Source organism: Sphaerodactylus townsendi, linkage group LG14 (genome assembly GCF_021028975.2).
Source record: "Sphaerodactylus townsendi isolate TG3544 linkage group LG14, MPM_Stown_v2.3, whole genome shotgun sequence".
Lineage (NCBI taxonomy): Eukaryota > Metazoa > Chordata > Lepidosauria > Squamata > Sphaerodactylidae > Sphaerodactylus > Sphaerodactylus townsendi.
In genome coordinates this window covers 37,870,509-37,999,660 of record NC_059438.1, presented here as the reverse complement: position 1 = coordinate 37,999,660, position 129,152 = coordinate 37,870,509, and the positions used below count along the sequence as shown (strand labels likewise).

At 47.5% G+C, this 129,152-nt stretch overlaps 1 protein-coding gene across 1 annotated transcript; it reads left to right on the top strand.

Annotated features, from left to right (window-relative positions):
* The first annotated feature begins 31,956 nt into the window (after positions 1-31,956).
* CYSTM1 (cysteine rich transmembrane module containing 1) lies at positions 31,957-87,750 on the top strand. The gene is made up of 3 exons (XM_048516256.1): positions 31,957-32,166; positions 60,973-61,226; positions 87,221-87,750. Exons 2-3 carry the CDS (start codon positions 60,992-60,994, stop codon positions 87,325-87,327), a joined length of 342 nt encoding a protein of 113 aa, XP_048372213.1. The 5' UTR covers positions 31,957-32,166; positions 60,973-60,991; the 3' UTR covers positions 87,328-87,750.
* The last annotated feature ends 41,402 nt before the right edge of the window (positions 87,751-129,152 follow it).

The following is a 129,152-nucleotide window of genomic DNA, read 5'->3' as shown; positions in this document are numbered from 1 at the left end:
ATTTTCGATATAGTAACAAAAAATAAACTGTGGCAAGATAAACTGAGCGAAATTTTGAAGATATGGACAATATATGCGGACTGGATGAAAGAAGCTGGAGTCAATGAGGAAATATGGGAGAAGAGATTACAAAGAATGAACTTACTGCTGTTTGTTTGATAAAATCATGAAGAAAATACAGGGGGGAGGGGGAAAATGAAAATGAATGAAGAAGAGTATTAATATAAAATGGAATATTCAAATGATACAATAAAAAATTACCAAAAAATCTTTTAAAAAATCTCGCTCATTGAGCGAGGTTTAAAAGCGGCCCCTTCGCACCACTTGGGGGGAGCCAGAAGGGTGCTGCTGCAGTGCAGCAGCGCCTCCTGTGTGAACAGCACCCCAGGGACCGTTTTTTCCCCGTCCCTGGGGCGCTGTTTTTTGGCTGTGCGGAAATGGCCTCAGTTTGTAAGTTGCCTTAAATCTCCTTACAGGACAGAAAGACAAGGTATAAATCCAAACTCCTCCTCCTCCACTTCCTTATTGAGGTCCATATAAAAACAAATACCCTTCCGTATTTCAAGCATCTTACATTTCAAATGTATTCTCTATTGTGGGAGGGGGCTCATTGTTCTGCTCTTTTGTTGCATTTTACATTTCCCTATAATCTGCAACCTGCAGCCCCACCTTATAATGGTGACTATGTTTTGACCTGACCTGGAGGGCCCAGCCTACCCCAACCTCATCAGATCTCAGAAGCTAAGATGATTTGGCCCTGGTTAGTAACTTGGGAGATTACCTAGGACCATGGTGACGAACCTTTGGCACTCCAGATGTTAAGGACTACAATTCCCATCAGCCCCTGCCAGCATGGCCAATTGACCGTGCTGGCAGAGGCTGATGGGAATTGTAGTCCATAACATCTGGAGTGCCAAAGGTTCGCCACCACTGACCTAGGAAGTCCAGGATCACAGTGGAGAGGCAGGCAATAGCAAACCACTTCAGTCTGTATCTTGCCTTTCATACCCCATGGCAGGGATGTCCGACTCTGGCGCTTCAGAAGTTCATGGACTACAATGCCCACTAGCCCCTGCTGGCATGGACACCTCTGCCCTATGGAGTCATCATAAGTGAGCTGCAGCTTGACAACCCTTTACACCACTGTGTTCTGAGCAATGAGAAAGTTCATACAAAATACAGTGCTGAGTTTCGGGGGAAGAACGTTTCTTTATAGCAGAATGGTTAACTGAGCTCTGCTCATAGGTCCTGATTTAGCAAAAATGAGGAGGAGGAGGAGGAGGAGAGGAAGAGGAGGAGTAGTTTGGATTTATATCCCCCCTTTCCCTCCTGCCGGAGACTCAAAGGGGCTTACAAACTCCTTGCCCTTCCCCCCTCACAACAAACACCCTGTGAGGTGGGTGGGGCTGAGAGAGCTCTGAGAAGCTGTGACTAGCCCAAGGTCACCCAGCTGGCGTGTGTGGGAGTGCACAGGCTAACCTGAATTCCCCAGATAAGCCTCCACAGCTCAGGCGGCAGAGCTGGGAATCAAACCCGGTTCCTCCAGCTTAGATACACGAGCTCTTAACCTCCTACTGAATCAACTGAACAGAGGGCAGCAACACTCACTTCTGTGTGATGGTGTCCCATTTACTTGGAGTATGTTTGGTTTACCATGTGAGGCATGTCAAGCGCAGGGACTGTCTCTATGCAAGGCCTGATGGTGCTGATTCTGGCATAGGGATTGGGCTAACTCACACTGAAATGAACTATGAGATTGATATGATTGCCTGTCTTTGGTTAGCAACAGATGAATGAATCCTCCAGGACCAGAGACGAGCAATGGGGGATATGGTGAGAACCAATGAGACTTTAGATTAGGCCAATGGCTAATACAATTCCAGTCCAATCCAATCCAAGGCCTTTGTTGGCGTCAAGGCTATAAAGTAATACAATAAGATAGAAAAAATTAAAATATACAGAGATTGAAAACAGATAAAATACAAACATAAAAAGGACCAGAGTAAAAATTAACACCTTTTCTTTGGAAGACGGAGCTTAATGACTTTTAAAAGAAATGTAGCTACTCTCTTGCACGTTTCTAAGATGGGGCTATTTGCTTGGAACTATCAGAAAACTCGGCCCTTTGTCTTAAAATGGGGTTTATATATTTCACTTGAATTTCATCGTAGGATGGGCAATAGAAGAAAGTGTGCTGTACAGTTTGGGGCAAAGTCTTTCTACATAAGCAACATTTTGGAATCTTCCTTAGAGGAGAACAGATGGCAGGGCGCTGATTTTGGATTTTGAAGATTTTGGATTTTGAAGACGGTAAAGACAATCAGCCATTTGACCAAGTTTAATTGGGATCCCCGAGCCCAACACAGAACAGGTTTTAAAAGCCACAGTGTAAAGATTTTGTGCTTCCGATCCCAAGAATCTAAATTTGGTTGCTTCAAAAGCCTCAGTAGCGGAGAGCTCATATAATGAATCCATGTGTAGGCTAATACAATTAATATCAAGAAAAGTTATAAGGAAATGTTGGATGTTATGTACCTTATTCCAAGTTTCCCCAATACTCTCCTGAAGTCCCATATATGAAAATGGAAGGGTGTTTTTTTTTTTGAGATCAGCAAGCACTGAGTAAATCTCATTAGCCATCCTCCCAGTATTGCTTCCAAAATAAATGCATAAAAACCTAAGACACAAACTAATCAGCTCTAATAACCAAGCCAGCAGTGACTATGGGTTAAAAAAAAAAGTGGTGAGGGATTGACAGGAGAACCAGCCCAGAGTCCAAGACGCTGGGGGCATCCATAGTCCTGAGCATCTTTTTCCGAAACTTCAGTTGGTATACCTGCAGCTCCCCCTCCTGGAAAGAGGAGATCTTGCATTATCTTTCATGCCTTAACTTCTGGACCTGGTTCCTGTGATGTGTTATACACAAGGTTACCTTTGAAGTGTCTTTGGGAACACCCTGTCATTCAGAATAATGCAGATTCTTCACCCTGACTAGTATTCCAGCTACCCATCAGAAGGTAGTCAATGGGTTCTGCCTGTTGTGGGAGAAGTTTCCTCCCCCAAAACTCCACACCAAAGCACACTTTGCTCCCTACAACCCTACCCCAGCCTCCCAGGAATGGCAGCCTTTGCTTCCCGGCACACACAGGGTGTTTTCTTAAATAATATTTTTGTTAATTTTCTCAATATGGTTGACAAACGGAAAAAAGAAATATAAGGCAAATCAAGGGAAAGTCAAAGGCTCATTCCGCACATGCAGAATAATGCACTTTCAAACTGCTTTCAGTGCTCTTTAAAGCTGTGCGGAATAGCAAAATCCACTTGCAAACAGTTGTGAAAGTGGTTTGAAAACGCATTATTTTGCATGTACGGAAGGGGCCAAAGAAAGACAAAACAGAAAAAGATAATACAGCTACCCAAAAGCTGTGTGAATATTAGCCCTAACACATTGATCTTGAAATTACAAAATTAATATTATCGGAGAGAACATTACAGTCTTAAAATTCTTCTGTCTTCTGTCCACTGACTCTACAGCATCATTACAAAACAATTTATTGTATGTTGATCATTAATATTCTTCCTGCGATTATTATTTTTCATAATAATAATCACTCAAATAAGGAGTTCCCATTTTTCATCAAATTCATGTTTTGGAGGTCTGTTTACAAGGTTTGTTAGTTTAGTCATTACAGCATATTCCCTAATTTTATCTTCTCAAAGTTCTGTATTGAGATCTTTATTGGTTTTCCAACAAGATGCAATTATTACTTTTGCTGCACTTAACAAGTGCCAACATAGTTCATTGAGTTTCCTAGGAAGATTTTCCAGCAAAATACCCAATAACATTGTTTTGGCAGTAAGGGGAAACTGATTATCTTTTGCATTTTCATGTGTACTGCTCTCCAATACTTCCTGATTTGTTTTTGCAAGTCTACCACGTATGGAAGAAGGACCCAACCTCTTCATGACCTCTCCAGCAAAGGCCATCACTTTGTTTAGTCCTCTTCTTGATCATTTCAGGAGCAGCAGTGGCGTAGGAGGTTAAGAGCTCATGTATCTAATCTGAAGGAACCGGGTTTGATTCCCAGCTCTGTCGCCTGAGCTGTGGAGGCTTATCTGGGGAATTCAGATTAGCCTGTACACTCCCACGCACGCCAGCTGGGTGACCTTGGGCTAGTCACAGCTTCTCGGAGCTCTCTCAGCCCCACCTACCTCACAGGATGTTTGTTGTGAGGGGGAAAGGGCAAGGAGATTGTAAGCCCCTTTGAGTCTCCTGCAGGAGAGAAAGGGGGGATATAAATCCAAACTCCTCCTCCTCCTCCTCCTCCTCCTCCTCCTCTTCTTCTTCTTCTTCTTCTTCTTCTTCTTCTTTGCTATCTATAAGACAGTTTATACCAGTTCTCTTGTAGCATTTGGCAAGCAGTAAGTTTAATACTTTTAGTCCATGATGTTTCCCATTGTTGAAAAGGTTATCTCTTCTTGGAGATTTTGCATCACACACAGGGCATTTTTTCAGCTCCACCTCCTCAGGCGTCAGTCACATCTTCCTGCCAAGCCTCTGGCTCACCCAACAGCCAGCTCACATCACCTGGCGGCTGCTGCATGAGGGCAGCTGGCCCCTAAAGGGAGCACTTGGAGAGGGTGTGCAAAGTGCTTGGGTGGGATACAGAGTAGGTGGAGGCCAGAAGGGTTTAGGCGTCTTAGTTGATAGTTCCATGGGAATGTCAACTCAATGTATGGCAGCTGTGAAAAAGGCAAACTCTATGCTGGGGATCATTAGGAAAGGAACTGATAATAAAACTGCAAGGATTGTCATGCCCTTATATAAGGCAGTGGTGCGACCGCACTTGGAGCACTGTGTCCAGTTCTGGTTGCCACATCTCAAAAAGGATATCAAAGAGATAGAAAAAGTGCAGAGAAGGGCAACAAGGATGATTGAGGGACTGGAGCACCTTCCTTATGAGGAGAGGCTGCAGCGTTTGGGACTCTTTAGTTTGGAGAGGAGACGTCTGAGGGGGGATATGATTGAAGTCTGTAAAATTATGCATGGGGTAGAAAATGTTGACAGAGAGAAATCTTTCTCTCTTTCTCACAATACTAGAACCAGGGGGCATCCATTGAAAATGCTGGGGGGAAGAATTAGGACTAATAAAAGGAAACACTTCTTCACGCAACGTGTGATTGGTGTTTGGAATATGCTGCCACAGGAGGTGGTGATAGCCACTAACCTGGATAACTTTCAAAGGGGCTTGGACAGATTTATGGAGGAGAAGTCGATTTATGGCTACCAATCTTGATCCTCTTTGATCTGAGATTGCAAATGTCTTAACAGACCAGGTGCTCGGGAGCAACAGCCGCAGAAGGCCATTGCTTTCACATCCTGCATGTGAGCTCCCAAAGGCACCTGGTAGGCCACTGCGAGTAGCAGAGAGCTGGACTAGATGGACTCTGGTCTGATCCAGCTGGCTTGTTCTTATGTTCTTAAGGGGGGCCAGAGGAGGGAGAGGAGGGCCGGCTGCTCTGCCCAAGGAACAGGGAGGCGGAGACTGAGCCAAGCGAGTACCAAAAACTACAGGGAGAACCCTCCACGAAGAAAACAGCCACAGGTGTGCATAAAGGGGCTCAGCCTCTTCCTCAGATCTGCCCTGATCTCCATTAATATATTTTCTAATAAACATTTTAGTCTCGTAGTGATAAGCATGATCAATATTTTGTAGAGAGGTGATGATAGCTGCTTCTTTTGTTTCAATCTCAGAATCTGATCTTCGTTTGATCCATCAAAGTACTATCTTGCATGCAGGCATCAATTGAGTCAAATGTGTTTCTTGCAGAACTATAAGAATGGATCTACTTTCTCATACATACATAGTGAAGTTTTTTTTCCATTTAACGGGAGGATTTAAACCACTGACGTTGTGAAAACTAACATTCGCTAGTTCCAGTTCCATTCGTAAAGAGAAAAGATGAAATGTCACATCGTTAAAAAGTTTTTCTGATACTTTCGCCTTAAGAACAATTTCACCAGTCTGTTACCAAGACATCTTTTAGGCTGTGTGTTTGACCTACATCTGTAGACTCCAATTAATCCGTCTCCTTTTCAGTTTGTTCAACTGTACCCTGAGAAGTTCTAAAATAAGATGTATCAATATATTAAGCTGTTCAGCGGACATAATCCCTCCAAGTTCTCCTCCAGCAAAAATACTTCCATTCTACAGAGAAAGAACTTAACTTCAGGTGATACAATGTCTTACTTCCAAATCAGAAGAAAGATGGCAGATGAAAGGGAGCTTATACATGCAATGTTGAAAACAAAAATACAATGAGAAGCAATGATGATGATAATTCCCATCTTCTGAGTAGCACAGCAACTTCTGTTCACACTCTGGATTTTTGGTGCTTTTGTAACCTCTATCTGGGTGTTCTGTGGGGCAGAACTTGGAATGAGTTTGCAACAACAAATTTTAAAAACAAAATGGTTTACTTTCTTAACATACAACATATAACATCAACATTTAACATCACACTTCAAGGTCCTGTTCAGGTTGCATTTCAAGTCCTTCTAGTTACAGTCTTCTGATATTGCTAAGTCCAATTCTTCCTGCAAGTGGGTTGGCTCCTGAAGACTCCAAGGGCTTGGTGAACAGGATTCAACATGATGAAGGTTTCCAGGAGAACTCTCACCCATTACAAACATAAGAAAACCCTGAAACAATAAACTCCAACATTTACAACATAGCAAAAATAAACAACTACCTTCCCACTAGTTCCCAACAACATTGCAGTTACCTTAACAAGGTGTTAAGGGCTTATACAAATCAAGGTCCGAGTCTGGTAGCCTTGTCTCCTCCAAACTACATGAGCTCTGCAGCCTCCTGCTGCTTTTAGTCTCCACCCCTTTCTGGCTCAGCCCATTCTGAGCATGGGGGTTACACTTTGACTTGCCTTCACAACTCTCTGGCTATTCTTTCCTTATCTATCATTACGGACTATTATTTACTTAGCCAATGTGTGTCCCACCTTTGTACCCAGGGGGCACTTGAGGCAGCTTACAATTAAAGATAAAATAGGTAAATGTACATTAAACTGAGCAAAGCACAATAACAATTTAAGAACAATTACTAAAAGCAGCGGACATATAACAAAAGCAGGGAAAGCTGAAAGCAACCAGCTGACAGTGAAATCCTATCAGGGGTCTGCAACCTGGAGCTCTCCAGATGTTCATGGACTTCAAATCCCATCAACCCCTGCCAGCAGGGCCAATTGGGAGTTATGGAATCTACATGGGATTTATGGAATCTGCAGGCCACGTGTGATTGAGTGATCTTGTGGGAGACACAGGAGCTACGTAACTAGGGTTACCAGCTCTGAGTTGGGAAATACTTGGAGATTTTGGGGGTGGAGCCTTGGGAATGTGTGGGGGGCGGGGCTCAGCAGGGTACAGAGGCAAGCGACTCTATGCCCAGTGGAATCAGTGGGCATGGACTGGAGCAATCCTGCACAAGATTACAACAATAGAAAACAGACCATTAAAAATCAGCAAAAAGGGGGGGGGGGGGAAGGAACAGAGTAAAATACTATAACACCGCCGTCCTCTAAAAACACCCTTTTGCCACTATCTGAATTTTTAAAATGCGTGCATAGTGTTGACAGCTCTGGGTTGGAAAATACCCTGGTGATTTGGGGGAGGAGTGTGGGGAAGGCGGGGCATAGGGAGGGGAGGGACCTCCGTGAGATACAGGGCCATAGAGTCCACCTTCCAAAGCAGCCATTTTCTCCAGAGGACCTGATCTTGGTTGCCTAGAAATCAACTGCGACAGCCGATCTCCAGGTGCGACCTGGAAGGTGGCGACCCTAATGAAGACTAAAGCTCTGCCTTTATATTAGGACCTCTGAGAATCCTGGATGTCATTGCCAGTGTGATATGAACCCACGGGACGGGGGAGGCAGGCAATGGGGCAGACTGATTTTGTCACTGCGCTGCCTGGTAACTTTTATTAGCTCCAGAACACCCAGCTCTCGGCAGCGCAGGGGAACACAAACAGGACCCGACACAGCGAGTATAATGAATAAAGAAGGTGTTATTGAGATGCTGACCTAAGTGTCAGCACCTCCGCTCCACGGCAACTGCCACTGCCTAGCAGCTTTACAACGTCTTAAATATACTTTCTCCCGTTGGGAGTCCGGGAGAATACAAGACAGCCCACCACCATTCATTAACAAAATACAAAGTAACCAATCATGCATTTGCAATACATGGGAACCAATCAGAGTTCGATGGGCAGCCCCTTCTTGGATCTCGCAGCTGGGGTAGGGCGAGGCGATGACGTATGCACTGGCGGGAAGAACACAAAGGGTCCCTTGGGTGTTCGGGGTCAGGAAACGAAACTTGATGACGATGGCCCCCTTATCTGCCTGCTGGTGAGATTAGGCAGGGTGAGGCACTTCTCCCGGCATCCCCTTTTGTTCGCGTCCATCAAGGACCTTTACAAGTGAAAGGGACAGGCTCAGGTGGAGCAGGGGTGGATTCCTGCCTTGAGCCAAGGAGGTTCCATGCGGACGCAAATATAGAGGGTACAGAAGATAACTATAAGTCCTATTTTCTATCTAATACAGTTGACTCCTACCTATCTAGTACAGAAATAAAACATTGGTCAATCTTTATTCAGAACAAAATCCAGAAGTGGAATAAATTCACTTCTGGCTCCGCTATCAATTTGAACATCGAAGCGTAGAATTCTAAATCACTAACCACAACCATTGCCATTTTCTTTAGTTTGTCCTTTTCACAACAGGTGTGCGCGTCGAAGGCGTGCTTCCAAAGAAGGCAGTGACTCTCCAAGCCAAGGAGTTCCCAGGAACGTGGCCACAACCTCACAGATATTAGTTTGTTCAGAGTAAAGAAATCACAACCAGAAGTGCAGCCACAGCTGATGGAAGGAGGGTCTGGTGCAAACCAGAGAGAAGGAAAGAGATCGAGAGTTCCACTGACATCCCCATCAGTGGGAGGAGGAGGATGGAGAAGGCCGGCCTCTGTCTACCAAACAGGGACCAGGGTCACTTCCACTTTCCCAGACCCCCCTCGTTATCGCTCATCCACACAAAGACCTGGAACGGGCCGTGATTTCAGCAGCTCTCCATGATTTCCCTTCGCATGGAGGCTTGTGATTTGAATGGGCACTGAATGTATAAAACTTGGCCAGTCAGGTGGGGGAAGCGGGGGAGGGGATTTGTTGAAACTATCTGGGAATCTGAATGGGGACAGTATAAAGATTATGACAATTATGTAAAAGGTGGGAGGGGGTGCATTAAGCTGCAGCTGACCTATGGTGACCTCATAGGGTTTTCAGGGCATGAGACTTTCCAAATTGGTTTGCCACTTCCTTGGAGGTCTACCAATCAAGGACTCAACAGAGTTGACCCTACATAGCAGCCAAGAGCCCCTCCCCCTCTCCTTCTTCCCCCCCAGGGTGGGTGGACCTTGACCAGATGCCCAGCCACACCCCCGGAATGCCCCGCCCTGCCCCATTGGCGCTACGCCACAGTTTGAATCCCACCACCATGGGAACCTGTTACTAAAATGTTTGGATCCCACCACTGATTTACTGGAGGAGGCGCTCTAGTGCTTTAATGAGTGCTGTGATGAACCTGTCTTTTTCCTTTCACAGAGATGTGTCTTGGTGGTACTCTGAAGATGCCAGCCATAGATGCAGCAGATGAAATGTTAGAAGCAAAAACGACTAGACCCCAGCCACACAGACTGGAAAATCTACAACAGCCACTTGATTCCAGCCCTGAAAGTCTTGGACAATACAAGGGAATAAACGCCTACAGTATAAACAGTAGAGGGTCTTTGTCAAATTATCTTCAGAGAAGGTGCAGAAATTGGATGGATTTATTAAAAAGGGATATCTCATTCAGTCTGGCAAACACAGTCAACAGTAGCCAATATAGCTAGAATTGTTTTAATCCATATTTTTTTTAAAATAATATTTATTAATTTTCTCAGATAAAATTCACAAATGTGAAAAGGAAATATAGGACAAGAAAAAGGGGGGGGGAGAAATACAGCTAAACCATTAGGCATATATGTTCTAATAGGTTGGATTTTAAAATTATAACATGATGTCATTTTGAGAGAACATTCTGTCATTTTAAAATTCATTACCTTCTAACCTTTGATTCCAAAACAGCATCTAACAATCAGTTACATAAGTAACTTAACTCATTCATTACTTACTCTTTACTCTTACTTATTCACAAAATAATAATTGTACAATCTACTATAAATTTGATTTAAAATATTGGGTGATGTTGCAAAATTGTGTAATGAATGAATGAGATTTCACATTTCAAAAAATTGATATTCCCTTGCCTTTCCCAGGCCCAGCGTGGGTGGTAAAAGTAACTCATTGAAAAGACTGAAATAAGTGTTCTGCAACTTGCTACCAATTTCCCATTCATGCATGGCTACCCTAACTTCTTTTGACCTTATTTCTTTAACAGTTGGGCCAACCATGAGTCAGCCGGGTGCGTGTTTGGAGGTGAGGGGGAGAAGAATTGCTGTTTTGGGAAGAAATCCAGTTCCAGAAGGCTGGGGCTGAATCGCCCTCTAGTGGCCCTGGGTGGTACCACTATGCGTGGATTTCCTTATTTTCCAGTGACGTCATCATGAAGAAGAAGAAGAAGAAGAAGAAGAAGAAGAAGAAGAAGAAGAAGAAGAAGAAGAAGAAGAAGAAGAAGAAGAAGAAGATTTATATCCCCCCTTTCTCTCCTGCAGGAGACTCAAAGGGGCTTACAATCTCCTTTCCCTTCCCCCCTCACAACAAATACCCTGTGAGGTAGGTGGGGCTGAGAAAGCTCCGAGAAGCTGTGACTAGCCCAAGGTCACCCAGCTGGCGTGTGTGGGAGTGTACAGGCTAATCTGAATTCCCCAGATAAGCCTCCACAGTTCAGGCGGCAGAGCAGGGAATCAAACCTGGGTCCTCCAGATTAGATACACGAGCTCTTAACCTCCTACGCCACTGCTGCTCTACGCCACTAACCCTCTTGAAAGGAGGGCTTTCCTCAGCTAGGTCCAGCCTAATCAGATGTGCGCTGGGATCCCTCTATTTGCAGTTCTCAGGGACTTTAAAAAAAAACCTTAATTTTCAGATGCGTATTACAATGAATAAATCCACAAGAGCTCTGGATGGGGAATTACCCATGCATGTCTGGTAAAGCTCTGAGTTCTTGGTTTCTGTACTGGATTCAAATCAAATCATTTTGTTTACGGTCATCGACCAGAACAGCAATAACAGAAATACACAATTCAGCAATAATGAATCACGAATCAAAGATAGTACAGAGTACAAAATATATAGTCAATATTGCTGACTGAGGGGATGCTCGCAGGAATTAAATAATTTATATAAAAAATTTTCCTGTGACTTATGTTTAAAATCCTGTTCCACCTAAAATTGCGATACAATGATAAAAGTACAGAGATTGGAGCAGTGATAAAAATGTGGGTATAAAAGGCCTCTATAATATTGCAAAAAGGAAGCCAATAAGGACTGGCTAAAAAGCTGAACTTGCGGCCAAGTCTAAAAAAAAAAACCCTGGACTTCTGCCCAAGTCTGGCTAAGTCTGTACTGGATTTCTATTGAAACTATTTAGCTAACCAGAGAACAGCTTCATTAAGCCTTCACTATAATTATCCTTTTTTCCCAAAAAGCATTTACAACCTGCATCCTCACAGGTGTTCTGACCCATAGGAATGGTGCACCTGAAATGCAGACCTTGGAGTGCAAGTTTAGAAAATTTCCCCAGAATCCTGAGGACGAGATCTCTAATTTTCAAAAATATGGATGAAAGAACCTCTGCAACTACTTACTGAATAGTTTTTGTCAGGAGCAGCAGTGGCATAGTGGCTAGGAGCAGTGGCTAAGAGCAGGTGCACTCTGATCTGGAGGAACCGGGTTTGATTCCCAGCTCTGCCGCTTGAGTTGTGGAGGCTTATCTGGGGAATTCAGATTAGCCTGTGCACTCCCACACACGCCAGCTGCGTGACCTTGGGCTAGTCACAGCTTATCGGAGCTCTCTCAGCCCCACCTACCTCACAGGGTGTTTGTTGTGAGGGGAGAAGGGAAAGGAGATTGTAAGCCCCTTTGAGTCTCCTGCAGGAGAGAAAGGGGGGATATCAATCCAAACTCCTCCTCCTCCTCCTCCTCCTCCTCCTCCTCCTCCTCCTCCTTCTTCTTCTTCTTCTTCTTCTTCTTCTTCTTCTTCTAAATATCAGCACAAGGGTCGCTGTTTCTGTCTACACAAAGAAGGCAGGGCTGCCCTTTAGCACAGCCAGGCAACATGTGGCTTGCGGGGAGGGGATTTTTTTTTATTTTCTCCCACATTGAACAAGCAAAACATACAGACATTAAACAAAGCCCAACCCATTACACTTCCTGTATTGACTTCTAACTATCTCACCTTCAATTAAAAGTTAACTCTAGGTTCATGAATATAAAGACATCGATTCAATAGTTAGAGTATTCTAGGGCCAGGGTGGCGAACCTTTGGCACTCCAGATGTTATGGACTACAATTCCCATCAGCCCCTGCCAGCATGGCCAATTGGCCATGCTGGCGAGAGCTGATGTAATAGTCTATCTGGAGTAAAGTGCTCCTACTATTAGAGTTCTGATCTACTGTTCTCTTTAGAGTTCAAATCTGGCCACTACTTCTCTATTTGAATAGGTTCTCACAAGATATTCCGTGAAAGGTTTCCAGTGTTCTAAAAAAAAGTCCAATTTATTATTTCTTAATATTATTATCAGCTTTGTTATTTCTGAGTATTCTATTTCTCCCCTTTTGCACACATAAAGTCCTTGTTGCAGTCGTCATTTACATAAACAAAGTTCAACATCGCTTAGGAAAAGCCTTCTCACATGATTCCCAACAAAAAATCCCTGGGTTTTTTCACGATTGTTCTGTTCGGAATCTTTTGTACTTCCTTAAATATCATATCCCAAAAAGTCTTAGCCTCTTTACACATCCACCATATAAGAAAGAAAGAAGTGTGGTTGACACTTCCAGCATCTATTTGTACATCTTTGCCAGATTCTTTTGGCAATGAATACCATCTGTACATCACTTAGTAATAATTCTCTTTCAGATTATAACATGCTGTAGATTTTAAGCCATCCCTCCATAATCTCTCCCACTGTTCCATCTAAATAGCATTTCTAGCCCATGACCAGCATTTCTAGCCCATGCCATCATTACAGATTTGACCACCTCATCTGCCCGGGGTCGGGGGGGGCGGTTAAGCTTTTCTGGGGCGTTGTCTACTACACTGCTGGAGAAGAGGTGCACAAAAGAAAAAAACAAATTAAGCTGAAAAAAGTTATGCCTTCCATTATTTTTTTTTTATTTGCAGAGGGACAGTTCCAAAGCAACTTTTCAGACAGACAAAGCAATAAAAAAGCAAAAACGATAATTTACAGTGCTCATAAAATGGTGCCTGGCTGTTACACACATCCTGGGGACACTGCACTTGGCAAGGGCAGCCACATGCAATTCACATCCCACAAAGGATTCACAGGTGGGGAACACCCTTTAGAAATGCTCATGCTGTGTTTTTCCTGCATAGGAACATAAGAAAGAGCCTGCTGGATCAGACCAGAGTCCATCTAGTCCAGCACTCTGCTACTCGCAGTGGCTCACCAGGTGCCTTTGGGAGATCACATGCAGGAGGTGAAAGCAATGGCCTTCTGCTGCTGCTGCTCCCGAGCACCTGATCTGCTAAGGCATTTGCAATATCTCTAGATATATTTCCAAACCTGTAGTGGGCAATCTCAGGATTTACTTATTTGTCAAGTGGTACCATTGAGCGAGTGATCTAGTTATGTGTTCCATTAGGAAATCATTTTTTAAAGGTTTTTATAACTTCTATTTGCATATTAGGAATCTCATTTGGCATGTGTGATCATTTAATCTTGCAAAATAAATTTGACAGGTTCATAACTAGAACCTGACACTTGCCAAATTTCAAGCATAGACCTGCAGCACAGACAAAGAGTTTTTAGAGAAATGAACCAATTTGTCCTCCAGCCCTAGGTACAGAAAATTACAACCTTAGCTTGTTTACCCCAAAACACAATAAGAATGCCGAGCAGAGTTTTCCCCGCAGATGGTATGATAGGCATTCTTGGTTTGAAAGCTGTTTTGAGCCACAGAGCTTTCTGTTTCCTTTGCAGAAATTTTTATAGATGAAAGAAGGTTGTATTTACAGTTTCAGGTTTCAGTAACTGGAAGAATAGTCCTCACACTTCTTCAATTATCCAAACAACGTGCAACTGTTGTTTGGGAAGGCATTTTTATAATTTTAATGCTGAACACGACTGCAGTCTATGCCACGGTGTGTGCTATATATTGCCAATTCATAGTATGTTCTATCATACTCTTGGTTTTCAATTTTTTGTAATTCCATTTCTGCATTGCTTGACACAGTATGTCTGATACTTTTTTGCTCTATTCTAATTTTTATATTTCTAGTCCTATTGCATTGTGTATTAGATCTCTCAGGCTATTCAATAACATTGTGTTATATCATGTCATCCGCTTTGAGTCTCAAGTAGAAAACTGGTAAAGATACAGAATGAATGAATAAATGAACGAACAAACAAACAATTCATAAAATAAATAATGCTAGACTGACCACCAATGTGATTTTTTTTCAAAGTAAAGGCCAGGGGAAAAGGGAATGTGGTCTGAGGACTGGGGAACCATCCAGGTGAATACAGTTATCCCTTGAACATGGTTTGGGGCTAGGGGCATGGCACCACCCGTGATCTGAAAATTCACATTTAAAAATTTGGCCCTCTCTTTGTACCAGGGAATAAATCTGATTTTTTCTTTTCTTTTAACTTTAAAAAAGGAATTGTGTATACTTGTGTTGTTAAAAGAAAATACCGTGTTTCTCTGAAAATAAGAGTGTCTTATATTAAATTTTGCTCCCAAAGATGCTCTATGTCTTATTTTCAGGAGATGTCTTATTTTTCCGCTCCACAGCTGCATGCTCCTGGTACGTTCTGTTAAATGAGGGCATGCTTTTAAAACATCAAACAAGCTTCGCCATACGTCTTGCTTACTTCAGGCGGGGGATGTTTTATATTTAGCACTTCAGCAAAACCTGTACTATGTCTTATTCTCAGGGGATGTTTTATTTTCAGAGAAACAGGGTATGTTGATATTATACAAGACTATACATATATTTGATGCATTTCCAAGTTTCTAAACTTTTTCTGCATCATCTGCTGGTCTTCACGTGTCGCCCGTGGCTTCCACAAAACTCCCCCAAAATTCCCAAGCAGTTTCCTATGCTGACCCATGATATATCAAAACCATGATGGGGAAGGGACAACTTTGCTCACCCTGTTTCTGTGTTTACGGATGATGGCATTATGAATTGCCAGATCATCCTGGCCCCTGGTGGTGGATTGGGGGGGGGGGGGGAGGAGCTAGATCCAAGTTGGGAAACTTGTGGAGATATGGCAGGGGTAGGGAACCTGCGGCTCTCCAGATGTTCAGGAACTACAATTCCCATCAGCCTCTGTCAGCATGGCCAATTGGCCATGCTGGTAGAGCTTCGATGAGCCAGACCCTAATTTCTAGGAAACACCAGAGTTCTGAACTATGAAGGATACTGGCTAGGGAAACCAGGGACCAGTGTGGTGTAGTAGTTTAGAGCAGGTGCACTCTAATCTGGAGAACCGGGTTTGATTCCCGGCTCTGCCACTTGAGCTGTGAAGGTTTATCTGGTGAACCACATTACCTTGTACACTCCAACATGTGCCAGCTGGGTGACCTTGGGCTAGTCACAGTTCTTTGGAGCTCTCTCAGCCCCACCCACCTCACAGGGTGTTTGTTGTGAGGGGGGAAGGGCAAGGAGATTGTAAGCCCCTTTGAGTCTCCTGCAGGAGAGAAAGAGGGGATATAAATCCAAATTCCTCCTCCTCCTCCTCCTCCTCCTTCGAGAGCAATGCAACAGAGTCAAGCCTCCAAAGCATCCATTTTCTCCAGGGAAACTGATTTCTGTATCTGAAGATGAGTTGTAATTCCAGGGGACCCCCAGCTCCCTCCTGGAGGTTGGCATCTTTATGGCGGCCACAGGTTACCTTTGGGGAGGGAGCTGACACAATAGAATTCTCCCCCTTAAATTGTCATAAAGAAGCTGAAAAGGAGCTGAAGGGAGGAAGAAAACCTCCCATCCCCACCCTCTGCTACTCAGAACGGAGTGGCGGGGATCAAGGGGATGCAGAACTCACCTTCTCCCTTGCCCCGGCTGGACTGCTGCATTTTGCATTCCTGGTTTCTCAGTGCTGTAAACTGCTGGATTCTCGGCCTTCACAGCGCTTCGGCTTCTCCAGCCCAGGGAGGGGCACACCATGAAATCTGATTTGCACCGAGCGCCACGTAATCGAATTAAGCCTGCAATGCCTCCTGGTCTCCGAATGAAGGCAAACAGAAACAACAACCTTTTGTGCACTGCCAACAGGCCCCAAAACATTCTCCTTCCATACACAAAGTCTCTCTCTTTTTTATCTTTAACATCTAGCTGGAAGACACCTAACTGTTTTGTGATATTTTCAACAGCCCTCATGAAAAGTTTTCCTGGTGTTTCCTGATGTCCAGTGGATTTGTGTATGGCAAGGCCTGACCAGATGTGGAGGGCATCCCCTGCTTTTAGAAAACAGCTGGGCAGAGCCACAATTTGAATTGGGCAATGCGTGTTTAGAGGTATAATCCTGCACAGAGTTATGTTCCTCTAAGACACAGGTGTCAAACTCGCAGCCCTCCAAGATGTTATGGACTACGGTTCCCATCATCCCCTGCCAGCATCTGGAGGGCCACGAGCAGTGGTGGGATCCAAAAATTTTAGTAACAGGTTCCCATGGTGGTGGGATTCAAACTGTGGCGTAGAGCCAATGGGGCTGGAAACGGTGGCTTTTGACAGGGGCGATGGCCAGAGCATTCCAGAGGCGAGGGGCATTATTCCTGGGCGAGGGCTGTGGCAAGAGACACAGCAGCTGTGCGATCGCTTAGTGAGGGAAGCGAATGCACACAGGCGCGGAAGGCTGCCCGCGCCTTGCGCCCGGTGCACCTCCTGCTAGACTGCTTCAAGTTCTGCGCGCTACTGCCACAGCCCCGCCCAGGAATGCCCGGCCACGCCCCCGTCATGCCCTGCCCAGCCCCATTGGCGCTACGCCACAGTTTGAATCCCACCACCATGGGAACCTGTTACTAAAATTTTTGGATCCCACCACTAACAGTATCTCACACTTTAGTTCAACACAGTATCTCTTGTTTTGATTCAGCATCTCCAGCTTTAGTTCAGACAGGTTGCCGGTTCAGTCCTGCTTTGACCATCTTCATCAGCGTAAGCAATTTTCATGCAGGACCTGCGAGCTTTTTCAGAGTACTGTAAACCAATCTGCTATCTCCTTCGCTCTGCGAATGTTGGCTTTATGCTCTGTGAACGCTCCAGGGTTAAGCTGAAAGTGCCCTGACAGCTAATCTGTTTAAAAGATTAACTGTAAAACCAGCAGGGCAATTAATGCAACCCAAGATGGGATGGGAAAGTAGAACTCCCCGGGGTGGGAGGGGGGAGAGAGATCCACTGGTGGGAGTGGTGCACTTGCCCAGGTGGAAGGTTGAATCTGCCGGCATTCCTGCGCCCTCGCCACCAGAGTTGCGGGGCAGTCCAGGGACATGGCTAGGGGAGCAGCCAACGCTAGTCATCATCGCTGGACATGCAAGCACCTGACTCCTGAACTTACGCCATCTTTTTGGTGACGTAAATCCATAGGAGCCCTATGGAGAGCTTTCCAGTGGTGGGATTTTCCCCCCGTTTTTGGCTCCCTGCACCACTGGAAAGTTCTTCTCGGAACAGCAATGCGGCACAGTTGTGGCACTGCGGACGGGTGCCCCAGTTTGGATGGGGCTGTAAATCAGCCATCTTTGCCTTTTCAGTTTGGTGATCCAAAAATCCAAATTTACTTACTACGTTGACTCATCCAGGTATGGCCCAAGGGCTTTGGGAGTTTTATTTTTGGTGCCCTTGGCAAACTAAATTATGGTCTTCGATGGCCCTTTAGTTCAGCATTCCATTTTCTGTGTGGACCAATCGGATGTCTTTGAGAGACTAACAAACATTGCACAAAGGGTACAGCTGGCCCCACTGTGAACCCCAAGCAAGTGTAATTCCAATATACACAGCCTTTGCATGTGAAGATTACATTCCAGCCTTTGATCACCTTCTCCCCCTCCACTGCTCCTCCCAATCCCCTCTAGGAGTCCAAGAGACTCTAGTAACCATCAGGACATGTTTTACTTGATCAACATGAGTATGCAGGGAAGAAAAAATACCAAATAATACATGACATGGAAATTACTGTTTCCAGAGTCACATCTTGGTTCCTAAAATACAAAAGAGAATGGAAAGAAGCCTTTAGGCTGGGCTGGCCTGCCACACACTTTCAGAGGTCATGCAATCCGCTTTTGGGTCCTGGCCCACAGGTTGGGTAACACTGATGCAGACAATGATGGCCAAATGCTCCCCTTTTTCTTCCTTGGTGTATTTTCACAAGAAGTTCTGTGTGAACAAGAAGCACTCCCGTTAAGAAAGGAGGCGGCCATCCTTAAACAGGTAAATCTGGTAAATCTCTTCTTGGATACCCAGACTGGCTTTATAGAAGAAACTCACTTCACAAAGAAAAAGATAGACCTGAAATACACTGAGGTTGCCTGTTTTCCATCTTGGTTGGGCCCTGATTCCATCTTGGGCCCTCCCTACTCCCTCCCCCTTTTGGCCTTTAGATCGGGCGCCTGTTTTTAACAACTTCTGTTGTTTTAATTTGTATTATTTCTAGTAATTGCTGCTTAAGTTTTAATGGGTTTAAGTTATATTTTTGTACTGATTTGCTGTCTAGAGAACAGCCATACTGTGAGCCGCCTCGAGCCCTTCGGGGGTGAGGCGGCCTATAAATCCAACAAATAAATAAAATAAATAAATAAACAGACCTTGCACAATAAACTTGGAACCAGCCAGCTTGTGTACACCTATTTGATGTTCTGTATCCTCAAATGCTGTTTTGTTTTTCAACAATATGCTTTTTTTCTTGTGCATCAAACATATGTTATCTGTCTGGCAGGCAGCTGCTGTACTGCAATTCTCATAATGGCTGGCTGGTGGCAGCAGAGAGCAAACCCTAGAAGTGAAAGGAGTTGGTAAACTGGAAGACACCGATTCCGCACTGAGGCCTGCTTGAGTAGTTCCTGCATTTTCCATTGTACACAAGAAGGTCCAAGAGGTCACCATTTTCCCGCCATCAATTCCTCAAAGGCACTATTTTCCCTGCTTTTTTCTCTCCCCCCCCCCCCCCAACACATCACTGGAACCATTTCTGAGACCTTCGTTTGTAAAATCAGGTGTTGTAAAATAAGCTTTGCAACTCGTGACGTGAGCCTTGACTCATGAAAGCTTATCTTCTGCAAATTTTTAATGGAGGAAGGTATTACTGGACTCGAATTTTGTACAGTGAGTAACTACGACTGTGTTCTACCGCTATCAGTTTCCATTTCAAACATGAATAAAAATGCGACGGCAGGTCCACAGCCACACAGTCAATGCAGGGCGCAGAATTCAGCGTGCAGCCAATCCCTCCAAACGGCATCGCACAGTGATTACTCTGTGTACCAGGCAAAGGAAACAAAAGGCTCTTCAGGCACAAGAGACACTATTTGTTCAGCGCTATAGTCCTGTACAGTGCGAAGAAAAGAACAAAAGGGGGGCTGGACGCTGTTATGGTAGGAAGGGGGAAATGCTGTCTGCCCTCGCAGGGAAACTTTTTTAGACCAAGAGTTCCCTGGAAGACAGCCTGGTAACCAGGAGTTTTGCTGCTTCCAATCTGTCCCTCCTGAGAACATCTAGACTGACCTGCTGAGGAGTTATTCTTCCTGCGTATTACCAGAGCAATACCAAATTAAACAGGGTAAAAATCCTAGAAAATGCCCAGTAACCAGCTCTGTAGCAACCGTACCGTCTAGCTTGTGGGAAAGAGATAAAGAGAAACAGTCCAGGGAATTAAATCATACTAAGCAGAGACAAAACAAATGTCCTTCCTGAGAACATCTAGACTGACCTGCTGAGGAGTTATTCTTCCTGCGTATTACCGGAGCAATACCAAATTTGACGGGGTAAAAATCCTAGAAAATGCCCAGTAACCAGCTCTGTAGCAACTGTACTGTCTAGCTTGTGGGAAAGAGATAAAGAGAAACAGTCCAGGGAATTAAATCATACTAAGCAGAGACAAAACAAATGTCCTTCCTGAGAACATCTAGACTGACCTGCTGAGGAGTTATTCTTCCTGCGTATTACCAGAGCAATACCAAATTTGACAGGGTAAAAATCCTAGAAAATGCCCAGTAACCAGCTCTGTAGCAACCGTACCGTCTAGCTTGTGGGAAAGAGATAAAGAGAAACAGTCCAGGGAATTAAATCATACTAAGCAGAGACAAAACAAATGTCCTTCCTGAGAACATCTAGACTGACCTGCTGAGGATTTATTCTTCCTGCGTATTACCAGAGCAATACCAAATTTGACAGGGTAAAAATCCTAGAAAATGCCTAGTAACCAGCTCTGTAGCAACCGTACCGTCTAGCTTGTGGGAAAGAGATAAAGAGAAACAGTCCAGGGAAATAAGTCATACTAAGCAGAGACAAAACAAATGTCCTTGACAAAATAAAGTTTATCATAGAAGAAATGGAAACGGGTGGTTAGATTTTAAAAGTAATGAAAAGGCGTAAAAATAAAATACAGCGACAGTGCACAACAACTATAGCACAGAGATGTTAAATTGAAAAGCAACACTGTTGAACTAGCTAAGCTAAACACACGTTACCTAGGCCGTAGCAGGTTCCTCAGAACATGTAAGAGTTCTTTGCAGTAACAAGAAGTTAAAGGAGCTATTAACTCCTACTCAGACTCCTGGGGACTCAGTTTCCATTGAAGCATGAAAACTGAAGACAAGAGAAAATCCCAAATGTCCCAGCATGTCTGGTAAATGGGATTGGACCTAAGCCAGCCTCCTTTCTAAGAGGGACAAGTTGCTTTAGCGAATCCCATGCAAAGCTCCACCGTTGATGTCAGAAGCTACTGTTATCAACCAAGACTGTACAAAATATAGCCCATCTCCATCAAACAGCTGTGTCAGACTGGAGCCAGGCAACGAGCAGAGGAGCATTGGGGTGGGGGTGGGGGGAGCTCCACAGAATCGGCTAAAGTTCTTTCATTTTCCCGAGAAGAGACTCTCACAGCTAAAAGACTTATCTCAACTTCTGACCTTGGGTCATCTTACATTCCTGCTCTTTGGGCTCTCTCTAGTGTGGGCAGTGGCGTAGCGCCATGGGGAAGGGGGGCATCTTGCCCCGGGTGCATGCCAGTATGGGGGCGTGACAGGGGTGTTCCAGGACAGGGGTGGGCGGGGGTGTGGCATTTTTTCTTTTCTGTTCAGACAAACGTTTCAGAAATGTTTTGAATTAGTATTTAAAAGCTAGTTTACAGTTCAGTTCCTGACTGACCCAGTATTGGTCAGAGAGGACTGTACCAGTTAACTAGAGTCCAGAACAAAACAGAACTGCTCAGATGTTTTCAATCATATGGTAAACTCCCCTCCTTCTCCAGAGGTGGGAATCTTTGGGTGCCTTACTATTATTTTGGGGTTTTATCGCCATATTTAATTGTTTTAGAGTTTTGCTGTTTAAAGTTTTAATAGCTGTGTTGTGGTATTGTTTTAATTGCTTTATATGATGTTTGCCGCCCTGAGCCCTATTGGGAAGGGCGGGATATAAATAAATAAATATTATGTAAAACACCAGCGTGAAGGCAGGGGATCACGAGGCATAAAATCTCCGACACATCCCTTTTACTCAAGGGTGAGAAATGTTCCCTAATTCTTCTGATCTTCTTTCTTTTTGATCTTTCCTGCTGATCAACTATACACAGGCACACACACACACACATAGTGACTTTTTTCTTTTTTTAAAGTTCAACAAATAAAATAGTACAATTTTTATTAAATACCTCAGGGGAATAGGATAGGAGGGAATATTGGCAATAGGGAAATAAGCAGTTTTATATACAGGTATGAAGATGTTCTTGAAGTACAGCTCAGATGGGGTTTTGCTGTTTGATATTACTTCAGTTTGTCACAGAGTTCTTAATACTTGGAAATGATCCGTCTTTGACACAAACTCTCACTTAGTCAGTTACTCTAGTTCTATCCACCCTGTCCAGAAGACAAACTAGCTCTGCTATTGGAACCTGGGCTTGGAATTCTCCTCTCCCTAGAAGATCATTCCACTCAATGGCTAGAGTATGGTCCTTTCCCCCAGGACTCTTTCCCTGCCAACTTACTTAGACTTAGTTCCGCCTGTGCAACTGGGCACATTGGGCAACAAGCATTCTCCAACTATTTCGGTCAACTGTGACAAGTTCAACTTCATCTCATGAGATGTGAGCCTCATTTAGGTCTTCATTGAAGGTCTGGCGCCATGTCTTCCGTGGTCTACCTCGCTTCTGCTTTCCTCTAGATCAGTAGTTCTCAACCTGGGGGTCGAACGACCTTTTCACAGGGGTCGCCTAAGACTCTCTGCATCAGTGTTCCCCATCTGTAAAATGGATAAATGTTAGGCTTGGGGGTCACCACAACATGAGGAACTGTATTAAAGGGTCGCAGCATTAGGAAGGTTGAGAACCACTGCTCCAGATGGCACGCAGTTTTCGGGTGACGATGACCTGGTAGGCGTAGGATGTGTCCAGCAAGACACAATTGTCTCTCTGTCACAATGTCCTGCAGCCTCCATATATTACTGCCAGCACCACAGGTTTATTCGTAGACACTATAAACATCTGATCACCCTGGATCTCAGCCTCTTACATTCCTGTCAGAAGCTCTGACTGCCTTCCTAATTCCACCCATTCCCAGCCTCTCATTCAGAGCCATGGGCTCTGGGAGGGCTTTTCTGCCACTGTGGGCTGTTTAGATCCATCACAACCAGTAACAGGCAAGTTTCGAAGAAGCAGCTGGACCTGACTTCCTAATAACAGTGGGTACTGAGTCCTCTGACAGCACTTGGTTTTCTTACAAAGCGTTGCAAATTAACATAGAAATTGTGTAGGCCTTATGGAGCATGAACAAACTCGGCTTTGAGGCAAGAGTCAGAGTGAGTCTAGCAGTGACTTGTAAGAAAGCACAAGTGTTCAAGAAGATGAGTGCATGTGTGCGTGCATGCGTAGGGCAGTGATGGCAAACCTTTTCGAGACCGAGTACCCAGATTACAACCCAAAACCCACTTAATTATCACAAAGTGCCATCACGGCAATTTAACCTGAATACTGAGGTTTTAGTTTAGGAAAAACGGTTGGCTCCGAGGCGTGCGTTACTCGGGAGTAAGCTTGGTGGTAGTCAGTGGCTTTGCTTTGAAGCAACCGTGCAACTCTTCCAACGGGTGAATCACAACCCTAGGAGGGTTTACTCAGAAGCCCCATTGCCAGCAACCGAGCTTACTCCCAGGTAAAGGATCATGCTTTAGTTCTTTGCATGAAAATCAGTGGGGTTTAACAGCACTTAACAAGGTTACCTACACTGCTTCCCCAAAACTAGGTCTTAGGTTTAATGCTAATAGAGCCCAGTGGCCTAGGCCAACCTAGATTTGGGGGGGGGGGGGACTCTGTTTGCTTGTGCCCACAGAGAGGGCTCTGAGTGCCACCTCTGGCACCCGTGCCATAGGTTCACCACCACTGGTGTAGGGGGTTTCCTGCTAATCGCATGTTTTTCCTTTTAAAAAAATCACCCTTCCTTTCTGTCTACATTAATTTGTGAACGCCAAACAAAAAACAATGCTCGTAATTGCAACATCCCACAAGAGTGTGCCCGGGATGGAAGACAGAACCAAGCCTGGTCAGTGTCCAGCTCTGGAGAATGGGCTGACCTCTAGCCCAATTCTGGGAGCTTTGAGGAGCCAGGCTCGGAATACGTCAGATGTTCTTAATGCTACTATCACCTGAATGCCTTTTTGGCTGCAGAGAAGGCCATCCCTGATCCAAGAGAGTCTTCTTGGCACAAAAAGCTTTCCTCTGTGTTAAGAATGTAAAAACTTCTTTTGGAGAAGCTCCCCCTTTCCAATATGACTAGATAAACACATGCACCAGAATTCTTGCTGTAGGAAGAAGCGATCGATTGCCTTGGGGATACTTAAGGACGCCTCCAGTTTTGGCCTGGCTTTCCAGCATTACAGCCAGCTGCAACTCCCTCGTACTCTGACTACTGATACAGTCATTCTAGGTAGGAGGACAACATTCTCTACCACTGGGATTACAGCCTGCCAACAACCCACAAAGGCACCCTGGTTAATCCAGTCCTGGCTTCCAGAATTCTTCCCATCTATGGTGTCGCCTGCCAGTATCCACTTATCAAACTGCTTTTCTTAAAGCCCAATTGGAAATCCTGTTATCTATATGTTGTACAGAGGAAACAAAGAAACATTTGTGGAGTAATTTCTAAGGACTAAACTACACAACATTTAAGGACTGACATATCCCACAGAGGTTGTGTGTGTTTTTAAGTTAAAAGCAACTACAAGGAGAGGGAGTTATGGGGGAAGAGTTGTGAAGGTTACACACTATAAATAGGACTCTAGAGTACTGAGTCGCAATTAACAAAAAACACCGCCAGACCTGCTGCTTAAGAACACACACACACACACACAAACTTCTATACTTACTAACTAATTTACTAAGTGAATTGAAAAGTAAATATAAGTGCACTACTATCGAAAACAGTTATGGACATACATAAATAAAAAAAATACTCCTCTGAGTTGTGAAGGCCCGGGGTGAGAGGGGGGAGATGAGATCATTTAGGGACAATGATGTGTTTTTTCTGATTATTTCCCCCCTTTTTTCTGATGGGAAAAGCGGTGAGGTTCTGAGAAGCACTGAAGGGGAAAACTCCTAGGGAAATATATACACGCACATATAGAAAAGGAATAAAATGCTTTTGAAGGCTCACTAGCATGAGCATTTGTGTTAGATAATTAACTATGTCAGATCATGAGAACTCCTATGTATACTGCGTACATAAACACCATATTTTCCAGGATATGTTCACTGTTTACATATGGATAATGTTGTCAACAGTGAGTCTGCTGTAATGGTTTTGATGCTAGTACATTATTACATAATTCACTGTTTTTACTTTACAAGGTTTCACTTGATATCCAAATATCATATTGTGACTGTAGGAAACAGGCTCCTTTGGCAAGGCAACATTCAGAAATTGTGCACTTGCTCAAAGTCGAGTGTTGACATGGGAATATTCTCCATGGTTTCCTTAATATCCCTTGGTATTCCCCCCCCCCCTTGCTGAGTGAAGGCTTTTTGCTAATTTCTAACAAAATCTATGGGTGCTAAATTGCCATTATTTCATAACACTGTAGGGATACAGCAAACAAAGAAGCTAGCAAAAAGTTTGCTGGTACCAGTGGTAGGGAAACGGTGGGTACAAAGGAACAGAGATGGGAAATGGCACTGAGACAGGAGGTTCAGAAATCACTGCCTTCCTATCCATATGATGGGCACTCCCCTTTGAAAACAATTTAAGCTAATCCAAGGTAGGGATAGGATCTTATCTGATGACACAGAAATTCTTGACAACTGTGATAGCTACTATGTCAGAATACATAGGGAAGCCATTAAAATCCACAAACACCTAGACAGTTTTAACAACAAAAAAGAGTCTGAAAATCATCAAAACCTGGCTACCAATACTGAAAAATGCTAAGACAAAAACCTAGGGGACTTTTCAAACACCATTCAACAATCCACCAGATGCTACAGATTTCTTCCCTCCCTGCGCCACTGCCTCACCTCCCTTTGGTTTCTGAGATGAGTTGCACCCATTCAAACCACTAGGACACGTAAAAATGCAACTGCAAATGAACATGCAAAACGGATACCCGATTACACACAAAACACTCCACACTTTGCCATGGCAAGAAACACATCTTACTGTCAGTCATAGATGAAGGTGAAACGTTAGGAGCTAAAGCTACTAGACCACAGGCCAGGAAAACCCACAACAACTAGTTAATTCCAGCCATGAAAGCCAACAAAAAGGTGAGGGTTGCATATTTTTCTGCATTTTAAAAAGTATATTTTTCCCACGGCTTCAACATTTCCAGAAATTTTACATCTTTACCCCCAACTATTTCTAAATGCAAAACACCTTTATTTGCTCTGTTCTTTCCTACAAACAAAAGCATATTAGGCACATGAGTTACCTGTAGTAGTAGTAGTAGTAGTAGTAGTAGTAGAAGAGGAGGAGGAGGAGGAGGAGGAGGAGGAGTTTGGATTTATATCCCCCTTTCTCTCCTGCAGGAGACTCAAAGGGGCTTACAATCTCCTTGCCCTTCCCCCCTCACAACAAACACCCTGTGAGGTAGGTGGGGCTGAGAGAGCTCCAAGAAGCTGTGACTAGCCCAAGGTCACCCAGCTGGTGTGTGTGGGAGTGTACAGGCTAATCTGAATTCCCCAGATAAGCCTCCACAGCGCAGGCGGCAGAGCGGGGAATCAAACCCAGTTCCTCCAGATTAGATACACGAACTCTTAACCTCCAACGCCACTGCTGCTCCTACGCCACTGTAGCAAGTTTGCCAGGGGACAGTGCAATTATTATTATTATTATTATTATTATTATTATTATTATTATTATTATTATTATTATTGGATTTAATATACCGCCCTATCCCAGAAGGGCTCAGGGCGGTGAACAGTATAAAATCATATATAAAACATACAATTTAAAACAATTATATTCTAAAATAGCCACCCACGAAACGCATATACAACCCTCCCCAGAAAAAAGGAATAGGTCCCAATGATGTTAGGGGACCCTGTAGGCAGAGGGGGGCAGCGGAGGCAATTACCATTGGAACTACGGCATGGGGGAAAGGGTTAAGCCCCCCTGCCCCAGTGGGGACTATCTCCAGGTAGGGCCTGGAGTTCTTCCAGAATTACAACTGATCCCCAGAGAACAGGGATTAGTTTCCCTGAAGAAAATGGCAGCTTCAAAAGGCAGACTCTATGGCAGTGGTGGTGAACCTATGGCACTCCATGCTGGCAGGGGCTGATGGGAATTGTAGTCTATGAACATCTGGAGTGCCATAGGTTCGCCACCACAGCTCTATGGTATACCAAAGATTCCAGTTGAAATATTTCCCCAAATCCCCCCTTTCCCAGGCATCATCTCCAAACCTTCAGGAATTTCCCAGGCAAGAGTTAGCAACCCAACTTCCAGTACCAAAGCACTGGCCCTACTTGGCCCTATGTCACCTGGTTTTAGCTTATCAGAAATCTTAGCTTTAGCTTATCAGCAGCAGTGGTGTAGGAGGTTAAGAGCTCATGTATCTAATCTAGAGGAACCGGGTTTGATTCCCAGCTCTGCCGCCTGAGCTGTGGAGGCTTATCTGGGGAATTCAGATTAGCCTGTGCACTCCCACACACACCAGCTGGGTGACCTTGGGCTAGTCACAGCTTCTCGGAGCTCTCTCAGCCCCACCTACCTCACAGGGTGTTTGTTGTGAGGGGGGAAGGGCAAGGAGATTGTAAGCCCCTTTGAGTCTCCTACAGGAGAGAAAGGGGGGATATAAATCCAAACTCTTCTTCTTCTTCTTCTTCTTTCAGTGATCTTAGTTGGGTTGAGTCAGCCCTGGTGGAAATGTGGGCAGGGCAGAAAAACAAATTTAAAATGCACTGGATGCCCTTCTGGTTTCAGGAGGCAGCGGCTATGATCAGTGACTTTCCCGGGAAACCTCATCCACTCCGTCGGTAGCTCCATTTCCTCTTACCCAAGGAGGAACCATTTGCACAAACAGCTGGAATTATCTCTCTTCAACAAGTAAGATCTTGATTACTTGGTGCACACTCCAACTCAGAGCAAACTTTGATTAAAATAGTCAGATCATAACAAGAGGATCCCAGAACTTGGTATGCCGTCCAGGAAGCGCTGTTTAGGTCAGGCTGACGTCGATGCCCCCGGCACACATCTCAAATCGGATGTGAATATTTTTATTTACGTTATTTATGGCCCACCCTTTTTCACTGGGACTTAAGGTGGTACCTTTTCTCCCCAAGCTAGCATCGGACCCAGGTTTGAAGTCCCTTCCTGCTTCACACTCATGGGGTGAGCCATCCTTTCAGTTTCTCACCTACACAAGCTCTAAACTGCACATTAGTGTGAAGCAGGAAGAAGGCAAGGAAACCTCTTCCTAGGAAAGATTTGGGTCAAACACATGTGGTGGGATAATTGGCCTGCAGAAACATCCCTGGAACTGGTTTCTCAGGTAAACCTACGTTAGGAACGTGCAGGAGGAGACATAGGTGGAAAGGCGTGTTTTGGATTGCAGCAGGGGTGTGTGGAGAAAGATTAACAGCCAAAGGGGTTGCCCATATTGTTCTCCGAAGAAAGCCATGCAAGACAGAGAAGAATCTTTCAGGCCACAAACAAATATTTGGATAGTTTGGCACTCACGCTGGCATTTCTCAGACTGAGGTCCACTTAGGGTTGCCATTTCTGGTTTGGGAAATAGTTGGAGTTTGGGGGTGGAGCCTGAGGAAGGTGGGGCTTGGGGGCTTCAATGGGGTATGATACTACTACTACTACTACTACTACTACTACTACTACTACTACTACTATTATTATTATTATTATTATTATTATTATTATTATTATTATTATTATTATTTATTCGATTTGATGAACTGCCCTACCCCCGAAGGGCTCAGGGCGGTGTACAATAGCAAATGACAAGACAATAAAACAAACTGAATAGCCCCAATTAAAAACAATACAAAACCTTGAAACTATAGCAGCAGTAACCTACAAAAAATGAATAATAATAATAAAAGGCGTCTGGCATCAAACCCCAGTGGACAAACCCTGGGAGGGAGGGGGTAGGCAGATGGCCAAGTATATAGCCCAGTGGTGGCGAACCTATGGCACGGGTGCCAGAGGTGGCACTCAGAGCCCTCTCTGTGGGCACGTGCAGAGTCGCCCCCCCACCCCCCACATATACATCTAGGCTGGCCTGGGCCCCTGGGCTCCATTATTAGCATTAAACCTAAGACTTAGTTTTGGGGAAGCAGTGTAGGTAACCCTATTAAGTGCTGTTAAACCCCACTGATTTTCATGCGAAGAACTAAAGCGCGATCCTTTACCTGGGAGTAAGCTCGGTTGCTGGCAGTGGGGCTTACTTCTGAGTCGTAATTCACCCGTTGGAAGAGTTGCACGGTTGCTTCAAAGCAAAGCCACCGACTACCACCAAGCTTCCTCCCGAGTGATGCACGCCTCGGAACCAACTGTTTTTTCTAAACTAAAACCTCAGTATTCAGGTTAAATTGCCACGTTGGCACTTTGCGATAAATAAGTGGGTCTTGGGTTGCAGTTTGGGCACTCAGTCTCGAAAAGGTTCGCCATCACTGATATAGCCAGTGCGCAAGGGCAGCAAAGGAGGGGCTATAGAATGCACCTTTCAAATAGGTCATTTTCTCCAGGTGAACTAATCTCAGTTGTAACTGTCCATGCAGCAAAATAAATGCACGGGAAGCTGCCCACCAGTGTGCCCAGAAGAAGGAAACAAACAGGACAGGTTTCTTTCACTAAGAAAGGCTTTATCTTTGGTGCAGAAAAATATTTACAGTGCTGTACAGTTTGTTGCCGCTCTCCAACTATCAGCAAACAAAAAAAACCTCCCACTACTTCGACCACTACACCATACCACACACACATAGTGTTGCTAGTCGGCTTTATACCCTGATTCCCCAAATATAAGACATCGCCTGAAAATAAGACGTAGTAGAGGTTTTGCTGAAGTGTGAAATATGAGGCATCCCCCGAAAGTAAGACGTAGCAAAGTTTTTGTTTGGAAGCATGCCCGACGAACAGAACACAGAAAAATAAGACATCCCCTGAAAATAAGACATAGTGCATCTTTGGGAGCCAAAATTAATATAAGACACTGTCTTATTTTCGGGGAAACACCGTCCAAGCAGCTTGTGGATAAATATGCTGACTAGCATGTTTGACTTTGACAGTTCCTGATCTCTGTGATCAGATATGTTCCCTACTGTCCTATACAGCTCAACAGTAATAGCAGGAAATCTCCAGCTCCACCTGGAGATTGACAACCCTACCCCTCAGCTCCCCCCCACGCAGCTGGGGAGACACCAAAATGAGTCTCCAATTGCCTAGCTTTGCCGTGGTCAAACGCTGCCTCTCTTGGAACGCTCAACCATGCTGCCTAGTCCAGAAGTGCCATTATGGTGATGAGAGCTGCCAACTTCCAGGTGAGGCCTGGAGGTCTGCTAAAGTTATAGCCACTCTCCAGATTTCAGAGGTTTGTTCCCTTGCAAGGAATGACCGACTCAGAGGGAGGACTCTAGAGCTGTGCTCCCTCCCCTCCCTAAACTCTTCCCTTCCTAGCTCCAGCCCCCCCCCCCCCCCAAAAAAAAATATTCAGGAATTTCCCAATCCAGTTGAGGATCCTAATTGGCAGCTGACTGAGCTGGGAACTTCCCAGTTGGACTACCAAGGTAGCGACGCTGCCTGTGGTGTCTCCACAATAGATTAAGGGGCAGAAGGCAATGTTCTGGCGTAGTGGTTAAGATCCGGTGGATTGTAATCTGAAGAACGGGATTTGATTCCCCACTCCTCCACCTGAGTGGCAGATGCTTATCTGGTGCACCACGTGTGTTTCCACACTCCTACATTCCTGCTGGGTGACCTTGGGCTAATCACAGTTCTCTCAGGACTCTCTCAGCCTCACCTACCTCACAAGGTGTCTTATTGTGGGGAGAGGAAGGGAAAGGAGCTTGTAAGCCACCTTAAGTCTCCTTACAGGAGAGAAAGATGGGATATAAATCCAAACCCTTCTTCTTCTTCTAGGTCCCAAGTCATTGTGGGGCTGGGCTTGGGGTTAGCTGTGTTCACTGGCGAGTCCCAGTTATGGTACCAAAAGGCAGCATGTGGCTCCTTGGGATTCCAAAATGATGGCAGACCCTGGGGCTAGGGCCCACATTTTGTAGGAATAATGCCATTTTCTCCTGCAAGGAGAGGCCTTCTTCTCAGTTTACAGTTTTTTAAAGACATGAAAGAATTGGATTCAGGGGATGGACAATCCCCCCCCCCCTTTTTTTGATTCCACTTGGGGTGAGGGGAATCTGACTCCGCCTCCCACAGCCTCAATATTTCCTTCCCCGGGAGACCCCCATCAGAACAGCCCTCAGCCAAACCCAGATATGGGGGGGGGGGGCTGTAGACCATGCCCCGGGTCTGGCATCAGTCTCCAAGCAAGCCAGTGTTGGCTGTTGTTCCCACGTGCTGCCTCTGCAGAGCGCACACCCCTCCAGGGGGTTTGCCTCTGGCGGCGCCTCCCAGACCGGCCTCCGCAAACCTGAGACGCCCGCGCTTGTGTGAACGCGGGAATTGGTGGCAGACGCAGGTTTAGCCGTTGACACTTTGCACGTGTGAACCGTCACACCCGGGCGGGGGGGGGGGGGTTTGCCTCAGGCAGCGCCTCCCAGACCGGCCTCCGCCTTTTCAGCTCTCAAGCCGCGCATTGTGCGCAAACAGCCTGCGGACGTGCTTTACGTGGCCCGAGGTGGGAGGGGAGGGGCTGCCGCAAAAGCTCATGACGCCCAGTAAAACCAAGCAGGGATGGGGATGGAACACTGAGACTGAACACGCAGCGCGCATTCAGACGTGTAGAACCCGAGGACGTCACTACGCACCCGAGCGGGGCGTCGAAGGCAAGCGCCCCCCTCGCGCTCAGACTTCTGGGACGCGGGATGACGCAGCCGCAGCGCCCCCCTCCTCTCTCCCTTCTGAGGGTGGGGGGGATTGAGGTGGCCCCGCCCCCTGGCGTGACGTCAGGGCCGTCCCGCGCTGGTCCGCTGTGAGGGAGCAGCCGAGGAGGGCGGAGCGGGAGCGAGGGAGGCGCGGGCGGGCAGTCTGCCTGGACGCGGCATTCGGCGGCTCGGCGGCGGCGGCTGAGGAGGCTTCGTGAGGGGGACAGGTGAGCAGCCCGCGCGAGGCCGGCCTGAGGCGGGGGGGCGAGACGGGAGGGAGGGAGGGAGGGAGGAGGGGCCCCTCCCTCCTTCCTCTGCGGCGAAGGGGGAGAGGATCTGCCCTTTGCGCTGCGCTCTCGTGACGGCGGCCACCAGTCCCGTGATTCCCTGCTGCGAGGGGGGTCTGGAGGGATGCCAGCCTCCAGGTGGGACCTGGAGCTCCCCTGGAGTGACAGCTCGTCTCCAAACGGCAGAGAAATGGATGCTTTGGACGGTGTATCCCAAACAGTACCCCAGTGAGGTCCCCAGGCGGTACCCCCAAATCACCAGGAGCTCCCCAGCCTGGAGCTGGCAGCCTTAGGACTCGCAGCTGAAGGGGGTGGGGGTCTTGCAGCCCCTCACAGTCTAACAAGAGCTGACTTGTAGGGAAAGCTTGAACATGGGTCCTGAAAGATGATTTGTTAGTATTTTCTGCATGTGCAATAAGGTAGTGGGATGGGCTGGATCTTTTTTTAATTAATTTTTTAATTAGTATTTGAAGAACTTTGCAACAAAAAAAAAACTCATAAGAGAAAAATGCATTTACCGTAAGGAAAGGACGCCCTATTTTGTTTGCACCAAGTATTCACTCTAAAAGATAGTTCTGTTTAACAGCATAGGTGCAATTGAATCTTTAAAGTTACTACTGATAAGATCTATGAGAGGAAAGTGTGATATATATTTTGACAATCCACTAACTTTCAATCATCATTAATCATCACTTTTCCCCCCAAATAATCTGTCAAGGGTTTCCAAGAGTCTGGGCAAGGGGAATTCTGAACAGCAGAGACCAAAGGACTATGTGGTGGCGAACCTTTGGCACTCCAGATGTTATGGACTACAATTCCCATCAGCCTCTGCCAGCATGGCCAATTGGCCATGCTGGCAGGGGCTGATGGGAATTGTAGTCCATAACATCTGGTGGGGGGGGGGGGTGGGGGGGGGGGGGGGGGGGGGGGGTGGGGGGTTGGGGGGTGGGGGGGGGGGGGTGGGGGGGTGGGGGGGGGGGGGGGTTGGGGGGGGGGGGTGGGGGTGGGGGGTGGGGGGGGCGGGTGGGGGGCGTGTTGGGGGGGTCGGGGGGGGGGGGGGGGGGGGGGGTGGGCGGGGGGGGGGGGTGGGGGGGGGGGGGGTGGGGGGGGGGGGGGGTTGGGGGGGGGGGGGGGGGGGGGGGGGGGGGGTGTGGGCGTGTAGGGGGGGGGGGTGGGGGGGGGGGGGGGTGGGGGGGGGGGGGGGTGGGGGGGGGGGGGGGTGGGGGGGGGGGGGGGTGGGGGGGGGGGGGGGTGGGGGGGGGGGGGGGTGGGGGGGGGGGGGGGTGGGGGGGGGGGGGGGTGGGGGGGGGGGGGGGTGGGGGGGGGGGGGGGTGGGGGGGGGGGGGGGTGGGGGGGGGGGGGGGTGGGGGGGGGGGGGGGTGGGGGGGGGGGGGGGTGGGGGGGGGGGGGGGTGGGGGGGGGGGGGGGTGGGGGGGGGGGGGGGTGGGGGGGGGGGGGGGTGGGGGGGGGGGGGGGTGGGGGGGGGGGGGGGTGGGGGGGGGGGGGGGTGGGGGGGGGGGGGGGTGGGGGGGGGGGGGGGTGGGGGGGGGGGGGGGTGGGGGGGGGGGGGGGTGGGGGGGGGGGGGGGTGGGGGGGGGGGGGGGTGGGGGGGGGGGGGGGTGGGGGGGGGGGGGGGTGGGGGGGGGGGGGGGTGGGGGGGGGGGGGGGTGGGGGGGGGGGGGGGTGGGGGGGGGGGGGGGTGGGGGGGGGGGGGGGTGGGGGGGGGGGGGGGTGGGGGGGGGGGGGGGTGGGGGGGGGGGGGGGTGGGGGGGGGGGGGGGTGGGGGGGGGGGGGGGTGGGGGGGGGGGGGGGTGGGGGGGGGGGGGGGTGGGGGGGGGGGGGGGTGGGGGGGGGGGGGGGTGGGGGGGGGGGGGGGTGGGGGGGGGGGGGGGTGGGGGGGGGGGGGGGTGGGGGGGGGGGGGGGTGGGGGGGGGGGGGGGTGGGGGGGGGGGGGGGTGGGGGGGGGGGGGGGTGGGGGGGGGGGGGGGTGGGGGGGGGGGGGGGTGGGGGGGGGGGGGGGTGGGGGGGGGGGGGGGTGGGGGGGGGGGGGGGTGGGGGGGGGGGGGGGTGGGGGGGGGGGGGGGTGGGGGGGGGGGGGGGTGGGGGGGGGGGGGGGTGGGGGGGGGGGGGGGTGGGGGGGGGGGGGGGTGGGGGGGGGGGGGGGTGGGGGGGGGGGGGGGTGGGGGGGGGGGGGGGTGGGGGGGGGGGGGGGTGGGGGGGGGGGGGGGTGGGGGGGGGGGGGGGTGGGGGGGGGGGGGGGTGGGGGGGGGGGGGGGTGGGGGGGGGGGGGGGTGGGGGGGGGGGGGGGTGGGGGGGGGGGGGGGTGGGGGGGGGGGGGGGTGGGGGGGGGGGGGGGTGGGGGGGGGGGGGGGTGGGGGGGGGGGGGGGTGGGGGGGGGGGGGGGTGGGGGGGGGGGGGGGTGGGGGGGGGGGGGGGTGGGGGGGGGGGGGGGTGGGGGGGGGGGGGGGTGGGGGGGGGGGGGGGTGGGGGGGGGGGGGGGTGGGGGGGGGGGGGGGTGGGGGGGGGGGGGGGTGGGGGGGGGGGGGGGTGGGGGGGGGGGGGGGTGGGGGGGGGGGGGGGTGGGGGGGGGGGGGGGTGGGGGGGGGGGGGGGTGGGGGGGGGGGGGGGTGGGGGGGGGGGGGGGTGGGGGGGGGGGGGGGTGGGGGGGGGGGGGGGTGGGGGGGGGGGGGGGTGGGGGGGGGGGGGGGTGGGGGGGGGGGGGGGTGGGGGGGGGGGGGGGTGGGGGGGGGGGGGGGTGGGGGGGGGGGGGGGTGGGGGGGGGGGGGGGTGGGGGGGGGGGGGGGTGGGGGGGGGGGGGGGTGGGGGGGGGGGGGGGTGGGGGGGGGGGGGGGTGGGGGGGGGGGGGGGTGGGGGGGGGGGGGGGTGGGGGGGGGGGGGGGTGGGGGGGGGGGGGGGTGGGGGGGGGGGGGGGTGGGGGGGGGGGGGGGTGGGGGGGGGGGGGGGTGGGGGGGGGGGGGGGTGGGGGGGGGGGGGGGTGGGGGGGGGGGGGGGTGGGGGGGGGGGGGGGTGGGGGGGGGGGGGGGTGGGGGGGGGGGGGGGTGGGGGGGGGGGGGGGTGGGGGGGGGGGGGGGTGGGGGGGGGGGGGGGTGGGGGGGGGGGGGGGTGGGGGGGGGGGGGGGTGGGGGGGGGGGGGGGTGGGGGGGGGGGGGGGTGGGGGGGGGGGGGGGTGGGGGGGGGGGGGGGTGGGGGGGGGGGGGGGTGGGGGGGGGGGGGGGTGGGGGGGGGGGGGGGTGGGGGGGGGGGGGGGTGGGGGGGGGGGGGGGTGGGGGGGGGGGGGGGTGGGGGGGGGGGGGGGTGGGGGGGGGGGGGGGTGGGGGGGGGGGGGGGTGGGGGGGGGGGGGGGTGGGGGGGGGGGGGGGTGGGGGGGGGGGGGGGTGGGGGGGGGGGGGGGTGGGGGGGGGGGGGGGTGGGGGGGGGGGGGGGTGGGGGGGGGGGGGGGTGGGGGGGGGGGGGGGTGGGGGGGGGGGGGGGTGGGGGGGGGGGGGGGTGGGGGGGGGGGGGGGTGGGGGGGGGGGGGGGTGGGGGGGGGGGGGGGTGGGGGGGGGGGGGGGTGGGGGGGGGGGGGGGTGGGGGGGGGGGGGGGTGGGGGGGGGGGGGGGTGGGGGGGGGGGGGGGTGGGGGGGGGGGGGGGTGGGGGGGGGGGGGGGTGGGGGGGGGGGGGGGTGGGGGGGGGGGGGGGTGGGGGGGGGGGGGGGTGGGGGGGGGGGGGGGTGGGGGGGGGGGGGGGTGGGGGGGGGGGGGGGTGGGGGGGGGGGGGGGTGGGGGGGGGGGGGGGTGGGGGGGGGGGGGGGTGGGGGGGGGGGGGGGTGGGGGGGGGGGGGGGTGGGGGGGGGGGGGGGTGGGGGGGGGGGGGGGTGGGGGGGGGGGGGGGTGGGGGGGGGGGGGGGTGGGGGGGGGGGGGGGTGGGGGGGGGGGGGGGTGGGGGGGGGGGGGGGTGGGGGGGGGGGGGGGTGGGGGGGGGGGGGGGTGGGGGGGGGGGGGGGTGGGGGGGGGGGGGGGTGGGGGGGGGGGGGGGTGGGGGGGGGGGGGGGTGGGGGGGGGGGGGGGTGGGGGGGGGGGGGGGTGGGGGGGGGGGGGGGTGGGGGGGGGGGGGGGTGGGGGGGGGGGGGGGTGGGGGGGGGGGGGGGTGGGGGGGGGGGGGGGTGGGGGGGGGGGGGGGTGGGGGGGGGGGGGGGTGGGGGGGGGGGGGGGTGGGGGGGGGGGGGGGTGGGGGGGGGGGGGGGTGGGGGGGGGGGGGGGTGGGGGGGGGGGGGGGTGGGGGGGGGGGGGGGTGGGGGGGGGGGGGGGTGGGGGGGGGGGGGGGTGGGGGGGGGGGGGGGTGGGGGGGGGGGGGGGTGGGGGGGGGGGGGGGTGGGGGGGGGGGGGGGTGGGGGGGGGGGGGGGTGGGGGGGGGGGGGGGTGGGGGGGGGGGGGGGTGGGGGGGGGGGGGGGTGGGGGGGGGGGGGGGTGGGGGGGGGGGGGGGTGGGGGGGGGGGGGGGTGGGGGGGGGGGGGGGTGGGGGGGGGGGGGGGTGGGGGGGGGGGGGGGTGGGGGGGGGGGGGGGTGGGGGGGGGGGGGGGTGGGGGGGGGGGGGGGTGGGGGGGGGGGGGGGTGGGGGGGGGGGGGGGTGGGGGGGGGGGGGGGTGGGGGGGGGGGGGGGTGGGGGGGGGGGGGGGTGGGGGGGGGGGGGGGTGGGGGGGGGGGGGGGTGGGGGGGGGGGGGGGTGGGGGGGGGGGGGGGTGGGGGGGGGGGGGGGTGGGGGGGGGGGGGGGTGGGGGGGGGGGGGGGTGGGGGGGGGGGGGGGTGGGGGGGGGGGGGGGTGGGGGGGGGGGGGGGTGGGGGGGGGGGGGGGTGGGGGGGGGGGGGGGTGGGGGGGGGGGGGGGTGGGGGGGGGGGGGGGTGGGGGGGGGGGGGGGTGGGGGGGGGGGGGGGTGGGGGGGGGGGGGGGTGGGGGGGGGGGGGGGTGGGGGGGGGGGGGGGTGGGGGGGGGGGGGGGTGGGGGGGGGGGGGGGTGGGGGGGGGGGGGGGTGGGGGGGGGGGGGGGTGGGGGGGGGGGGGGGTGGGGGGGGGGGGGGGTGGGGGGGGGGGGGGGTGGGGGGGGGGGGGGGTGGGGGGGGGGGGGGGTGGGGGGGGGGGGGGGTGGGGGGGGGGGGGGGTGGGGGGGGGGGGGGGTGGGGGGGGGGGGGGGTGGGGGGGGGGGGGGGTGGGGGGGGGGGGGGGTGGGGGGGGGGGGGGGTGGGGGGGGGGGGGGGTGGGGGGGGGGGGGGGTGGGGGGGGGGGGGGGTGGGGGGGGGGGGGGGTGGGGGGGGGGGGGGGTGGGGGGGGGGGGGGGTGGGGGGGGGGGGGGGTGGGGGGGGGGGGGGGTGGGGGGGGGGGGGGGTGGGGGGGGGGGGGGGTGGGGGGGGGGGGGGGTGGGGGGGGGGGGGGGTGGGGGGGGGGGGGGGTGGGGGGGGGGGGGGGTGGGGGGGGGGGGGGGTGGGGGGGGGGGGGGGTGGGGGGGGGGGGGGGTGGGGGGGGGGGGGGGTGGGGGGGGGGGGGGGTGGGGGGGGGGGGGGGTGGGGGGGGGGGGGGGTGGGGGGGGGGGGGGGTGGGGGGGGGGGGGGGTGGGGGGGGGGGGGGGTGGGGGGGGGGGGGGGTGGGGGGGGGGGGGGGTGGGGGGGGGGGGGGGTGGGGGGGGGGGGGGGTGGGGGGGGGGGGGGGTGGGGGGGGGGGGGGGTGGGGGGGGGGGGGGGTGGGGGGGGGGGGGGGTGGGGGGGGGGGGGGGTGGGGGGGGGGGGGGGTGGGGGGGGGGGGGGGTGGGGGGGGGGGGGGGTGGGGGGGGGGGGGGGTGGGGGGGGGGGGGGGTGGGGGGGGGGGGGGGTGGGGGGGGGGGGGGGTGGGGGGGGGGGGGGGTGGGGGGGGGGCCCCCCCAAGTGCTTCCCTTCACCCTGGGAGGGGAAGGTGGGGGGTGGCGGCAGGGGTATTGTGAGATATGAAGAGTGAGGTCAAGGGTACCCTGACCTCGAAAAGGTTGGGAAACACTGATTTGGATGGGAGACCTTCAAGGAGTACCTTGGTTGTGATGACGGAGGCAGGCAATGGCACACCACCTCTGACAATCCCTTGACTTGAAAACCCTACAGGGTCCCCCATCAGTCAGCTGTGACTTGACGGCAGTGGTGTAGCGCCAACGGAGCGGGGGGGGGGGGCACAACGCCCCAGGCGGAGCTGTGGGGAAGGCATGGCGGGGGCGGACGGCGTGCCATTTCCCCTCACTCCGCCTCTGCTTGACAGCAAAAAAAGTACTGTTAGGGATGTCTTCTGACTGGGTATGTTGCGTAACTTACTGTTGCGTTTACCTATCAAAATACTCTGTGCCCCAAGTAAAGGCAGCTGGAAAGTATAATTCTGGTCTACCCTGTTGTAGGCTTTTGTGGGGAGTAACATGAAGTTTGACTGTTTTACGTGTACATATGAAGCATCTAGTGGAGCGCCCCCTGCGCCAACCCAGGGGTGGGACCCTGAGCTGTCCCTCCTTTCCTACATGGGCTTTGTGTCCATACTGTAGCCATGGTTGTCTTTTGGCTGTACTTTCAGGGCCTAGGCCTTGCACCTGATGGGCCCGGGTCTACACCTGTGAGCCAGTGACAAGATGGGGTTGGGCCAGGTGCCTCCAGTGTCTGCTCTCCCTCTCTACTGTGTCTAGTCCAGTGGTGGTGAACCTTTGGCACTCCAGATGTTATGGACTACAATTCCCACCAGCCCCTACAATTGGCCATGCTGGCAGGGACTGATGGGAATTGTAGTCCATAACATCTGGAGTGCCAAAGGTTCGCCACCGGGGGTCTAGACTGTCTTTCAACTTACTCCCTAAAGCTTTCTCTTCCTCCTCTCTCTCTCCTTCTTCTCCTTTCTCTCTCTCCTCCTAACTCCTCTACTTCCTCCCCTTTTATCCCCCACCCCTGTCTTCTCCCACCTGGGTAGGGCCAGTTGCCTCGGACCATTTGTCGGGCACTGTCAGCCTGTGAATTGGTCCCCTGCGCCGAGCGCCTGCCCCTTTAAGGGCTGGTAATTGTGGCAGTGACTGGAGGGGCTGCATGTCAAGCAGGGGGCCAGTGCTGCCTGGCTGCCTGCTTTCTCAGCGGGCCTGTAATATCTCTCGATGACTGGGTTAGCCATTTCTCGACCCTGTATAGTGTGGATGACATCAATACAATAGATCGGTGGTGGCGAACCTTTGGCACTCCAGATGTTATGGACTACTGTTCCCATCAGCCCCTTCCAGCACGGTCAATTGGCCATGCTGGCAGGCGCTGATGGGAATTGTAGTCCATAACATCTGGAGTGCCAAAGGTTCGCCACCACGGCAATAGATGATTCTCAATTGCACTTGGTGGATACAATAGATTCTCTACCCAAATGGGACTCCGTTACCCCAGCCCAATGTAAACAACTAATCAGTGCCCTCCCATATGGAAAAGCACCAGGGGAGGATTTTATTCCCCCTGAGGTTTTTAAACTAAACGTCGAGTGGTGGAGCCATATTTTAGCTAGAGTATTTACAAAGTTAAATGAGATATGTAAGATTCCCAGCAATTTGAAGCAAAGTATAATCATCCCAATCTTTTAAAAAGGAGACAAAAAGCAACCGGGGAATTCTAGACCTATAAGCTTGCTGGATATCTCCTCTCAGCCACTCTACGCCACCCTCACTGCAGGTGGGTTAGCCTGCTGGCAGGCTCTGCTGTTGCCACATTTCTGCGCTGTTGGCACCTGGAGCTTCTCCCAGGTGGCAAGTTCATTGGCAGAGCAGCGGGGGCCATCTGCCAACCATCTGGGGCAAAGTGAGGGCCGGGGACTGAGTCTGGGCTGGTGTTGGGGGCTGACCCTAGACACATCTAAACTTTTCAGGTTCAAGCATGACAAAAATGGGATCAAATCATGGGATGGATTCATGCAGATTCAAGCAGGCTGTGTTGTCAGTGACTCCTATTGAGTTCTGACTGCAGCGGGAAACTTTTGTAGGTTTCAAGTGGAGAAGAAAATGGCTTCATCCTAGACCAATGGTGGCGAACCTTTGGCACTCCAGATGTTATGGACTACAATTCCCATCAGCCCCTGCCAGCATGGCCAATTGGTGCCAAAGGTTTGCCACCACAGTCCTAGACAGAGTGCAGACTTGTGTGTTCCCAGAGAATGGCTGCCATTTGCTTTTGTCAGCAAAGCTGCATTTCCACTTCCACGGAAAGCAGGGAAAAGACAGCTTTGACTTGGAACGTTTCTGTGCTGTGTGCTGGTGTTTGGCGTTAAATCTCTCTCCCCTTTAAGTTGAAGGCTGGCACAAAAATATTTACTTGGAATTACTTTTATCTTGCTTTCAAGATACCTCACGAAAACTGCCCTCAATGGCCACAATTTAAAAATACAGATTAAAAATAAAATCCCAGCAGTCATCAATAGGCAAAGGCCTGATGGTAGAAAAACAAAGGCAGCCCCATAAATTCAGCCAAATATTTGTTGAGGGAGAACAACTTCACGGGCTTTCCTAACACTGATTGACAGATTGTCCTACAAGGACAGAACAGTCACTGTGGCCCTTTCCCCACTCACCTTTGCCCGAGGGTTGCTGCGGGCAATTCCCAGTGTGCGCAATTCCTGGCGCGCGCCCTGGCTTCCCCACGACAAAAGGCGCCATTTCAAAAGGCGCCACGAATTACGCGCGTCGAGAGGGCGCGAGAGAGGCAACGTCGGGGCGGCTGCGTTCTCACCGCCCCTGAAGTGGGGAAGGCAGCTGGACCCCGCGCTACTTGAGGAGAATAGCGCGGGGCTTAAGGTAAGTGGGGAAAGGGCCTGTAAAAGCCCTCATTGTGCCAAAGTGAAGCAAATGATTCTAACAAATAAAATACTACGCAAGAACTGATTGGTAGAGTGTTTAGGTACCCATAAACATCAGTGTCCTGTGGACAATGTCTGGCCATCCCCAGGGCAGTCCTACCCCATATATGGAACCGGCGTTGTGCTGGGTAGGGAGGTCTGGCAGATGCTGCCTCTAACAGTCTCCTTTCAAACTGTGGGGTGCCGGAGTACCGGCTTTGAATGGCCACTGTCAGCAGGCCTGGCCCCAAATACTTTCCCCAGTTGAGAAGACCAACAGGAGGCTTTTGGATGGGTGTGTGATTGGGGCCGAGGCTTCGCGTGTGTGTGAGAGAGTTGCATTTCTTAGGGAGTGGGAAGAGAAGGCATATTGGTGATGGCTATGTTGTTAAAGCAAAGGACTGTGAAAGTAGTAATCCATCTGGTCCCTCTTTGCTCAGGAAACAGCACCCTCTGGACTACATCTCCCAGAGTCCTTCACTTTAAGGAGTGAGTTGGTTGGGAACACAGCTTGCCTTTTATATAGTGGGGTATTTCTTTGATCTCTGTCTGTATTGTTCCAGATAATTCTGGTCAGGCCTGATTCAGTTATAGTAATACACTTAGCCTTATTTTTAGTCAAGACCCATCAAGGGGTCTCTTGTTTCTGGCTATATCCATGACGGTATGCACCGGACTTTGATTAGCTGGGTGCTATCCCATGATTCCTTGAAATTCCGAGCATTCTCTGTTCTTCAAAATAAAGGGCTTCTTATTGTTGCTGTGACTCTGTGGCTATCATCAGTAATGATATCTGGGTTGAATGGAGTTTCTGTCCATTTCTGGTTACTGGGTTTTTAAAAAAACTGAGCTTGTGTGCCTGTGAATGTTCGGATACCTTATTGTGTGTAGGTTTGCTTACTCACAGGCTTGAATTGGCACATCTGTGACCAGTAACCGCCAAAATGACAATATTCCTCTGCCCCCATGCTTTACAAAAAAAGCCAAAACATGTAAATACCAGCAAATGTTGCCTCTCTGCTGCGCTGTTTCCCCACCATGCTGACATTTTGTAAACATGTAGGTTGGCTGGTGTAAGCCTAGACCAGTGATGGCGAACCTTTTCGAGACCGAGTGCCCAAATTGCAACCCCAAACCCACTAATTTATCGCAAAGTGCCAACACAGCAATTTAACCCGAATACTGAGGTTTTAGTTTTTAAAAACAGTTGGCTCTGAGGCATGCGTTACTCAGGAGTAAGCTTGGTGGTAGTCGGTGGCTTTGCTTTGAAGCAACCGTGCAACTCTTCCAATGGGTGAATCACGACCCTAGAAGGGTTTACTCAGAAGCACGCCCCATTGCCAGCAACTGAGCTTACTCCCAGGTAAAGGATCGCGCTTCAGTTCTTCCCATGAAAATCAGTGGGGTTTAGCAGCGCTTAACAGGGTTACCTACACTGCTTTCCCAAAACTAGGTCTTAGGTTTAATGCTAATAATCGAGCCCAGCTGCCCAGGCCACCCTAGGTTTCGGGGGGCACTCTGTTTGCACGTGCCCACAGAGAGGGCTCTGCCACCTCTGGCACCCATGCCACCGGTTCGCCACCACTGGCCTAGACCTAGTCAGTACCTAGCATTTCTGTCTCAGTGACCTGGAGGTATACAAGCACCACCCACTTGCATATATGAACGGTCATATGAACAAGGAAAACACAGAGGAATTCCAGGCTTTCACAAACAGATACTCACAAGACTTTCACATTGTCACATCTGATTAGGTCCTTGACGTCACATCTGATTAGTTCCTTGAACTTTCTTGATTTCTGTTCAAAGCAAGCTATTCTAAGCACTGTTCTATAAGACTGTATCCTTTATGAAGTGGTAGTACAGGAAACTTTATTTCAGTGCAGTGGTGTGGACTATTAACCTAGTTCTAAAATGGCCTCCTTTAATGAGTCCTCGTTGTTTCATTATAATTTGCTTCGATGTGACAAATGCTTCCCGAACTCAGATGTTCTACTATTCCATAAAAGCTGAAGGCTCCCTGTGTAACTGTAGACAGCCTGGTTAGATATTGACATGGAAGGTATCACTTACCATCTCAATAACACGGTGAATGTATCATCTATGCAAACTCAGAATGTCGTCTCTTCAGTTTTACTCTAAATATAAAATACGCAACAGCTCATACTGTGGGAGCTACTCAGCCACAGAAGGGATTGTCTCCAGGTAACATTCCCTGCCCGTATGTTTTGGAAACTTCTCAGCATGCGTCGGTCGACAGGGGAATACGTGATGCTGTACAGACCTGGGGAAAATGGCATGATTAAAATTCTCTCTGTCTCTCATGGAAGAGGGCAGTTGGTCAGTGGTGATTATTGCATCTTATCCAGCTGTATTCTTCACAAGATAGTATCATCATCATCATCATCATCATCATCATCATCATTATTATGCACATAACAACACAGCACAAGTGTCTGGAATTCATCTCTGAATATCGAGTCCTTCCCAGGGACCTAGGATATTAGAGGTATTTGCGTAGAATATGTGCAGTTCCTAGAAGTGCTGCTTTCTGCAGCATGTGGGCTGATGTTCTGTCCAAGTTTGGGCTTTCCAGATGTTTTTCAAGATTTCTTGGGATTCCTCCTTGAGCACCGACTACTAGTGGGATGACTGTTGTTCTTTTTTGCCACAATCGTTCAACTTCAATAATAATAATAATAATAATAATAATTATTATTATTATTATTATTATTATTATTATTATTATTATTATTATTATTATTATTATTATTATTATTATTATAAACCGCCCTTCCCCGGAGGGCTCAGGGCGGTGAACAAAACAAATAGATAGAGCACAAATAAAATCAATAATATCAAGATTTAAATAAATCATTAAATAGTGGCTCTGTATATGTTAAATGGGAAGAAGGGCTTTTTTCCTGCCTGCCATCTCCGGGCAGCAGAAGGCAGGGATCCCAAGACCTCTTCTTCAGGAAATTTGCCATCAGTCATCCCTCCCAGGGACACACGTCAGGGGGCCGTGGAAGTTTTTGCCTTTGGTTTTCTCAGGTAAAGAAGCTTGTCCAAATCGTGTCATCTTTGGCGGAAGTGTAAGAGTCTGTTTTATTTAATTTTTTTTTCCAGACTTGCCTCTCCCCCCGGAAGGATACCAACAGAAAAACATCCATCAGGGTAGCTTTTGAAAAGACTAATATTCAACAATATATACACACTGGGCTGGCTATAAATCTGATAGACCAGTACCCTAGTTACCAAAACACTGTTTTAATTTAACCCCAGCAACAAACTGTGCTCTAAAACCTCCTTAAATAGTTCATCTTCATAAGGCAGATCCGCAAGGTTGGCTCTTCCTTGCCTCTTTTGGGAACCTTTTCCACGGGAGTGGGCTGGCAAATGAGAAAGCCAGGTAGTGCCTGGCTGCCCCTGGCAACAGGAATGAGGCCCTGTTGAGAAGTGCAACTGGAGGGGGGAGGTCATTTGGGTGGGTGTGTCCAGGTCATGGTGCGCTTTAATGGTAAGTGCTAACACCCTCCACAGAAGCTGGAAAGAGATGGGCAACCAGAGTAGGAACCTCAAAATGGGTGAAATAAGTTCCCTGCAGGGAATAGTGGAACACAAATGGGGTGTTACAGTCCATATCAGCTGCAATTTGGGTTACCTATAAGGGCAGCCCTGCATGCAGAATATGACAGTGTTCAAGCTGACTGTTGCATGGGCCTGCATGGCCTGGTCAGCTGCAGTTCACCACCTAATGCTACATATACCATTCAGGGAATTTCTACTCCCCTAATTTTTCCCCAGTTGGTGGGAGAAATAGAAACAGGCCAGTTGATGCTCGCCAGGTTTAATGTTATGCCTTCTGCCCTGTTACATGGCCGATTTAATAAGCAAGAAAAGGCTAAAAGATTATGCCCATGTAACGATGGCTCAGTTGAATCTCTGGCCCACCAATTACTACACTGTCTCAGATTCAAGGAAATCAGATCCAAGTATGTGAATCTTACTCCTTTACATTTACCCAATCTCCCTGACTTCATTAGATTACACTACTTGTTGAACAATCCTGATCCTTCTCTCTGTATGATAGACTTTCTCCTGGAAATTACTGAACGCCAGTAGATTTCCTTCGACCTAACATTTATTTCCTGTATTGTATATGCTTTTTAATCCGTTTTTATTATTGTTGTACTGTTGTCTATGCCCATAAAGGCTTGCTATATGTGAATTAAATAGAATCAGGCCAATTGAGGTTTTTGACTCCCATCACCAGCGTACACCTGCACAAAAGACACTCAGACTTTCCATATGAGAAGTGAAGCTACATATCTCTTCTCCATAGGCAATCATTAAACCCAAGCAGCTGGTGCATGTTTGGATAAAGTATCATAAGCATCAGAAAATGTTGACAGAATCACTATGTTCATTTTAAAAAAAATTAAACTCGGGTTTGATGATGTTGAGTTGCCAATATTTAGCTTTGTAAGTTCTCCTGTTGTAACGTGCTTCCTATTTCTGTACCTGGTGCAGAAATTCCTGGCCCATGTTGCATACCTGGTTTGGGGCATCGTCTTTGGAGCATGTATGGCATATGCACATATTAAGTAGTCCTGTCCAGTATCTCCCTCGTTCAGGCTTAAAAGGCTCTGACAGTGATTGTACAGTTAAGACTTCAGCAAAATCCACGGCCCCTTGGCCAATTTGTCACTTTTCTTCCAGCTGGACTGACTGACTGTTCATCACATCAGTTGCACAAGTTCTCATCATCCCGTGTGGCTAACACTTAAGCACTTGATGATGGAAAGTGTCATAGAGTAGCAGCTGACTTCTGGCAACCCCACAGTTAATACCCTAGACGCAGGGTCAGAATGTAACATGACCTGGACAGATTAGAGAGCTGGGCCAAAACAAACAAAATGAATTTCAACAGAGATAAATGTGAGCTACTTCACTTAGGCAAAAAGATGAATTGCACAGATATACGGTAGGATGTGTAACACCTGGCTTGACAATAGAACATGCGAAAGGGATCTGGGAGACTTAGTAGACCATAAACTGAACATGAGTCAGCAGTGTAATGCAGCAGCCAAGAACGCCAATGTGATTCTGGGCCGCATCAATAGGAGTATAGTGTCTAGACCAGTGATAGCGAACCTTTTTGAGACCGAGTGCCCAAATTGCAACCCAAAACCCACTTATTTATCACAAAGTGCCAACACGGCAATTTAACCTGAATACTGAGATTTTAGTTTAGAAAAACGGTTGGCTCCCAGGCGTTACTCAGGAGTAAGTTTGGTGGTAGTCAGTGGCTTTGCTTTGAAGCAACCGTGCAACTCTTCCAACTGATGAATCACAACCCTGGGAAGGTTTACTCAGAAGCAAGACCCATTGCCAGCAACTGAGCTTACTCCCAGGTAAAGGATCACGCTTTAGTACTTCGCATGAAAATCAGTGGGGTTTAACAGCGCTTAACAGAGTTACCTACACTGCTTCCCCAAAACTAGGTCTTAGGTTTAATGCTAATAATCGAGCCCAGTGGCCCAGGCCAGCCTAGATGTGTGGGGGGGCGGGACTGTGTGTGTGCCCACAGAGAGGGCTGTGCCGCCTCTGGCACCCGTGCCATAGGTTCACCACCACTGGTCTAGACTGAGGGATGTTAATAGTACTACTCTATAGTACATTGGTTAGGCCTCACCTGGAATACTGTGTCCACAATTCAAGAAGGATATTGACTAGCTGGAACATGTCCAGGGGAGGGCAACCAAAATGGTAAAAAGTCTGGATTCCATTCTCTATGAGGAAAGACTTAGGAACTAGGTATGTTTCATCTGGTGAAGGGAAGGTTAAGGGGTGACATGATAGCCACATTTAAATATTTGAAGGGATGCCGTGTTGAAGATGGAGCTATTTTATTTCCTGCTGCTCCAGAGACTAGGATACGGGGTCATGGATTCAAACTGTGAGAAAAGAGATTCCACCTAAACATTAGGAATAACTTTCTGACAGTCAGAGTTGTTTGACAGTGGAATTTGCTGCCTTGGAGGATTGCGGAGTCTTCTTCTTTGGAGGTTTTTAAACCTCCAAAGGCTGGCTACCATCTGTTGGGAGTGCCTTGATTGTATACTCCTGCCTGGCAAGGAGTTAGACTTGCTAGCCCTTGTGGTTATTCCAGCTCTATGATTCATAGTGTTTTCAAAGCAAGAGACACAAAGAGTTGGTTTGCCTTTGTTGATCTCTGCCTAGCATCTCTAGACTTCCTCTGGTGGTCTTCCATTCAAGTACAAACCAGGATCAAACTTGCTTGGCTTCCAAGATCTGACAAGATCAGGCAAGTCTGGCCTATATCCTTGTCAGGACTGAGCACTTAGAGATGCTAAAGAATGTTCAGAGTTAGAGAGCAGCTAAGAGGCTTGCAGATGGTAACAATCAGTAGCTAATTCTTAACGGATCTCCTGAAAACTATGGTGGTCATGCAAAGCAGTACAACATGGGTGTTTGTGTGGCTTTTAAAAATGGAGCATCTTTACCGTCACAGGAGAATGTCCTGCTCACCAGCGAGTTCTTTGTAAGGGGCCATTAATAGGAAAATCTGTTACCACAAACACTTGCGAACCACTAACTTTGGAGGAGCAGCAGTGGCGTAGTAGGTTAAGAGCTCATGTATCTAATCTGGAGGACCCGGGTTTGATTCCCAGCTCTGCCGCTTGAGTTGTGGAAGCTTATCTGGGGAATTCAGATTAGCCTGTACACTCCCACACATGCCAGCTGGGTGACCCTGGGCAAGTCACAGCTTCTCAGAGCTCTCTCAGCCCCACCTACCTCACAGGGTGTTTGTTGTGAGGGGGGAAGGGCAAGGAGATTGTAAGCCCCTTTGAATCTCCTGCAGGAGAGAAAGGGGGGTTATAAATCCAAACTCCTCCTCCTCCTCCTCCTTCTCCTTCTTCTTCTTCTTCTTCTTCTTCTTCTTCTTCAAGGACACCTCAGTTGTCATTCACATTGCCTCCGTGGAGAGCAGTTAAAAGGGTTGGACTCTAATAGGAAGAATCGGGTTTGATTCCCCACTCCTCCACATTTATACAAAGCTGCTCATTATACTTCTGGTGTTAGTCCACTCTGGTATAATTATTCTTCTGGCAAGGTAATTGAGGACTGTGCCTTCTGTATCTGAGTGACGCCTCTTTGGAGAAGAGGTTTGAACATTCATTATAAGGCCTCTTCTGTTTGACTTCTGCCAATTCAAGTGGAACTTCTTAGTATTTATATGTGTTTGAAAAAAATAATAATGTTTGCACTGTGTGATTTTGATAGGCCAGATTTTATCAGACTTCCATTTAACACTCGTGGAATCAGGTCACAAGTCCACTTTGTGTAGCCCCCTGCCACGTATATTGCCTGCATAAAGATTTGTGTTCAAAACAAACTTCTGTTTCTTGATGAGGTTTTGTTGTTGAGGAGTTCTTCTGATTTCTCACTTCCTTTTCAGTACATAGAAAAACAGAAGAGCTTAGGTGGGCAGGAAATATCTTCGGTGGCTCCCCGCAGATTCCTGTGAGATAAAAGCAAGAGTAGATAACACTGCCTATTAGAATCAGGTTTAGTTCTGGTATTGCCATGCCTAATGGTTGGAAGGCTTCGTTTTGTGAACTCTACGAGCAAAGTCCTAACGGGTTGTAAAGATCCTTGATAAATGATATCAGGCTATGCAAAGATCTTGGAGAGCCAGCATAGTGATTAGAACGGCAGCTAGGTTATGGGAGACCAGGTTTGAATCCCTGCTGTGCCATGAAAGCTTGTTGCGTGACCTTCGGCCAGTCTAAACCAGGGGTCTGCAACCTGCGACTCTCCAGATGTTCATGGACTACAATTCCCATCAGCCCCTGCCAGCATGGCCAATTGTAGTCCATGAACATCTGGAGAGCTACAGGTTGCAGACCCCGGGTCTAAACTAACTCACACGGTGGTTGTTGTGGTGATAAAATGGAGGAGAGCAGAACAGTTTTTAAAGTAACTTTTTACTGTTGCCAGGTCTGAGTTTGGAAATGGCTGGAGATGTTAGGGGTGGGGAGACAAAAGACTTCATTGGGGATTAATGCCATAGAGTCCACCTTCCAGAGTGGCCCTTTTGTCCAGGAGAATTGATCTGTCGCCTGTAGATCAGTTGTAATCCCAGGAGATTTGAATCTGCCATCTGGAGGTGGGCAACCCTCCTTTCGGTACCCATTGTGAAGAAAAGAAAGGTATAAATACATCTCTTCCGACTGAATTTCCTGCCTGCTTTGAGGCAGCGCTTTTCTTGGCGGAAGCTCGTACCTGGCTAACTAGTCTGATGGTCTGCAGTAGGTAAGAATCTGAACCAGTAGAAAAATCTTTTATAAACTGGAAGAGAGACGGTTCTTCTATTTTCTGGCTATCCGCGTGCTACGAAGGACTGACATAATATGCACGTTGGTTAGGCAACACTTCTTGACGACCAGTAATTCTTGCTGACTCACTAACACTGCATCAACCTGTCGAATGTCTTTGGCAGTAACATGGCTAGTTAATGAGGCATCTGTGGAATATTTCAGTGTTGTGGCTTGCAGATATCCTGCAAGGTAGTGCAGCTAGATTCAAGTTCAGTTGCTCTTTAGAGGCCAAGAATATATGAGGGGTGTGAGCTTTCAAGAGGCAAAGATCCTTTTTCCAGATGCGAGTAGGCACGGAGGCTGTTGTGGCGTTTTTATTGAGAGCCCTAGGTTGGGTGGAAAGGTGATTTGAAAATGTTGTAAATAAATAAGCTCTTTCCCTCATGCTGTTTGTTTGCACATATTTGTGGGGAAAAGGCATTGAGTTTAAGAACATTTGTTGGCATTACTACCTGCACACACAGCCAGGGGACCAAAGGATGGTTGGAAGGGGTGTGTAGACCCTTCTGAAACAAATCCTAGCTGTGTTTTAGGGACTTTCTTCATTGCTTTGTTTAATTTACAAAAAACTATTTTCCTATATACTCAATGAGTTCTTTCCCCCCCACCTTACCTTGCCTATGAATGAACGTCTGCCTTTTGACACATCCAATTTACTATTAAATATAGTGATATGCTTATAAATGGTTGTAATTCTATTTTGTGGGAAGAAGATTGGCTTTAATTGCTTCCCGTTTTTGCTATCTGTATAGTGATACATACAAAGCAGGGGAAATGATTTATGGCTCTCATTTGGGCTGGTATGAGAGTGCTCGAGCATTTCTTTTTTGCAAACCTCTGACTGCAGAGGGAAAAAGGAGATTGAATTTCAGATATGCAAAGAGAGAAGGCAAGTGGCAGAATTCTGATTGATGATAATGGACTAATTGCAAAGCTGAAAAGGGTCTAAATCAGTGATGGCGAACCTATGGCACAGGTGCCAGAGGTGGCACTCGGAGCCCTCTCTGTGGGCACGCGCACACAGAGTTCATCATGCGGGGGGTGGAAAATCACCCCACCCACCCCCATACATACGCACATCTAGGCTGGCCTGGGCCACTGAGCACAACGTGAGCACCGCAGTGAGCATGAAGAAGAAGAAGAAGACTTTATTTACAGTCATTGACCAGATATGTTACAAAACTCCAAAATATCTACAACAAAACAAGAATGCAGATCTCTCTCCCGTATTCCAGCACTATCCATCTATATATCATTATACTTTGTAAACACACGAAACAGCATAAAAATACTAAACAAAATAAAAATATCTAAGGGGGATACCATATTCAGATCATTTTTTCTTTTTCATAATGAATAGACAGAATTTTGCTACCCATTTTAGTAAGTAATATTCTCCTTCTTATCTTGTAATAGTTTTTTTCACAACAAACTTTATCAACAGAACAATATGTCATTTTGTGTAGTAGATGTGACAGGCATTTTTTCCTTGCCTCCTCATAAAGGGGACACTTTAATAACATATGCTCTATAGTTTCTACAGACTTCAGAGAGTAAGAACATAACCTTGCAGCGTAAGGTATCTTTTGATATTTCCCTTCTAAGACAGCAGAAGGTAAATGTGCACTTCTTGCAAGAGTAAAAGCTCTCCTTAGATCTTTGTTATCCAGATAAGTTAAATAAGGAGCAGGGGCAATGATATATTTCTGTGTACAGCATAGAGGAAAATCTGAATATCTTGCCAGATCAGACTGTCGTGATACATCTTTGATTCTTTGGGTAAGTTCACTTTTAAAATGATCCCAATTTTTGATCATATGGAAGGCCACATTTATTAAGGCACTTCTCCATCTCTTGAGCCCACCTAGGTTTATAAGGATCTTTTGCTAGAAAGGGCCAGAGACCATTTGAATCAGTGTGTAACTTTATCCATTTATATGCCGTTGTTATTATTATCTTATCCTTCAGGCTCATTACTCCTGTTTCAAGCCTAATAAATGAATTTGGGGCTCCTGGAGGAAGCTGAAGGATTGCTCTTAAAAATTTGGACTGTAGCCTTTCTAGCTGTATCATACTCGATTGTGCAATCCCCAAATAGACACCGTATAGAAGTTGTGTCAATATTTTAGCTTGGTATAATTTTAGTGCTGCTGGCACATAGAAACCCCCTTTAGTACGGAAGAACTTCAGCACCCGCAGTGAGCAGGGAGGACTCGGCTGGCGGGCCAGGTGCCTGTGCTCCAGGTGGCTGCTGCCCGGGGGGGCGGGGAGGGGCGCAGAGCAGGCAGAGATGCTAGAAAGGCACAGAGCAGTGCCACCAGGACTTGCTGGAGGCTAGAGTAGGCTGGCCCCTGCTCAAGTGGGTGGGCAGAGGAAGAGGAAGCCAACCTACTAAACTAAACTAAAACTAGTTTTCTAAACTAAAACCTCAGTATTCAGGTTAAATTGCCGGGTTGGCACTTTGCGATAAATAAGTGGGGTTTGGGTTACAGTTTGGGCACTCAGTCTCGAAAAGGTTCGCCATCACTGGTCTAAATTGTGTCCAGGTTCATGTATTTATCTTTATGTGGATTTTCTGGGATTCAAATTCCAGGGAGAGAATGCAGGAACACCCCAACTTCTCTGACACGTTCAGTCTTTAAGATATGCAGGGGGAGCGTCCTTGTGGTTCTGTGTGAGCTAAGATCTGAGTGGTCATGCCTCTTTATAGGGGCTCTTGCCAAGGGTGAATCACTTGGGTAATTCTTTCTTGTCTCTTAATATCTTGGAAGATGTTAAGACTTCCCAGTTCAGAAATACTGATGAAGTAATGGATGCATGCCAGTTTTAAAACTGACCAAATGTATGGCCGTGTTTGTTCTGTCTTAATGTATGACTTCTATCTTTACTGATGTATGTGAACCATTCTGAGAGCTATTTAAGCTTGACAACAAGATGTCGCTGAACTCAGTGAGCTCAGTTTGGGCATGGTTCCTCCTCAACATGTAGTGGAGTCTGTGCTTGGTGCTGGTAATTCTCTCATTCTGGTAATGCAGAGTGGATTCATGACTATATAACTGCTGCCTAAAGAACACTTATAATACTTCAGAAACAAAACAATAACTTTCCTATAAGGATGTCACTGGCAACCAAGATCATAGAGTTCCCTATTACTATGTATGAAGCTGAAAGTTGGGCAATGAAGAAAGCCAACTAGAAGAAAATCAATTCCTTTTAAATGTGATGTTGGAAGAGAGTATTATGGACACCATGAACCACCCAAAACACAAATAAGTGAGTTCTAGATCAAATCAAGCCTGAATTGTCCCTAGAAGCTAAAATGACTTATCAAAGGTTGTCTCACTTAGGTTACATAATGAGAGGAGTCACTGAAAAGGACAATAACGCTAGGAAAAGTTGAAGGCAGCAAGACAAGAGGAGAGGGATTGACTCTATAAGGGAAACCATGGCCCTCAGTTTGTAGGATCTGAGCAAGGCTGTTAATGGTAGGACATTTTGGAGGGTCACCATGAAGCCATGAAGCAACTTGATGACACTGAACACAACTACTCCAATATGTGCTTATTGTGGCTTTTGTACATTACAGAGATTGTGGATGGATGGGTACACACAGTTGACTTTGTGGAGCACGACATTCCTGTTTCCCCCTTCTGAAGCTTACTGAGTACCCCCCTCCCCCAATTCAGGGTTTTGTCCTAGGGATCGGCGGGACTACCACTGGAGGCAGTACAGGAATCTGCAGCGGGAGAGTGAAGTGGTAAAAATTAGTGCCTCCTCTTCCACAAATTTAAATGTCATTCAGTTGGAGACGTTGCAAAATTGAATGCATGCCAACATACCAAGACTGAAAAGAATTAGAATTGGAACCAATGTATAAAATAACGATTAGAGCAGCACATGCAGTGTTGGCGTTGGGCTGGAAAGATAACAATGGACAGTCTCGAAATGGTTGGAATATATTTTGGGAACAAATACAGTTAGAGATTTTTGAGAGACTGGCAAAAACACACTATGGCAAGAGAAACTAGAAGACATTATGAAGCTATGGACATTGTATGAAAAATGGAAGGAAGAAGCCGGATTTAACGAAGAACTATGGAACAAGAGAATAAGAAGAATGTACCTTCTGCTGCTTGCTTGAAATAATCAATGGAAAAGGGGGGGAGGGGGGTGAAAAAGGAAAAATGTATAGTTGGAACAAACGTATTGATTGTAACAAATATAATAATACTCTATACAATAAAAAAGACTGAAAAGAAAAACCTTAAAACTGAGCCCAAGGCCTTAAAGAGCAGCAGACTGATGAACTTTTTCGGTGTTAACACCAACTCTTAGCCAGAATTTAGGCCCAGCAACCCAGGATTTGGTTAAACTAAGGCACAGTGCTGAAACAAAGCAGGTCTGAATGCAGTTGATATTTGTATGGGAAGATCTTTTTAGGAGCCTGCATGGAATATCTTGAGTTCCATGATGGAAGAAGTTCTAGTTAAATGTTAAGAAAATAAACAGCACAGTCTGCTGATATCCCAGGCTATGCTATACCCGCCTTCTGCTAGGTAGGAGACCAAAACTCTCCCCCAAAAAAGTAGGCTGTAGATTCAGTATTTCAGCCCTCACTAAAAAACCTTTCTAGATTCCAAGTGGAAACGTGCCCAGTCCCTGCTCCACAGCAGTGGCCATTTAATGAGCTGGTGGAGTGCTAATTTTAAAAGCTTGACTTAATGATTTCAAATCCTCAAGCTCATATTCTTGGTAATGTGTCTGCCAGTCATTTTTACGATGTCGGAGGTAATTTTAGTTTTTGCTGTGCAAGATTGGCGCCTGCATGCTAAGACTCCCAGAAGTGAGTTGCCATAATCTGGCCTGAATTGTAAGAAGGTCATGGCTGTATGCTCGCTTGCACGTTCTTCCTACGAAAGCTGTAACAATCTGCATGACTCATCAATAGTCCGTGTGTCTGATTGCAGGCAGGTGACTCTCTCAGCCTCCACTGTACAGGAGGGGCGGGGGAAGCTTAACTTGCTGAACTGACAAAGGTAGAGCTTGGACACAAGATGAGACCAGCTAGATCAGGCTGAATCCATAAAGTCCAGCGTCCTGGTTCACGCAGTGGCCAGCCAGATACTTCAGGGAAGCCCACAGAAAGGGCATGAAGGCCACTCCCCTCCCCGCCCGTTGCCTCCTAGCAAGAGATATTCAGCAGTGCATTTCCACTGAACCTGGAGGGTCCACTCACCATTGTTGTTTTGCTTATTACAGCAACCTGGCAACTGAGTGTTTTTATTGCCCTCCAAAAGTCATAGAATGTTGAAGTCAGTTGAGAGGTGTTGAGAGTTGGGGGGGGGGCAGTTACAGGCTTAGCATCTGATCACTATGGGTCAGTCTATCCTGGCTGTACGACAAAAGAGAAGGGTAATATGTCTTTGCAATTATGGATAGTCTCTCAGTGGCCTGAAATGTCAACAAATGGCTCTAGCCAAGTACTTTCCTCCTAGCCTGTCTTGCTCGTGTCTGGGTTAGATTCGTTTTTTTGCTCAGCACACTGCTTTGGCTATTGTGCTAGAAGTTCAGGACTTCTGGATGTTGGGGGAGGGGGGAGTTTCCCAGTTGTTCACCTCTCATCCCTTCCCTTCACCCCCAAAATTTTTGACTTGTAGGTGTTGCTAGACCTATCCTCCTATGTCTGATCTCATTTTAAAGCCTTATAAGTCATCGGCTATCACTGTATTTTGTACCAGTGAATTCCAAGAAAGGTGCCTTGTGTATAGAAATATTTTCTTCTGTTCTCTAATCATTCTAGATGCCTGGGAAAGGGAGAAAAATGTTTTATCTGTTCTCTTCACCCTGTGCTTAATGTTATAAACCTCTACCATGTCCCCTTTTTTCCTAAATAAAGGGGAATATCAGTTAACCCCTTGCTTGTCCTTCTGTCCTTTCCTAAGGCTTTCGTAGCACTGTATTCCTTGCTGAGATGAGAGCTGTGCACAGTATTGCAAATAATAAGATAAAATTGTATATGAAGTCCTTACCACCCTAGCTGTCCTGTTTCTGGCTTCTTTCTTAATACATTTGTTTCCAAGATGAGTACATGTGAAATCGGAACTTGCTTAATATGCTGACTACACAGCACAGGTAAGTGCCTGTAGAAACACCTGTGAAATACACATGCTTGAAATGGGTGGCATAATCTCTTTTTGTCACTACAAACGGAAAACAATTGTGTGTTTTGTGGACCTCTTTTTTTTCATCGTCTTTTGTTAATGCAAGCCCCAGCTCCCTTGGCTCCCTTGACTGTAATGTGCAGATAACTATTCTTCTAAAGCTGTAACTGCTTTACAGCATTATTGTAGGACGGGTGGAATTCTCTTCTCCTGGGAGGCACTTAACGGAAATTGCTTTTTGCGAGCAGCTTTCCTAGGCATAGCAGTTGCTGCAGCTTACAGGGCTCTGAGCAAATAGGATAAAACCTACAAAACGCAGGCTTTGTGAGCAATAGGCAGCAAATGGAGACATTTCTTCCGGTTTTAAAAAAACAGCTGACAAACTAGGGAGAGGTTGCCCGTAACTAAGCAGAGGAATCAAGACTTACACCTTGGGGAATGGCACAGGTTCTTACTCTTCAGAGAGTTATTAACAAGGAGCGTGTAAATAAAGCTTATTATTAACTGGCTGTTGTGGGTTTTCCAAGCTGTGGCCGTGGTCTGGTAGCGTTTGCTCCTAATGTTTGCTTTCATTAGGAGCAAAAACGACCAGACCACGGCCACGCAGCTCGGAAAAACTACAATAGCCAGTTGATTCTGGCCATGAAAGCCTTTGACGTATTATTGTTAAAAATTCTGCCTTGTAACTTAAGAGCATGAGTGAGATGTTTCGTGCTAGCAATGAAAGGAAGGAAGGAAATGTCTGATGACTGTGGGAAGGAGGAAGGCTTTGTTTCCCATTCCACCTAACCTCTGAATCACCAACAGAGATTGCTATTGTGGTGGAATCTATCCCTTAAAGGCATTTGGTCCTTTCCAGTTTGATTTTTAATTATGTAAATTTAACTATGTAAATTACCAGAGCTACAGTGTTGTCTTTTTATTTTAAGCTGGGACTCAGTGTACTGGACCAGTGTGGGCTTGAGTGTGATTTCCCAGTTCTAGGGACACACCCTTGGAGACAGATGTTTCCTTCTTGGAACAGGCTTCCCTTCTCCCTTAATTAATAGGTTCTTGGACCGTCTGACATGGTGTGGGTGAACGATCTATTTTAGTGAAGTGAATCAGGGCAAACCTGACTAGCCGCACTTTATTTATCAGTCCTGGAACCAGGTAGCTTTGGTGTACTGAATCCTATCCATGGTCGAATCCCCACTTGAAATTTGCACGCAGATCCAAACCTGTTAGTTGTGAAACCGTGTCCTCTTCATCGGAGTTTCTCCCTCCCCACCACAGCGAGCACACAGCAGACACACCCAGTTGCAGAACTCTTAGCAATCCCCACTACCAGGTGAGCTCACTTTGCCGGTCTCCCCTGATTGGCTGGTGTGCCTTGATTGGGCACGACCTTTTCCCACTGCGGAAACGTACATTGTAGGGGCATGGTCAAAAAACCAGCGTGTAAAAGTTTAACGTTTAACTGTTTAACTGTGCAAACAGTTAATCGTTACCATTAACGATTCAAAGTTACACGTTTGACTGTTTTACGTTTGCATCCCCTTCCGCTGGCCGATCACAAAAGCGGAAGCAAAACTAAGGAAAGGCTGCGCGCACATCGTAGCGCTGATTGGTTGCCCAAATTCTGCATCACACTCCAGGGCGGGAAACGAGTCAGGGTTTCAACCCTTATCCCTCCCCTCGGATCAGCTCTGAACCGTGTCAATGGGGTCTATTCCACTTGCAACCAGGTCCTGCCAGAACGCGGATTAACGGGGAGAATGAGTGCCAGAAACAGAATCTGCCATGCAAGCAATGGGGAGGTCGTCCCTCAAACCTGGTTAGTTTGTGTTCTGAAACCTGGCTAAGAAGGTAGTGGGGATTCGACCTCTATCCAGAACTGCATGGGGTTGCTATGGTCCTCTGATATAATGCCATAGAACCCATCCTCTGCAGCAGTCATTTTCTCCAGGGCCACAGGTTTCTTTAACTGGAGGATCCTGTTGTAATTCTGGGAGATCTGCTGGACCCACCTGGAAGTTGCAACTCTACTTGTACCCCCCACTGTTCTCTGACTCTTCACAGAAGCAAGTGCAGGTGGGAGGAGCCAGTGGCAGGAGAGCGCCCACCTAAGCAGAGAAATGGCCTGCCTAGGTAGAAATCTGTAGATCTGGATAAGGAGAAGTCTGAAGATAAGCACAAGAAAGGTGGCATGAGCAGCAGAAAAGTGAAACTGTTGAGCAACCTGTTCCTGAAGTCCTGAGATGTTTTTGAGTGTAGCCTTCATTGAGCTGAGATCTGCCATGCCCTTCTTTCACTAGGAGGGGGCACGTAGGGTTGCCAGCCTGCAGGGGATGGCTGGAGACCTCCCAGAATTACCGCTGATCTCCAAACTATACAAACTGCCAAATAATAAATATTTTTTCTGCTTCTTCTACTGAAAATGGCTGCTTTGGAAGGTGGGCCACCTACCAAGATCCTTCCCCTCCCTAAATTCCACTCTCACCGGCTCCATCCTGAAATCTCCAGGTATTTCCAGACTTGGAGTTGGCAGCTTTAAGGAGTGGTAGGGTTGCTAACTCTGGGTTGGGAAATTCCTGGATATTTGGGGGTGGAGCCTAGGGAAGATGGGGTTTGGGGAAGGGAGGTCCACATTGTGCCTGCTGCTGCTGAGTGACCATGGTTGTTTCACCCCAACTGGGGCATGTGGGGGTGGGGGGACAAGGGAAATAAGCGAGCACCAGGAGACCCATCCGTGGGTGGCATGGAACTCCATATTGTGGACCCAATGCTATTCATGTTTACTTCGAAGTTAGCATGTTCAACTGTCCATGGGCTAGGATTGGTAGTCCCTGGTCACACTGCTATTGGGGAAGTATGTGTCCATATTTGGCAAATATCAAATTCATAATTCTGGGGATTCAGTACAGTGTAGAGCCGGGGTCTGCAACCTGCGGCTCTCCAGATGTTTATGGACTACAAATCCATTTTGCCATGCTGGCAGGGGCTGATGGGATTTGTTGTCCATGAACATCTGGAGAGCTGCAGGTTGCAGACCCCTGGTGTAGCGTTTGGGTGGTGAGAGGTCTTAAGAAGAGCACACGTTCATTTGTATGAGCGTTACTTATCCTCAGTTTGTGCTGCCAGCAGGCAGGGGCGTGGCCGGGTTTGACCCCGCAAGAGAAAGCAGGCGGCACGCACAGGCGTGGTCAGGTCAGTGTCCAATGGGTTAAGGCAGGCGGCAGGCAAGGCATAGTCAGGTCACAGTCCAATAGGTCAAGGAGAACCGAGGAGCAGGCTAGAAATCAATGAAGAACCAGGCACACAGCAGCAATAGGAAACACAGTTGTTGCACCCAGGCAGAAGCAGGCTCACGGCAAGGCTTATATAGAGAGCCTTGTTTAGGGGGCTGGGATTCTGCAAGGAGTTAGTCCTCATCAGGTGCAGAGACTTCTAATCTCCCATATCTTGCTGCCAACTGAGCACTCTTTCTGTGCTTCTGCAGTAGCAGCCTCTGCTTCTTCCTCTTATGCAAAGCTGGCTCAACATTGGGTTCCCGATCTGCAGGTTCCTCCACCTGTATGTCATCAGCAGGGAAGGGCTGGGCATTGGCTCTGTTGCCTGGTCTTCCCCACCTCTAGCTTCACTGTGTCCTTAGGTTCTTCCTCAGTGTCCTGGGAAGTACCCAGGGGCTGGCTCATGACAGCATCATACGCTGGAACTTCTCTGAATCTTTGTGCCTGTGGTAATTTACTAATTGCTGAGTCCAATAGGAAGCCTCAATAATAGATATAATGCACAATGTATCTTTTATCATGCTTGATAGTGTTCTCATTTACTTCAAGCAGCCTTTGACTCGGTATAATAACGGTCAGCAGTTTGGGGGTCGGGGAGTAGAATGTCCTGGCTTCTGAATATTATTAACATTTTATATCTGGCATGCCCTCCTCAGACACATTTATGCAGCATCAACTTTGAATGGTAAATCAAATCTCTGTCCATCTCCCAAGACTGTTAACCTTGTTAGCTGTTAACCTTGTTCTGTTGTTGCTACCCTGTTTCCCCGAATACAAGACATCCCCTAAAAATAAGACGTAGTAGAGGTTTTGCTGAAGTGCGAAATATAAGGCATCCCCCGAAAGTAAGACATAGCAAAGTTTTTGTTTGGAAGCATGCCCGACGAACAGAACACAGAAAAATAAGACATCCCCTAAAAATAAGACATAGCGCATCTTTGGGAGCAAAAATTAATATAAGACACTGTCTTATATTCGGGGAAACACGGTATTACCTGATGTTTTTAATCTTATCTTTAATTACTGCTATCTCTTGTTTTCATAATTTGTAGAATTCGATCATAGTCTGGTTTTCTTTTATAACGTAAGCTACCTTGAAGTGCAGTTGAACGTGGCCATGTGAGTTGCAAAACTGGAAATAATATAATACTCCCCCCCCTCCACGCCCCACCGGTGTGGATTACCTTCTTTGTGGCTACTTCAAGAGACTGACTTAGTTTATTCCTTGAGTTACCTTCGCGCGCAAAGTATATTGCTGTGTGGTGATTTCAGTGCTGCCGCTTTTGTAGAGTTGTGATTATTTGTATGATTTTGCTGGCCGCTCTGTAGAACAGCTATTTGTCGTTCATCAGCACTTGTCTTTATTTTAGCAGTACTTCATACAGAGCCTTGAAAGACACAGCCTCTTAGTGCTTTTGCTTGGTCATGATTTAATAGCATCCTGTGCAGGGACAAATGTTATCAAACTGGGAATTTAGTTGGGCAAAGAAAAGTACTGTTCCTGAAAGTGTTAATATTATTTTATTTATTTATTTATTTATTTATTTATTTATTTATTCATTCATTCATTCATTCATTCATTCATTTATTTATTTATTTATTTATTTATTTATTTATTTATTAAATGTATAGGCCGCCTCATCCCCGAAGGGCTCGAGGCGGCTCACAACATGGCTGTTTCCAAACAGCAAATTAATACAGCATAAAAACTTAACCCATTAAAACTCAGCAGCAGTTAATAACAATAAATAAATTAAAAACAACATGATTGTGTAGAACACACACACACAGGCGCCCGATCTGAAGGCCAAGAAAGAAGAAAGAAGAAAGGGGAGGAGGTAGGCAGGGCCCAAGATGGAATTAGGGCCCAACCAAGGTGGTCCAGACAGGCAGCTTTGATTTCAATGGGGGGGCGGTGGAACTGCCCCACGTTTTTTTAAATAACGTGCCTGTGATTCTGGGAAATAGAAGAGGGTTTCTTTAGAAACAATTCTGTCCGCTGCATGTGCCAAGCCAAAGCTAAATCTTTTGTTGTGCTTTCTCTTTTTTTAGGAAGAACTTTGCATCCTTCATGAACTACGAAAACCCTCCACCTTATCCCGGCCAGGGACCTAGTGCTCCATACCCACCATATACCCAACAGCCAGGCGGACCCCCTGGTCCTGGCCCTTACCCTGGCTACCCTCCAGGGCCTGCCGGTCCGTATCCCGCACCTCAGCCAGGGTACCAAGGATATCCACAATATGGGTGGCCGAATAATCCTCCCCCTCCCGGACCCGTCTATGCAGATGGACCTAAAAACACAGGTAATGGCAGCTGCATTGCATCAAACTGTGATGGACTCAGCATGTTATTGTGGTTAAGAGGAACAGGACTCTTAATTTGGAGAATTGGGTCCAGTTCCCCACTCCTCCACATGAAACCCTGCTGGGAGACCCTGGGCCAGTCACAGTTCTCTCAGAACTCTCTCAGCCCCACCTACCTCACAAGGTGACTGTTGTGGGGAGGAAAAGGGAATGAGGTTGTAAGCCACTCTGAGACTCCTTCAGCAGCAGTGGCGTAGGAGGTTAAGAGCTCGTGTATCTAATCTGGAGGAACCGGGTTTGATTCCCAGCTCTGCCGCCTGAGCTGTGGAGGCTTATCTGGGGAATTCAGATTAGCCTGCGCACTCCCACACATGCCAGCTGGGTGACCTTGGGCTAGTCACAGCTTCTCGGAGCTCTCTCAGCCCCACCTACCTCACAGGGTGTTTGTTGTGATGGGGGAAGGGCAAGGAGATTGTCAGCCCCTTTGAGTCTCCTGCAGGAGAGAAAGGGGGGATATAAATCCAAACTCCTCCTCCTCCTCCTCCTCCTCCTCCTCCTCCTCCTCTTCTTCTTCTTCTTCTTCTTCTTCTTCTTCTTCTTCTTCTTCTTCTTCTTCTTCCTCCTCCTCCTTAAGGTGGAAAAAGTGGGGCATAAAAGCGTATTCTTGTTCAGGTTTTTATTTCCCATTGTACATCTATATAATCAGCATATTTATTGTCCCCATAACAAGGGAAGGTTCACTGCTCCAGGCTGAGAAGGCAAGACTTGGTTTCCCTGAGCTTATAGCCATCCTGTGAATTTCCTGCCCCAGGAGTGGGGAGGATTTCCATCATGGAGCGAAGGATTGCTCCCTCCATTTTTGGCCGTAGTTCCTGGTCTGGGTTTTCACGTCTAGCCTGTCCTTGCTGCTTTTTTCTTTTGCTCTTTTGTAAAATGTGTCAGTTTCTGGACCTAGAAGTCAGGTGTTCCACAGCTTCCTAAATCCCAAATACAGGAGGGTCATCTCAGCAGCTGTCTGAGTGGCATTTATTCCAGCAGGCACACTCTTGGAATAGCAGGTATCAAAACAAACTTCTGTGAAACAGACTACTGTTGCTAGAGTCCCGCTGCCCACCGAAGACTGGGGTTGGTGGGTGGAAGGAGTGATGCAGACCCTGCCCTCCCCCCTTCTGAGAGTCACAGTGTGTTCTCTGCCAGCATGGAGGGAGTCCAGAGCAGAAATGGTTTCCCTTGATAGAAAGGACCCTTTAAACAGCAACCGTTGCCCCTTGGCTTGTCCTCCTAATAATTATTCATCCCTACCAGTCTGGCCTTTCTAGCACAGAGCTTGCTCCTCTTCCGTTTCTCATTCTGGTGTGAAAGAGCTTCTGATGGATTGTCAGATTTAGCATTATAAAATGGAAGGAGGGCAAGATTAAATGTTGGCAAGTCTTCAGTGCAGGAGACAACAGAATGAGGTTGTCACTGTTCACAAGTATTTCGTGATGATTTTTGTCATTGGCTTGATTAGCAACCAGTGACCTGCACCCTATGAAATCTGCTCAGAGAGGGATTTTGCTGCATCCTCTTACCAGTTGTCTCCCAAATGCCCCCCCCCCCCAATCACATGCTTGTTCTGGGGGGGTTGGGGGATTTCAAGGAGGAACGTTGTCAGCAAAGTAGAACTAATCTACAATTAGTACAAAGTAGAACAAATCTACAATTTGGGCTGAAGGCAACAATTGTTGTTTTGAACCAGGGGTGGCCAACCTATGGTGCTCCAGATGTTCATGACTACAATTCCCATCAGCCCCTGCCAGCCAATTGGTCATGCTGGCAGGGGCTGATGGGAATTGTAGTCCATGACTGACAATTGTAGTCCATGACTGGCAATTGGCCATGCTGGCAGGGGCTGATGGGAATTGTAATCCATGACTGGCAATTGTAGTCCATGACAGGGGCTGATGGGAATTGTAGTCCATGAACATCTGGAACACCATAGGTTGGCCACCCCTATTTTAAAAATTAAAAAGTGTTGACTCTGAAACTTAAAAGTCCTGTAATAGAATATATGTAAACAAGGCTCCTTTGAAAATCAGTTCATGTAACTTCCATGCTTTGCTGAAACAAGTAGACAGATTTTGTGATGGTAGAACTCCCTAGTCTGTGGCTACACTGCCCTAACTGAGAATATTTTGCATGTAGAAAGAAGTAGCTGCCTTCCTGATAAGAATTCCAAGTGATGACTGATACTCAGTGAAGTTGTCAGCACGGAGAACTAAGTTTGGGACTGAAATGTCTTTATTTTGGTAGTCTACTCTGAGACCACAATTAAGTCAGATCTGGGACAGACCGGCTCTCTTCCAGTCTCTGGTTAATGTTAGATTTGGTTCCATCAATTGCACAAATACTTCTAAAATTAACTTCCAGTTCAGCTCTCTGCAAACTGATTTTACATCTTACAGAGTCCTTATGACCACCATAAGGCCTTCTAATCAAACAGCACTGAGAGTTCCTTGTTGGAGCTCCAGTTCATAGTTGTGGCTTGTGTGCAGTCCCCGATATGGACAGTTTACCCATGTGTCTGGGGATCCAATTCATTTGATTCCATTTGTACATCTGGTTTTTCACAGTGCACCTATCAGCTCCTTTCCTTTATTTTTTAAAAATACAAATCTTTGTTTCATTCCAGTATACCAAAACAAAACACTAATGACACAGTAAACACACAGATTTCCATAAAATGAAGCACCCTCCTCATAAACTCATGTCTCACACTATATTTGGGTCTTTCACTGAATTTGTGTTTATTTCGAAAAATTCAAGATGGCGACAATTCTTAAGCCTCTCCCATTTAGGTTCTTCTAAGCCTCGGGATCCCCTGAACCTTGTGTAGTCGGCTGGGTTTCTCTCTGCTAGAGAGAGACATGCAGTTCTCTTAACGTCCTGACCTGGAAGCCAGCTGCTTTCTTTTATTAAAGATGTGGATGGCTGGAGGATAAGAGAGGGAAAACATCATCATCACTGCACAACCCACAACCACCTTGGATTTCCAGTTTCTCTAACAGAAAAAAAAATGTGAAAATTTCAGAGAGCGATTAAACTCTTCAGTTGTTCCCAAAGAGAAAATATTTTATAGGAGTTTAAGATGAAGCTTTAGTCAGTGTATGGCATCTTACATAAAAAATCTTCAGTCTAGCACATTAGACAGTGACTCCTATGTGTGCTAGCGTATGTCCAAGGATAGGTTTAGTTCTTAAACATGACTAAATTTCTCCACAACTAATATACTAGAGCCGTGGTGGCGAACCTTTGGCACTCCAGATGTTATAGACTACAATTCCCATCAGCCCCTGGGCCATGCTGGCAGGGGTTGGCCATGCTGGCAGGGGTTGGTGGGAATTGTAGTCCATAACATCTGAAGTGCCAAAGGTTCGCCACCACTGTACTAGAATATGTATGATAGTTCAGGGTTTCCAGTGATGTAAAACCCAAACTTACTGCTAGCCTTCTTATGACTATATGAAGCTGTTTCTGTGCAGATAATACTTATTTTGTTTTCTTTACTATAACTTGTACATTCTAGTTTCAACTCTCATTCCCTGCCCTTACAGTTCAGTTGGCAAAAAGAAAGGTACACACGCATCAGTTAGCAACTCTTTCTCAAGTATCGGATACATTTGCAGTTTTACGTGCATAAGCCAAGGCATTCATACTTTGAATAAATATGGCAAACGATATGTGCCAAGTTCTATTTTTTTAATACAATTTTTATTATATAAACCACCAAGAAAAGATTACATTACATTTCGCACAACAATTTATCTCTATCTTCACTTATACTTTATAAAATTGTGTTAATCAATTTACTTACTCCAATAATAACATGTCACTAATAAAAAAGGAAGAAAATATATAACATATAAAAAGCCCCACCACAACCATAGATGTGTAAAAAGAAAAAAAGGAGAAAAAAGGAGAGAGAAAAATATATATAAAGAGTGAATTGACTTCCAATTAAGGGTCTTATACTTAATAACTAATCTACAATTAGTACAAAGTAGAACAAATCTACAATTCGGGCTGAAGGCAACAATTGTTGTTTTGAATCAGGGGTGGCCAACCTATGGTGCTCCAGATGTTCAGGAGATAGAGAGAGAAAAATATATAAAAGTGAATTGACTTCCGATTAAGGGTCTTATACTTAATAATCTCAATATCAATAAAATTTTACTATTCAATTCGTAAATCCTTAAATTAGTTGATTGGTATTTAACATTGGAGGTAAACCAACAAGTCTTTTGTTTCAGATCTTAATTGTAGCAAGTTGTTAAATGGTTTCCAAGTCTTCAATATAGTTTCAATGTTCTTCTTTCTTATTATGTCCGAAAGCTTATTCAAACGATATGTGCCAAGTTCTAAATGATGTGTTTTTGGGTGTTAGAAGTCTCTAAGGGTATAAAAGCAAGGTGCGCTTGAAATAATAGAGAAACTGTTTCTGTGCCACCAGCACCTTCATTTCACTGTGAATATCAAATGGTCAACATCCGGGTACGGATCAGCACCAGCTGAACTAATTAATTTGCTTCACCAGTAATGGTAAGATATAGCAGAGTTCTCTTTCTGTGAGTCATGTACTTCTTTCCAAAGCAAGAACAAAAAGTAAAGTGGACTTTGCTCCCTTCTCTTACATTTATCACAATATTGGTTTTGTGGGAAAACATACAGCTCCTGCCCCAACTGGCTGTCATTTTCTAGTCTGTTGGATTGAGTTTTAAATGGATAAATGGTTTAGGAAGGGGTTCTTTTTTGGGTAGTGAAGGACCGGCACGCCTGCATAGAGGTGGCGGTAATGATGTTCAGAAAAGGCACTGCCAAATCTTGTCCTCGACTGGTCATCTGAGGTTGCTTGTCGTTCAGTGATGCTTCCCAGGAAATAGTTCTCTGGATTTTCAATTTCAATAAGCCTTTATTGGCATATAACACGATAATATAAAATACAATTCCAGTTAAAAGGTAAAAGACTTCGCGTTTGTCATACATTCAGCTTACAAACTTCTGACAAAAACTTTGCCACTATAAGGCAGCAATGAAAATCCTGACAATTTAAAAGCATGACTACTTTATCTGATTCAGTATAATCAATCATGGAGTCTATAACTTGGGATAACAAACTGGATCGGAGTTCTTGGTATAATAAGCAGTTCAGGAGAATGTGTGGGATGGAATCCAGCTGTCCTATGCTACAGGGACAAAACCTCTTGTCGCTTGGAAGACCTTTAAGTCTTCCTCTATGTAGCGGAGATGGCATGATGTTAAATCTAGCCAGCATATAGGCTCTCCTGTGTATAGGGTTTGTGAGCACTGTAATATAATAGGCTGGGTATCCCTGCATGAAAGGAATTAACATATTCGTTGGCGAACAAGATTTATTTGCCAAGCTCTGCAGTTGTTGATAGTCCATTGCTAACAGCCTCTCTTTAATGAGGGCAAAAGTTTCAGTGAAGGTTAGCACATTGAAGGAGTCGCTGTCATAACCCAGTTCCCTGATCTTTGCTGATTCTCTGGATTTTGAGACGTTTTCTCAACAGTGGGAAGGTAAAAGTTCCCCAAACGAAATGTTCCGATTAAGGGGCAAACTTTTAGGACCAGAAGGCTTTGGAGAGATGTGGCCAAATCATGCAGTGTCTAAATCTGGGCGCATGGGTTAGATCAGGGGTCTGCAACCTGCGGCTCTTCAGATATTCATGGACTACAAATCCCATCAGTCCCTGGGAATTGTGGTCCATGAACATCTGGAGAGCCACAGGTTGCAGATCCCTGGATTAGATACTGGGGCTGCTAACAACAGCATGTTTTATTCTGGGAGCCAGAAAGCAAATCATGGAAAGGACCTTTTAAAGCCCTAAGTGCTCCTGTTTATACCTGTCTGAGTTTTGAACCTTAACTGAACCTGGTGCTGTTCCAGTTTGTGTTGAATACATTCAGACTCTGGAGGAGAATCCACTTCCTTGTACTCTTTATTCTATCAGCAGAGCCTCTAAGCCTAAGCAATAAATAATGGCTGCAGCTATTAAATTGTACTGGAGGAGCGTGATGAAGCTGGAACATTAACAGTTCCAGCATGTTCCTTCCAAGCTTTCCAGGATCTTCTTCCAAGGTATTCTTCCAAGATTCAGTACTGTGCAGGAGTTTTAATCAGAAGGGGATGCTGGAAGGACTCAGGTTTGATTATATAATCCCTCTGCCATCTTGGTATAATTTGGGATTAATTGTGGTAATACAGAAAACCATTCAAAATAATTTAAGATTGAGTCATAAAGTGTTATAAATAGGAAGGATGTTTGCTATGAAAATCATTGCATTTTATGTAATTCCCAAGTTTTATGAATAAGAATATGTTGATAAAAAGAACTAATTGATATCTTCTCATTAGTCATCATATTCCAGAGTTAAAGACCCACTCACACAAGTAATTTGTTGTGGGATATACTGCCAGTATATAGTGGATGTAGAGAAGAAGAAGAGGTTGGATTTATATCCCACCTTTCTCTCCTGTAAGGAGACTTAAGGCAGCTTACAAGCTCCTTTCCCTTCCTCTCCCCACAACAGACACCTTGTGAGGTAGGTGGGGCTGAGAGAGTTCTGAAGAACTGTGACTAGCCCAAGGTCACCCAGAAGGAATGTAGGAGTGGGGAAAACAAATCTGGTTCACTAGATAAGACTCCGCCACTCATGTGGAAGAGCAGGGAATCAAACCCGGTTCTCCAAATTAGAGTTTTCCCTAGGTTTTTTTCCCCCCTGAGAACCTTTTTTTCTATTTTTCCAATGAAAAATTCGGGGGGAGCACATTAGAAATTGCTATAAAATATTTTCTCTTATAGAATGAGTAAAATGCTTCTTGGCAAGGTTTTTCCACATTCAAAATATACAGTACTTCCTCTTCCTCTCACTTAAAAATCCAGTGGAAAAACTGAAAAAAAATCTCCTGTCTACTTTCTTTTTGATTGAGGAAAAGCTCTTACAAAGCATTTCATTCATCCCAGATGTATCACATGAAATGGTCTGAGGACTTTCTCAATTCTTTCAGTGGTAAGACTGGGAAATTTTGGGGAGCACCTCGTGGGGGAAACTCGTGCTGTAGACGTGTATAACATTTGCAAGTCTTATTTTTTTGTTTAAGCGTAAATAAACTTGGCAACCATTCATATGCCATCCTGTGTCTAATGATACGTTATTAATGAGTTTAGTGTTTTCAATGTTATAAAGATTTGTTTACTATGCAAACATTCTGATAGTCCTGCCTGCTGTGCCTCTGGCCGCTTCCGCACGGCCACACTGGGGGTTGGGTCGGCGTCATGTACGAACGGTCCCGGTAACGACAGGGAAGACGGCGCCGTGCTGCGCTGTCGCCTGATCGACTTACCTTCCCTGCGACCTTCCGGCACATCGCCGAGGCCTGGGGACACGCCCCCCTGCCCTGCGCAACCGCTCCGGAGTCACAGGGCAGGAGGGCGTGTCCCCAGGCCTGGGAGACGCACCGGAAGGTCGCGGGGAAGGTAAATTGCTCGGGAAAGGGGGGGGGATGGCGCCTTCCAGCCACTGCCATATGCACAGCAGCAGCTGGAAGCTGCCGTTTTCCAAAAACCTCGCTCAGGGAGCGAGGTGGGAAAATGGCGGCTTTGCACCACTGGGGGGGAGCGAGGGAGGCGCGGCTGCGAAGCAGCTGCGCCTCCCCTGCGAACAGCTCCCTAGGGACGGCGTTTTTGCCGTACCTAGGGTGCTGTAAACGGCCCGTGCGGAAAGGGCCTCTGAGACCGTTTCTGTCCAAAGAATAGACTTCCAGTTGCCACGAGATTTGTTTTCTATCTTCAACTTTTATTTTTTCCAACCCTCAGGTGTTTATTGGTAACACCGGGTGCAACAGTTTGCATCTCTTTCTTAAGTACTGGGTAAACTTTCAGGTTTTCTTGTTGAAAATGATCATATTAATATTTTTTAAAATTCTATTAATATGCTAAGTTGTGTTCATGCAGTTAAAGACTTCTGGGTTTGATAGGAAAGTATTGCATACATTTTAATCTTCATGCTGTTATCTTGCATATGTAGAATTTTGCAATTATTCTGCACTGTATTACAGAAACAACCCTGTTTCTGCTGATCATGAGAGGGAGCAAGGTGTCAAGATCATTCTGAATGTGCTTGATGTTTTCTATGAGTGAAATGCAAATGTTATTGCTATTGCAATGCTCTTCCTTCCCCTCAGCAACCTCCGGGCGCCGGTCTACCTCTTCAAAAGAGGTGCGAAAGGTTCCCAGGTCCTTTGATGTTTTGTAGTATAGTCGCAGTGACCATTTGGTGTGGCGTGCAACGGGGGGGGGGGGGGGGGGGGCTAGTGAAATAAAGCAGCGAGATCTGAGCCTCCCGCTCAGATCCAACTTTAGTATGTTACTCTTCGTATCTAGAATAAATGCTGTAGAACCTTTCCATGGTCTCCGTTATTTCTGTGCTCGAGAGTCTGACATTAAGTTGGATCTGAGCGGGAGGCTCAGATCTCGCCGGGGCATGGAAGTTTAAAAAATTAAAACTAAGGAGGAAGCTAAACTGCAGGCAGCACCTCACTCCGTAAATTTTCTGTGCTCCTGAAGGATTATGGCATTGCTCTGTCCTGCTTATAGTAGCCAAGGTTCTTTCTGTTCAAGTTATCTAAGAGTTTAGAGCAGTGGTCCCCAAACTTATTTGGCCTACCGCGCCCTTTCCAGAAAAAATATTACTTAGCGCCCCCTGGAAATTAATTTTTTAAAATTTTAGTAGCAATTAAACAGAAAGTTATATGTATGAATGTTTCTACCTGTGGCCATCACCGCCCCCCTGGATCGCTGCAGCACCCACCAGGGGGCGGTGGCACCCACTTTGGGAATCATTGGTTTAGAGAGACTAACAGCCCCATCTAAAAGGAGGGCCATCAGGGCATATGGCAGGGGTAGGGAACCTTTAACACCCAAAGAGCCATTTGGACCCGTTTTCCATGGGAAAAGAAAACTTGGAGCCGCAAATAATTTTTGACATTTAAAATAAAGATAACACTGTATTTATTGGGGTTTTTTTACCTTTTACTCCGCTCATTCTGAGAAGCGTATGGATGCGGCAAGGATGGGGCCAGCAGCTCGGGGGAAGCCCGTAGCGCGGCCCAGCCAGCTGCGGGCAGTTGGTGCGCCCACCCTGCTGCCTGCAGGCCGGGCAAGGATGGGGCCAGCAGCTCGGCTCGTGGAGCCGCAGTTCAAGGGCAGAAGAGCCGCATGTGGCTCTTGAGCCGCAGGTTCCCTACCCCTGGCATATAGGAACGACACAGCCTTGCACCGGTTTGTTGTCCCTCCCTGGGGCACTCAACCTGCCGGAGGGGGCCGATGTGCCAGCTGCCGCCCATCCCATAGCCCCACCACTGCAGAACCCAGGAGTCTGGGCTGTGACGGGATTGCACTGGTGTCCAGCTTGGACGCCAGTCTGGGGGCAGGCCAGGGCATCCCTGGGGGCAGAGCTGACATTAGTCGCTCCCACGTGGTGTTGAGGGCTAAGAGCATGGTGGCAAAAGTCCTGTATGCCCTGTGGGGCTTTTTGGCAGGGGGGTGGTGGTGGTGATGGTTCGGGGCTTTTCCTTGTTTCCTGCACTGCCAGAAAGCCCTCTTGGAGAAGACAGGACAGTGCCACGTTGGCTCTGCAGCCCGCCGACTCCAGCTTTGAGTGGGACTGTAAGTTGGTTGCATTGCGTGTTTCCAGTTACTCCAGGTACTTGTCTGTAGTGAACTTACTGTATTCCCAAGCAGCTGAAAACCCCTTCCTATTAACATTCCTTAAAATAAAAATAAGAACATAAGAACTAGCCAGCTGGATCAGACCAGAGTCCATCTAGTCCAGCTCTCTGCTACTCGCAGTGGCCCACCAGGTGCCTTTGGGAGCTCACATGCAGGAGGTGAAAGCAATGGCCTTCTGCTGCTGCTGCTCCCGAGCACCTGGTCTGCTAAGGCCTTTGCAATCAGAGATCAAGGAGGATCAAGATTGGTAGCCATAGATCGACTTCTCCTCTATAAATCTGTCCAAGCCCTTTTTAAAGCTATCCAGGTGAGTGGCCATCACCACCTCCTGTGGCAGCATATTCCAAACACCAATCACACGTTGTGTGAAGAAGTGTTTCCTTTTATTAGTCCTAATTCTTCCCCCCAGCATTTTCAATGAATGCCCCCTGGTCTTCCAACAGTATTATTTTGCCGTAGAAGAAATGATTTAATCTATCTCTTTCTTGGTGGGGTGGATGCTCTAAGACAGGGGTCTTCAAACTATGGCCCCCAGATGTTCATGAACTACAATTCCCATCAGCCCTGCCACTTGGCCATGCTGGCAGGGGCTGATGGGAATTGTAGTCCATGAACATCTGGAGGGCCATAGTTTGAAGGCCCCTGCAAGAGATTGGGGTGCTGTGTGGTTTCCGGGCTGTATGGCCGTGCTCTAGCAGCATTCTCTCCTGACGTTTCACCTGCATCTGTGGCTGGCATCTTCAGAGGAGATCCAATTGGCCATGCCAGCAGGGGCTGATGGGAATCGTAGTCCATGAACATCTGAAGCACCAGAGTTGGCCACCTCTGCTCTAGATAGGCCAAGCCTAGGCAAAATATTGTTGCCATTCCAGCTTCAGTTTATAGAGCTTCTCTTGCCTGAAGCTCAAGTTGCTGAGCTGGGAAGAACCCTGGACTCTGCCGGTTTGGGTGTGGGTGCCTGTGGGTGCATTCTCCCCACCCCCCACCCACTATGCTTGCTTTCAGGATGCTGGTTGGACTATGGAATTCTTGCACTGGGCTGAAGCAGAATTTTCCAGTGTTTCAGCAATACTGGGGGGAAAAAAAGATCTGCGGATGTTGCTCTTTGCCTCTTATTGGCCTCAAGCGGTTGGTGTGAGAATCTGGCCTGCAGGCAGAGGTGGGATCCAGCAGGTTCTCACAGGTTCCCGAGAGTAGGTTACGAATTATGTGTGTGTGCCGAGAGGGGGTTGCTAATTGGTGATTTTGCCACGTGATTTTTGCCTTAGTTACGCCCCTCCTCTCAGCAGTAGCGCGCAGAACTTGAAGCAGTCTAGCAGGAGATGCGCCGGCGTGCGTGGCAGCCTGCGCCTGCGTGCATTCGTTTCCCGCCCAAGAACCGGTGCAACGGCTGCGTCCTTGCCACACCCCCGCCCAGGAATGCCCCGCCCCCGGAATGCCCAGCCACGCCCCCATTGTGCCCTGCCCATCCCCATTGGCGCTACGCCACAGTTTGAATCCCACCACCATGGGAACCTGTTACTAAAATGTTTGGATCCCACCACTGCCTGCAGGTTCATCCTAAGCGCCCGCTGCCTAAGGCAGACCGAACCTGAATTATTTACAAAGGTTGATTAGTGTAGGAGCTAATTTTCTTGGATATGTTTTCTTTTGAATTCTTCCACTTGAGCAGTTGTATTCTAATACCAACAATCTCATTGTGAGGTTTTTTTTTAATCTTCGGTTTTGTGAGAGGTAAAACCCACACGCCTGAGCGAGGTCTGCGCTCTCTGAGGATGCAGTTTTTGTTTCTCGTGTTCCTGCCGTTCTGCCTTGAAGAGTCAGTCGTGTGTGTTTATAAAAGGGAGGGAATTATTGGTTCTGAAATGAATGTTTCCAAAAAAATACAGAGACTGGGAGGGAGGGAGGAGATACTGACTCCAAAATAAGGATTTGTCTGTCTGCTAACAACTTTTGACTTTGCTTTGCAGCTGGTCCTTCAAATGGCCAGTCAGCTCCGTGGGTGTAAAGAGGTTACTGAGCAAAGATGAGGATGATCTGCCCCAATTTTAGAAGTAGAAGGTTTTTATACCCTATTTTTCTCTTCTGTAAGCGGTTTGCAAACTCCTTTCCCTTCTTCTCCCCACAACAGAGACCTTGTGAGGCAGGTGGGGCTGAGAGAGTTCTGAGAGAACTGTGACTCATCCAGAGGGCTTCATGTGGAGGAACAGGGAATCAAACCCAGTTCTCCAGATTAAAGACCACTGCTAATGTGAAGGAAAGGGAAATCATACCTAGTTCTCCAGATCAGAGTCTACTGCTCTTGACAACTATACTTGCAGTTGAAAATTATTTGAGTCTAAAGAGCAGTGATTTCTCACTCTATTTACTTAGTGTATTCCTAGCCCTTCTTTCCCGTTGGGGGACCTAAGAGACTTATTCCATTCTCCTCTTCATTTTATCCTCACAACAACTCTGTGATGTAGGTTAGGCACAGTGTTTATGACTGGCCCAAGGTCACCCAGCAAGCTTTCATGGCAGAGTGGGGGTTTATACTTTTTTTAATTTATATCCCCCATTTCTCTCCTGTAAGGAGTCTCAGAGGGGCTTACAAACTCCTTTCCTTTCCCCCCTCACAACAAAAACTCTGTGAGGTGGGTGGGGCTGCGAGGGCTCCGAAGAACTGTGACTAGCCCAAGGTCACCCACTGGCATGTGTTGGAGTGCATAGGCTAATCTGAATTCCCCAGATAAGCTTCCATAGCTCAAGCGGCAGAGCGGGGAATCAAACCCAGTACCTCCAGATTAGAGTACACCTGCTCTCAACCCCTTTGCCACTGCTGGTGTTAAGGTCTGCAAGATCCTACTCTGACTTGTGAAGCAGTGGGCCACACTGCTATCCAACTCTGGTGCCCCAGATGTTCATGGACTATGATTCCCATCAGTCCCTGCCAGCATGGCCAAGGTAGAATTGGCCATGCTGGCAGGGGCTGGTGGGAATCGTAGTCCACAGACATCTGGGGCGGCAAAGTTGGACACCCCTGTATTAGACCAAGCCAATCCTGTATCCATATAATTCTTGCTGTACAGAGCTGAATAAAAAATAGAGGGTCATGAATTTTGTGAGCAGCATTTTGAGTTAACCATTAACTGAGGAATTGTGTACAAGTTGAAAACGAATGCACCTAACCAAGATAAAGGGCTCAGTCGTAAGTCATAGGTAACATATTTGCTTTTAAAATAAAGCCGTTCATATTATTTGCACTGTGCAGCCCGGTGCTCGGCCTGAGAGTCCACGCCCATCAGTGACAAAGCACGGTTTCCTTTGACCTGTCGCTGATTAGATTATGAGCTTCTGGGGCTGTGGAGATACTCTGGATTCAGATAAAACTTCTTTCTCCTAGATGGCTGGCTGACTGGCTTATAAAGACTAAATGGTAGAAGGTGCAACTTTGTGGATTTCTCTATTTGTGAAGGCGAGGGAGGTTTATGAAAACTAGCGAAACTGTAAAAATTCCTCTGTGAAACTATAGATAAGCATTGATTTTGGGGGGGAAGGGCTTGTTTGACTTCTAGAAATGGTTGAAAGACTAGGTAGAATTTCAGTTGTCAAAATTGTTCTGAAGATGGTGAATAGATTACCGTATATACTCGCGTATAAGCCGAGTTTTTCAGCCCTGTTTAAAGGCTGAGAAAAGCCCCCTCGGCTTATATGGGAGTCACCATTTTCTATTAATCTCAAGGAGGCTGGGGGCAGGACAACCGCCCTGCCCAACCCCCCCCCCCCAGAAGCCGCTTGTTGCTGCCCTCATCCAGGATGAAGGGGAACCCAGAGGCACCCTGGCTGGCTGCGTTTCGTCAAACCCGGGAGGCAGAGGGAGCTCCTTATTTGGGCAGTGACATCAGGGGGAGTCACTGCCCAAATAAGGAGCTCCCTCTGCCTGCCGGCTGGGTTTGACAAAGCCCAGCTAGCCGGCAGGCAGAGGGAGCTCCTTATTTGGGCAGTGACTCCCCCTGATGTCACTGCCCAAATAAGGAGCTCCCTCTGCCTCCCGGCTTCCCACCCTCAGCTTATACCCGAGTCAATAAGTTTTCCCAGGTTTGGGCAGTAAAATTAGGTGCCTCGGCTTATACACAGGTTGGCTTATACACGAGTATATACGGTAACAGAAAAGAAGAGGGGGCGCAAACTGAACCAAGAATCAACTGAAAAGTCTAAGAAGTTGAGCCAAAGACAACAAAAATAGAAAATGCAGACATTTATTCTGTGTGAACCAATTAGTAATTAAAAACAATGGGCCTGAAAATAACTTCAGACCTAAGTCATTAAAATAACTGCAGACCAAAGTCTCACTGAGATAAAAATCATACAAAGTAGATGAAACATAGTTCACAATAAGCCGCCAAAAGCCAGACTCATTTCAGCCACGTGGGCCTTCTTCAGTGGTCACAAATGTAAAACTTAAAACCCACATTCCAGTGGCATGCATATTTTAAGAAACCTGAGCAGGTGGTGGTTCGCTTTCTATTGTGAATTGCTTAAAATGGATCTCAAAAAGAAACCGTGGATCTTATATTTTGCTTGTAACATGGACACCCAAATAATGCAGGTTTTACAATTCTTGTAAGACGTCATCAACTGGAAATCTTTCCAGTTTGTTTTTAAAATCTGAGTGAGGCTTAGATCTGCAGTTATTTTAATGAAGTCTATTTTCAGGCCCTTTGTTTTTAATTACCGCTTGATGCACATGGAATGAATGTTTTCTGTATTTTCTATCAATGGTGAAGAGATTCCCATTACTGAAATTCTGTTCTTCAGAGAAGAGTAGAGATTCTGTTTTGGTTCCCCAATACCACTCCCGGAGAGCATTGGCCTGCTGGGGGTCCCCAGCTGAAGAGAAATCTGACTGGCCTTGACCAGGGCCAGGGTCTTTTTGGCTCTGCCGGGTGGAACTCTCTGCCACCTGAGACCGGGGCCCTGTGGGGCGGTTCCGCAGTGTCTCCCAGACAGAGATGTTCCGCCAGGACTGTGGTTGAGGCGGTTGCGGTCTTACCGTCTTGCCTGGCCTCCCCTTCCCCTCTCCCCCCTTTCCTGTCCTCGCTCTTCCCTTTTCCTCTCCCTTTCCTTCAGCTAGAGCTGATTTAGTTAGACACCAGTTCAATCCTCCCTTGAAGAGTGGAGCAGAGAATTAAAGGGTGCCAAATTTTTGATATTTTTGTATGATTTGTAGGTTTTTAATGACCTGTTTGTTTGGTCTTAAATTATTTGAGATGGTTTTCCGTATTATGTATTGATTTTGAGTAGTATATACTGGTGATGTGTGCTATGTATTGATTATGTCTAAGCTGCCCTGAGTGTAGCCTTCGGCTGGGGCTCAGCAGGATATAAAACCAAACCAAGTAAGGTAAGGATGTTGCATCATCAACACCAGTTTCAGTTAACCCTTTGAGGCAAGTCACCATTTCCCCCTTCTCTAAAAGGCAATGTTGGACATATAAATCCTCTTCCATCTGTTGCTTCCAGTCTCATTGCCTGGAGGACAGATTCCATAGTAGAGGGATACTTCCCATAACATGTCCTGTGTGTCATCTCAAGAGCTCCAGATGGACCACGCTGTTTCTCACCTGTCCTCCAGGTGGAGCTACCTGACACCCTAGAGAGCCACTGTTAATCACAGTAGGCAGGGCTTCATTAGGTGGACTAGTGACCTGGCCATGTATAACACAGAGTCTCAGTACTCTGGCTCATACGCTGCTCTTCTGCCTGGTAAAGGACCCACAATGCCTTTGGAAAGACTTCTACTTAAAAAGGAGCCCTTCCTAGTTCTGCTGTGCACCCTTTTGGCCACCTTTTCTAGAAGTAGTCACAAATAAATTGTGTCTGCTACTCTGAGAAGGAAAAGCCTGGCTTTTAGGATTCCTGCAACTTCCTGCTTAGCCCTATTTCCTTCTCATCAAAGAACAGGACACGCGTGGAGATTAAGCGGAGGAAGAAAAGATGGGGGGCATGAGGCACACTTCCTGACACGGTAGAGACTGTGTTGTTCTCCACAAGAGTTTCCTTTTTGACACACTTGGGGATTGTTTTTTCCCGCTCTCTTCCCTTCCTTTAACTCAGCTCTGAAAGTCTAAAGCTTAAAAAAAAATACATTACCCAGTGGATTAGGTGTTTGGCAGGGGATGATGGGAACTGTAGTCCATAACATCTGGAGGGGCACGAGTTTGACACCTGTGCCCTGCAGGACTCGAGTGACGGATGCAGAGGCTCAGTGGCTTCCTATTAACGTTGCTCAGTCCCTGTCGTAATCTGATGCTTCTGTCCAGGTTAGCCCTTCTGGTAGCTCCACCGAACCAGTTTGTTTCTGGGAATTTTCTATCTTCTCCAAAAATAGGAATTGGGGCCGCCCCCTGTAACGATGAGGCATTCTCTTCCCCTGTTTTGAAGGTTGCAGAGCAGCACCTGTGCTCCTGAGCTGGTATTTTTCATTGAACGGCCGCTGCAAGAAAGACCATGTGTGTGAATGGCTGGACAAGGAGGAGCTGGGTGGGCAGGAAAAGAAATGTGCAAGAGAAACACATTGGCATGAGGGTAGAGGGTAGGCTGGAAAACCATCTCTGATATGCAAACAGAAGTCACAGCTTGGGTAGGAAGACGAAGCTTCCTCCTTGAAGAGAGGCTGGGCCCTGAAATCCACACAGGCGTCTGTCAAAGATTCTACACTCTGAAAAGTACCATAACAGATGGCTGGGAGCAGCAGTGGTGTAGGAGGTTAAGAGCTTGTGTATCTAATCTGGAGGAACCGGGTTTGATTCCCAGCTCTGCCGCCTGAGCTGTGGAGGCTTATCTGGGGAATTCAGATTAGCCTGGGCACTCCCACACACGCCAGCTGGGTGACCTTGGGCTAGTCACAGCTTTTCGGAGCTCTCTCAGCCCCACCCACCTCACAGGGTGTTTGTTGTGAGGGGGGAAGGGCAAGGAGATTGTCAGCCCCTTTGAGTCTCCTTATAGGAGAGAAAGGGGGGATATAAATCCAAACTCCTCCTCCTCTTCCTCCTCCTCCTCTTCTTCCTCCTCTTCCTCTTCTTCCTCCTCTTCTTCCTCCTCCTCTTCTTCTTCTTCTTCTTCTTCTTCTTCTTCTTCTTCTTCTTCTTCTTCTTCTTCTTCTTCTTCTTCTTCTTCTTCTTCTTCTTCTTCTTCTTCAACAAATCCCAGGTAGCAGGGTGCCCTGGCACCTAGAAATTTCATTATGGCACCAAGTATTTTCATCAGACATGTATTGCAAGTGCCTCTCGGTGATTGTCAGAAGAAGCACAAAGCTTTATTTAGGCAAGGGATAGAGGTTAGCGGCTTCTTGTGAAAATGGCCAGGGTTACCCCGTATTTGTTTATACAGAACAGCCCTGTTATAGCTTTAGAAAATGACAAGCAAGTGAAGATTTTAGGATTTGGTTTCATGGTAGCAATAATTAGGAAGTGTGATCATTAAGATATAAAAACCAAAACATTGAAAAAGTCTGGCATCTAAATCCTTTGGGGTGACTTCTAAAGCTAATTTGCTGAGTCCTGTTTTAAAATGGTGGGTTGCTCAGGCACTGAGTCAATATGGATAGATTGCATGTAATTCAAAACAGCTTTGCACAGGCAGCATTTGGGAAGGCAACTGATCTTGTTCAGAGAGAGAGAAAGAGAGAAAGAGCAAGGATTGCCAGTTCTCCTTTCACCAAGTACAAGATGTCGCTGAGAACGTCTTGAGGAGTGCGCCTGGCTGAAATGTTGTCAATGCTCAACAACAACAACGAAGAAGAAGAAGACGCCAACTTGGATTTATATCATCCATGTAAGGAGACTCAAAGGGGCTTACAATCTCCTTTCCCTCCCCTCTCCTCCCCAAACACCCTGTGAGGTAGGTGGGGCTGAGAGAGCTCAGAAGAACTGAGACCCAGGTCACCCAGCTGGTGTGTGTGGAAGTGCACAGGCTAATCTGAATTCCCCAGATAGTCTCCACAGCTCAAGTGGCAGAGCGGGGAATCAAACCCGGTTCCTCCAGATTAGAGTGCACCTGCTCTTAGCCACTATGCCACTGCTGCTCCTGAAGAGTTCCACTGCCTTTTTCCTAGCAGTTGTCTTTATGAATCCTTTTGTTTCCTCACCCTAGCACTGATGCACGTTCTCATTGTCTGCTTTTATAATTTGCCCCTCTTTTAAACGTCTATTTCTTTCTTTTCCTCCCGTTTTTATTCTTCAGGTTCTGACTGCTGTGAGCTACCCACCGTGATATTTGTATGCCCCCTTTTATACATTTGTTTCTAAAACAGGCCTGTGGCTAAACGAGGAGTTAGCTGGAGGTTACCCTGTGAGGCTATTTTTACCTCTCCCCACCCCTGAACTAGGCTGCAAATGTGTTCTGGAGTTTCTCCTTATTTTAGGAGCAGGCCGGCTGGAGAGAAGCCTTTAAAGAAACACTGCCCCAAACATTGCAAAGGGATTGCAGCTTGGAAGGGCTTCCCTTGTTCAAATGCAACCACTGAGCATCTTGCAAAAACCTGCATCAAGAAAGGGATCTCAAGGAAGCCACTCTTCTTATAAGGACTGAAGAAGAAGAGTTTGGATTTATATCCCCCCCCCTTTCTCTCCTGCAGGAGACTCAAAGGGGCTTACAATCTCCTTTCCCTCCTCCCCTCACAACAAACACCCTGTGAGGTAGGTGGGGCTGAGAGAGCTCCGAGAAGCTGTGACTAGCCCAAGGTCACCCAGCTGGCATGTGTGGGAGTGCACAGGCTAATCTGAGTTCCCCAGATAAGCCTCCACAGCTCAGGCAGCAGAGCTGGGAATCAAACCCAGTTCCTCCAGATTAGATACACGAGCTCTTAACCTCCTACGCCACCTCTGCTCTGTTGCCAAATGTGAGGTCTGCTAGCAGGCATGGGGAACTAGGCCCCTCAGATGGCTCTGTGCAGATGTGGAATTCACCTGGCTGGCTTAGGTTTCATGCTCCTGGATCTTAGCGCAGACTTCACCTCTCCAATCCCACTCCACCTCCTTGAATAGAAGGAAGACTCTTTGGCTGTTCACAGTAGCTGAAGCAGGCAGAGATTTTGTGTTGCTGTTCTCAGCTTCCTGCCAATCAGAAACCGTCAGGTTGTATTGCTGAATGATCACAGGGCATTTTTTCTGAGTGCAAATTAAACCTTTCCCTTTCACAACAACAGCTCTTTCATAAGCTGCTTATGTGGAAAGAGTTTTCACCGCAGCAGGAAAGTGCTTTTTCACTGTTTGAGGGGCTTCTCAATTTCCCTGGTAAAGCCTCTTGTCATGTAAAGCACTGCCATGACCCTGTTCCCCTCTCCACTTGACACCAGAGCCCTCATTAAACCCAAGATATGATCTCACTTACAGCTCTTGCCATGGTAATTCGCTTACACCCAACGCAGGTCTGTCTGAAGTCCCTCAATGCTCCCCACGGCTTTAAGTAAGTACAGGGAAGGGGAACCAAATGGGGTCCCAGGGTACGTACAACTTGCATGGTGATGTGCAGTAATCATGAACTCCCTTGTAAGAATGAACGGTACCCCGAAAGAGCAAAAGATGTACCCTGGGATGCCCTCCGCCTCATCATCACCTCATAATTTTAACAAATATAATACTTCTTGTTTGACCCACTCACTGTCATTTCTGTTCCTGGAAATACCTCTGGGTGTGCTGCTACTGTTGATTAGGTTTGTGTGTTGGAAGTGCTGGATGTTTTACAGTGTTTTAACTGAAATGTAATATATTTTAATTGGGGTATATGGATATGTGTTTAAATTGTACACTGCCCAGAGGCCTTAGGGCAGTGGTTCTCAACCTGTGTGTCGCGACCCTTTGGGGGTCGAACGACCCTTTCCCAGGGGTCGCCTAAGACTCTCTGCATCCGTGTTCTCCATCTGTAAAATGGATAAATGTTAGGGTTGGGGGGTCACCACAACATGAGGAGCTGTATTAAAGGGTTGCAGCATTAGGAAGGTTGAGACCCACTTCCTTAGTGGTTAAGGCAGTATAGTAAATCCAACTACTAAATAAATAAAATAAATAATTTGTGGGAAGAATGGGAGTGTCGCTGGAAATAGGAAGTGCTTTGCTGAGTAGCAGCAAAAGGGTGGGGAAGTTGTTGCCGGACAAGCTCTTTCATAACGTCTCTCCCGTGGCTTTGGGTGCCTGAAGCTTTGGCGGGTGGGATGGGCCAGGCGTTTGCAGGAAGTCTGCACCTGAACTTTCTATCACACTGGAAAGCGGCACATAAAGGCAGAAAGTTTTGGCCTCGCATCCCTCAGCTCCTCTGCTTTCCTGCTTTCAGGCAACAGAAGATCAAATATTTACACCCGAAATGCCATCCTTTGAGGCTTGTACTTGTTTTGCACAAAACACAAACTGGTTGGACCCAGAACAGCTCTTTGAAGCACCAATGTGGGAAATCCCAGGTTTTCCGCTGCAAGGCAAGGCAAAGACGGCCAAGTGCTGCTGAGAGGAGTTGCCTCGATGTTCTTGTTTTGAGTGAGAGTCCCACCTTGTGTTAAATTTGTCCTGACAGCTGAGTTATGGCAACCCCACAGGACTTTCTAGGCAAGATACATTTGGAGGCCATTGCCTGCCTCTGTGTGGGTTTAGAGAGTTCTGACAGAACTGTGTTCTGGCCCAAAATCGCCCCCAACAGGCTGCAAGTGAACTGTTGCTGACCCAAGGTGAACCAGCAGGCTTCATGTGTAGGAGTGGGGAATCTAACCTGGTTCCCCAGATTAGAGTCTCCTGCTCTTACCTACTGCAGTGTGGTGGCTCTCCTGAGGTAGAAGTGAGATGGGTAAAAGGTAAAGGTCATTACTGATACATGGGGTGTTATGACATCACATTTACCAGGCAAACTATGTTTTACAGGGTGGTTTGCCACTGCCTTCCCCAGTTGTGTACATTTTATACCCCCAGCAAGCTGGATACTTCTGATCTTGGAAGGCTGAATCAACCTTGAGCTGGCTACCTGAAACAGACTTCTGTCGGGATCGAACTCAGTTGTGAGCAGAGCTTTGACTGCAGGCTGCAGCTTACTGCTCTGCAACACAGAAGAGTTGGATTGAAATCCCCCCTTTCTCTCCTGTAAGGAGACTCAAAGGGGATGACAATCTCCTTTCCCCTCCTCCCCCCCAACAAACACCCTGTGAAGTGGGTGGGGCTGAGAGAGCTCCGAAGAACTGTGACTAGCCCAGGGTCACCCAGCTGGCATGTGATGGAGTGCACAGGCTAACCTGAATTCCCCAGATCAGCCTCCACAGCTCAAGCGGCAGAGCGGGGAATCAAACCCGGTTCCTCCAGATTAGAGTGCACCTGCTCTTAACTCTACGCCACTGCTGCTTTAGAAGTGAGGTGGGCAGGTATTATATTGTGTTCCGGCCTGTGACCCCAGCTGTTGAGCTTACTTGCTTTAAGAAGAAGAATTTGGATTTATATCCCCCCTTTCTCTCCTGCAGGAGACTCAAAGGGACTGACAATCTCCTTGCCCTTCTCCCCCTCACAACAAACACCCTGTGAGGTAGGTGGGGCTGAGAGAGCTCCGAGAAGCTGTGACTAGCCCCAGGTCACCCAGCTGGCATTTGTGGGAGTGCACAGGCTAATCTGAATTCCCCAGATAAGCCTCCACTGGCAGATGTGGTAGCAGCACAAGGTGGGCTGAGGATTTTGGTTGAGACAAAAGACTGAAAAGAGTTCTCCCACAATTACACAGGAAAACAGGGCGGGGGAAGAAGCACATCTTGCCAATTATAAAATGCCTTCTCCATGTTGGGAAAGCAGAGTGTGGTGAAGACCAATGAAAGGCCCTCCCTGTTGCATATTTCCAGAGCCACACGCACTCAGCGGAATCCAAAGCCTTTCCAAATGACCACAATCAGGGCACAGTCTGCAGGGTCACGATCTTTGCATGCCGGCCTTTCACAGGCAGACAAGACGGCCTTTAACTGATGCTCTTGCCTCATTGGGGAGAGAAGAGGCTGTCTTTGGCACTTCACGTGCAGCAGTAAGCTGGCTTGCGCAAGGAATGGATTGTTCGGTGCCAGATCTGAGACCGGAAAGGGATCTGCCCCATTGCTGAAGCAAAAGCTGAACTGTTCCATACAGGAAGTTCTCCAGCCTCTCCCCCCCCCCCCCCCCCCCCCAGCTGCGTCAGACGTTAGCAAGGAGTGACTGGGCGAAGTTCGCTTGCAGTGACGCTCCAGCTTCGTATTCCTCACTGCAGGGCAGAGGTTGAAGGCAAAAGCAGCAAGCGGAAGCGTTTTCGTCCTCTTCCTTGCAGCTGCCGAGCCCCCCACCCGCAGGAAGGCTTGGGCCATTGCAGGCGCCCTGCAGAGATCCCAAGCCGCTGGCTTGAAAGGCCAAGCCGCAGGGGGATTGCCGAGCAGTCTGCCCCGAGTGCCGAGCAAAGCAGCGTGCTTGCTTTGTGCGGATAAATGGAAAAAAAATGTTTGTTAGGCTCGCCTTTCATGCAAGCTGGTCACACAAAGGAAGGTCCCGGTGGATTTCAAGACAAACATGTTTGGTTAGTTGAAGTGAGGCCACATATTGGCTTGGGTCAGGTCCTGCAGGTGCATAGCTGAAAATTTTACAGTCAATGGAGAGAGCGCAAAGGGGGACAAGGAGGAAGTCAACAGAAGGCTGCAAGAGTCGGAGGAAGGAAGCGAATTGTTAAATTTTAACTGTAGGGAACTTCCCCACATCCATTTTGTGATTTTTTTTCCAGTAGAAGATCTGGGGAAAATATTTATTGGGGGTGGGGAACCTCCTGCAACCTGCGGCTCTCCAATTGGCCATGCTGGCAGGGGCTGATGGGAATTGTAGTCCATGAACATCTGGAGAGCCACGGGTTGCAGACCCCTGTCCTAGGAAATATTTCCTTGTCAGAATGATTGAAATGCTAAAGCGAGAATGCTTTATTCACTTAAAAGTGTCTTATCTAACGCGGTAAAGCTTTTTATCTAATTATTCCTGAGCATACTGCAGATGGATACAACACATTCAGTGCGATTAAGTCTGTCAATATGCATTACGATACATTACTGAAGAGTTTAGTGTGATAAAAATTAAAGCTGCACGCAAATACGCGTTAGACCAAATCCGCCTACGTGGGACTATTTCTGTATCCAGCTAATACTTTTGCGTGTTTCAGTATTGCCCAGGTTTTCAAAAGAAAGGAAAATATTTTCCATGACTTCCGACATACCCCGAGTTTTACACTGCTTTAATATTAAAACTGAACACGTTTCTTATTTAAACTTTTCTTTTAAAGGCACCCAAGTGGTTGTCAGTCACCCCTTTGCTTTCGTTTATTGGAACCCGAAAGGGCAGGAAAGGTGCGCAGATGGGAAAGCTCGAGCTCCCTCGCGGCTGTTTTGCCATTTTTAAAATCCGTGCTAGTCTTTAATGTCAGAATGTGTTTAGCTGCAGTGAAAACATTGGGGAAGTTTTGGATAATCTCTCTTGTGGGGTTGGGGGAGAAGCCTCAGACGACTTCTCTGAGCAAGCAGACTGCCGGCTGCCTGGAGTGGACGCTCCCTCGACCTTGGAGGAAGTTTTTTCTTATTCAGGAACCCTTAAGACTTGTGTGAAGGCATTGCCTGTGGGGAGAGCTAGCAGTTATCAGCCTGGACACAGTGTGTAACAGATTTCTCTCTGTGATACACCTCTGAAGATGCCGGCCACAGATGCAGGCGAAACGTTAGGAACAAGATCCACCAGACCACGGCCACACACCCCGGAAAACCCCCCAGAACCAGTTATCAGCCTGTTTCCAACCTTCCATGCTTAGGGAACGTCTAGAAAAAGTTGTAGCAGAGACACTCGAGGCATATGGGGAGCACTGTGACTTTACCATACTGCTGCAATTCTTAATGAAGAAGAAGAAGAGTTTTGGATTTATATCCCCCCTTTCTCTCCTGCAGGAGACTCAAAGGGGCTTACAATCTCCTTGCCCTTCCCCCCCCCCACAACAAACACCCTGTGAGGTGGGTGGGGCTGAGAGAGCTCCGCAAAGCTGTGACTAGCCCAAGGTCACCCAGCTGGCGTGTGTGGGAGTGTACAGGCTAATCTGAATTCCCCAGATAAGCCTCCACAACTCAAGCGGCAGAGCTGGGAATCAAACCCGGTTCCTCCAGATCAGAGTGCACCTGCTCTTAGCCACTGCTCTTAGCCACTACGCCACTGCTGCACTGTGCCACTGCTGCACAAGCTTTGGGGCGGAGCCATGACTCAAGAGCAAATGCCCAGAAGGTTTGTTCTTCTGCAGCAGATGATGTGAAGGGCCTCTGCCAGAGAGCCCCTCTGGTCTGAGTGGACATCACTGACTTTTGATGGACCAGTGGTCTGATTCGGTATCAGGCAGCTTGGGTCCTGGGTACTCGAGAGAGCACATCTGCCCATATATTCCCACCCAGACACTGAGGTCGGAGGGGGAGGCCTGCCCGGCTGCCCTGCCCTCTTTGCAGGTGAGGGAGGGGTAGCCCAGAGGGCCTTCTCAACAGTGGTCCCTGCACTGTGGAATGTCCTTCTATCAGAAGCCCGCCAGGCACCTCCTTTTCTGCAGTTTTGGCACCTGCCAAAGACCGCCTTTTCACCTGGGCGTCCGCCAGATTACCCCTACTGGAATGGCCTCGAAGTGTTCTATATGCTCCACCCACTTTTGGGGGAAGGTTGAGAGTGGGGGTTTCAGAACTTCGGATGTTCTATGATTTCAGGATTATTTTTATAGGGGTACTGAATGGGATTTTATCATGCTTTTCATTGTAACTTACCCTAAGACACTTGTTAAGGGTGGGAAATAAAATAATAATAACTCTGCGTGTGCGTGTGTGTGTGTTTTCAAGCAAAAAAGGCCAGGTGCATAGTGATCCCTCTCCCTGTGCACAGCAGCTCCTAGCCCTGTGGTGGCGAACCTTTGGCACTCCAGATGTTATGGACTACAATTCCCATCAGTCCCTGCCAGCATGGCCAATTGGGAATCAGCTGGCAGGGGCTGATGGGAATTGTAGTCCATAACTTCTGGAGTACCAAAGGTTTGCCGCCACTGTTCAGACCTAGCCCAAAGCGTGCTGCAGGGGCTCTATAAACTGCTAGCCTAAAAATCTGATTCAAAATATGTGTGAGGCAGATGAGGAAAATCAGTGTGCCCGTCTGTTCAGCAATTACTTTCTAAAGCCGCGGTTCCCAAACTTTTTGGCGCCACTGCCCCCTTGATTCCATAAACTAACCCAAAGCGCCCCCTGCCCTGCCCTATAAAAAGCAATATTTGGCCCATAAAGGACATTCCAGCACCCCCTTGCCTTTAGTGGCCCCTAACTAACGCTCTCTTTGGGAACTGCTGCTCCAAAGCAAGCTAGACAGAAACGGGGGAGGGAGTCTAAAGTTCTTTGCCTTTGAGTCTCTGTGTCTCTTGAAAGTAGCTGCCTGAAAGGCTTCTATGGAGTATTTGGATGGAAGGACAAGAATCCTTCCACCCACGTGTTCCAGTGTGATGCCACACGCGTCAGGGAGCTGTGTGAATCCAACCACAATGCCCCAGTCCAGCCCGCTGTGCAATACTGGCTTCTTGCTGCCTCTCTGCAGGAATCCTGGCCCAGAGCTGGTCCAGCCACTCAGTTGTGTTCCAGTTGTTAACCAGCAACAGATTGGGGGCGGGGGCTGTGCAACCGAGTCATCTTATAACTGTCTCCACTACTTTTTGGCCCAGGAGCCGTCTGCTGTGGAAGAACTAAGAACATAAGAACAAGCCTGCTGGATCAGACCAGAGTCCCCCTAGTCCAGCACTCTGCTACTCACAGTGGCCCACCAGGTGCCTTTGGGAGCTCACATGCAGGAGGTGAAAGCAATGGCCTTCTGCTGCTCCTGAGCACCTGGTCTGCTAAGGCATTTGCAATCTGAGATCAAGGAGGATCAAGATTGTTAGCCATAGATCGACTTCTCCTCCATAAATCTGTCCAAAGCTATCCGGGTTAGTGGCCATCACTACCTCCTGTGGCAGCATATTCCGAATACCAATCTCACGCTGCGTGAAAAAATGTTTCCTTTTGTTCGTCCTAATTCTCCCTTTAGCATTTTCAATGGATGCCCCCTGGTTCTAGTATCCGGTCTCCTGATCCGGTCTCTTGCACTGGAGCTTTCCTGAGTAGCTGCCGCCCCTCTAATGACTTTGTCCCGTGTTTCCTCTCCGCAGTGTATGTAGTGGAGGAGCGGCGGAGGGATGACACCGGCGAAAGTGCCTGCTTGACGGCGTGCTGGACTGCGCTTTGCTGCTGCTGCCTTTGGGATATGCTGACCTGAGTGCCCGAGAAGCCCGGCCTCTCGATACCTCTCATGCGGAGTGCTATGCATTCTTCCTGATCTTTCCTCTGATTCAACAGCTTGTTAGTACTGTAATAAAATGATCTGCTTTGCACAGGTGACATCAGCACACGTCCACCCTAGAGGTAGCACCGCACCGGTGGGTGGGTGGGTGGGGTACACCCCTTTTCACTTTAGCGGAAGAAGCCCCCCCACCTTTATAGAGTGTATTTCTGTTGTCCTTTGAGGAATGTGCTAAACGTCTCTTTTTGTTTTGTTTTGCAAACAGCTTTTCTTACAAATTGTGTATTTATAATCAGAGATGACAAAATATGCAATAATTTAAAGCCAATCATTTTTTTCTTACCAGCTTCCACTTCTGTTTTCAATGAACTTAGTCCAATAAAGTTACAAACCAAGTAACAATTGGGTGTGGGTCAGTTTGTGGGCAGCACCCAAAGAGGCCTCACTCAGCTTGTCCCCTTCAGTGAGTTGTAGGACAGACCCCTTCCACACATGCAGAATGAGGAAGAGGAAGAGGAAGAGGGGACGAAGAGGAAGAGTAGTAGTTTGGATTTATATCCCCCCTTTCTCTCCTGCAGGAGACTCAAAGGGGCTCACAATCTCCTTGCCCTTCCCCCCTCACAACAAACACCCTGTGAGGTAGGTGGGGCTGAGAGAGCTCTGAGAAGCTGTGACTAGCCCAAGGTCACCCAGCTGGCGTGTGTGGGAGTGCACAGGCTAATCTGAATTCCCCAGATAAGCCTCCACAACTCAAGTGGCAGAGCTGGGAATCAAACCCGGTTCCTCCAGATTAGATACACGAGCTCTTAACCTCCTACGCCACTGCTGCTCTCAGTCCCCTTTCACAATTGTTTGCAAGTGGATTTTGTTATTCCACACAGTAAAATCCAGCTGCAAAGTGCATTGAAAGTGGATTGAAAGCGCATTATTCTGCATGTGCGGAAGGGGCCTGAGTTTCAGCAGCATTTGAATCTGTTCTTCCTAAAGAGCAGCTCTGCACCCTGCTGAGAGTATATATTTGTGCTGTGAAGCTGAATCTGGTTCATAGTGACCACTGGTGGGGTTTCCAAGGCCAGAGACGTTCAGAGGTGCTTTGCCATAGCCAGTCTCTGCATCAGGACCTTGGAGGTCTTTTATCCAAATATTTGCCAGGGTCAACCCCGCTTCGCTTCTTAGATCTGACAAGATCAGGCTATACTTGGTTCAACAACGAGAACTGTGCCTGCCCCGGCAGATGACGGAGCAACGAGGGCCCACATTGCAAAGTAGCTCAATACTCTGGGAGTGTTTTTTAAAACCATATTTAAGCTCCGCTTCTGTCGAAACTATTATCTGCACCGGGAAACAAGCACTTTAATAGCATCTTTAAATGCCTGTTTCCAAGCCTTCCCTTTTGGTAAAGTTGCACCTGGTCGGGAAAGAAAATGGTGGGTGCAACTTTACCAAAAGGGAAGGCCCGATAAAAGGTGTCCGGAGCAACAGAGATGCTATTTTATCAAAGTGCTATGTTTCCCAGTACAGATAATAATAGTTTTGACAGAAGCGGCACTTAAATAAGGTATTAAAACGCTCCCAGAGAATTGTATTGTATTGTATTTCTACCTTCTCCAGCTTGGGCAAATGAGGGAAACTTGAGGGTACAGCTGGCAAAGGAGATACTGTGTCACTTTTCACCACTGTACAAACTGGTCTGAGTCAGGTTGACAGGGCTCCTGGGCTTGTGCTGGAGTGTTGTCCTGGCAAGTTGTTCGCCAGGCTGCTGTAATGAATGGCCCTAACCATGCCAACTGCTTAAGAGGGATGCAGATTTTTCCTTAAAAATACAGTGGTGGGCTCTTGGTGTCAAACCTTACAGTCTAGATCTAGATATGGCGTTCACACGGGTTTTCTGCTTCCAGTGTATTCTTGGGCCAGTGAGAGTCTGTCCGGTCTGGTCATTCTATATCTGGGTTCAGTTCTGATTCTGGCTCATCAGAATTTCTGAATTCTTAAAAATCCCTTTGGGAGCTCAACAACTATACATAAGATTGGAAAGAGTCCAGTTATTCTGCAGACAGGAACGTCAGACTTTAAATGGCTTGTCTGTAACAACTACATTGCAGAAGACATTGCAAAAGACACTCCTGTCTTCAGGGGAGGATGGGGTGATTTTTCTTGACCCCCCACCCCACCCCAACACCCCTTGTCCCTTCTATTGCTAATCAGTCTCTGGGGCCAGGAAAAAATAAGAGAGTTTAGTGGAAGGCAAAGCACAAAAAGTCTGCCCTGCAACCAAACCTTAAACTGAAGTTACTGATTTTTCACTGGTTCTTTGTTGTCAGTCATTTTTGCAGTATCACACTATGTACATTATAAAAAAATATATACTAGGAGTCTTCAGTTAAATGACAGTACCACATCTAACCATCATCTTGCTGTTATGGGTTTCCACCACCAGGGGGCAGCATCAACTATCAACTGTGGCCCAATTAACCATGTTCTCCTGGAGCAGAGTTGCATCAGCCCTTAATTGCAGATACTCTTAATTCCTGTAGAGAACTACCCAAAAGGCAGTCTGATGCAATAAGTTAGTAACCTGCTCTGATTTTCTTCCTCAGCCTTACCTCAAATCAGACGTGATGTAGCCTATTGTGGGTTTGTGCTGCTATTCAGTCATGCTGGAGCATTACAAGGGACATAGCGATCAAGAGGAATTCCAGGGCTTCCTGCAGCTAGCAGCTGGGTTCCTTCCAATTCTGATTGTCCTTCAAAGCACCCAGTTCGAGCTAGATTTGAAATAAGTGTATACAAGGACATATAGGATAAGGACTGACCCCAACTGCAGCTAAGGGGTAGGAATATAGAAAAATTAAAAATACAATTAGAGGGGTAAAAAACCTTCAAAAACTCAGTGGCAACATCTGGGAACCATGATAGACCTGAAATGGCCTGATCAATTGTAGCAGAGCCCGAGAATGAAGTCTGCCCCACTGAAGAGTTTCCGTGATTGCCGCCTCCTGTCACATTCAGCTGGCCAACAGGAGAAGCATGGTCGATCTGCTGCTGACCACAAAGGACACCATGTTCCTGATCTTCTGAGCCAGTGGTTCTCAACTATCCTAATGCCGCAACCCTTTAATAAAGTTCCTCATGTTGTGGTGACCCATGTATTTGTACGGGGTGTATGTGATGGGGTTGGTGGGATGATGTCATGTGTTTTCCGATGGTCTTAGGCGACCCCTGTGAAAGGATCATTTGACCCCCCAAAGGGGTTGTGACCCACAGGTTGAGAACCACTGTTCCGAGCCTTTTGTTCCATCACAAACTTCTCACCGCCACCGTGTCCAACAACACTCCAAGGTGCTCCAGACATTGTCTGAATCTCAACGAACTTTCCCCTCTGTTCACTAGGAACCCAGGCAACTCCAAATACTCCAGTGTTATGAGACACTCTGTGTTCCCTCAGATGGACCACCATGTTGACCAAAAGATCCTTGGTGCCATACAAAGACCAAATGGTAGGGCCCTGAACTGAAAATGTTCTTTGCTGATGCAAAACCGGAGGAATCTTCTGTGGCCCGGGAAGGTGGGAATGTACAAGTGCGCTTTGATCAAATCCACTGAAGTCAAAAACTCTCCTGACTGCAGAGCCTCTGCAATGGACCAGACTGGTTCCATGCACAACTGCCTCAGTTTGATTAATTGGTTTAAAAACTTGAGACCTAGAATTGCTCTCCAATCTCAGTTCCTTTTTGGAACGGTGAAGAAGATCAAATAGACCCTTGTTCCAGAACAGGTACCTGTTCTATGGCATTGTTCTCTAAGAAGAAGAAGTGTTTGGATTTATATCCCTCTGTTCTCTCCTGTAAGGAGACTCAAGGTGGCTTACAAGCTCATTTCCCTTCTTCTCCCAACAACAGACATCTTGTGAGGTAGGTGGAGCTGAGATAGGTCCGAGAGAGTTCTGAAGAACTCTGACAAGCCCAAAGTCACCCAGCAGGAATGTAGGACTGTGGAAACACATCTGTTTCACCAGATAAGACTCTGCCACTCAGGTAGAGGAGTGGGGAATCAAACCTGGTTCTCCAGATTAGAATATGTAGAAATATGTAGCAAGACCATATTGAACAGTTATGACAAATATCTTCCACAAGGTGTCACCAAAGTGACAGTATCCTGTTGGCCTTTGACAATTTTGCAGCCTCCAGCAGCTCGTTGATCCAATACTTTCTCACTGTGCCATATCCTGACCTGCTCCTGCACTCCAAATTCTCCCCCCAGCATGGAAGGCATCCCCAAATCTGCCATATCAAAATCCAACATACTTAGAAAAAATATATTTGTATCTAACTTGCCCAATTCTTTCTGGTTAAACTTACACATACTAACACATTGTTAATGACTGCTTTTCTAAATATCTCTGATCTGCTGGAGAGAACTGTACACTCTCCGCTCCAAAAAACAACGAAACCTTGAAGCAAAAATTCTACTGGTCCAAGCTCAACTTCTGATTGAGAGTAGATTGAACCATTCTATAACTTTTTTGTAGTGTACACAGTTTGTATCCACCATGATTATCCATGACAGAGGCTCTTTGCTTATTCTTGATGCTGCAAAGCAAATCCCCCCCCCCCCTCCGGCTACAGTAATTTTTTCAACAAAACCCTGAACCCCTAACGAGAGGAGGGAGAACAGCTGCTTTTTATACCCCATTTTTTCTCTACCTTTAAGGAGTCTCAAAGCAGCTTAAAATCCTCTTCCCTTCCCTACAACAGATCCCTTGTGGGGGCTGAGAGAGTTCTGAGAGAACTGTGACTGGCCCAAGGGCACCCAGCAGGCTTCGTGTGGAGGAGCGGGAAATCAAACCTGGTTCTCTAGATAAGAGTCCGCCACTCTTGGCCACACCGGCTCTTGTGGAACATGGAAGTTGGGGGCTCAAAAAAAGGACAACAGAGAACCAGACGCATTAGGTAGAATTTACTGGTACATCAAATGACAAGATGGACGGGCACTGGTCCACTGCATCACCCAAGTCTATCAGGTCTATCAGGCTGAAAGTCTATCAGGCTGAAAGGTCGGGCTTAACAGGGGTTAACAGAGTTCATCTCTTGTTCCTCTTTGTCCTGGGCTGCTGAGAGGTGGGGCTTTAGTTCAGTCTCTGGAACCAGAGGTGGGGCTTTAGTTCAGTCTCTGGAACCAGCGGCGCGTGCCATTAGGCGCGCGCAATTTTATTTTATTTTTTAAAAAATTAATAAGGACATTTTGACAGATAGTACATACAGATAGCTCCAGAGGGGCACTGACTAAAAGTTTAATATTTAAATATCTAAACAAAATCAGATATGAAGGCAGGAAGCCAGCAGGGGGATGGGGGCTTTCCAGTGTTTTGCACTGAGTGTCACATGTACGACTATCTGCCACTAGGACAGAAGTTGTGGGTGTGCCCTCGCTGCAATGAGCTCCTGGCACTCAAGGAATGTGTGCGTTCTCTTGAAGCCAAAGTGGCAGACCTGGAGAAGCTGAAAGAGGCAGAGAGGGTGACAGACGAGGCTTTCAGGGACCTAACAGCCGGGTCCCATTCCCAAGGTGACATCTCTTCAGATGTCATGGAGAATGAAGGTCTTGGGGACAGAGGGTGCCAGTCTGAAATGGGGGAAAATGCTCCCTTAGATGGGATCCCTTCCTTAGCTGGTGATCAGCTATCCTCTCGCACTGAGGATACCCCTCGGGGAGGTGGGGGGCTCCTCATAGTGGGTGATTCGATCATTAGAAATGTAGAGAGCTGGGTTTGTGAGAGGCGTGATGATCGCATGGTGACTTGCCTGCCTGGTGCGAAGGTTGCGGATGTCACGCTTCGTCTAGATAGGCTTTTAGACAGTGCTGGGGTGGAGTCAGCAGTTGTGGTCCACATTGGCACCAACGACATTGGGAAATGTAGCCGGGAGGTTCTGGAAGCTAAATTTAGGGTGCTAGGAAACAGGTTGAAGTCCGGACCCCCAAGGTGGCATTCTCAGAAATGCTACCCGTTCCACGTGCAGGGCGAGCTAGGCAAGCGGAGATACAGGGTCTCAATGCGTGGATGAGGAGGTGGTGTAAGGGAGAGGGTTTCAGATTTGTCAGGAACTGGGGAACCTTTTGGGACAAGCCAGGCCTGTACAAAAGGGACAGGCTTCATCTTAACCAAAGAGGAACCAGGCTGCTGGCGCTCAACATTAAAAAGGTGGCAGAACAGCTTTTAAACTGATCCCTGGGGGAAAGCCGACAGGAGCAGAGGTGACTTTGGTTCGGAATACAGTATCTATGGGGATGCAGACAGAGAGGGAGGTTTTTCTAAATCAATCACATACAAGCAAGGAACATAGCAATGTGCATGTGACAAGGGATAGTGTCTACAGAAGACTTGAGGGTAAAGCACATAAATCCCAGGTTAAAGACAGGCAGGGTATACAGGTGTCTCTATGCTAATAGTAGAAGCCTTCGACCTAAAATGGGGGAGCTGGAGTACAGAGTTTTGAAGGAGGACTTTGATATAGTGGGCATTACAGAGACATGGTGGAATGAGGAGAACCAGTGGGATGCTGTTATACCAGGCTACAGGCTCTATAGGAAGGATAAGCCAGGGCGCATTGGGGGTGGAGTTGCCCTTTACATAAAAGAGAGCATAGTGTCACATAAAATAGACAATAAAAGGGGAGCTGGTTCCCCTACAGAATCACTGTGGATATCAATACCAAGTGTGAAGGACAGTTTAATATTAGGAATATATTATCGTCCCCCTGATCAAAGTGCACAAGAGGATTCTGAGATGGAAAGAGAAATTAGAGAGGCCAACAAAAACAAAAATGTAGTGATAATGGGTGATTTTAACTATCCCCATATAAACTGGAAAAATGCATGTTCGGCTCATAGTAAGGAGAGAGCATTCCTGGATATGCTAAATGACTGTGGCTTAGAACAGATGGTTGTGGAACCAACCAGGGGAGAGGTGATCCTAGATCTAATTCTATGTAGGACCCAGGACCTGGTGCAGGAAGTCAGTTTTGTTGAGCCGATAGGGAACAGCGACCACAATGCTGTCAGATTCAGTATCTCTGCATGCGAACAAGTGACAACTACTAATGTAGTTACATTCGCCTTCAGAAAGGGAAATTTCTCAAAGATGAGGGGGATAGTGTGCAGGAAGCTGAAAGGGAAAATCAAAAGAATCAAAACTGTCCAAGATGCTTGGAGGTTATTTAAAAACACAGTAATAAAAGCTCAGCTAGAATGTGTTCCGCAGGTTAGGAAAGGCAGCACCCAGTCCAAAAGAAAGCCACCATGGTTAACAAGAGAGGTTGAGGAAATTATCAGAAAAAAGAAAATGTCTTTTAGAAAATGGAAGTCCAGTTTGACTGATGAAGAATATGAGAGGGAACACAAATGGTGGCAAAAGAGAAGCAAGTTAGCTGTAAGGGAGGCAAAAAAGGATTATGAGGAACGCATGGCTGCGAACATCAAGACCAGCAACAAACAGTTCTTCAAGTATATCAAAAGTAGGAAGCAAGCAAGGGAAGCGGTAGGCCTGTTAGATAACAAAGGAACAAACAGTGTGCTAAAAGATGACAGGGAGATTGCAGAGAAGTTGAATGCATCTGTCTTCACCCAAGAGGAGGTGAGGAAAATTCCTGCACCTGAACCTTGCTTCTTGGGAGGTGAATCCGAGGAACTAGCAAAGATAGTGGTAGACAAGGAAGAAGTTCTGGCAGCCATTGATAAATTAAATGCTACCAAATCCCCTGGCCCAGATCGCATTCACCCAAGAGTTCTTAGAGCTCAAGCATGAAATTGCTGATCTTCTCACTTTAATATGCAACTTATCCCTGAAATCAGGCTCCATCCCTGAAGACTGGAAGATGGCCAATGTCACACCAATTTTTAAGAAAGGATCTAGGGGGGACCCGGGAAATTACAGGCCAGTCAGTTTGACATCTGTTACTGGTAAATTAGTAGAATCTATCATTAAAGATAAAATTATTAAACATGTAGAAAAGCAAGACCTGCTGAGAAAGAGTCAGCATGGCTTTTGCAGAGGCAAATCCTGTCTTACAAACTTACTAGAGTTCTTTGAGGGTGTAAACAAGCATGTGGATAAGGGGGAACCAGTAGACATTGTCTACTTGGATTTCCAAACGGCTTTTGACAAAGTTCCTCACCAGAGACTATTGAGAAAACTCAGCAATGAAGGCATAAGAGGGGAAGTCCTCCTATGGATTAAAAACTGGTTGAGAAACAGGAAGCAAAGAGTGGGCGTAAATGGGAAGTTCTCCCAATGGAGAGATGTAGGGAGTGGTGTGCCCCAAGGATCCGTTTTGGGACCAGTGCTCTTTAACCTATTCATAAATGACCTGGAAGTAGGGGTGGGTAGCGTGGTGGCCAAGTTTGCAGATGATACCAAATTATGTAGGGTGGTGAGAACCACAAAGGATTGTGAAGAGCTCCAAGCGGACCTTGATAAATTAGGTGAGTGGGCTAGGAAATGGCAAATGCAGTTCAATGTAGCAAAATGTAAAGTGATGCACATAGGGGCAAAAAATCCAAACTTCACATACAAGCTACAAAGGTCAGTGCTATCAGTCACAGACCAGGAAAGGGATTTGGGCGTCTTAGTTGATAGTTCCATGGGAATGTCAACTCAATGCATGGCAGCTGTGAAAAAAGCAAACTCTATGCTGGGGATAATTAGGAAAGGAATTGAGAATAAAACTGCAAAGATTGTCATGCCCTTATATAAAGCAGTGGTGCGACCACATTTGGAGTACTGTGTCCAGTTCTGGTCGCCGCATCTCAAAAAGGATATTGAGGAGATAGAAAAAGTGCAGAGAAGGGCAACGAGGATGATTGAGGGACTGGAGCACCTTCCCTATGAGGAGAGGCTGCAGCGTTTGGGACTCTTTAGTTTGGAGAGGAGACGACTGAGGGGGGATATGATTGAAGTCTATAAAATTATGCACGGGGAAGGGCGGTATAGAAATTTAATAAAATAAATAAAAATAAAATAAAATGTTGACAGAGAGAAATTTTTCTCTCTTTCTCACAATACTAGAACCAGGGGGCATTCGTTGAAAATGCAACGTGTGATTGGTGTTTGGAATATGCAACGTGTGATTGGTGTTTGGAATATGCTGCCACAGGAGGTGGTGATGGCCACTAACTTGGATAGCTTTAAAAGGGCCTTGGACAGATTTATGGAGGAGAAGTCGATTTATGGCTACCAATCTTGATCCTCTTTGATCTGAGATTGCAAATGCCTTAACAGACCAGGTGCTCAGGAGCAGCAGCAGCAGAAAGCCATTGCTTTCACATCCTGCATGTGAGCTCCCAAAGGCACCTGGTGGGCCACTGCGAGTAGCAGAGAGCTGGACTAGATGGACTCTGGTCTGATTCAGCAGGCTTGTTCTTATGTTCTTATGTCCTTTGCATTGGAAGATCTGGCTTCCCGGCTGCTCTGCGATTTCCTCTGCTCAGTCCAAAGACAAGAAGGCAGGGTGGAGCCCCCTAGTGAGCTCTTCGGGCCATCAGCATCTCCCGGATGTTGTCTTCAGCCTCTTTGACGCTCTGCTCCAGATACGATTTTCTCTGCTGAAAGACACCAAAGCACAACAGTACAGGAGTGTGAGGGCCAGTATCAATTACACAGGGAACACGGCAGAAGAGGAATGACGGAGACCCTCAAGGGGCCAGGGGGAGCTGTAACCTTACTGCGAGATGCACCTCAAAGAACAAGGCCATAAAATTTCAAGCAAAACTTTTTACACCACTGAGTGAAATCAAATTTATACAAGTCTTTTCCCCAACACACTTATCTCCTTAAGGAAAACAGTCTCCAAGGGAATTCTTTAAACCTCAGATATATCAATTCCAGAGGGGTGCTTGGGTTTATCATTTTTGTTACAATAGAATGAAAGCCCCGAGGACACCTTCAACACCCACAACATGTATTCCTTCTCCCGATGAGAACCTACTTCATCAGATACACGTAACGGTCACCTAAATAAGAAAGGCATGCACACACACACCCCAGGACAGACAGCCCAGGGAAAAAAGGACTGGCCAAAAGGGAAAGAGATAACAGTGGGTGTGTCACATCACACAGGGAGCAGAAACAGCACAGAAGATCCAATAAGCATGGGTGTGCACCTCGGCTGGCCAGTGGCCACTGGTGATGAATTATAGCACAGCAACATCAATGCTGTAAACAAACACCTAATGAGAGCTGTGAGCTGGCCACTCCCAGCATTTGTTGAGACTCAGTTCCGCAAGGATCAAACACAGCATTAACCACACTAGAATCTCCAAATCTTCTTTTGAAATGTCCCGGTCCAGACCCTGAATTTCTGGGTGGTGCTAACAACAGCAGACCCTGCGTAGCTTCTGATCTCTGACAAGATCAGGCTACCCTGGGCAACAGAGGCTGACTTGCTCTTTCATGTAGAGCAGGGGTCTGCAACCCGCGGCTCCGGAACTGCATGCGGCTATTTTGTCCTTGCACTGAGGCTCAGCGTGGCTTGGGTCCTCTCATCCTCCTTCGGAGAGTCACACTAAGTGTTAATGGGAAAAAGTCCCCGTTCCTAGAGAGGCATAGCCTGAGATGGCTATCCCAAACCACTTCCAGCTTCCCTGTCCCAGCTGCCTGGTTGGCTGATGACTGTGACGGAGCACCACTAGTGTATCCTCTTGAACAGGTGAGTGGTGAAGGGCGGGAAATGGGAGGGAGTTGCAGGAGCACAGATTTTCAGCGCAATCCTAACCTCAGTCCGCCCCCCTTGAATGGGGGGTTAGGGGTCGACCCTGCTTTGGGTGACCTCATTTCCCCCTTCCCCGTAACCTTCTTGGGGGACAGGACCACATTGCCATTATTTCTTTGTACCATTAACCAAAACTGAGATGAGAGTTTTCCTTTCTCTTCCAGGATATTTCATCAATATTGGGTTAATAAAATTATGCCTTTCAACATCTAACATTTTACAACCAAAAATAAGGTGTTCAATAGTTTCTAATGAGCCCTTGTTGCACAGGCATTTACAATCCTCAGGGGCTTTTTAAATATATTTACCAGTTAAAACTGGCATTGGTAAAGCTTTATGTCTTATCAACGTAAAACTTTTCCTATACTGAGGGTTGCCTAAAAAATTAATATATTTTGTCATTTTGGTTTCTGTAAAATTACTTTTTTCAAAAAGGGGCTCTTTAGTCTATTTATATCATTACACCTTTCTACATCTTCAATTCTTTGTTTAATTAATAGACAAGTTTGATTATATTCAGTTTTTATCAATGTTTCTATAGATGTCCTATGTCCTCAGCTTTAATTCTACTTTTTGTCCCCAAGGAGATTTATATGTATCTTTACTGATAAGATGTATTAGACCTTTTGAAGTGTCAAATATCCTGGGCCAGTACAAAAAACTTGCTTGCCGTGTTCTAGCCTCAATTGAAATTAGGCCAGCATCCGGTCTAATGGCAGCATTTGAAATGTATGACAGTGCCTGAAAAATAGTTCTTAAAAATTTAGATTGGATTCTTTCTAAAATCCTGTTATCATGTTGTTACCACTGCCCTGGTAGCATAAAGGATCCTGGGGGTGATTTCAAGTGATTTCAGCTCATAGCAGCAAAACAAAGAGGAAAGGCGCAAGAGACTGGAGATTCTTCTAAAACAGGGAGCTTCTTTATTGGCAGGTGATTTCTTGGCACAGCTCAGCAAAAGGACCCCCCACATGGCTGTGCATCAGCCCCTTTTATACATTTCCCAGTAACCCAGAAAGGGGGTGTGGGGCAGTCCCACCCCCATAGTGCAAAACCAGGAAGGGGGCTGTCCCTTCCATCTAATAGAGAGAAAAATATCCTAAAACACCAAAGGGAGAAAACAGTCCTTTTGCAAATGCTGATGAGATCAAATCCCAGAAGAAAAGGTTGCACCTTCTGTGTTAGACAAAGAAAAGTTTAAATGATCCAATGAATTCCTGGATCCTGCAAGTAAGAGTGGGAACAGTCCAATGAGCTTCTGGATCCTGAGAGTAAAACTTCAAACAGTCCAATAGCAAAACAGGGTGACATCTTCCAACAGTCAGTCCACAACCTGAGTCCATCCTTTTTAAGTCAAAAGGTCCTTTTGTTGGTGATGATGGAATTACCTGGGTGTTGGCTCCTGCTACATTCCAGGATTGACTTCCTTGAGTTCCAACATCAGCTGTTATAAGCTACTATACTATACATATATATTTTACCTAAAAACAACAGTTTCTTAAAAATGGTTACAAAAATTCTTTTAAAAAATCAAACCAATATTAATGTGACATCAAAGAATCTACAATGTAATGAGGAATGTCTACATATGTTGAAACAAAAATAAAGGAAAGGAAAGTTTGTTTCCACTGAGTGATTTTGTCACTGACCCACTTGCCCCTTTTCATTTTCTGGTTTCATGGGGTGTACTGTGGTGCAAGGAGGTTATTCTTAGAAGGAAAAACATAATTTTCATTTCTCCAGCGGTAACAACGTCCCACACTAAAGATTGAGCCGTATGACATCTGTGTCAAGGATTTAGCTTTGAACAGCTTTAGAGCCGCCTCTATATTGCGAGAACTCTTCTTCCAATAAAATATTTTAATAGCATCAGCACTTATCTCAGCTTCAGTAGCTGCATTGATCAAATGCAAGTTATGCTTCCCATTAATTTGAAATGTTACTCCAAGATATTGGTATTGGCAAACTTGCTCCAGCCTTGTTGAGTTAATTTGCCATATTCTGGGACCTTTACTATTCCCACATGCCATAATTTTGGTTTTATTATAATTAATTTCTAATTCATTTTTCTGACAATACAAAGTAAAAGCTTTTAGGGCTCTCTTTAAACCTTCAGAACAGGGGTCTTCACCCCATGGCTCCGGAGCCGCATACGGCTCTTTCAGCCTTATACTGCAGCTCCACGTGACCTGGAGGTCAGAGGGTAGCGTGGATGTGTCCAGAGCAGCGCTGGAAGGTGAGTGGGGGGGTCAAATCGGAGGTGGCTCCATGCGGAGCTGCCTCTTCAGCTCAGTAGATCTTTGGAGCCATGGAAAATGGGTCCAAATGGCTCTTTGGGTGGTAAAGGTTGCCAATCCCTGCTATAGAAGTTCTTGATAAGCCTGTTTATCTAGTTTCAGTTTTGAAAAAGCAAAGTTTTCTTCTTGGTATCTGGACTTTGCCTTAAACAATTCACCCCTTATATTCTGCTTATATAAATGTAGTTAAGTCTAGTGTAACACTACATCTTTCTTTGCTTAATTATTCCTATAATCCTCCATGTGAATAGAAAAATCTCAGTATGACACTAAACTGTGAGATAAAGCAAGAGTAGATAACACTGCCTATTATTAAAGCTGAAGACTATTTTTAACACTGCAAACAGTTGAATCAGGTTTAGTGCCGGTATTGCCATGCCTAATGATGGGAAGACTTTGTGAACTTTTCGAGCAAAGTCCTAACAGGTTGTAAAGATCCTTGATAAGTGATCTCAAGCTATGCAAAGATCTTGGACAGCCACCATAGTGCTTAGAATGGCAGCTAAATTGTGGGAGACCAGGTTTGCTGTGCCATGAAAGCTTGTTGGGTGACCTCGGGCCAGCCTAAACGAATTCACATGGTGGTGGTGGTGGTAATAAAACGGAGGAGAGCAGAACAGTGTTTTAAGTAACGTTTTACGGTTGCCAGGTCTGAGTTTGGAGATTTTAGGGGTGGTGTTTGGGGAGACGAAAAACTTAATTGAGGAATAATGCCATAGAGTCCACCTTCCTACATACTCAGTTGAGTTCCACTCCCACCCACCCCACACACATTCCTTACCTTTGAATGAATGTCTGGCTTTTGTCACAAGAACAATCCAATTCATTATTAAATTAACACTACACATCAACCTGTTGAATGTCAGTATGCATTACCACTCAGATCTTAGATCACACAGAATCAAAAGGAAGCTCCCTCTGAATCAAAGGCGGAACTATAAGGGGACAGGGGTGTCCCCGACCCTTCCCACTCCCCCCACCTCCCCGGCACCCCCCCCCCCCTTACCATAGTTTAAAGCAGCCTGGTGGGAAGAACACTTTCTGGTGTAGAAAAAGTGGCTTGATGGGAACTACGTTTCCCAGGAGGCCGGGGCTCGCAAGGAGACTGAATTTCAGATATGCAAAGAGAGAAGGCAAGTGGCAGAATTCTGTTTGATGATAGTGGACCAATTGCAAAACTGAAAAGGGTCTAAATTTTGTCCAGGATCATGTATTTACCTTTATGTGGATTTTCTGGGATTCAAATTACAGGGAGAGAATGCAGGAACACCCCAACTTCTCTGACACGTTCAGTCTGTGAGCTAAGATCTGAGTGGTCATGCCTCTTTATGAGGGCTCTTGCCAATGGTGAATCACTTGGCTAATTCTTTCTTGTCTCTTAACATCTTGGAAGATGCCAGTTTTAAAACTGACCAAATGTATGGCCTTGTTTTTTCTGTCTTAATGTATGACTTCTATCTTTACTGATGTATGTGAACCATTTTGAGAGCTGTTTAAGCTTGACAACAAGATGTTGCTGACCTCAGTGAGTTCAGTTTGGGCACAGTTCCAATATATTGTTACTCCTCAATATGTAGTGGAGTCTGTACTGGGTGCTGGTAATTCTCTCACTCTGGTAATGCAGAGTGGATTCATGACTAGCTGCTACCCTAAACAACACTTATAAGAAACAAAACAATAACTTTCCTGAAATGATGGGTCACTGACAACCAAGATCATGTTAACTGATGACAAAGAGTTCCCTATTACTATGTATGGGGCTGAAGGTTGGACAATTAAGAAAGCTGACTAGAAGAAAATCAATTCCTTTTAAATGTGGTGTTGGAAGAGAGTATTATGGACACCATGAACCACCAAAAAACAGAGTGGATTCTAGATCAAATCAAGCCTGAATTGTCCCTAGAAGCTAAAATGACTTATCAAAGGTTGTCTCACTTCGGTTACATAATGAGAGGAGTCACTGGAAAAGACAACAACACTAGGAAAAGTTGAAGGCAGCAAGACAAGAGGAGAGGGATTGACTCTATAAGGGAAACAATGGCCCTCAGGTTGTAGGATCTGAGCAAGGCTGTTAATGGTAGGACATTTTGGAGGGTCACCATGAAGCGACTTAATGACACTGAACACAACTACTCCAGTATGTGCTTATTGTGGCTTTTGTACATTACAGAGATTGTGGATGGATGGGTACACACATCTGACTTTGTAGACATTTCCCCCTTCTGAAGTTTACTGCCCCCCCCCCCCCCCCAACAATTCAGGGGTTTGCCCCTGGGGATTGGCAGGATTACCACTGGAGGCAATGCAAGAATCTGCAGCGGGAGAGTAAAGTGGTAGAAATTAGTGCCTCCTCTTCCACAAATTTAAATGCCATTCAGTTGGAGACATTGCAAAATTGAATGCATGCCAACATACCAAGACTGAAAAGAAAAACCTTAAAACTGAGCCCAAGGCCTAAAGAGCAGCAGACTAATGAACTTTTCCGGTGTTAACACCAACTCTTAGCCAGAATTTAGGCACAAGAACCCAGGATTTGGTTAAACTAAGGCACAGTGCTGAAGCTAAGCAGGTCTGAAAGTATTTATTTATTTATTTATTTTTTCAATTTATATACCGCCCGATCCCCGAAGGGCTCCGGGCGGTGAACAACAGGAGCAATCACACAATAGAAACACATAGGCTCCATCTCATAAAATGGCTTAAAACTCATAAAAACAGCGAATAACCAGAATACATAATAAATAGATAGAAGGCGCCTGGCCCCAATTTAAAACCCTACACCTCTCCCTGAGGGGGGGGGGGGGGCCAGTGGGAGCCCCTCCTTATGAGGGGACCCTGATGGCTAACTACCCCAGAGCACAGGACAGCAGTGGGGGAGGCACCATATTAGCAGCTGGACACTCCAAAGGCCCGGTGGAACAGCACCACGGATCTTACAGGCCCTCGCGGAACTCACCCAGGTCCCGCGGGGCCCGGACAACACTGGAGGAAGGGTGTTCCCACCAGGCTGGGGGCCCAGATGCCGTAAAAGGCCCTGGCCCGAGTGGAGGCCAGCAGCATCATAGGGGTGCGAGGGACCACTGTAGCAAATTGAAAGCACTCTGCAGAAGCGCCAGAAGGCCGAATAGAGGCATATGAGGTGATCGCGGTCCGAAGAGTACTGAGGAGCCTGAGGCCGCGCCAGAGCCTTAAAGGTCAACACCCACACCTTGTGAAGATGATTCCGGGAATTCAACGGAAGCCCAATGCAGCTGCAGCAACACAGGCTGGATAATGTGTTCTCGAAAGCCCCCCCCCTGTGAGCAGGCGGCGGCTGCCGCATGTTGAGACCAGATTTTAACTTCTTCGAATCAGCGCAAGAGCCCAAGGCGGTACAGCAGAGTTACAATAGATCCCAGCCTGGAGGTGACGCCGTTGCATGGATCACAGTGGCCAGAGTCAAAGCCTGGGAGAGGAAGGGAGCCAACCGCCCGGAGCCTGGCGAAAGATGGAAAAATGCAGTCCGGGTTATATGGGCCCACCTGGGTCTCCATTTAGAAAGAGCGAATCCAGGTGGACCCCAGACTCTTAGAAGCGGCCGGAGGAGGAAGTCGGCGCCAATGAGACCCCCCCTCCCACACCCGGCGTGGAAATCCCCAACCTCACCCCTGCGGCCTAGCCAGAAGGATCTCCGTCTTCGATGGATTCCAGTTGCAACCTGCTTTCCTGCTGCAACCAACCGAAGCTACCGCCCTCCCAAACAATGCTGCTTGGAGACGCCCGAGGTGAGCAACCAGCTCCCCCCCTACCATCAACAGGAGATGAGGCTGAGTGTCATCAGCATATTGATGACAGATCAGCCCAAAGCCTCGCACCAGCTGAGCAGAGTGAAGTGCATATAGATGTTAAATAATGGCCGGGGATAGCAAGCGCTCCCTGAGGTACTCGCACTGCAGGCCGGGCACTTCCTGGAGGCTTCATCCCCGCACCACACTTGCTGACTCCGGTCCGGAGGAGCAGAGGCAATCCACTGAAGGACAATGCCCGAACCCCGGAAGCGGCCAGGCGGTTATGGTGGTCAAAAGGTCATGAGAATTAGAGCCATATCAAGCGCTTCGCGGTAAAGATCTAACAAAACCAGCAGCGCCGATCCATGCGCCTCCGGTCCAAAGCTGGATCACGGAGTGTATCTGTGATGATGCGACAAGAGCGGTCTCCGTCCCATGCCAACACGAGGCTTAGCGGGACTGGAAGGGATGCGAAGGCGATCTCGTCCATCCAGGAAACCCTGAAGCTTTGCTCCAACACCACTTTCTCTCAATTACCTTCCCAAGAAAGCGCAGAAGATTGAGGCCAAGGCGGTAATTGGCCAGATCACCTGGATCTAACGATGGATGCTTTTAAAAGTGGAAGCGGGACCACTGCACTCCCTTCAAACCCATCCGGAAAAGACCCCTTGCTCAAAGGGAGCCATTGATGATATTATTCAACAGATGGGGTTAAGTGCGTGAAAGCTCCGCCCGACAAGCTTTTATAAGCCAGGAGGGGCACCTGTGGATCCAGAGGACAGGTAGTAAGGTCTGTAACAGCAGCCAAGGACCCCTGGCCCTCAACAGCGGCTTCGGAGGCAGGGAGGAACTGGGCCAAACTTGGGCGAAGACAGCAAAGGAGGTGCCTCCAGTTCACATAATTGTAGATAATGTGGCGAGGAAGGTTACCTGGCGGATGACTAGGCGACTTTATCTGCAAAAAAAGCTCATAAATGCCTCACAGCTAACTGCCAATCGAGTGATTTGTAGACCCTTCCGATAAGGAGGTCAAAGGCCGAAGATTATACTGCGAGAATAATTGTGCCGAAGGCCGAGCTAGCAGGCGGCGCAAGAGAGGAGGAGAAGAAGGCCCTCTTAAGCCTCCTTCATTGCTCATCTCATGAGAGCCTTCATAAGCGTCCTATAAGATGTTCGCGCAGCTCCGTCGAGATTTCCGCCACACTCGCATTTCTAGTTCGTCCTAAGCACCCGTTTCATCTGGCAGGCTCCTCGGTATACCAGGGGCCTGCCGAACCACGAAGGCGAAGAACGAACTGCTGGCAACAGTCACCGATGGCATCGGAGAGCCGAGGAAGAATTCCAGTCCTACCACCTGCTCATCCGAGTGGTATTGCCCGGCGAAGGTTCAGGGTCCCGCAGAGCGATTCAGGAAACCAATTGGATCCCATAATAAGTCTCGGCTGAGGCATAAATCAACCCACAAAGCCTGAAGCAAGCGGGTTTGGTAGCGGACAGGTCCATCCGAACCTTCGGGGGTGTAATGAGATTCCAGACCATGGCACTCTATCCATAGAGGGTATGACCATATTAACCCCCAAACCGAAGACCAAATCCAGCGATGTGACCGGACCTCATAAGGTGGGGCCAGAACTTACCAAGGAGAGGCCCAGCGCCGCCATGTATACGCGGATGACACTATGAGTCCGCGGCCACTGTACATGGCGGTGTCAACATGGACATTGAAGTCCCCAGAACAATAAGTCTGAGGGGAACGCATGAAATGCCCCGATCCGCCACCACCTCCAGCAGCGCGGCGAGGCTATCCCGGTCGCGTAGGCGACCCGGTACACCAGAGGAGGACCGCCATCCTTTCTCCGCCCAGCCAAGCCCACTCTAGAGCCGACGACACTCCATGCGGTGTTGATGTCTCTCCGGAGATGAGGGGCAGCCCTGAAGGGAATAGAATCTCCGGATGAACATTGCATACATCACCTCCCGGGCCTGTGTTGGGTGGCTGATGAGCCTGCGAACCACCTTGGCCGAACCGGTGTGGCGACTTAAGCGCTAAAGCGACGGTTTCACCCTACAGCGCGCAGGTTTGATTGTTGATGCAGAGCCGGATCCCATCTGCTGAGACTCGAGATAATCTCCGAATTACAGCGATTTTATTATTGATGGTTACGAAGTGGTTGATCCCAACACCAGCGGCGAAGCAAGTAACCCTGAACCACGCCATACCGCCATGGGTCCCTTAGGATGAAGATGGGAGGTCGAGAGGCGACGAGCAACTGGCGAACCATGTATCTCGTTAAAAGATCTTCTATCATATGGCGCCGCCATACGCTATATCTACCCGCCCATCAGCACCGGGGGATCCCCTGCCCCAAGATAGGTGCCCCATTGCTCAACCGTTTTTCCTCCAGAACCTATAAGCCTCACTAAACAATACCTACCCACTAGGTATTTGCCCAGCCTACTACCAAACTAATACTAATCGATGCCCCAAGATGAGGTGCCCCATTTATAAACTCCGGATTTTCCTCCAGGAATAGCCTATAGCCTCACTAAACAATACCCCACTAGGTGGTAACCAACCTACTACCAAACTAAATACTAATACTAATCTAGGGTAATTTAGCCTACTACCAAGCCCATACTACTAATGCAGAAGTGGTTGAGTACATTTGTATAGGAGGAAGATATCTTTTAGGAGCCTTGCAATGGAACGTCTTGGGTTCCATGATGGAAGAAGAGCTGGTTAAATGATAAGAAAATAAACAGCACAGTCTATGGATATCCCAGGCTATGCTGTCCCCCCTTTGTTAGGTCCTGGTACAACGGTCCATAATTAGGACTCCGGCTATGAAATCAGAAGTCTTTATTGGGTTGTCATCACAGACTCCAACTGTAAGCAGTGAGATCTGAGGATCTGGGCTTCCTCCAACACATTTATTCTCTCTTTTTCCTGCTTGAGCACCCCCTCCCATATTTCCACTGGTTAGCAGAACAACCAAGTGTGAAAAGCTTTGTTGTGAAGTTCCAAGTGTCTCAAGGCATTGGATAGTTCTTCACCTAGAGCCTTCAACCTCCCCCCTTCCACAGGCCCATGGTGAGGTCACCTACTTCAGCTAAGTTACCAAGCACAGTGATTAAGAACGAAAGGTTCATTAACATATGTAGGCATATGAAAAGGACCCTTTTTCTAGTCCAGGTGTGATGCCAGGTATGCTGCAAGCAGGCAGGGTGTGGTCAGGTTCAGACCTGCAGGACAGGACCAGGCAGGAACAAAGGCATAGCCAGAAGACGGTAGTCCCAATGGGTCAAGAGCGGGCAACCCAGCACAGGCAAAAGGTGCGAAGTCGAAGTCACAGTCCAACAGGTCCAAGGCAGGCAGCATACAAAGGCGTAGTCAGATCACTTAGTCCAACAAGAATGGCCAAGGCAGGTGGCGAAGGCAAGGCATAGTGCGGTCACAGTCCAACAGGTCATGGCACAAGAGTTCAGACAAACAGGCTGGAGCTCAGCAGTAGACCAGGCACACGGAGGCAACAGGAAACACACTTGTTGCACCCAGGCAGAAGCAGACTCACAGCAAGGCTTATATAGAGAGCCTTGTTCAAGGGGCTGGGATTCTGCAAGGAGTAAATTCTCATCAGATGCAGAGACTTCTATTCTCCCATATCTTGCGCAGGCGAGCACTCCTTCTTTGCTTCTGAAGCAGCTGCTTCTGCCTCCTGTGCATGCTGCAGAGGCGTGCCGCCCTAGGGACACCCCAAGTCGATCTACGGCTTCCAATCTTGATCCTCCTTGATCTGAGATTGCAAATGCCTTAGATCAGGTGCTCAGGAGCAGCAGCAGCAGCAGGCCATTGCTTTCACATCCTGCACGTGAGCTTCCAAAGGCACCTGGTGGGCCACTGTGGGTAGCAGAGTGCTGGACTAGATGGACTCTGGTCTGATCCAGCAGGCTAGTTCTTATGTTCTTATGTCCCCGGGAGCACGCCTTTTAGTCACATGGGGGCCGAATGCCCCCCCCCACGTCACCAAAGAGTTTCCCCCTTTGGCTGGAGGCAAGGAGCTGAGATCCTCAGCTCCTCGCCTCCAGCAGAGGTGCAGCCAGCTGGCTCAGCTTCTCACTTCCAGCTTTAGGTGAAGCTACAGGCTGAGCGCAATTCCTCCTTTCCCCAAATGGAGAGGAAAGGACTGGGTGCCACTGCAGCCGAGACTCCAGTTTCTCTGGCTTCCTGGCTGCTGGGCTCGGAAGAGGGGCCGATTGCACTTTGCAGCTAGGTCGGCTCCGCTTTACAGGGTTCTCATGACGTAAAATCGGCAGGTCACTTTGGGTTTGTGAAAATGTTGCACATGGCCCGTAGACAGTTTTGGTGGAGGACATTGAGGGGTGATGTGGAAGCTTATGTTAAGGGTTGCCCCACGTGTGCAATGGCCAAGAGGGCACAGGGGAAGGCGCCTGGCCTCCTCCAGCTTCTGCCAGTGATTTCCATAGATTTCATCACCGACCTCCCCCCCAGCAAGGGGAAGTCGGTAATCTGGGTAATCGTGGACTTGTTTTCCAAGCAGGTGCACTTCGTTCCCTGCGCTTCACTTCTGACAGCGAGCAAGTTGGCCAGCTTGTTTGTAACCCACATCTGCAGACTCCACGCTGCCCCTGATAAAATAGTATTGGACCGGGTGGGCAGTTCATTTTGCAGTTCTGACGGCACTTTCTGAAATTGCTGGAGCCGCGGAACGGAGGCCGCTTTCCTCGAAAGCTTTTTTCATGCAGCGACTGGCTGGCCAGAAGCCTTGAGGCAGCACAAATGCAATTCTAGAACAATATTTACGATGCTACATTAATTTCCATCAGGATAATTGGGTTGACCTGCTGCCTTTCACTGAATTTGCTTACAACGACGCAGTGCATAGCAGCATGGGGAAGACCCCCTTTGAGGTTGTGTCGGGACAGTCGGCTAAGCCATTCCCATTTCTGGGGGAGGTCTAGCAGGGGCCCGTGGAGCTTCAGGAATGGGTACAGACCATCCGGCAGGCATGGGGACCGATGCAGCAGGCTCTGGAGAAGGCTAAGCTGGGGCACAAGCGGCAAGTCGATAAGAAACGGCAGCCGGTCACCCTTGCGGTGGGGAATTGGATATATTTGTCCACCAAAAACTTGCGGGGCTTGCAAGGGTGTAAGAAACTGGGGGAAAAGTATATTGGACCTTTCCAGGTGCTCAGAGTTATTAATAATGTGACAGCCAAGCTGCAGTTGCCTAAGAACTTGAAGTCTGTACATCCCGTTTTTCATTGCAGTCTGCTCAAAAAGGCGCCTCCCCTGGATGAGTAGCATCCTCGGCCGGCCGCACCAGTTCCTGTGCTGGTGAGGGGCAAGCCTTACCATGAGGTGGAAGAAGTTCTGGACTCTTGGGTGCATCGTAGCTGGCTACAGTACCTGATCTCGTGGACTCATTTCCCAGCTGGGGACAATGAATGGGTCGACTCCCAGCACGTTCGCACCCCACGCCTTGTGGCGGCATTCCACCGAACTTACCCCCATCGCCCGAAAGGGGGGGGAATCTTAAGGGGGGCGGAATGTCAGGACTAGCCTGTCAGTGCCGTGATGCCCTGCTGTGTGTGACTTGCAAATGGGGATTGTAAATGTTCCCTGCTTCCCTCTTCCCTTCCTGGGCTATCTCCTGGCGCCAGGCCGCCGTCAAAAAGGTGTGAGTTTCCCAGGCTCTTTGAAGCTCTGTAGTGTAATTGTAGTTGTAGTAACTGTGGTAGCATTTGATATAGGGCGAAACGGGTGGGGGGGGGGGGGGGTTGAAAGGATATAGGTCCTGGATCTGAGCCTGTAGCTCAGATCCTGCTTTAGATTGTTATTCTTCGCATTACCTGCAATAAACTGCCTTAGAACTTTTCTAGTCTGTTATTTCCACGTTCGAGAGTCTGACAAATTGAGCCCTTTGGGGGTAGGGCAGAATATAAGTATTAATACAAATAAATAAATAAAATAATTTTCGGGATTCAGTACAGTGTAGAGTTTGGGTGGTTTGAGTGTAGTATCATACTGAGATTTTTATTGCATATGGAAGATTATAGGAATAACCGGTATAGAATAGATGCATAGTTACATTAGAATCAATTACTTTTATATAAGTAAAGGGATGAATAGTTTAAGGCTAAGTCCAAAGTGCTAAGAGGATAACTTTGCTTTTTTGAAAGTGAAACTAGATAAACAGGAGTGTGGTACTCAAATGACCTTCAAGTTATCTCTAGGGTGAATGCCCTTCATTACAAAACTTTATTGCTTGCTGGTTAGTGAGATTTCTCTACCCTTAATGGTACCTTAATGGTACCAATAAATAGATGGAGACATAACTTCTCAGTTAAAAGCAGGTTTCTCTGAAGTGTCAAAATTTTAATGTGTTCCCTTGCACAGAAAGTTTGGAATATATGATTATTATTAGAACAGTTTAGTGTTTATCTATGTAACTCCCTGAAGCCAGTTTGATTAACCATTATGTAATTTATGACTACAAGGCCAGAATTATCTGCACTTGGAAGATATGGAGAGTTGAAACTCCTTATTTTTAAGGAGCGAAATGTACTTTCGTTTTTAAGGATTGATGTATCTCTTAGTATTCAAAGAAATGCCTTTCCCAGGACTTTCTCTATAAATATAGGTTAGACTTTAGTTGAGGGCACACATTCCTTTGTATTATCCTGAGTCATATGGTGGAACATCTCTGAATCTTCGTGCCTGTGGTAACTTACAAATCTCTGAGTCCGATAGGAAGCCTTGACAATAGATATAATGCACAATGTATCTTTTATAATACTTAATAGTGTTTTCGTTTACATCAAGCAGCCTTTGACTTGCTGTAATAACTGTCAGCTGTTTTGGGGTTGGGGAGTAGAATGTTCTGGCTTCTGAATATTATTGACATTTTATATCTGGCATGCCCTCCTCAGGCATCAACTTTGAATGGTAAATCAAATCTCTGTCAGTCTCCCAAGACAGAGACTGAATGGTGGGTGAGCTGTTAACCTTGTTCTGTTGTTGCTATTACCTGATATTTTTATCTCATTTATCTCATTCATAATTTGTAGAATTTTATAGCCTGGTTTTCTTTTATAACATAAGCTACCTTGAAGTGCAGTTGAACGTGGCCATGTGAGTTGCAAAACTGGAAATAATATAATCCTCCTCCCCTCCCCCACCCCCCACCAGTGTGGATTACCTTCCATGTGGCTACTTCAAGAGACTTAGTTTATTCCTTGAGTTACCTTCGCGCACAAAGTATATTGCTGTGTGGTGATTTCAGTGCTGCCGCTTTTGTAGAGTTGTGATTATTTGTATGATTTTGCTGGCCGCTCTGTAGAACAGCCATTTGTCGTTCATCAGCACTTTACCTTCATTTTAGCAGCCTGTTCTTCATACAGAGCCTTGAAAGACGCAGCCTCTTAGTGCTTTTGCTTGGTCATGATTTAATAGCATCCTGTGCAGGGACAAATGTTATCAAACTGACAATTTAGTTGGGCAAAGAAAAGTACTGTTCCTGAAAGTGTTAATATTTTAAATAACGTGCCTGTGATTCTGGGAAGTCAAAGTGGATTTCTTTCGCAGTGTGGTCATAACTGGAAAATAATATTCTGTTTGCTGTTTATGCCAAGCCAAAGCTACATCTTTTGTTGTGCTTTCTCTTTTTTAGGAAAAACTTCGCCTCCTTCATGAACCAAGGAAATCCTCCACCTTATTCCGGCCAGGGACCTACTGCCCCACATCTACCAGATATCAAAAAACCAAATGAATTTGTTGTTCAGGGAGAGAATAACGTTTTTGCAAACTATATTGCTGGAAACTGCATAGTTAATGGTATGATAATCAGGATCCCAAGGAATGCTACTGCAGCTGTTGTTCCACTTGCCCCGTATACTTCTACTTATAGCTATCCTGTGAGTTTTTTGCCCCAGGAGTGGGGAGGATTTCCATCATGGAGTGGAGAATTGCTCACTCCGCTTTTGGCCGTAGTTCCTGGTCTGGGTTTTCACGTCTAGCCTGTCCTTGCTGCTTTTTTCTTTTGCTCTTTTATAAAATGTGTCAGTGTCTGGTCCTAGGTCCACAGCTTCCTAAATCCCAAGTACAGGAGGGTCATCTCAGCAGCTGTCTGAGTGGCTTTTATTCTGGCAGGCACACTCTTGGAATAGCAGGTATCAAAACAAACTTCTGTGAAACAGACTACTGTTGCTAGAGTCCCGCTGCCCACCGAAGACTGGGGTTGGTGGGTGGAAGGAGCAATGCAGACCCTGCCCTCCCCCCTTCTGAGAGTCACAGTGTGTTCTCTGCCAGCATGGAGGGAGTCCAGAGCAGAAATGGTTTCCCAAGATAGAAAGGACCCTTTAAACAGCAACCGTTGCCCCTTGGCTTGTCCTCCTAATAATTATTCATCCCTACCAGTCTGGCCTTTCTAGCACAGAGCTTGCTCCTCTTCCGTTTCTCATTCTGGTGTGAAAGAGCTTCTGATGGATTGTCAGATTTAGCATTATAAAATGGAAGGAGGGCAAGATTAAATGTTGGCAAGTCTTCAGTGCAGGAGACAACAGAATGAGGTTGTCACTGTTCACAAGTATTTCGTGATGATTTTTGTCATTGGCTTGATTAGCAACCAGTGACCTGCACCCTATGAAATCTGCTCAGAGAGGGATTTTGCTGCTTCCTCTTACCACTGTTGTCTCTTGAACGTGCCCCCATCACATGCTTGTTGGGGGGCGTGTTGGTGAATCTCAAGGAGCAACATTGTCAGCAAACTAGAGCTCTACAATGCCTCAAAATAAGTTTGTAGGTCTGGAACTGCTAACCCTCCTCTCTTTTTAGTATCAATTAATGATAGGTATTTTATTCTGGGTTTTCTTCCATTCTAGATAAATTTCACCAAGTCTTTTCCCCATTATTGGAATGGCTTTTCTGTTAGCATTATGGGGACATTTTGAAATAAGAGATAATATTTTAGGTAGGATGTTCATGTTTATTATTGCTGTTCTGCTCATGAGGAGAATTCTTAGTTTTTGCCATCTTTCCATCTCTTCATTTCCCTCCATGTCTTCTTGCAGTTATTTTGAAAATGTGTATTGTTACTCTTTTCTATTGTAATTCCTGAATATTTTACGCTTTTGCTTAAGCTAAATCCCAATTTTTGTTGCAATTCTAGTTCTTTGCACTTAGGTTTTTTTACATATTTTGGTTTTCCTGCTAATTTTCCAAAGTTATTAACTATTTCTATTAACATATTAATCTTTTATACTTTTACTTCCTCTTAAAATTAAATTCATTATTTCTGTTAGTTTTGGCACAAGTATCTCCTGAAATGTTTTACAGTATACTGCAGTATACACATCTGGGCTAGGTGCCTTTCCTGTTTTTAAAATTTTCAACTATTTTAGCATTACCCCTTCATTAAAACTCTTTATTTGTTGTTCTGTCATTCTCAGAATGTTTTGTTTGTCTAAATATCTCAATATATTTTCTATACTCATGTTTTCCTCATTATATAAATTAGCATATTTGACAAATTGTTTCTCAATTTTCTTCCTCTCAGTTATTATTCTTTCACCTTCTTTGATCTTTATTATATTATTTCTCTTTTTCTTTCCTTAATTTAGCCACTAACCATTTTCCTGGTTTATTTGCTAATTCAGATTCTTTGTTTCAAGCATTTCAATTTCATTGCCATCTCCATTGACTATTGTAAAGCAACCATAATTGTTTTCAATACTATTATTGCTTGTTTGATTTTATTATTTGGTTTCCTCTATAATTCTTTCTCTTTAATATCATCTGTTATTATTCTATGTTTTCCTTTTTTTGTTTCTTTAGGAATTTTTCTTGTTTTTGAAGCATTCCCTTCCTAAACTTCTTACTTGTGTTTCACACTATATTTGAGTCTTTCACTGAATTTGTGTTTTTTTCAAAAAATTAAAGATGGCGACAATACTTAAGCCTCTCCCATTTAATTCAGAGAGGTTCTTCTAAGTCTAAGGATCCCCTAAACCTTATGTAGTTGGCTGGGTTTCTCTCTGCTAGAGAAAGACATGCATTTGTCTTCACATCCTGATCTGGAAGCCAGCTGCTTTCTTTTATTAAAGATGTGGATGGCCGGAGGATAATAGAGGGAAAATGTAATCATCACCGCATATCCCACAACCACCTTGGATTTCCAGTTTTTCTAACAGAAAAAGCATGAACATTTCAGGGAGCAATTAAACTCTTCAGTTGTTCCCAAAGAGAAAATATTTTATAGGAGTTTAAAATGACGCTTCAGTCACTTAGTGTATGGCATCTTGTATAAAAATCTTCAGTCTAGCACATTAGACAGTGACTCCTATGTGTGTTATCATATGTCCAAGGCTAGGTTTATTGTTTAAACATGACTAAATTTCTCCACAATTAATATGTTAGAATATGTATGATAGTTCAGGGTTTCCAGTGTTGTAAAACCCAAAGTTGCTGCTAGCCTTCTTATGAAACTGTTTCTGTGCAGATAATACTTATTTTATGTTCTTTACTACAACTTGTACATTCTACTTTTAACTTTCATTCCTTGCCCCTACAATTCAGTTGGCAAAAAGAAAGGTACACTTGCATCAGCTAGTAGCTCTCTCTCAAGTACTGGGTACATCTTCAGTTTTACGTGCATAAACCAAGGTGCTCATATTTTGAATAAATATGACAAACGATATGTGCCAAGTTTTAAATGATGTATTTTTGGATGTTAGAAGTCTCCAAGGGTATAAAAGCAAGGTGCATTTGAAATGATAGAGAAATTGTTACTGTGCCACCAGCGCCTGCATTTCACTGTGAGTCAGTCTTTAGTTCAGTCTCTGGAACCAGCAGAGAGGAGAAGCAGTGGAGAAGAAGACTGGACCAGGAAGAGCAGAGTGAGCTCTGGTGTTCATTTTGGAGGGCTTTTCTCAAAGCCACATCTTTTAAAACAGTGTATTTTAACAGGGGTTTGCAGGGGTTATCTCTTTTTCTCCTTGTAAGGCTACTGAGAGCTGAGACTGCTGGGAGGTGGGGCTTAACAGGGGTTAACAGAGGTTCCTCTTTGTCCTGGCTGCTCAGAAGTGGGGCTCCTGAGGTGAGTCAGTCTTTAGTTCAGTCTCTGGAACCAGCGGCTGCTCTGAGCAGCAATTTAGTTTTTTGTTTGTTTTTGTTTGTTTTAAATTAATAAGGACATTTCTTGAGGGACAGTAGGTACAGATAGCTCCAGAGGGGCACTGACTAAAAGTTTAATATTTAAATATCTAAACAAAATCAGATATGAAGGCAGGAAGCCAGCAGGGGGATGGGGGCTTTCCAGTGTTTTGCACTGAGTGTCACATGTATGACTATCTGCCACTAGGACAGAAGTTGTGGGTGTGCCCTTGCTGCAATGAGCTCCTGGCACTCAAGGAACGTGTGCGTTCTCTTGAAGCCAAGGTGGCAGACCTGGAGAAGCTGAAGGAGGTAGAGAGGGTGACAGACGAGGCTTTCAGGGACCTAACAGCCGGATCCCACTCCCAAGGTGACATCCCTTCAGATGTCATGGAGAATGAAAGTCTTGGGGACGGAGGGTGCCAGTCTGAGGTGGGGGAAGATGCTCCCTTAGATGGGACCCCTTCCTTAGCTGGTGATCAGATATCCTCTCGCACCAGATACCCCTCAGGGAGGTGGGGGGCTCCTCGTAGTGGGTGATTTGATCATTAGAAATATAGAGAGTTGGGTTTGTGAGAGGCGTGATGACCGCATGGTGACTTGCCTACCTGGTGCGAAGGTTGCGGATGTCACGCTTCGTCTACATAGGCTTTTAGACAGTGCTGGGGTGGAGTCAGCAGTTGTGGTCCACATTGGCACCAATGACATTGGGAAATGTAGCCGGGAGGTTCTGGAAGCTAAATTTAGGCTGCTAGGAAACAGGTTGAAGTCCAGGACCCCCAAGGTGGCATTCTCAGAAATGCTACCCGTTCCACGTGCAGGGCGAGCTAGGCAAGCGGAGATACAGGGTCTCAATGCGTGGATGAGGAGGTGGTGTAAGGCAGAGGGTTTCAGATTTGTCAGGAACTGGGGAACCTTTTGGGACAAGCCAGGCCTGTACAAAAGGGACAGGCTTCATCTTAACCAAAGAGGAACCAGGCTGCTGGCGCTCAACATTAAAAAGGTGGCAGAACAGCTTTTAAACTGAGCCCTGGGGGAAAGCCGACAAGAGCTGAGGTGACTTCGGTTCGGAATACAGTATCTATGGGGATGCAGACAGAGAGGGAGGTTTTTCTAAATCAACCACATACAAGCGAGGAACATAGCAATGTGCATGTGACAAGGGATAGTGTCTACAAAATACTTGAGGGTAAAGCACATAAATCCCAGGTTAAGGACAGAGACAGGCTATACAGGTGTCTCTATGCTAATAGTAGAAGCCTTCGACCTAAAATGGGGGAGCTGGAGTACAGAGTACAGAGACTAGATGGTCTGATCCAGCAGGCTTGTTCTTATGTTCTAGTATCAAGTGGTCAACATCCGGGTATGGGTCAGCCCCAGCTGAAACTAATTAAATTGCTTCACCAGTGATGGTAAGGTATAGCAGAGTGCTCTTCCTGTGAGTCATGTACTAAAAACAAAGTAGACTTTGCTCCCTTTCTTACATTTATCACAATATTGGTTTTGTGGGAAAACACACATACAGCTGCTGCCCCAACTGGCTGTCATTTTCTATGCTAGTTTGTTGGATTGAGTTTTTAATGAATAAATGGCTTAGGAAAAGGTTCTTTTTTGTGTAGTTAAGGACTGACATAGAGGTGGCAGTAATGATGTTTAGAAAAGGCACTGCCAAATTTTGTCCTCGACTGGTCATCTGAGGTTTCTTGTCGTTCAGTGATGCTTCCCAGGAAATAGTTCTCTGGATTTTGAGACGTGGGAAGGTAAAAGTTTTCCAAATGAAATGTTCAGATGAAGGGGCAAACTTTTAGGACCAGAAGGCTTTGGAGAGATGTGGCCATGTCTTTGGAGAGATGTGCAGTGTCTAAATCTGGTCGCATGGATGAGATTCTGGGGCTGCTAGGAACAGAATGTTTCATTCTGGGAGCCAGAAAGCAAATCATGGAAAGGACCTTTTAAAGCCTCAAGTGCTCCTGTTTATACCTGTCTTGAGTTTTGAACCTTAACTGAACCTGGTGCTGTTCCAGTTTGTGTTGAATATATTCAGACTCTGGAGGAGAATCCACTTCCTTGTATTCTTTATTCTATTATTCTAGAGTAGAGCCTCTAAGCAATAAATAATGGCTGCTGCTTTTGAATTGTACTGGAGGAGCATGATGAAGCTGTAACATTAACAATTCCAGCATGTTCCTTCCAAGGTTTCCAGGATGTTCTTCCTAGGTATTTTTCCAAGATTCAGTACTGTGAAGGAATATGAATCAGAAGGGGATGATGGAAGGACTCAGGTTTGATTATATAATCTCTCTGCCATCTTGGTATAATTTGGGATTAATTGTGGTAATACAGAAAATCATTCAAAATAATTTAAGATTGAGTCATAAATAGGAAGGATGTTTGTCATGAAAATCATTGCATTTTATGTAATTCCCAAGTTTTATGAATAAGAATATATTGATGAAAAGAACTAATTAATATCTTCTCATTAGTCATCATATTCCAGAGTTAAAGACATAGATTCTTCTTATGGTATGTCAGTCTGCAAGAAAAGATAGTCTTGGAGTGGTATATGTTAACAATTCCATTGCTGTATGACAAGCTGTAGGCTGTATGACAATGTTGTGGATTGAGTTGATCTCACTCTGGCATGAAAGCTTTTTGAATGACTGTGGGCTAGACATATGCTCCCAGTCTAGTCTACCTCTCAGGATTGATGTAAAAAGAAATCAGATTTTTTTAATCTGGCAATTGACATCTCATAAATGACAATTATATTTAAAAATTAACCCCCCTAGGATGTTACGAATTTGTGTTGTGTGGTGGTGTATGAGTCTAAGCCCTTGTTCTAGCCTGTGACTATGATCCAGATAACAAGCAGCCCGTAGACTCCTTCAGAAAGCTTTTCCCCAGCCATCTCCAAAACAACCTTTTCTGTCGAGGCTTCCTCTTTCAAGAGCAAAGTGAAACATAAACAAAAACTTCCAACTGTCAGTGGTAATAAAGTCCAAAAGCTTTTTATTCAAAGCAGTTAAAACAAGAAAAGGCAATCCTTAAGATCATTCAACAATTCTGAACAAATCAAACCTTTCGGTATACCGAGGAAAAGATCAGGGCCAAAACTGCCAAAACCCCAAGCAAAAGCTACCCCCCCCTTTCTTCCTCCTGTTTTAATTTATCTGACCTTAATTAGCACAGACCCAGGTATTTTCATTCTAAGCAGATAGCCTTTGTTCCTTACAGGCAGTATTTCAACTGGTGATGTTATTTGGAGCTATAATGCAACCCTTGCATACACCTCCCCACGCAGAAGGCAGATGAGAAACATCTGTCCTATGCATCCAGTCAAGCTCCTGGTGAGAAACCCTTTCAATCTGACAAGCATTTGAAACATCATCATAACATTTTTACATTGAATCTGCCAAAACATTGTCTTTCCTTTTTATATGAGGTACTTCAACTGACATATGGCTTATTTGGTGCTGAACAAACTTTTTAAACCGATTAATATGTATCAACAATGGCCCTTTTGCTAGATCTTCAACCATGTAATTTCCATTTCCACAATCTCCCACAACCTTAAAAGGCCCAGTCCACTGCACTTCAGGTTTTCCTACAATTTCTGATTTTAACACCAACGCCCAATCTCCCATCTGTAGAGGTCTGTATTTTGTATTTTTATCCAACTATCTTTTGCCTAGTCCTGGCTTCTGAAAGGGCCTGATGTGCTAGTTCTGAACTTCCCTTCTAAAGGGTTTGGGAGCTATTGATTACTTCACTGATTCTGATTCGGCCCTCTTTTTAGGAATAAATTTCCTGTATAACAGATCATTTGACCAATGGATTGTACTATCTCCTGATTTAAGTGGAGCAATTCTGACATTACTTACAGCCTCACGGCATCCTTGCAGGTCTGGAGATGTTTTGAATTAATTCCTAAAGACTTCCAAGTCTATCACAGATCTCTCTATCTGGTTTATTTCCCTGACAGACTGATCTGCAACTGTCAAGTGCAAGCCTTCCTCTTCTGCCCTCCCTCCCTGTTTTTTGGAGAAAATTTTCTCCTCAGTAAATGGCTGTTGCTCTCCAGACACAAGGGCCGACTGGAGGACTTCCAGGTCCAGGCCATCTTTAAACATGTGAATAAAGATGTGAACTCGGCCCCATAGTCAGCCGCTGACTGGGACCTCTGTCTCAGGCATTGCAGCTTGGCATGAACCTTCTCTTCCACAAAGTGGTCCCTGAACCAACGGCGGAGAGAAATCATGGTCGAAATCTCTGAGCCCCGGGGCGGGCTTTTCAAACAGCCCCACCAACCAGGCAGCTGCTTTTCCCTCCAGGAGGGTCCCAATCTCGTACATGTGCTCATGATAATTGGTGTCTTCCATCATGTGCATGTAGGCCCCCACTTGTATGAGGAAGTAGGGCAAATTCTCGGGGTCCCCGTCAAAAATAGCCTTTAGCCAGTGGTGGGATTCAGCAGGTTCACACCACTTCAGCAGAACCGGTTGTTAAAATGGTGCTTGTAAACAACCAGTTGTTAAATTATTTTAATCCCACCACCAGAACTGGTTGTTAAATTATTTGAATCCCATCACTGCCTACAGCTCCCTGGTCCTCCTTGGTCTTGGGGCTGGAGGTGCTAGTGCCGTCGGGGCTGCTCTCACTCCTTGCCCCCCACCTGCAGCGCTGCCATCTGTGGCACCGGCTTGGACGGGGACCTGGGCTCCTTGGTTTGGCACTCTCTGGCCCTGAGCTTGTTGGATTGCCATCAGGTTGGCCAGCTGGCATTGCATGGCCCGTATCTCAAATTGCATCTTGTCTTGCTGTCTCCGGGAATCCTCTTCCTTTCAGAGGTCTTCGGCCTCCCGGTGCCTTTGGGCTGCTTCTCGTGCCAGGCCATACTCAAATTGTTGGAGTTCCCACTGTTCTCAGGCGATGGAGGAGAGTTCGTATTTGCTGCCCCACTGCCACTGGCCTGCCGCCATTCAAGAATCTCGGGGTCCCAGGGATTGGACCAGCCAGGGTTCCAGGCGTAGATAACAAGCCAGGTATGACCTTGGCTCTGGTCATGAGTTGCCAGGCCAAACAAAAGCAGGCCCAGTCATGGGATGTGGCCAGGCCTGATATCCAGCTTATCCTGAATGTAGGGGTGAATTTCCATATAAGTTCCCCTGCCTTGAACTTTGTAATGTGAGGTGCAAAGACCTTCAAGATACCATTTTCTGAAAGAAAAATGCATCTTATAATTAGAGCTTGGATTGCAAAAAGGAATAAAAATAGACTTCTGTGCTTGCAGTAAATGCTGCTTAGAAAAGATTAATTTTTTTTTAAAAAAGTAGTGGTCTAAGCAATTTTCTTTCCCTAGATCTACATGCTGCTTGAACATGAGCCAATTAGAATACAAGGTATTCGGATCAGCTCGTGCATAATTGAGCTTTGGGGCGTTCATGTGGTTTGAAAAAGTTTAAGAAAAGGAGAATCCCCCTGCAGCCGCCAGCTTCGGCGACACGTGGCTTGAAAAAGTAAAAAACAAAACAAAAATGGAGAATCCAACCCTTCCCACTGCCAGATTTGGCTGCACACAGCTTGAAAAAGTGAAAAAACAACAACCGGAGAATCTTCCCCCAAGAATCTCCCAATACCTACCTTACATTACTGTCTGTGTTGGGGTGCTCTCTGTTGTTATGGGGGATCTGTGTTGGGGGCTCTCAAAAGCAAGCTAGACAAAAACAGGGGGAGTCTGAAGTTCTTTGCCTTTGTGTCTCCCTGTCTCTTGAAAGTGACTGCCTGAAAAGCTTCTATGGAATACTTGGATGGAAGGTAAAGAATATTTCTACCCACTTGTTCCTGTGCCTCTGGTGCGTGTAATGCCACATACGTCAGGGAGCTGTGTGAATACAGCCAAAATGCCCCAGCTCAGCCTTCTGTGCAATACTGGTTTCTTGCTGCCTCTCTACAGGAATTCTGGCCCAGAGATGGTCCAGCCACCTAGTTGTGTTCCTGTTGTTGATCAGCAACAGATTGGGAGTGGGGACTGTGCAACCGAATCATCTTATAACCATCTCCACTAGTATTTGTTGGCTGCCCAGAAGCCCTCTGCTGGGAAAAAAACTGATCTGGTTTCCTGCAGAGGAGCTTTCCTGAGTAGTTGCCGCTCCTCTAATGTCTTTGTCCTGTGTTTTCTCTCTGCAGAGAGAGCCCAGCAGGAGAATGGCACTGGCCTATGGCACCGCGTGACGATGTGCTTCTCTGTGGTTTGCTGCTGCTGCCATTTTGAATGCTGACCTGATTGCCCAAGAAACCCAGCCTCTTGATGCCTCTCATGTGAAGTTCTATGCAGTCTTCCTGAGTCAACAGCTCATTAAGTGGGAGGGGGTCTCATTGGCGCCGACCTCCTCCGTTCGCAGTCTGGGGGTCCCCCTGGATTCATCTCTTTCAATGGAGACCCAGGTGGCCCATATAACCCGAACTGCTTTTTTCCATCTTCGTCAGGCCCGGCAGTTGGCTCCCTTCCTCTCCCATGCGGACCTAGCCACTGTGATCCATGCAATGGTCACCTCCAGGCTACACTATTGTAACTCGCTTTATGCATGCCTTCCCTTGGGTCTGATTCAAAAGTTAAAACTGGTCCAACATGCGGTGGCTCACCTATTTACAGGGGGCGCCTTTTGAGATCACATTCAGCCTGTGCTGCACCGCCTGCATTGGCTTCCAGTTGAATTCCGAATCATCTTCAAGGTGTGGGTGTTGACCTTCAAGGCCTTACACGGCCTGGGACCTTCGTACCTTCGGGACCGCATTACCCCATATGTCCCTACTCAGCCTCTGCGTTCGGCAGAAGCCAATCTACTGGAAGTCTCTGGCCCCTCGATTATGTGACTGGCCTCCACTCGGGCCAGGGCCTTTACGGCTCTGGCCCCGGCCTGGTGGAACACTCTCCCTCCAGCTGTCCGGGCCCTGTGGGATCTCAGCGATTTCCACAGGGCCTGTAAGACTGAGTTGTTCCACCGGGCCTTTGGAGAGACCAATCGCTGAATTGTGCCCCCTGTTCTCCTGTGAGGGTCCCTTTACATCTTTGGGACCCACCGTACCCCCCTCTTCCCTCGTTAGGATGATTTTTAAGTAAGGGTTTTGCGGGATGCCAATTTTATGTAGCAATCAATTTTAAATTAAATTTTATGGGGCTGAGTTCTTAACGTTGGGTGTTACTTATTGGTTGTTATTTACTTGCCCCTCTTGTTATTGTATTTTATGTGGATGTTGTACACCGCCCAGAGCCCTTCGAGGATGGGGCGGTATACCAAATTGAATTAATAACAATAACAATAATAATAATAATAATAAAAATGCTGTAATAAAAGGATATATTTTGCACAGGTGACACTAGCACACATATACCATAGAGGCTGCACTGCGCCGGTGGGTGGGATACTGTCAGATCCCAGAGTCAAGAAATAACACAATTGATAATCCAAAGGTTTATTCATGATGCACGACAGCTTGATAAAGACAAATCTGAGATTTTCGCGCCAAACAGACGCTGATATGTTTCCAAATCCCCACCCCCACATGAGAACAGAAATTTATTTCAGAGAAAGAGAAGAGAATAAAAGAGAACAAATAAAACTTCTCAGGCTAGCCAGTGGGCTTGGCCGGCACCTGGCATGCAGCGAGTAACAACCCCATTCCCTCCACCCAACAGAAAGCAAGTCAGCAGCCCCAACAGCACCCCCTATATGCAGCATCCTGACATTCCGCCTCCTCTAGGGCCCTCCACCCAGTTTGCTTAGACAGGCTCGATTAAATGTTTTGATGAGCTTTGATGCTTTCAGAATTTACCCACTCATCATGTCCAGGTAAAAGTCCTTTCCAGGATACTAAGTATTGCAAGCGGTTACGATAAATGCGATAATCTAGCACAGCATTGATCTCATAATGTTTGTCACCATCAATCAGAACTGGAGGAGGAATACTTGCTTCAAGATGCCAGAAATCTGGTGAAGCGGCTTTCTTGAGCAAGCTGCAATGGAAAACAGGGTGAATTTTCCTTAAAGCTTTAGGCAACTCTAACTGAGCAGTGATGTCAGTAATAACTCGCACCACTTTGAAGGTGCCAATGTATTTATGTCTCAGATCAGAATGCTTATGCATATCAAGGAGATTCTTAGTGGACAGGTAGACTGTATCTCCCAACAGCGAAGAAAAATTGACGTCAATGTTTGTCAGCCTGTTTCTTATGGGAATCCTTAGCCTTCTGAAGGGCTCTCAAAATTGGGTCCCACCCTTTAACGATGTGGTGGATCCATTCTTTTAGTTCAGGAGGGTGAGTAACAGTCTGTCCAAAGAAGGGAAGGGGCTTGCCTAATCAGCCAGATACAATTTCAAAAGTGGCTTCACCAGTATTACTATGCATTGCATTGTTGTAGGTATATTCAGTATATAGGGCAACAACTCCACCCAATTATCCTGGTGGTAACTGCTGTAACACCTAAGATATTGCTCCAAAGTCTGGTTCATTCTCTCGGACTTTCCATCAGATTGTGGATGATGAGAAGATAACGGTTGCTCCACCCCCAGGAGTTTTAAAAAGGCACGCCAAAATTTAGAAACAAATTGACTTCCCCTATCAGATATTTATCAGGAGCAGAATGTATGCGGTAAAAGTAATGTATAAACATCTTAGCCATCTTCTGAGCATTGGGCATTGAAGCACAGGGAATGAAATGCACCTGTTTGGGGAATAAATCAACAGCCATACAAATTACAGTCTTTTCATGACCCAGACAAGTCAGTTATAAAATCCACAGAGATCACCTTCCAGGGACCATCAGGGGCAGAAATTGGTTGCAGTAACCCCGGGGACTTCCCTGGGGGCTATTTTGCCATGGTACAAGTAGGGCGGCCTTTAATATAAGCCTTAATATCTTTGCGCATGGGTGCGCCCCCAAAACTGCCGCCTCAGCAAATGCAAGGTTTTCACAAGCCAAAGTGTCCAGCAGGCATGGAATCATGCCCCTGACAAATAATTTCCAGTCACAAAGGAGGCGGAACGTACAACAGCTCTCCTCTCCACCACAGTCCATCACGCAGCATCAGGGAATCACCCCCCTCATCCATGGGAACAGGGACCTTCCCTGCCTTTAAAAAGGACAAGAAAGCAAGTGTGAAGGGGGAGCCGCAGAGGGGGGCATGCCCTGAAGGTGCACCTGAGAGCAGGTGGTCACCGTCATGCCCAACTGGGTGGGTGTAAGGACAGTCTGAGGGGCTTGAAACTCCACCCGATCCTCTGCTCCCTCCAGGGAGCAGGAGAGTGCATCCGCCAAATGGTTCGACTTGCCAGGAAAGAAATGAATGGTGATGTTGAAACAGGAGAAAAGATCAGCCCACCGCAACTGCTCAGCTGTGAGCTGCCCCGGCGTGATTAAAGCAGCCAGATTCTTATGATTGGTCCACACCTCAAAGGGCCACTCCGCTCTCTCCAACCAATGCCTCCAGGTAGAGAGGGCCTGCTTAATGGCTCCAGTCTCCTTTTCCCCCACTGTCCAATTCACTTCTGCTCTCATGAATTTTTTGGGTAGGTAAGCACAGGGGTGCAATTCCCATCAGGCCCCCGCTGGAGCAGGGCAGTGCCCATGGCTTTATCAGAAGCATCCACATGAATAACAAAAGGCAAGGACGGATCAGCATGTTTCAAAATGGGCTTAAAGGTGAAAGCGGTTTTTAAGGCTTTGAAGGCAAGTTTGCATTCGCTTGACCACACCAGCGACACAGCCAGGCAGGCAGGCAGCAGAGAGGTCCTTGCCTTTGGTACATAATAAATCGGTGAGGGGTAGAGCCAATTCAGCAAAATTTGGAATAAAATCATGATTAAAATTAGCAAAGCCCAAGAACAATTGCAGTTGTTTGTGAATGTGGGGAGGGGGCCATTGGAGTACATCCTGGATCTTAGCCGGATCCATCTCCAGACCCTCAGCCGAAATGTGGTACCCCAAGAAATCCAACTTGGACAGTCTTACAAACAAGGAGTTATTCAACAGTCTGTAAGATTTCACGGACCAACTTAATATGAGAAGTTTCATCCTCAGAGTAAATTAATACATCATCTAAATACACAACCGCTCCTTTATTATTATTATTATTATTATTGTTGTTGTTGTTGTTGTTGTTGTTGTTGTTGTTGTTGTTGTTGTTTGATTTATTATACCGCCTTATCCCCGAAGGGCTCAGGGCGGTGAACAATATAATATCATATATAAAACATACAGTTGAATTAAAATAAACACATTCTAAAAACAGTATCCCACGAAAACCCGTATACAACCCGCCCAGAAAGCACAGTAGGTCCCAAAGATGTTAGGGACCCCTATATGGCAGAGGGGGAGGGAGGGGGGGTCTCAGCGGCTGGTCTCTCCAAAGGCCCGGTGGAACAATTCAGTCTTGCAGGCCCTGTGGAACTCTCCAAGGTCCCGCAGGGCCCGGACAGCTGGTGGTAAAGTGTTCCACCAGGCTGGGGCCAGAGCTGTAAAGGCCCTGGCCCGAGTAGAGGCCAAACGCATCATGGAGGGGCCAGGGATCTCCAGTAGATTGGCCTCTGCAGAACGCAGAGGTCGATTTGGGGTCGGAGGGCAGCATAGGCATGTCTCTCCAGAGCAGCCGCCATCCCCCTCTGCCATCCCTGCAGCCGCCATTCCTTGCTCATTCAGGCAGAGGGGGTTTCCCTGCCCGGCACCACAGCCTCCCACAGTGCGAGAGGCGGCGGCACAGGGCAGTTCGCAGCCGCCATCCCCCCTCTGCTCCACAGAGCAGATGGCTGCCTGCTCCGTCGGGCAAACAAGGTTTCCCTGCCCGGCGCCTCCACCTCCCAGCACTGGAAGGAAAAGTGAGTGGAGAGGTCGAACCTGCCTCTCCAGCTCAGTAAGTCTTCGGGGCTGTGGAAAATGGGTCCAAATGCCTCTTTGAGTGATAAAGGCTGCAGACCCCTGTCCTAGTAGGATCAAATTAACATTTGGGAAGTTTTTTGCAAGGTATCATAAATGTTGGGTGAAACAAAACTATTGCTGTATTGAATCTGAATTTGATTTGCAGGGGAGGAGATAGATATTCAATACAAGTATTTTATGGGTTCCAACATGGAATAAGAACCTTTGAGCTAATGGTGAACAGGATTCCAATGGGGAGACAAATTTGGCCAAATCTGATTTTATTACAGACATAAGCCAGCTTGGTGTCTGCCATATTTACTAGATCTGACTTCTGGTTCACAAAAGGAGATGTATCCCAGCACAGTATTACCGAGTGAAGTCCATGTTTCTTTAATAGCTATGCAATCATATTTAGTTAGAAATTTCTTAAAATCTGGGTCACCTAATTTATTGTATCATCCTGATATATTCCAAGAAATTAGTTGGAACTTAAAATTATCATCAGCTAGTCAATCTATACTATTAATCTGGTCAAGGGTTCCCTGGTTGTCATTGAAAATACTTCCATTTGTTTTGGAAACTGTATTAACTAATAAAGATGGATTTTTTCCTACAGATGTTTGAGGCTTTGAGATATGTCCGATTTTATCGTCAAGAGTTGTTTGTAGTTGTTGGTTTTGGTAACATAAAATACACGGAGGATGGTAAGATTGGGAATACTCCATTAATTCTTGTTCTCAAGATTTTATCTTTTTTTTCTGCCTATACGGATTGGCTGAAGAGCATTGTAATAAATTAATTCCTATTAGATCTTCAGACAGAGTACTAGTGTGTGGTCCCTCATAGGGCCTGGCCTCATCTACTGTTGCAGCTTTTTGCAGATGAGTTAGATCTGCATTGTCATGCAACTTTTCACACAATCAGGCGAGCGACCTTCTGTGTAATCGGTGAATTAACATTTCGTGATATCCCATTATTAATTAGGATAGGTTCATTCTCAGCTACCTCCAAATCCATATTTGCATGCATATAATAATTATCAGCTTCTTTACTCCTCTGCGTATCCATGGGACTAACTGGGATTGAAGGGACAGATTTGGCAACTAGTTGCGTTGAGCGGGAGTTCTCATTAGATGGAGACTTTTTGGCAGTAAGTTTAATGAGAGGGTTTATAAAAGAATTCTTAAAAAACATCCACAAGGATACACACCATAGTCCGGAAGAATTGCTTTTTGTCCCAGTATAAACTTAACATCAGAGATGTTTAAAAAGCTCACCCTGATTCTAGAAAAATGGTGAGATTTATGAAGCACTTTGACAGAGGAAATTTTGAATGATTTTTTGAGGATCTACTTTAAATAAAGTTTTGTCCTGTATCTAGAATCCCAGTGATGTATTCTCCTATGGAAAGGTAATATATTTAAAACAATCTGATTTTGAAACAATTCTAGTTTCCAATCACAAGCTCTCACATTCAGAAAGTCTAAACTCTGAGTAGAAATATTTGTGATCTGCAATAGAATTTTATTTGGCATAAGGTTTTATCAAAAATTTGATTAGGCTGCTCACATTGTAGATGTAAAGAATGAGGAAGGGGAACCCCTGAAGCAGTTTTCCATTTCTTTGAATTTTTCATCAATACATTTTACCCACTGGGTGTCAGAACACAGTTCTTTAATATCTGTAAGATAGGAAATCATTGTGCCAAGCTTTTCCCACCCAATGTGTTGAAAAGTCTCCATTGTTAGTAAGTGCGGGTCTGATAGTTCTACCAACGTTCTAGGCAGACAGATGTCTAGTGCCGTTAAAGTGGCTATGCTCCCTTCCTCTTGTGGTTTAGATTCATTCATGAACCCATTTAGCAAGTTATTAGTGGAAGTGTCACAATATCAGCAATCTGAATTTAGTGGAAGGCAAAGCACAAAAAGTCTACCCTACAAGCAAGCCTTAAACTGAAGTTACTGATTTTTCACTGGTTCTTTGTTGTCAGTCATTTCTGCAGTATCATACTATGCACATGAAAAAACAACACCACTAGGAGTCTTCAGTTAAGTGTCAGTAGCACTGCGAACCAATATCTTGCTGTTATGGGTTTCCGCCACCAGAGGGCAGCATCAACTATCAACTGTGGCCCAATTAACCATGTTCTCCTGGACATGTCTGTTGGCATGTCTTAAATTGAGAATGGCTCTGGTGTCCCCATTCTTCTTGGGGACTGTGAAGAAAGGAGAGTAAGTTCCTTTGAATAATTGGTCTTCTGGAACTTCCTGGATAGCGTGGATGTCCACTAGGTGTTGTACCGCCAATCTCAACTGTGAGGCCTTGGATGGGTTGGAACTGACCAGGGAGGGAATGAACCTGTTTCGAGGCCAATGTTTGAACTCTAAGGAGTAGCCTATGGAGATCTTAATTCTCCTTACCCAGGTATGCCTACGCAGTTCCCCTATCCACACGCGGGCTGAAGGCTAACAGACTTATCGGAAGGTTGCTGTTCTAGTCAAAACACTTTGTTTCCACCCGGCTCGGAACGGAAACTCTTGCTGGGCTTGCTCTGAGATCTAAAGTCCTGTCTCTTACGGAAGGATGACTGATTTTGCCAAGAGGGTCTTCTCCTATCCCTACTGGAATGGAAGGGAGGGCAAAAGGATCGAAAGGACTGCCTCGGCACAAATTTAGGTTTCTCCGCAAGCACAGAACGTGGCATGGTCTTCGTATGATCTTTGGATTCTACCAGAATGCGGTCTAGTTCGGTGCCAAAGAGAATACTTTCGAATTTGAAAATCAGTTGTGACACTACTGTCTCTTGATTGAACACGTCCGCCTGCCACGGCTTGAACCAAATCAAACGGCGCACCACTGCGTGAAAAATTGAGAAACGTGTCTAGCGCA

Excerpts from the sequence above, each read along its gene's own strand:
- CYSTM1 (XM_048516256.1), top strand. The coding sequence starts at position 60,992 with ATGAACTACGAAAACCCTCCACCTTATCCCGGCCAGGGACCTAGTGCT. Across the intron at positions 61,227-87,220 it reads AGATGGACCTAAAAACACAG|TGTATGTAGTGGAGGAGCGG; the intron begins GTAATGGCAGCT and ends TCCTCTCCGCAG.